The 144,179-nt window shown below is 45.0% G+C and overlaps 1 long non-coding RNA gene across 5 annotated transcripts; it reads right to left on the reverse strand.

Annotated features, from left to right (window-relative positions):
* Nucleotides 1–40,833: 40,833 nt before the first annotated feature.
* Nucleotides 40,834–94,091, reverse strand: LOC144695323 (uncharacterized). 5 transcript variants are annotated; one of them, XR_013579937.1, is made up of 5 exons: nucleotides 94,073–94,091; nucleotides 93,135–93,206; nucleotides 60,611–60,727; nucleotides 59,039–59,121; nucleotides 40,834–43,089 (listed from the first exon to the last, which is right to left on the reverse strand). It is a non-coding gene; the product is annotated as an uncharacterized LOC144695323 (long non-coding RNA). The 5 variants fall into 5 exon arrangements; XR_013579936.1 differs by lacking the exon at nucleotides 94,073–94,091 and adding an exon at nucleotides 93,901–94,008; XR_013579929.1 differs by lacking the exon at nucleotides 94,073–94,091 and adding an exon at nucleotides 93,594–93,929.
* Nucleotides 94,092–144,179: the final 50,088 nt, after the last annotated feature.

A 144,179-nucleotide genomic window follows, 5' to 3' on the forward strand; every position in this document is an offset into this window, starting at 1 on the left:
ATAGAGAAAGAAATGCTAGCAATTGTGTTTGGCCTAGAACGCTTCCACTGGTTTGTCTACGGCAAAGACGTGGAGGTAGAGTCTGATCATAAGCCTTTGGAAGTTATTATTAAAAAGCCCCTGAACTGTGCACCACCAAGAATCCAAAGATTACTAATGCATCTGCAGAAATACCAGGTCAGAGTTAAATACAAACCGGGCAAGGAAATGTATATCGCAGACACTCTGTCATGTGCGTACCTACCCAGCACGGAGGAAGAAGATAAAGAAACGGAAGTACAGGTTCACAAGCTGACAAAGAACTTACCTGTGGCTGTAACCAAACTGGATGAGATCAGGGAAGCAACCATGAATGACGCCACCTTGAGAAAACTGCAGCAGATTGTGCAAACTGGCTGGCCCACATATCAGTGCGCAGTCCCTTCTGCTGTACAAGAGTACTGGAACTTTCGTAAGGAACTTCATGTAGCGGAAGGAATACTTTTCAAGGGAAAAAAGATCATAATTCCTGCAACATTGAGGAAAGAATTGCTGCAGCGCATACATGAAAGTCACCTCGGCATAGAAACATGCAGGAGAAGAGCTCGAGATGTAATGTATTGGCCTAGAATGGGAGCACAAATCAGGGAAATGGTGAATGCGTGTGCAATGTGCCAAAAAATACAGTAAATCACAACAAAAAGAACCACTTCAACCACACAGTGTTCCAGAGAGGCCCTGGCAGAAAATTGGAGTGGACTTGTTCACATTTGACAATAGTGAGTACCTACTAGAAGTAGGTTATTACTCAAAGTTTTTTGAGTCTGTGCAGCTGAGAAATGATAGAGCATCACTGTAATAATTCATTTAAAATCAATTTTTGCTCGCCACAGCACACCTGAAGTGCTCATCTCAGATAACACAGGTCCACAATTCTCAGGCACTGAGTTTCACAAATTTGCACAGGGCTGGGAGTTTTGCCACATTTCGTCAAGTCCCAAATATCCACAATCCAATGAAATGGTGGACATACCGTGCAGACATTAAAACACTTGTTGAAGAAGATAAAGGTGGCGGAAGGGACCCCTACCTGGCTTTGCTGGATTTCAGGAATACTCCATTAGAGGGCATTGGATCACCTCCAGCACAGCTCCTGATGGGGAGAAGACTAAGAAATAAGCTTCCAATTGAGCCCCAACTGTTATTTCCACAGTCAATGAGCTACAGCGTGCAGGACCTGCTCAAACTGAGACAGCAGAAGCAGAAACAGTACTCTGATCGAGGTGCCGACCTCTGCCTGACCTAAACATGGGAGAGACAGTGAGGATTCAGCATGAAGGGATCTGGAATCCTGCTGTTGTCACAGGAATCACAGGAGAATCAAGGTCTTACATAGCAGACTCCAAATGGACAACAGTACTGGAGAAATTGGAAATTCTTACAGAAAGCAAATGAAACACAACCCTGCATTAAACCAGAAAGTGTAGCTGAAGATCAAAATCCAGAATGCACCAGTAAAGCAACAGATAACCAGACAATGCCTGAGAGTCCTGAAAACTATCCAAGGGGTGATAGTGACACAGAGCTGGAGAAGGCCCCTTGTCCTTCAAAATCACCTCTGTCACCATTCAGAATATCCAATGGAAGAATTGTGAAAAAAACAGAGGTACAGAGATGAGTAAAAGACAAAACAGGCTGATCAAAACAGAGTGAGAAAGAATAGATAAGAGACTTTGTGTACTTGAGTTGCATAAAAGTTTGTTTTTAAAAAAGGGAAATGTCATGATAATAGTTGATTGTAGTAGTGGACTCCAGTATTAGATACTATACTGTACTCTGTACTAAATATGGAGTCACCTGACTTGGGGATTGAAGGTCAGATAGCACGTGTGGGAGCCTGTCTTGTTAGAATTCAGTTACTGCAGATATGTGTTTTTGTTAGGAAAATGTGTTATCAATAAAGTTAGCTCAGCTACAATATCGACGGCCTGTGTGCATCATTGAAACAAAAAAACAAGACACAGCGGACATCCCTTCCAGATGTTCCCGAACTTGCCTTTGCAGCTCCAGCAACTGAGGTATGACCGAGCCTAGGGGCTCGTCATCTGACTCGGACTCAGCAGATTTTTGGCCTCCAGCAGCTTTCCGAGTGCCAGAAACCTGGGAAGTCCCTGTCTCTGCCTACTGTAGATCAGACAGTGCGATGTGCTCACCAGATTGTGACCCTGGAGCTACTCTAAAGCTTGGTCCCACCGGGTGTGTGTCTGTCTGGTGAAGGGTGTGGGGGAGTGCTGTGATGGGACTTCAATTAGGGTTTCAACAGATTCCCATACTGTGGGGTCTTCAGGGCTTGTCTTGAGGACCTGGGTCGTGGACCCCCTAAGCTGTTTCCCAGATGTGCCTGCAAAAGCAAGGAGAGATAATTAGTGCCTGGCAGTGGACTGTGAAACAGGACATATCACTCACAGCATGGTTGTCTGATGGATGTTGCACTGCTGAATCGTCACTTGGTTGAGCAGCGCCAACCTCACTGTCAGCACAGATCTTCGCCAGCCAGCTGTATGACTTTATTTTCAAAGTCTGTGAGGACCTTGATGTCGGGCATTCCTCCACCAGTCTGCGACCTCTCCCTCTTGTTGTGCGCCAGCTTGTCCTGCATGAATAGAGGTGGAGAGGGTGTAAGCAGGATGCCTGCCAGGCCAGATGATAAGCATGCCTGACATGTGTGGGTGGTGAGTGGTCCCATGGACTGGATGAGGACAATGAGGATGTGTGTGAGAGAGTGCATGGTGATGTCACTTGAACCGGCAGTGAGTGAGGGCCCTGTGGATGTGTGATGAGTTTGTGAGTGTGTGAGTTGAGAGTGATGAGAATAGTGACTTACCCACACGGGATGGAGGAGATCATTCATCCTCTTTCAATACTGGGTGGCTGTCCTCTTTTGCAGGGCATTGGCACTGACCACCACTGCCACTGCCTCCCAAGCTGGATTGGTGATGTTGCTGCCCCTCCTGCAGCCAGAGCAGGGTTAGAGGACATCATGGCAGGCCTCCACTGCATCCAAAAGGCGTTCCAGGGACACATCACTGAATGAGGGGGCTGCAGGCTTCTTGCCTTTCGGGGCCATGTCTTCCAGGCAGCAGTCCTGGGCTGGAAGCACTGAGAGGTGCGTGCGCGGCTGTATTTAAAATGTGGTGCCCAGCGTGAGGAAGCGGCGAAGTGACGGCGTGGTGGGCAAATGAGAGGCTGCCCACCAGTGACCCGGCATGTTTCCTGGGAATGCATGGTTAATGAGGCAGGATTGTGACAATACGGCGTGAAAAGCCGCCATTGTGGCCAGCGGGTAAAATGTTCTTTTTCCTGCCTGTTACTGTACTTAGTGCAGATTTGGGACGATTCTATCCATAGAATTTAGCATAACTTGGTTGCGTTTGTACTCTATACCTCTGTTTATAATGCCTTTTTTTAAACCAACCGTCTCAGCTTGGCTGCGACCTTCAAAGATTTTTCTAAGTACACTCCCAAGTCCCTCAATTCCTGCTCCCCCTTTAATTATTTGAAATATATTGACTCTCCTCATTCTTCCTAACAAAATGCATCGCTTTCTATTCCTCTGTGTTAAATTGAATCTGGTATGTGTCTGCCTCTTTCACCAGTCTGTTACTATTCTCCTCACTGTTTACTTCCTTTCCGAGTTTTGTGTCATCTGCAAGCTTTGAAATGATGCCCTGTATGCCCAAGTCATTCACATATATCCAAAAGAGCCATGGTCCCAATACTGACCCCTGGGGGACACCTGTTCCCTTCAGTCTGAAAAACAACTGTTCAGCACTACTCTCTGCTTTTTGTCATCTAGCCAATTTTGTATCCATACTGCCCTTCAATCCCATTGGATTCAATGTTTCTAACAAATCTATCATGTGGTACTTGATCAAACATCTTTTGAAAGTCCATATGCACAACAGCAACTGCATGACCATCATTAATTAACTCTATCAAGTGAATCAAACATGGTTAACTTTTAAAAACCTGTGCTGGTTGTCACTTGTTAACACATTTTGTTTTCTAATTGTCTCGGATTAACATTCCTAAAAGTTTCCCCACCATTGATGACTTAGTTGTCGGGTTTATCCCTCTCCCCTTTTTTTAAACAGGTGTTTAACATATGCAATTCTCCAGTCTCTGGGACTGTTCTCATACCCAAGGGGGATTAGTAGATTGTGGTCAGAACCTCTGTTATTGCCACACTTACTTCCCTCACAAACTAGATGCATCCAATCTGGATACTGTGACTTTTCTACTTTGAGCACAGCCAACTTTAAGTATGTCTATTTTATCTATTTTCATCCTATCCAATTTCTCTGCTACCTCCTCCTTTACTATGACATTGGTAGATTCTTCTTTACTTATGGAAAGCACGCATTTAATACAAAAGTTAACATCCTCTTCTCTCAGCCTCCACAAGAATATTTCTTTTTGGTCCTTAATGGATCCCACCCTTCCTTTAACTACATTTTTACTATTTATATGCTTATAGGAGGCTTTGGGTTCCCTTTTATGTTGCCTATGAATCTATTCCAATGTATTCTCATTTACCCTCTTATTTCCTTTGTTAGCTCTCTGTATTTTCCATATGCAGTTTGGTTTTCCACTGAATTGTAACCTGGCATTTAAGAGGGGTCAGTTAGCTAGATGGCTAGCATAAGGTTCAGAATAAAGCCAACAGTTCCTAATGTAGACTTTTATTATTCTGTCACAGGGTGTGGGCGTTACTGGCTGGGCCAGCATTTATTGCCCATCCCTAGTTGCCCTTCAGAAGGTGGTGGTGAGCTGCCTTCTTGAACTGCTGCAGTCCCTGTGGTGTAGGTACATCCACAGTGCTGTTAGGAAGGGAGTTCCAGGATTTTGACCCAGTGACAGTGAAGGAACAGCGATATATTTCCAAGTCAGGTTGGTGTATGTTTTGGAGAGGAACTTGCAGGTGGTGGTGTTCCCATGTGCCTGCTGCCCTTGGCTTTCTAGGTGGTAGTGGTCGTGGGTTTGGAAGGTGCTGTCGAAGGGGCCTTGATGAGTTTCTGCAAATGGTCCACACTGTAGCCAGTGTGCATTGGTTGTGGAGGGGGTGAATATTGAAAGTGGTGGATGGGGTGCCATTCAAGTGGGCTGCTTTGACCTGGATGGTATTGAGCCTCTTCAGTGTTGTGGGAGCTGCACTCATCCAGGCAAGTGGAGAGTATTCCATCACACTCCTGACTTGTGCCTTGTAGATGGTGGACAGGCTTTGAGGAGTCAGGAGTTGAGTTCCTTGCTGCAGGATACCTAGCCTCTGACCTGCCCTTGTAACCATAGCATTTATATGGCTAGTCCAGTTCAGTTTCTGGTCAATGGTAACCCCAGGATGTTGATAGTGGAGGATTCAGTGATGATAATGCCATTGAACGTCAAGGGGAAATGGTTAGATTCTCTCTTGTTGGGACGGTCATTTCCTGGCACTTGTGTGGCGTGAATGTTACTTGCCAATTATCAGCCCAAGCCTGAATGTTGTCCAGGTGTTGCTGCTTATGGACATGGACTGCTTCAGTAACTGAGGAGTTGTGAATAGTGCTGAACATTGTGCAATCATCAGCGAACATCCTCACTTCTGACCTTATGATGGAAGGAAGGACATTGATAAAGCAGCTGAAGATGTTTGGGCTTAGGACACTATCCTGAGGAACTCCTGCAGTGATGTCCTGGAACTGAGATGACTGACCTCCAACAACCACAACCATCTTCCTTTGTGCTAAGTATGACTCCAACCAGCAGAGAGTTTTCCCCCTGATTCCCATTTACTCCAGTTTTGCTTGAGTTCCCTGATGCCACACTGGGTCAAATGCTGCCTTGCTGTCAAGGGCAGTCACTCTTACCTCACCTATGGAGTTCAGCTCTTTTGTCCATGTTTGGACCAAGGCATAATGAGGTCAGGAGCTGAGTGGCCCTGGCAGAACCCAAATTGAGCATCGCTGAGTATTTTGTTTCTCAGCAAGTGCCACTTGATAGCACTGTTGACAGTAATTGGCTGGGATGGAGTTGTCTTGCTTTTTGTGGACGGGACATACCTGGGCAGTTTTACACATTGCCATGTAGACGTCAGTGTTGTAGCTGTACTGGAACAGCTTGGCTAAGAGCACAGCTAGTTCTGGAGCACAAGTCTTCAGTACTATTGCTGAATTGTTGTCAGGGCTCTTAGCCATTGCAGTATCCAGTACATTCAGCCATTTCTTGACATCACTTGGAATGAATTGAATTGGTTAAAGATTGGCATCTGTGATGCTGTGGACCTCAGGAAGAGGCCAAGATGGATTATCCACTTGGCACTTCTGGCTGAAGATTGTTGAAAATGCTTCAGCCTTGTCTTTTGCACATATGTGCTGGGCTCCTCCATCATTGAGGATGTGGATATTTCTGGAACCTCCTCCTGTTAGGTGTTTAATGGTCCACCACATTCACGACTGGATGTGGCAGGACTGCAGAGCTTAGATCTGATCCATTGGTTGTGGAATCGATTAGTTCTGTCAATTGCATGCTGCTTTCGCTGTTTGGCATGCTAGTATTTCTGTGTTGTAGCTTCACCAGGTTGACACCTCAGTTTTAGGTATGCCTGGTGCTGCTCCTGGCATGCCCTCCTGCAGTGTTCATTAACCAGGGTTGATCCCCCGTCTTGATGGTAATGGTAGAGTGGGGGATATGCTGGGCCTACAGATTGTGGTTAAATATAATTCTGCCTCTGCTGATGGCCCACAGCACCTCATGGATGCCCAGTCTTGAGTTGCTAGATCCGTTCGAAATCTACCACAGTGATAGCGCCACACAACACAATGGTTTTGTCTCCACAAGGACTGTGCAATGATCACTGCTACTGATACTGTCATGGACAGATGCATCTGCGGCAGGCAGGTTGGTGAGGATGAGATCAAGTATGTTTTTGCCTCTTGTTGGTTCCCTCACCACCTGCCGTAGACCCAGTCTAGCAGCTATGTCATAGGACTCAGCCAGCTCTGTCAGTAGTTGTGCTACCAAGTCACACTTAATGTCCCCCACCCAGAGTACATTCTGTGCCCCTGCCACCCTCAGTGCTTCCTCCAAGTGGCTTTCAACATGGAAGAGCACAAATTCATCAGCTGAGGGTGGGCAGTTGGTCGTAATCCGCAGGGGGTTTCCTTGTCCATGTTTGACCTGATGCCATGAGACTTCATGGGGTCCGGAGCCGATGTTGAGGACTCCCAGGGCAACTCCCTCCACAACTATATACCACTATGCCGCCACCTCTGGTGAATCTGTCCTGTCAGTGGAGTAGGACATACCCAGGGATGTTGATAGTGGTGTCTGGGACATTGTCTGTAAGGTATGACTCTGTGAGTATGGCTATGTCAGGCTGTTGCTTGACTAGCCCGTGAGACAGCTCTCCCAATTTTGGCACAAGCCCCCAGATGTTAGTAAGGATGACTTTGCAGGGTTGACAGGGCTGAGTTTGCCTTTATCATTTCTGGTGCCTAGGTCAATGCTGGATGATCCGTCCGATTTCATTCCTTTTTGTAGGCTTTGAAGCTACCTTCAATACAACTGAGTGGCTTGCTAGGCCATTTCAGAGGGCATTTAAGAGTCAACCACATTGCTGTGTGGTCTGGAGTTACATGAAGGCCAAATCAGGTAAGGATGGCAGATTTCCTTCTCGAAAGGGCATCAGTGAACCCGATGGGTTTTTACAACAATCAACAATTCCAGATTTATTAACTGAACTTAAATTCCACCAGCTGCCATGCTCCTGCTTTGTCACTTTGCTTCCTTACTCATTAGGTTGAAAATACATTCATCAAGCAATTTGTCTTGTACACCTATTTTTCCCTTTACACTGTTATTTTCCCGGTCTACATTAGGCTGATGTATGAGGCCTCCCTCCTTGTCCTGCCCCTGAGAGTAGAAGGCAATGTCAAATCAACAATGGGAAAAAGCCCAGGATGAATCATCGGCAGAGAATGAGCCAAAGGACCTACCTTCAGGCAGAACACACATAAATGACTTTCTCATAAGGCTCCTTTTGCTGTTTCATTGCAATCTCTGTATCTTTAATCATCCAGAGAGCTCTATTTGGATATATCCTTTCGTTTCCTTTCCTGAAGATGTATCTAATCTGTACCTTGAACAATCTCCTCTTTGTAGGCCTCACATTACTCATTTACTGTTTTACCTTGCCTGTCTTTGATTCCAATCCAACTGGGCCAGATCCCCTTTCAACTCACTGAATTTATCCCTCCTCCAATTGAGTATTTTCTCATTTAATTGTTCCATGTCCTTTTCCATAATTACTATAAACGTAATGATATTGAGATTACAATCTTCCAGTGCTCTCAACCACATCGGTGCTGGTTCAGCCACATTCATCGGATGGATAACAGCTGCATACGTCAAGACTTTCTGTATGGTGAATTAGCCACTGGGTCACAACCTCATGGGCATCCATACATCCATTATAAAGACACCTGCAAGCGAGATATGATGATGGCGGACATTAACACCGACAATTGGGAGGCAGTCTCTGACAGCTGTGACCTCTGGAGGCTGACTGTTTATTTAGAAGGGCATTGGAAGGGGCAAGCAGAAATGAAAAGCTCAGCTTTTCAAAGAATAGAGCTCAGAGAAAACAGAAGTCAGTGAATCGTGCACCTTCTCAGCCCACTGTCTTCTTCAGTGAATCGTGCACCTTCTCAGCTCGCTGTCTTCCTCAGTGAATCGTGCATCTTCTCAGCTTACTGTCTTCCTCAGTGAATCGTGCATCTTCTCAGCTCACTGTCTTCCTCAGTGAATCGTGCATCTTCTCAGCCCACTGTCTTCCACAGTGAATCGTGCACCTTCTCAGCTCACTGTCTTCCTCAGTGAATCGTGCATCTTCTCAGCTCACTGTCTTCCTCAGTGAATCGTGCACCTTCTCAGCTCACTGTCTTCCTCAGTGAATCGTGCACCTTCTCAGCTCACTGTCTTCCTCAGTGAATCGTGCACCTTCTCAGCCCACTGTCTTCCTCAGTGAATCGTGCACCTTCTCGGCTCACTGTCTTCCTCAGTGAATCGTGCATCTTCTCAGCTCACTGTCTTCCTCAGTGAATCGGGAACCTTCTCAGCCCACTGTCTTCCTCAGTGAATCGTGCACCTTCTCAGCCCACTGTCTTCCTCAGTGAATCATGCACCTTCTCAGCCCACTGTCTTCCTCAGTGAATCGTGCATCTTCTCAGCCCACTGTCTTCCTCAGTGAATCGTGCATCTTCTCAGCTCACTGTCTTCCTCAGTGAATCGTGCACCTTCTCAGCCCACTGTCTTCCTCAGTGAATCGTGCACCTTCTCAGCCCACTGCCTTCATCTGCAGCAAATGCAGCAGAGACTGCCATGTCAGAGTGGGGCTCCTGCACCACACCATGTAATGCTTAACACAGAGTTGACCACTACGACACAAACCATCGGCTTATGAGACAAAAGGATGCCACCAAATGCTCTCCCACTGAAACCTCCTCCACTTCCCCCACTTATTTCTCAGAACTAGATAGAGCATTGCTTCCTTGCTCATTAGGCTGGAAATACATTGATCATGAAAGTTCTTTTGTACACATTTCAGGAATTCCTCACCCATTTTTCCTTTTACACTCTTATTTTCCCGATCTATATTAGGATAAATTAGGTACCCCATCACCACTACTCTAAAGTCCATGCATCTTTCTGAAATTTGCCTGCAAATTTTCTCCTCTATCTCCTTTCCACTATTTGGTGGCTTATTGCATACACATAACTCAAGTATTGTCCTTTAATTCTAACCAAATAGATTTGAACACTCTACATCATCCATTTCCAATACTGTAAGAGTATCCATAACATTGATCCTTGTTATCCTTAACCCCTGCTGAGAAACCTTGTTGTAAATATACCAAAACACAAACACATCCATAACTCCATAAAAATAATAAGTGCTTAGTCAGACTGACAGGAGGAATTTTGTGCAGCAGGTAATCACTTTCTTTAGAAGGGAAAGAGAAAATAGTCAGGATGATTAATTCTGCACAAATATGTACCTAGCATTTTGCAGCCCAGTTACAGAATCGTATGATGACAGCTGTAGCACAGTCCACAGAGCATTTGGTCTTGCTTAAGGAGGAAACATGATGGCGTGGGGCAGCAGTGGGCGATGCAAAAGGGTGAGAAACAGGAATCAATCTCCCTTGGACCATATGGATAGGATGACTGATTTGGCATTGAAACGTGTCAGAGTTAAAAAAGCAGTATGCTACACTATCACAACTACAAAGTGAGAAAATATATTTCACAATTTTTAGCAGCATCAAATTGTCACCGAAACCATAAAATTTTGCAGGGCTACAGGGAATGGGCAGGCGAGTGGGACTAGCTGAGTGCACTTGCTGAGAGCTGGCACAGACACGATGGGCTGAATAACCAGCTTCTGTTCTGTAATCATACTATAATTCTAACCCACAATCACAAACTAACAGTTTGTTCAGCAAAAAAGGAAGTACAAAGTATCATTTTAAATGGGCAAAGGCTTTATCGAGCAGGAACTACTTAGAATGCAAATGTATGGAATTAATTTACCGCATTGCTGGAATCTGCGGTTATACAAGTTTTGAAGCTTTTTCAAATTTCAAAAGGAATTTTCCTAATTTTCTGGCTTGTTAACATGCTTCTGCTCCTTCATTTAAATGAAGTGTAACAAATTATGATAATGGGATATACTGTGGAGACCAGATGTACTTAATGTGGCAGAGCAGGTGGGCTTTAGCAGCTTTGAAGTCACCCAAATATATTATTGATAGAAAAATCCTATATAAATGAAAGACAATGGTTTTGACACCAATTGGTCTCAACATGTTTTCTGCCACACAAGACAAAATTCAGAGTTGAGCATGACTTTTTGACTAACCCTGTAATTAAATGACTAACTTGATTGAGGATAGCTTGTGACCTGATGGGTCCTGAATAACCAATATGGCTTTCAAAAGTATCTAACATTTATTGCAAATATTTCACATTTCTCTTAACACTGAAACTGCTTTTAACTGGAAGTCAATTTTTCTTAAAGCATAGTTCTGCACTATCCCCTTTGTAAAAGCTTAGGTGTGCTTTAAAAATAATGCATATGCAAATAACCAATCAGAAAACACCTGCAACAATGCTGTTTGAATGTTAAACAGCTATCCCTTCAGTATAAATATAAATAAGAATGTAGTAGAGTGGGTGGAGTGCATAATTTCCAGGCAAAATGGAAGAAGAATACAAATATTATGAATCTTAAGGGAGCTCTTCAGCCAACAAAGCCCAGCAAAAACTTCTACGTTGAGGATGATGTAGCAAGCTTAAGAGGCAATGGTGCAGATGGTGAATAGAGTGCCATAAATATAAATTACTTATTGGTCATGATATTACGTGAACCACTTAGCTGATTCAGTGCCTTCTAATTCACTGCAAATCTTCCATTGCATTAGGTAAGTTGTTCTTCCCTCACGTGTACAGGTTTTAATCCATTGGGCTGCTTTCCAGGCGGATGCCAGGATTCACCAATTCTTACAGTTAAGAGCTCTTTTCCAGATAAATTTCAACAGTCTGGTGTCATATTAGAGGGATGATGACTGATTGAAGATCTATACTCAACTGAGAGAATTTTAATGGTTAGTTAAAGCATTAAAGTTATGATCAGATGATCCTTTAGTCAGATCCATATGCACGATTTAATCATATAGGCCTGGATTGTTCCTATGGTGGGCGGACGGGCTGGGCGGGAGCAGGCGGGGGTGGGCACGAAGCCAATCGCTGCCCGCGATCAGCTGCACGCCACCATTTTACACAGGTGGGCCAATTAATGCCCGCCCAGCGTAACACACAACCGATAGCACTCAGCGCTACCTGTGCGGGCAGTGGGAGGAGGAAGAGTCGGGGCCTGCGCTTGCGCAAAAGAGCGCAGAAACCTCCCTGAGGCATGGAGCTGCCTCAGGGACATTGAATAGAGAATAAAACATTTTAATAAATGATGTAAAAATTGATTTAAACATGTCCCCTCATGTGACAGTGTCACATGAGCTGGGACATGTTTGTGAAAGTGGGAAAATTAATTTATTGATTTTATAAAAGCTTCAGGAAACCTCATCCCGCCCATGGATGAGGTTTCCTGAAAAACGCGAAGGCCGCTTGGGCTTATCGGCTGCGGCCAACCTTAAGGTTTTACGCATCAGCGTGTCGGACCCGCCTCCGCATGTCAAATCAGCCCATAGAATATTGAATCGTTTACTAAGATCATTATTAGATAAAACCTATGTGGTCACTTTTGAAATTAAAGATACTTTATACAACCTTGAAACCTTAATTTGGATTAGAGACCGCTTAATTAACATGAGTGAAATTGATTTAATTAACTCATTGGAATTCTATAACTTCTTGTCCAGCAGCTTTCCAGTGCGTTCATCTATCTGGATGATTCTAGGAGATTAATGGTGACATGAGAATCAGCTTGTTGATCATTGGCACTAAATTCAGCTGCCAAAGCAAAATCTAACCAAAATCGGAATTCTTATTCAATGCCCGGCTCAGTTTGTGAAAGGTTCTCTCACTATGAGTATTTTTTAAACTTTTTTAATGTAAAGTTTGAAAGTGATTATTTTTCAATTTGTCCTTTTTCAGATTGCAGGAAATGGACTCCACTGAGATGGCAAGCTGATATCTCCCTGCCCTCTACTAGTAGATAAACATGACATTAAGGATTGTGATTACTGGGACCTCCTAGTAACATTATTGCTGATTTTTGTCACCTTGGATGTTATGGGTGAGGCTTTGGTCAGGGTTGTCATGGGGTTCAGACAACTTAAGGACATGAACACACTGGGGAGAGTGCAGAAGAGGTTTACAAGAATGGTTCCAGGGATGAGAAACTTCAGCTATGAAGATAGATTGGAGAAGTTGGGACTGTTCTCCTTGGAGAGAAGAAGGCTAAGAGGAGATTTGATGGAAGTGGGCTGGACAGGATAGACAGGGAGAAGCTGTTGATTCTCGTAAAGGGATCAAGAACGAGAGGGCACAGATTTAAAGTGATTTGCAAAAGAAGCAAATGTGACATGAGAAAAAACTTTTTCACATAACAAGTGTTTCGAGTCTGGAAAGCACTGCCTGGAAGTGTGGTTGAAGCAGGTTTAATTGAGGCATTCAAGAGGGCATAGGGTAATTATTTGTTTATGATTATTTATTTATGATTAGAAACAATGTGCAGGGGTACAGGGACCTGTACCCTGCACTCTTGACCTGGCCGGCTCCATTGTGAGGTGGGTATCTCCTAGTACCCTGCAATTTTCATGGAGCTGTGAACCATAGTCTGGATGCAGGAACCTTTTGAAAGGCAAGTTCAAAAGCGCTTACCTATGCCCCCCAGCCAGTCCCCATGGCCCCTGATACTCTCCATGCCAACTCAATACCAATTTATGCCCCCAGGCACGCTTCATGCCAACTCAATCCCAACTCAATGATGACTCATGCCCTTTCATGCCCATTCACCCAGTATGCACTATGTACACAACCAATGAACCATGTAATATGTGAGTTGTGAGGAGGATGCAAAGAGGCTTCAAGAACATTTGGAGAGGCTAAATGAGTGGGCAAGACATGGCAGATGGAATGTAATGTATAATTACCTATTTTGGTAGGAAAAACAGAAATGCAGAGTAATTCTTAAATGGCGAGAGATTGGGAAGTGTTGGTGTCCAAAGGGACCTGGGTGTCCTTGTTCATTAGTCACTGAAAGCTCACATGCCAGTGCAGCAGCAAGCAATTAGAAAGGCAAATGGCATGTTAGCCTTTATTGCAAGAGGATTGGAGTACAGGAATAAAGAAGTCTTGCTGCAGTTGTATGGAGCCTTGGTGAGACCCCACTTGGAGCACTGTGTACAGTTTTGGTCTCCTTACCTAAGGAAGAATATACTGGCCATAGAGGGAGTGCAACAAATGTTCATCAGACTGATCTGTGAGATGGTGAGATTTTCCTATGAGGAGAGATTGAGACGACTGGGTCTATATTTTCTAGAGTTTAGAAGAATGAGAGGTGATCTCATTGCAGTAAACAAAATTTTTATCGGGTTTGACAGGGTAGATGCAGGAAGGATAGTTCCCCTGGTTATGGGGTCTATAACCGGGGACACAGTCTCAGAATAAGAGGTAGGCCATTTCAGACTGAGTTGAGGAGCTGAGGAGGAATTTCCTTACTCAGATGGTGGTGAATCTTTGGAATTCTCTATCCCAGAGAGCTGTGGAGGCTCAGTCATTGAGTATATTCAAAACAGAGATTGATAACTTTCTAGATATTAAAGATATCAAGGGATATGGAGATAGCAGGAAAATAGCATTGAGGTAGAAGATCAGCCATGACCTGGTTGAATTACAGAGCAGGCTTGAGGGGCCGAATGGCTTACTCCTGCTCCTATTTCCTTTGTTCCCACACCCATGAATCCCAAGTACCTTTAAGTGCTCTTCTTCAGTTGCTTACGAGGGCCCTTATGAGGTGTGACTCCTGTGCTTGTAGTTGAAGTGGAGGCAGGCTGCTGACCTTGCTGCCCCACCACATGGGATGACCTTGGTGGCTGCCCCTGGCTGCCTGAGGCCTGGAGGGCTCTGGTGTGCTGAGGGGCTCGTACAGATGCAGGACCCTCCTGTGTTCTCAGGCTACAGGAGGTGCTGAGGTCATAGGCAGAGGGGCTGATGAGCCACTGTTTACACTCAGAGCACCCTGAGAGGAAGCCCCAGATGCAGCAGGCAGCCACTTCTCCTTCCTTGTAAGGCACACTTGTACCTCCCTGCTGACCTGAGAAGGGCGAGGACCTGGTGGCTCCTAATCCCTTTTCACCTTGCCACAGCTGTCTGGAGCTCATGGACAAGGCATTGGTATGTAAATCTGTGTGCATCTCTGATAGCCACTACCATTCTGCTGCACCTGACCCTCCATGATGTTCGCCAACTTGTCAATGGAGGAAGCCATGCACACACATGCCTGACATATGGCTGCACGTGTTCTAGATGGACTCCTCCATTGCTGCGCATGAGCATGCAGAACCTCTGGAGTCTCCACAGAAGTTCATTGGTGGGGTCTGTGGGGGAATGCTGAGATGCTGCACACTCTGATTATCCCTCCTCATCAGAAGTAATGGATAGCCCCCGGCCTCTGCAGCTGAGCTTCCTTTGCTGACAAAACAAACATTTAAGGATTAAAGGCTTCATATCTTCTCATGGAACCATGCCTGATGTGGATCTCTATGTGTTCAGTGGTGAATACATGAGCACTGAGTCTCACGTGTCACCTGGATGCGCCCTTGCACCCATTCACTCACTCTTGGGTTGACACTGCTGTCTCCCCATCAGCCAGCTGCAGGGCTTCCTCCTCTGACGGGGTCAAAGCATGAAAGTCTGGGACCCCTCCACCGGAATTGGCCTTCTCTTTATTGTTGTGGGCTCATTTCTCCTACAAGCACAAGGAGGGTCATTGTTAGTTTCCCCACAAAGACCAGCACAATACTTATTTGATGGAAGCTCTTTGGCCCATGTTCATACATCCACACTCGAGGGAGCTTGTAGGGGTGAACAAAGACAGATAGCCACCTCTCGCTGAGATGTCGCCGTGCACTTGACAGGATATGCTGCTGCCTCACCTCATTTGCCATGTTATGGGTGCTCACTCTCTCCCCATTTAGTGCATAGTCCCACAATGCCACATGCACGCCCCAAGTTGACCTATTTGTGGCACTGTACCCGGGTATGGGGATGGGGGGTGGGGAGCAGAGGAGATTGCTGAGCAGGTGAAGGGATGCTGATATAGTTGCAAGTCAGAATACTGTGTGCCTTGGATGGGTACTTGCAGGTGGTGGTGTCCCCATAAGTCTGCTGCTTCTTTCTAGGTGTAGAGGTAGCAGGTTTGGAAGTTGCTGCAGGAAAGCATCACCAAACCTTGGAGCCACCCAGTTTCTTCCCTCTGCCATGGTGGCAGCAGGCTCCTGATCAGCTCCCTGGGTCTTGTGTCTGGTAGACGGGTGAAGGAGTGCAAGGGTCTTTAGGTCTGGTGGAGGCATCTTCTGCAATATTACTGAAGCAAGCGATTCTAAGAAAGCAGCAGTGCATACAGTGCTAGCAACCCTTTAAGCATGGTACCAGCACCTGATTTTGAGTCAGGTGATGCTGCTATCAGTGCTAGGGTGGCCATTCGCCTGGTTTCATACTGGACAGTCCAGTTTAGGTGTACACGTGTGCCGTGTCTGGTACTCAATTTGAACTGGGTGCCCTAGCCTCTAGAGAAGCATTTAAAGTTGAAATTATTGGGTCACGTAGCGTCCCAGCCCCACAAATATCCTCAGGCCTATCTAGGGCGGCGGTAGGGAAGGGGAGCTCTGTCTGCAACTGGGGGAGAGACTTGATAGGGTGGGTAGGATATTTCCTCTTGTGGGACAGAATTAGGGGACACAGTTTAAGAATAAAAGGTCTCCCTTTTAAGATAGAGATGGGGAGAATTTTTTCCTCTCAGGAGGTTGTTACTCTGTGGAATTCTCTTCCCCAGAAAGCACTGGAAGCTGGGTCATTGAATCTATTCAAGGTTGAGTTAGATAGATTTTTTGATAGGGAGTTAAGGGTTATGAGGGCAGACAGGAAATTGGAGTTGAGATCATAGCCAGATCAGCCATGATCTTATTGAATGGTGGAGCAGACTCCACGGGCTTTATTGCCTACTTCTGCTCATAAGTCCTATGTTCCTTGGGGAACTTTGAGTGTGTTTGGGGGAGGGGGAGCTCTGTCTGCATTCGGGGTGGGAATATCTGGCTCTGATCGGGGGATGGGGTCTCTGTCCGTGTTTGGGGGAGGGGAGCTCTGGGTGTGTTTGGGGGATGGTGGGGACTCAAGAGAACATGGGAGAAGGACATTGGAGGAGAGAGATAGCAGTATGGGAGAAATTCGGATGGACGGGGTAGAAAGGGACTGAATGGGGAATGGAGGGAGGGATGGAGAAATGCAAAGAGAGAGACAATGGGTGAAAGATGGGGTAGAGAGGAGGGTGTGGGGTAGAGGGGTTGGAGATGGGAATTGGGAGATATGTGGAGAGTGGGGTGGAGTTGAAGTTGCGGAATGGAGAGAGATGAGCAGAGAGTGAGGAGGGACAGAACAAAGTTGTTTACTGAGAGTGGAGGAAGAGGGGAAGTGGGAAAGTAAAGGGATGAGAGGCAGAGAGTGTGGGGTGAGGTAGATAGAGGAGACAAGGATCTGAGAGGTGGTGACGTTGAGCGGGAGAGAGGCTGAGGAGGGTGAGAGGAAAAAGAGAAAGAAGCATGGAGTGGGGTGAGGGTCAAGAGGAGGAGAGAGGAGTGAGCAAGGACAGACAGAAGGGTATCGAAGCATGGGAGATATAGATGTGGGGGTATGGCTGCAAAGGTGAGTGAGGAGGAGGATACAGGAGAGAGGGCAGGGAGAGAAAAGGGAGAAAGGGATAAGAGAGAGGGGTAAGAAAGGGTCAAAAATGATATGAGATAAAACTTTATCACGCAGCAAGTGGTTAAAGTCTGGAATGCACTAGCAGTGTGGTGGAGGCAGGTTCAATTGAAATGTCCAAAATGGAATTAGACTGTTATCTGCAGAGGAAGAATGTGCAGGGTTATGGGAAGAAGGTGAGAGAATGGCACTAAGTGAATTGCTCATTCGGAGAGCCGGTACAGATTCGATGGGTCAAATGGCCTCCTTCTGCACTGTAACAATTCTGTGATTCTGGCTATTGTTGTGGGCATCCTTTATGATGCCTTCAAACAACATTGTTACATCATACAGGCACACAGATGCATGCAGCTCACTGTTCTCAACCAAGTAGCTGCCATGAGGTCTGAGGAAAGAATGTGACAGACAGCCTGGTTAAAAACGATTAAAAGCATCACTCAATTTTTTTTAACCTGCTTTAGCAAAGTTCATTATAAGCTGGAAATGTACAACTCCCCAAGTTTAGCTCGCTTTAAGATATTAGGTTCATTATGTGTGGTATTTTAATTAAAAATGTGCACATGCCTATGTGCGTGGGGGTTAGCAGGGGTGACCGGTATACCTGAGGTCCATCAGTGGCCACCCTAATCAGCGCTTCGTTTCCCGCTCCCATTCTTTAATTGGATGGGCCCTGCTCCTCCAGTTAGTTAATCTGCCACGTGATCACATTCGGCTGGCCACATGACGTTAGAGCGGAAGTGGCACCAGTTTCCGGTGCCACCGCCAAGACCTGCGGCCTCTGAACAAAATTGAGCCCTGTGTATGTCAGTGAATATCTCTCAATCTGAACTGTTGAAGAGCCTTTGGGGTTGCTTGCCCTGCTCACAACACCACACATCCTCTGTAGAGGATGCTGCACTGGATCGGACACCTGATGACATCAGGTCTCCACACAAATGCCCGTGCAAACTCTATAGGTAGCAGTCAGCGAACACCTCTCCTTTGCTGCTGGACACAAAATCTGAGCCAATGTTCTTAAACTTTCCCTTCATTCTTTTGGTAGTTTAGCATTTATGTCCTCCAGTTATTGATTCATTAACTAGTAATTATTTTCTATTTACCTTATTAAACTCTCATAAAGTTGAACACTTCTATCAAATTTCCTTTTGACCTTTTCTGTTCTGGTGATAAAGATTTTTTAGTGTCTGCTTATCATGAAAGAGCCATGCCTGATACCACCTGAATCTCAAAACTGAAAGGGTGTTATACTAACTCATTGTATCACAGTTACTCACAACAATTTGTTCTATATTTATCATATTATAACACAAAAAATTAACATGCCAGCATCACAAAGATTTCAAAGATGTGTCACTTACTATATTGACTATGTTGCAAAATGATATCGAAAAACATTTTGAAGTTTACACTCCAAATGATAAAAACTACTTTATACATCTGACAACTTAGATATTTTGCTGCTCTGCTATTTTAACATTGAGTGCTGACTTTAGTGCAGAATATAGAAACTCCATTAAATGTATCATTTTTAGCACCAGAGTAAAGTTGTAATGACTTTTCAGAAATATGTGGGTGGAATCTGGTTAGATTCATTGGCATTCAACTTAAGTCAGACACTGAGGTGAGTCATCTCATTGCGAACAGTCTGGAAAGCATGAGTCTGAGCAACTAGATGTGACTGAACTTCATGAGCTTGCAATGCTGGTCGTCAAAGTTCCATAGCACTGTTCAACCAGTTCTCAAAAGAACAAAAAAAAACCTGAAAAATCATGTGATTTTCAATGTTTATTCTTATTATTCATTCTTGAGATGTGGGGAAAGTGGCATTTATTGTCCATTCCTTGTTACCCAGAGAAAGTGGTAATACAACTAAGTCTAAGGGCGGAATCGTATGGTCCCGTTGGTGGCAGGTGACATGGTGGGCGTGAGCAGGCAATATGGTGAGAAGGTCAAATATCGGTTTTACGCTGTCGTGAAACCAGTTTGCAATCATCCACTCCGCTTGTCAATGGTGGGCCACGTTTTCTGCCGCCACACGTCGGGAACCTGATTTCAATACTTTCGCATCTCATTATAAGCCCTGCTCACCAGAACTATCACCCTACACTGGATCATCTGGGCACGTTAGCGTGATTGCATGCCGTTGTATTTCACAAATGTACATAAGTGACGTGCACCTGGCACTTCACTCGGGACTTTGAGGTTTGTTTGCCTACCTTGCTTCAGGCAGTACTCGCAGTCATCAGCGCCAGGCTTCACAGACAGCACCACATCACTTTTAGGGGGGCTCACGGGTAGGTCACTACCTACCAGGTTAGCCATATGTGGGTGGTTTTACAATGGCTGCAGGGCAAGGGCTTGCTCGGCGATGGGGGAGAAATGGCCTCAGGCAAAGGAAGAGGCTACAGGGCGAGCGCTGTACTGCGGAAGGGGGTAACCCAGGGTGTGTGTGGGGGCACATGCTGATCTGTGCAAATGGCTTCAAGGTGGTAAGGTCTGAGGAGGCAGTCTCCAGAGGAGATAAGGCCAGATGGAGACATGAGGGTGTGTGTGAGAGAGTGAGCAGTGATGTCCCTTGAGCTGGCAGTGAGTGAGATGTGTGATGGCCTTATGAGTGTGAGAGTTTAGGGTGATGAGATGATTGCCTTACCCTGGCCGCACGGATGAGATCATTCATCGTCTTTCTGCACTGGATGGCCGACCTCTTCTGTGCAGTGTTGGCACTGACCACCACTACCACCTCCTCCCAAGCCGAAGTGGTGAGATTGCTGGACCTCTTGTGGCCACAGAGGGGGTGGGGGTCATCATGGTGGGCCTTCAAAATGCATTCCAGTGACCGGCCACTGAACTCTTCTTCGCTTTCAGGGCCATGTCTTCACTGGATCAGTCCTGGGCTGCAAGCATCGAGAACTGTGCGTACGGCTGCAGTTTAGCTTTGACACCTGGAGTGAGGAAATGGTGAGGTAATGGTGTGGAGGTGTTTCAGAGGCCGCCCGCCAGCGAGATGGCATGGTTCCTGTGGCTGCATAATTAATTAGGTGGGAAGCAGACGATACAGCGCAAAAACCCACCATTGCGGCCGGCGGCTAAAACGTCATTTTTCACACCCGCTACCACACTTAGTGCAAATCTGGGACAATTCCATCCTAAGTCTCAGAGTCTACCATGTTGTTGTGGGACTGGACTCATATATAGGCCAGACCAGGTGAGGATGGCAGATTTCTTTTCTTAAAGGACATTTGTCAACCAGTTGTGTTCTTACGACAATTCAACAGTGACATGGCCAGTGACACTTCTACTGATGTCAGCTTTTTATTTCTAGATTTAAAAAAAATGAATTAAATTCTCAAACAGCCATTGTGGGAGTTTATAATTCTTGGATCATTAATCCAGGGACAAACTTTTCAGATGCCGGGATTTCTGGGGTTCAGCTGCTGATGTCTGTCCCGTAGCCATTTAACACTCTGTGGGAGTGATGATTGGCTGGAGGCGGACCTTCTGCCCCTAGCTGGGGAGGAAATCCTGCCTCAGAGATGCCGGTCAATCTGATAGGCTGCCGGGAGTGTTGGCCACTGCTGGGACTACATGGAGTTCCACAAAGCAACATGCAGGGAGCCCAGGATGCAGGTAAGACTGGGGGGAGGGTCTTTTGGCAGGGCCAGGATTGGAAGCCCGGGGGTGAAGGATGAGGTGGGGGGGCCTATTTGTAAAGGCCAGGGGAGAAGGGGACACCTGGGGTGACAGACATTGCGGCTGAGTGGGAAATCGTCATTAAGTGGCCATTAATTCACCGCTTATAAGGGCCTCAATTATGGTGAATGTGGGCAGGCTGCCCTAGGCCTCACCCACCCCCCTGCACGGGCTTCTCCACCTGCAAAGTCACTGGAAGGGACAGCAAAATTCTGCCCGAGGCCTCTGTACCATTAGTAATGTAACATAACCAGTACACTCCCAAATCCTGTACATTTTGAAAACATTGAGCCAGAATTTTCTGTCAAAATAATAGCGCATGTAATTAATGATGCTCACTGTAATTTTGGGCAAAAAAGTATAGCAATTTCAGGCAAGGAACAAATGCTCAGTTAAATATGAATATCAAAAGGTTGCTGCCCAATTCGTGCAGCTCTGCAATTAGCTTCATGAAAATGACATCTTGCCCTTAGCCTCCCCATTTTTTTAGGAACTTGTTGTATTTATCCATTAATTTCCTATTAAATTCATCACAGAAAGCTAAATCTTGTTGTTTGAAGTGTAAATGCCCTGTTAGTGACATGATAAGTATTAATAACTATCAATCCATTGATCTAGCATCAAAAATTAACTATTACAAATGAGGATTCTCATTTCTTCAGGTTTCGAAGCTTTTGAGGAGATTTTTAAAAGTGTCAATTTTAGAAAGGAATCTTACTTTTCCTTTCTATCTCTTTTCTTTCTCTATCTTAGTCCAATCTTTCTTCCCTTCTCTTTATCTGGTCCCAAAGCCCACAGGAAAATTTCAGCCACCATCACTTGATCTCACATTCACAGCCACCAGCTCAGACATTGGCATTGTGTGAGCTTTAGAGGGCAGCATAGAGGTGGTACCTGCATGTGGTGGGTGCAGGGCACAAGTGGTTACAGCCAGGCCAGGAAGAATGGAAAGGGTGGGTCCCACCTCTAGAGAGGTCAAAGTTGAACATGAGTGTGGCTGCAGAGGACTCAGATGAGGACACCACTGGGGAGATGTATAGATATAAGGCCAATGGGTGTGAATACAGAAATACTTGATGCATTAACAGGCCTGCCAGAAAGTCTGTTGTCACTGTCAAAGTGCATGGAGGGGTCCAGCTCCAACGTGACACAGGACTTCACACTGAACTTTGAGCCCATTGGAGCTTAATTTGTAATTGAATCCTAGACAACTCAATCTGCCTTTCATCTGATTACCTTTCTGTTCTTCAAGGTTCAAATGTTGAGCAAATAACTCAACTATTTCTGACTTCTTTGCACCTACTTTTAAACCTATTTCTAACTTTTCTGCCACTGCTTTTAAATTAACCCTCATTAATTGCTGCAAGATCATCTCATTCAAGAAAAGCTTCAGCAATAGGCGTAGCTATTTTTAACTTTTCAATAAATACAGCAAAAATCACTATGAAATCTTGTTTGTTTAAACTCTGGCCACCCCCAGTAACCCCGTCTCAGCCTGTGTGATACAAAATCCCTTCAAAGAACCCCACCTTTCTGGGACTTTGAAGGCTCACAGACTCCACTATTAACATACAGGCTGCTACCATTCTCCCCAAGTGTAAATATCTTGCACCTCCTTTCCAGGAAAACGATCTAAGCCTTCCTTTGATCACTAACAATCAAACCATCTAAGCTTACTGTCAGGAAGACTTCAGAACAGGTCACATGACACCATTCAATTTACCTTAAATTTACAGTTCCAAAACATAACAATCTTATAAGTCTTGTAATTGTTACTGAGGTGAGTAACTTAGCTCCTGACTCCCCAAAACCTGTCCACCATCTACAAGACACAACTCAGCAGTGTGATGGAATACTCCCCACTTGCCTGGATGAGTACAGCTCCAGCAACATTCAAGAAACTCAACACCATCCAAGAGAAAGCAGCCTGCTTGATCAGCACCCCATCCATCATCTTAAGTATCCATTCCCTCCGCCATCATCGCACAGCACAGCAGTGTGTTCCATCTACAACTTGCATTGCGCCAACTCACCAAATCTTCTTCGACAGCACCTTCCAAAACCATGAATCCTACAACCTAGAAGAATTAGAGTAGCAGACACATGGGAACACCAACACCTGCAAGCTCCCCTCCAAGCCATTCACTATCCTGACTTGGAATGATATCGCTGTTCCTAGTGTTGTTGAGTCAAAAACCTGGAACTCTCTTCCTAACAGCACTGTGGGCTTACCTTCACCAGTTGGCTGCAGAGGTTCAGGAAAGTGGCTCGCCTTCTCAAGGGCAATCAGGGATGAGCGACAAATGCTGGCCTTGCCAATGATACTCACATCCCATGGAAGAATTATAAAATACACAGCGCAGGAGAACATTGAAAAGGTAAGGCGATAATTGTAAACTTCCCTCACTTAGGAGTCTCAATCAGACTCCTGAATCTCTGTACAGATAAAACAGGCTTAATTAAGATATCTTTTGTATGGTTATTATAATTAGGTCACTATGCATGATTTACTATATGAATATAGGCAAATGTCTTTTTAGAATATAATAAGGCTGACAATCAAAAATAATGTTACAGCGAAGTGCATGGTACAATTATATAATGTTAAACATAGAATGAAACTGTTGTGAGCCAAAGATCAGGCATTTTACAATAGCCTGGGCACTGTTGTAAGGCAGAATTTTCAAAGAGAATGAGAGCAGGTGGCAAAGGAGGTCAATGCCCAGTGCCTGGCCCCAGGGACCTGGCAACAATGCAGAAAATGGTTTGATGGCCTCATAAAGTCTTCAAAGTCACTGAATGTATCTTCATATCACATCTTATACTCAATGAACCACCAGCATTTCACCCTACTCAGTGCACCGCACTCCTATCACCTCACCCATCAGCACTCATTAGTCCACAGGACTTGGACCTAACATCCAGACTCTCCATCTCACCCACACACCTTCCAATAATGCCAGCCTCACACTCAACTCTCACTGGGCACGGTCAGTGAGGGGAGACTTTGGCCTGAGTGAAACAGAGACTGAATGAGTATATTTGGGAATTTGGTTCAAAGTGGGATTTCAGTACATAGGGGGAAAAAAGTGCTTTAGGTAAGGTTTACTGCAGGAAGTAAAGTGTGCTGAGTGGGGAGTTCGGTGAAGGGTGGAGAGAAGGTGCTTTTTATCTTCTATTCTTTTTCAGCCTCCAGTATTTGGTTTCCACTTTGGTGCAGCAGAAGGAGCAGGTAAACCAGTAACTATTAGTTTTATCAGTATTATAAGTACTGTATTGTTTTATTAGTATTGTAAATTTTACTGGCAGTGCCGAAACCTATTGGGATGTGTTAGGCTTTATTGATTATAATTAATTAATTAGCAATTATTAACTAATTAACACATATTGGAGATGGCAGGGCAGGTGATATGCTGCGATTTCAGGATGTGGGAGCTTATAGATACTGGTGTGATGCTATGGAAGTGTTTGTGGCTGCAGGAACTTCTGCTCCGGGTTATTGAGCTGGAGGCCGAGCTGCAGGCACTGTGGCATATCAAGGAGTGGGAAAGTTACCTGGACACTTTATTCCAGGAGGTGGTCACACCCCTTAGGCTGGGTCTTCTGATTTGGTCAGTGGTCAGGGACAGGAGGGTGTGACTGCAAGTGAGGCAAGTAAGGGGACCCAGAGGGCAGGAGTGCAGGAACCTCAGCCCTTGCAATTATCCAACAGGTTTGAGGTTTTTTCAGTTTGTTTGGATGAGAATGGAGGCTGCAGGGTGGATGGGCTGACTGACCATGGCACTGTGGTACAGGAAGCCATTTAAGCAGGGGTAATTACAAGGAATGTTACGGTAGTAGGGGACAGTATAGTCAGAGGGTTTGACACTGTTCTCTGCAGCAAAGACCGTGAGTCAAGACAGCTGTGTTACCTGCCCTATGCCAGGGTTTGGGACATCTGTTCATGGCTGGAGAAGATCCTGCATTGGGAGAGGGAGGACCTAATTGTCATGGTCCATGTTAGTACCAACGACGTAGGCAGGACAAAGAAGGAGGCTCTGCTTACTCAGTATGAGGAGCTTGGCACCAAATTAAGAAGCAGAACCTCAAAGGTCATAATCTTTGGATTATTACCTGGGCCAAGTGCAAATTGGCATAGGACAAATCAAATTAGGGAGATGAAAGCCTGGTGTGGGAGAAGTGGGTTCTGGTTCATGGGGCACTCACACCAGTACTGGGGAAGCAGGATATGTACCGTTGGGATGGTCTACACCTGAACCATGCTGGGACCAGTGTTCTTGAGAGCCACACAACTAGGGAAGTAGAAAGGGTTTTAAACTAAGTAGTGGGGCAAGGGTACAAATTTGGGAAGACGTGGTCAATCAAAGAGTAGAGGCACGGCAAAAGAGGAAGGTATTATTAAGGGAAATGAAAAACAGACCATGATAGGAAGGGATAGAGATACAAATCTAACAGTAAATCAACAGCTGAGACTAAAGGTTATAAAGAGAATAAAAGGATAAAACTAATGGCTCTGTATCTGAATGCATGAAGCATTCAAAACAAAACAGATGAACTGAGAGCGCATATAGAAATAAATAAATACGATTTGATAGCCATTACAGAGACATGGCTGCAGGGGGACATAGATTGGGACCTGAATATTAAAGGGTATAGGACACGTAGGAAGGACAGGAAGTGAGGAAAAGGTGGAGGAGTGGCTCTGTTAGTTAATGATGGTATTAGCACAATGGAGAGGGATGACCTAAGTTCAGAAAACCAGGTTGCAGAAATGGTTTAGGTAGAGATGAGAAATTGTAAAGGCAAGAAGTCACTTGTGGGAACCATGTACAGGCCTCCTAATAGTAACCACATGGTAGGTTATAAATGATAACATTCCATTAGCTTTCCTAATTACCTGCTGTACCTGCATACTAGCCTTTTGCGATTCATGCACTAAGACACCCAGATACCTCTGCATTTCAGATCTCTGCAATCTCTCACCATTTAGATAATATGCTTTTCTCTTATTCTTCCTGCCAAAATGGACAATTTCACATTTGCTCACATTACACTCCATTTGCCGGATCTTTGCCCACTCACTTAACCTATCTATATCTTTTTGTAGCTTCCTTTTGCCCTCTTCACAACTTACTTTCCTGCCTATCTTTGTGTCATCAGCAAATTTGTCAACCATCCCATCCATCCCTTCATCCAAGTCATTATATAAATTCTAAACAGTTGAAGTCTCAGCACTAATCCCTGTGGCACATCACTCATTACATCTTGCCAATCTGAAAAAGACCCATTTATGCCTACTCTCTGCTTCCTGTTAGCCAACCAATCTTCTATCCATGCCGATATGTTCCCCCTATACCATGAGCTTTTATTTTCTGCAGTAACGTTTTATCAAATGCCTTCTGGAAATCTAAGTACAGTACATCCACTGATTCCTCTTTATCTACAGCACATGTTACGTCCTCAAAGAACTCCAATAAGTTGGTTAAACATGATTACCCTTTCAGAAAGCCATGTTGACTCTGTTTGATTATCTTGAACTTATCCAAGTGCTCTCCCCTCTTTAATAATAGCTTCTAAAATTTTCCCTATGACAGATGTTAAGCTAACTGGCCTGTAGTTTCCTGCTTTCTGTCTCCCCCACTTTTTGAATAATGGAGTTACATTTGCTATCTTCCAATCGAATAGGGCCTTGCTGAATCCAGGGAGTTTCAGAAAATTCAAACCAACGCATCAACTGCTTCACTAGACACTTCTTTTAAGACCCTAGGCTGAAGTCCATTAGAACCCAGGCACTTGTCAGCCCACAGCTCCAACAATTTACTCAGTACCACTTCTCTGGTGATCATAATTTTCCTGAGTTCCTCCCTCCCTTCCATTTCCTGATTTATAGCCGCTTCTGAGAGATTATTTGTGTCCTCTATGTTGCAGACTGATACCTATTCAATTCATCTGCCATTTCCTTGTTTTCTATTATCAATTCTCCAGATTTGCTTTCTGTAGGAACAACCCTCACTTTGTTAACCCATTTCTCTTTTAAGTATTTATAGAAACTCTTACTATCTGTTTTTATATTTCTGGCTAGTTTTCTCGTGTACTCTATTTTTTCCCTCCTTATTAATATTTTAGTCATTCTTTGCTGTTCCTTATATTCTGTCCAATCTTCTGACCTTCCAACTTTTTTGCACAATTATATGCTTTTTCTTTAAGTTTGATGCTATATTTAACCTTTCTAGTTAACCACGGATGGTGTGTCCATCCCTAGGACTTTTTCTTCCTCGTTGGAATGTACCTATTTTGTGTATTCTGAAATATCCCCTTAAATATTTGCCACTACATCTCTGTTGACCTATCCCTTAACTTAATTTGCCAATTCACTTTAGCTAGCTCTACTTTCATGCCCTCATAATTGCCCTTATTTAAGTTTAAAAACATAGTCTTGGACCCGCTCCTCTCTCCCTTAGACTGAATGTAAAATTCAACCATATAATGGTTGCTGCTACCTAGGAGCACCTTCACAGTGAGATCATTAATTAATCCAATCTTGCTGCACAATGCCAGGTCTAGTATAGCTTGCCCTCTGGTTGGCTCCAGAACATGCTATTCTAAGAAACTATCCGAAACATTCAATGTACTCCTCATCTAGGCTATCTCTACCCATCTGATTTTTCCAGTCTATATGTAGATCAAAATCTCCCATGATTATCGCGGTGCCTTTCTGACAAGCTCACATTATTTCTTCCTTTATGATGAAGGAGTGGGTGGGATGGTTGCCAAATTTCTGATGACACAAAGATAGGCTGGAAAGTAAGTTATGAAGAGGACATAAGGAAGATACAAAAAGAAATAGGTAGGTTAATTGAGTGGGCAAAGATCCGGCAAATGGAGTGTAATGTGAGCAAATGTGAAATTGTCCATTTTGGCAGGAAGAATAAGAGAAAAGCATATTATCTAAATGGTGAGAGATTGCAGAGATCTGAAATGCAGAGGTATCTGAGTGTCTTAGTGCATGAATCGCAAAAGGCTAGTATGCAGGTACAGCAGGTAATTAGGAAAGCTAATAGAATTAATTGCGAGAAAAGTAGGGAGGTTATGCTTCAGTTATACAGAGCATAGTGAGACCACATCTGGAGTACTGTGTACAGTACTGGTCATCTTATTTAAGGGAGAATGTAAATGCATTGAAAGTAGTTCTCCAGAGAAGGTTTACTAGGCTAATACCTGGAAATGACAGGTTGCCTTACGAGGAAAGGTTGGACAGACCAGGCTTGTATCCACTGGAGTTTAGAAGAGTAGAAAGCGACTTGATTAAAACATACAAAATCCTGAGGGGTCTTGACAGGGTGGATGTGGAGAGGATGGGAGAATCTAGGACTAGGTGTCACTGTTTAAAAATAAGGGGTGACCATTTAAAACAGAGATGAGGCGAAATTTTTTTCTCAGAGAGTCGTAAGCCTTTGGAACTCTCTTCCTGAAAAGGTGGTGGAATATTTTTAAGGCAGAGATGAATAGATTCTTGGTAAGCAAGGGGGTGATAGGATATCAAGCGTAGGCGGGAAACAGATTTGAGGTTATCAACAGATCAGCCATGACCTTATTAAGTGATGGAGCAGGCTTGAGTGACCAAATGGCCTACTCCTGCTCCTTGTTCATATGTTCGTATGTTCACATACAATCAAGTATGCAGCTAAGGCAGGCACATCACCCAGTGCAAAACAACCACTGGCATTCTAGCCTCGATCTTGCAGTAGAAAGTCAACCTTAGTAAGATCTAGAGCCAGACAACTGACATGGGGACCAGCATGATTCCACCCACTGAGCCTGATGAAGGAGATGGTGCAATGAATCATGGGGTGGTCTACAATGGAGCCCGTGATATCCGGCATCACCAAGACCATTGAAGATGATGGTAAGTTACTGGGGTATGCCCCTTCAGAACTACCTCCTCACCCTCATCCTGAAATCTGACATAAAAGCTGCAGATGGTGTGATCACGGACCTCCTGCTTTCCTCCGACATCTCCCTCCTCCCACACTCATCCCTCCCCTCCTGCTTTGATGTTTTCAGATACCCAGGAACTCCTGGCTGGCCAGCTGTAGCATGCCCAGGAAGAAGGAGAGCAAACAAACATCAGTGCTGAGGAAACACTGTCATTTGATTAAACACTCAGCCGCAGCTAAGATACTGGCCCTATGCAAACTTACAGTCTAGTTTAGGGCTGGGAACTGCATGTCCAGATGGAAAGGATAGCTCATGTGTCAGCTCATTGGAGTTTGACGTTGCAAATGAGTTCTGCTACAAGGAAACACAGATGAAGATTTTGATGTGGTGGCAGACAGGAGAGTGCTGATTAGCATGCCCAGCAACACGCTTGGTGCATTAACAGGCCTGCCTGTCACTGTCAAGAAGAAAGGAGGAGTCCAGCTCCAATGTGGCAGAGGGTATTGCACAGAGCTCGGAGCACATCCTTTCCCCCGTAGAAATGGTTGCCAACTTTAACAACAGCACCAGCAGATCAAATCACGATGGAGTGTATGATAGCTGCTATCTCAACTTCCACTGCAGCACACAGGTGGAGGCCAACCAATGTCTCACTGTTGCAGTGGAGGCCTAGAGTGAGGTCATGAGATCCATACTTTCTGCCTTGTAAGTTCAGACTGCTGCCATCACAGCTGCAGATCTCAGTGCACAAAGGGCATGCAGGATTATTAGGACTGTGGAGGCACCAACCTCTGCGAGTGGCAGTGGCACCATGGTGCACGAACCTGCTGTCCTCTCTCAGAATGATAGCATTTGTTCTTACACTTCTTCCACTCCGCCAATGCACTTGGTGTTGCCTCACAGCCAGCTGGCCTAGGCTGCTGCCACCCATGCTGAGATGGTGCAGTCTGAAGCCAAGCTCTCAAGGCCCAGAGTTGCTTGAGAGCATTCTGCAAAGCCATCTGCAGTCTCTCCCATTGAAAGTCAGCTGCCTTCCACCAGCCATGCTGACTGGTGTAGAACAGGACATTGTTTCTACAGGCAGACAGCTTGCTTAATGATATTTCATGTGGTTCCGTGGCTTTCTTTGCATGTGCACTCTCCTCACATGGTAAAATGGGAGAGAGGGGTCAACCACGTGTAGAGGGGGTAGCCCTTTTCCGCAAGTAACCAGTCTCTGGTTCCTCTTGGAGGGCCAAAGACAGTGGGTAGGGCTGAATGGAGCAGGATGAATGCATCATGGCTACTGCCAGGATAATGGGTATTCACTGACATGATGTTTATGACATGGTCACGCACTAATTGCATGTTTATGGAATGGAACCACTTGTACCTTTCCCCAATGTCATGGGGATCCCACAGAGTCACATGTGTGCAGGCAGTGGCGGGCTGCAGTATTAGGAATTCAGCTATCTTGGCAAAGCCACATGCCCTTTCGTGTTGCTTGTCCCTTCTGAGTGAGAGGACAATGTACTGGCCTTGTCTGGAGTAGATGATCTCTGTGATGTTGCAGAAGTTTCAGTGAATGGTGCATGAGGAAATATTGGAGATGTTTCAGGCCCTTGCCTGGAAGGGCCCAGCCACATAAAAAATTAAGGTGACGGTGATATGCAGATCAATGGGCACTGCAATCCCAACCCCCACACCTCAGGCAGCAATTCCTGTCTCCTCCATGATTTTAAGCAGCAGCTCTCAAAAAAAATCTTCAAAAACACATTACAGTAATTCCACAAACTCACTCTTAGCAGAAATAAGTCAAAATCATCTCACCTATAAATTATTTAAGATGTTATATACTTGCATTGGAAGGTTCACTAAGCTGAATCCTGGGATGAAGGGGTTGTCTTATGAGGAAAGGTTGAGCAAGTTAAGCCCTAACTCACTGTAGTTAGAAGAATAAGAGGTGATCTTATTGAAACATATAAGATTCTGAAGGGATAGATGCTGGGAGGATGTTTCCTCTCATGGAGGAATTAGAACTAGGGGGCACAGTTTAAAAATAAGGGGTCTTCCACTTCAAATGGAAATGAGGGATTTCTTTTCTCAGAGGGTTGTTAGTCTGTGGAATTCTCTTCCACAGAAAGCAGTGGAGGCTTGGTCATTGAATAAATTCAAGGCTGAGTTTGACAAGTTTTTGATCAAAAAGGAAGTCAAAGGTTGTGGGAGGCAGGCAGGAAAGTGGAGTTAAGGCCTCAATCACCAGCCACGATCTTATTGAATGGTGGAGCAGGCTTGATGGGTTGAATGGCCTACTCCTGCTGCTAATTCTTATGATCTTAAGTTGTTGCCTGGTCCTTTGAATAACTCTAGCGCTGGATCCCTCTTGCAGCTGAACATATGATCTTTAATGGGTGATCAGTGAATAAGTTGAATGGATCGGTATGGTCTAAGTTTTAATACAGCATCAAATCAACCAATAAGACTGATCGATGTCATGACTGCACCAACCCAGAGGCTTCTGGTGCACACAGCGGGTACACACCTGAAAGCCCTTCTCAGTATGAGATTCCACATTGGCTGCAAGTGGCTGGAGATGCAGATCGCCCCACTAAGTGGACGTTCATCATCCACAGCACATTCTATACCAGCAGAGGGAAAGTAAAAACAAATAAGAGAAGTAAAGAGAGAATATGAGAAGAGCCTGGCAATTATCATAAAATCCACCAGTGGTTGGCAAGATTCTAGAAACAACTATTCGGGATAGAATTAGTAGTCACATGGGCCTGAATCTGCTGGTCGGTGTGCAGGGGCGGGCCCCACTCGCCGACACGTAAAATGACGCGCAGTGACGTTGGCCATGCGTCCCAATGTCAACGTGCGTCATTCTGATCCTCAGTTCGGCAAGCGCACGCATCGGAGTCGGCTATGCGCCCGCTGAACTGTCAAAGGCCTATTAAAGCCATTAATTAACTAATTTAATTGATTCTCAGGGCTGCCCGACCAACCTTAAAGTTGGCGGGCAGGCGAAGAGCCCTGGCGGCCTTTGCATTTATCATGAAACCTCATCCACGGGCAGGATGAGGTTTCATGAAGTGTTTATTAATTAAATAAAATTTTTATTAAAATTTATTGACATGTCCCAGCTCATGTGATACTGTCACATGAGGGGACATGTCTGAATAATTTTTTCTATTTTTTTTGAAGTTTTCATAAAGAAAATAATCTCCCTGCAGAACGGAGCTGCCTCAGGGAGATCTCTGCGCCCTTTTGCGCGCATGTTCGAAAGAGCACAGGCCCAGGCACCCTCCTCCCCCCGCCTGCACAGGGAGCGCTCAGCGCTTCTGGGTGCGGGTCACACTGGGCGAGCGTTAATTGGCCCGCACATGTAAAATGGCACGCAGCCGATCACGGGCGGCGATCGGCTGAGTGCCCACCCATGCCCACTCCCACCCAGCCCACCCAACAGGGGGAAAATTCTTCCCGTGGTAAAATATGTGTTGATAAGGAAGAGCCAGCATGGATTTCTAAAAGTGGAAATCGTGTTTAACTAACTTGCTGGAGTTTTTTGAAGAGGTAACAGAAAAGGTCGATAAGGGCAATGCTGTTGGTGTGGTGTACATGGACTTTGAAAAGGCATTTAACACAGTACCACACAATCGACTTCTGAGAAAAGTTATTGCTCATGGAATAAAAGGGACAGTAGCAACATGGATACAAAATTGGCTGAGAAATAGGAAGCAGAGAATAATGGTCAATGGATATATTTTGGGCTGGAGGAAGGTTTGCAGTGGAGTTCCCCAGGAGTCGGCATTGGGACCCTTGCTGTTCTTGATATATATCAATGATCTAGATGTTGGTGTGCAGGGGACAATTTCAAAGTTTGCAGATGATACGAAGCTTGGGAATGTTGTGAACTGTGAGGAGGATGGTGTGGAACTTCAAGAGGACATAGACAAGCTGGTGGAGTGGGCATATAGGTGCCAGATGAAGTTCAATGCAGAGAAATGTGAGGTAATGCATTTTGGTAGGGAGAACATGGCAGACAATATAAAACAAGGTGTGAAATTTTGAAGGAGGTACAGGAGCAGGAAGACTTGGGTGTATATGTGCATAGATCATTGAAGGTGGCAGGACAGGTGGAGAGATCAGTTAATAAAGCATATAGTATCCTGGGCTTTATTAATAGGGGCATGGAGTACAAGAGCAAGGAGATTATGCTGAATTTATATAAGACGCTAGTTAGTGTCTTCAGCTGGAATATTGTGCACAATTCTGGGCACCATATTATAGGAAGGATGTGAACACATTGGAGAGAGTGCAGAAGAGGTTTACAAGAATGGTTCCAGGGATGAGAAACTTCACTATGAGGAAAGGTTGGGATTGTTCTCCTTGGAGAGAAGAAGGCTGAGGGGAGATTTGATAGAGGTGTTCAAAATCATGAGGGGGCTGGACAGAGTAGATAGGGAGAAGCTGTTCCCACTCGCAAAAGGATCAAGAACAAGAGGGCACAGGTTTAAAGTGATTTGCAAAAGAAACAAGTGTGACGTGAGAAAAAACTTTTTTATACAACATGTGGTTCGGGTCTGGAATGCACTGCCGGGAAGTGTGGTGGAGGCAGGTTCAATCTAGGCATTCGAGAGAGCATTAGATGATTATTTGAATATAAACAGTGTGCAAGGGTATGGGGAAAAGGCAGGGCAATGGTACTAGGTCATAATGCTCATTTGGAGAGCTGGTGCAGACGTGAAGGGCCAAATGGCCTCCTTCTGTGCCGTTAAGATTCTGTGATCCTGTTCTCTATAGGCATATAAATAGTAAAAGGGTGGCAAAAGGAGAAGTGGGGCCTATTATGGACTTTAAATAGGATTTACATATGTAGGCAAAGGGCAAGGCTGAGGCACTAAATGAGAACATTGCATCTATCTTTACTAAGGAAGCAGACGTTGCCCATATAACAGTGAAAGAGGAGATAGTTGAGACACTTGATGGCTAAAAATTGATGAAGAGTAAGTATTGGATAGGCTGGCTGTATTTAAAGTTGATAAGTCACCAAGACCAGATGAGATGCATCAAAGGATACTGAGAGAAGTAAGGGTGGGAATTACGGAGGCACTGGGCATAATTTTTCAATCCTCCTTCGATGTGGGGTGATACCAAAGGACTGGAGAATTGCAAACATTACACCCTTGTTCAATAGAAGGTGTAAAGATAAGCCCAGCAATTTTAGGCCAGTCAGTTAGTGGTTGGGAAATAATGAATTGGGACAAAATTAATAATTAATCCATATTTGCCTAAGTGACTAACAAAAGCCAACACAGATTTGTTAAGGGCAAATAGTGTTTAACTAACTTGTTTGAGCTATTTGATAAGGTAACAGATAGGGTAGATGAGGACAATGTGGTTGATGTTGTGTGCATGGACTTCCAAAAGGCATTTTACAAAGTGCTGCATAAAGGCTTGTGAGCAAAGTTAGGACTCATGGAATAAAAGGGACAGTAGCAGCATGGATATGAAATTGGCTAAAGTGACAGGAAACAGGCAGTAGTGAATGATGGTTTTAAACAGTTTATAGTGGAGTTCTCCAGGGGTTCAGTGCTGGGACCCCTGCTTTTATTGTTAAATATTAATGACCTAGATTTGAATTTACAGGACAGATGACACAAAATTTGGAAGTATTTTGAGCTGTGAGGCGGATATTAAACCTCAGAAGTTCGTAGAAAGGCAGGTGCAATGGGTGGACACAAAGGCAGATGAAATTTAATGAAGAGAAGTGTGAAATGATTCATTGTGATAGGAAGAATGAGGGGATGCAACATAAAATAAAGGGCACAATTCTAATGACGGTGCAGGAGCAGAGGAACCTGAAGGTATATGTGCACAGATCATTGAAGGAGGCAGGGCAGATTGAGAGCACAGTTAATAAAGCCTATATGATCCTGGGCTTTATCAACAGGGGCATGAAGTCCAAAAGCAAGGAAATTATGACAAACCTGTATAAAACGTTGGTGGCCTCAACTGGAGTATTGCATCCATTTCTGGGCATCACACTCTAGGAACGATGTGAAAGTGTTGAAGAGGGTGCAGAAAAGATTCTCAAGAATGTTTCCAGAGATGAGAAACTTGAATGATGTGGATTGATTGGCAAAACTGCTGCTGCTCTCCTTAGAGGGCAGAAGGTTGGGAGGAGATTTGATAGAGGTGTTCAAAATCACGAGGGGTCTGGATAGAGTAGATAGGGAGAAACTGTTCCGATTGGTGGAAGGATCAAGAACCAGAGGGCACAGATTTGAGGTGATTGGCAAAAGAAGCAATAGGAGCATGCGGAAAAACCTTATTAAACAAATAGCATTTAGGATCTGGAATGCACTGCCTGAGAGTCTGGTAGAGGCAAATTCAATGGAGGCTTTCAAAAGATAATTTAATAATTATCTGAAGTGAAAAAATTTGCAGGGCTGCGGGGAAAAAGCCGGGGAGCGGAACTAGGTAAATAGCTCTTGCAGAGAACTGGCACAAATACGATGGGCTGAATTGCCTCCTTCTATTCTATAACCATCCTATGATTCTATGATGAACCAAGTGAATTATTTACATAAAACCTTAGTTAATTAAACATTTATAAGGTTATATAGAGTTGGCAGTGCAGCTGGTGTGCCATATTTGCAGTACGTGGAGTTTGTCGCGAGCAGCATGATCCCAGGCAACCCACATCTGCAGTAAATGTCTACAAATGTCTTCACCAAGCATGCTGTAGCCATTGGATTAGCATAGGAGCACTTGCACAGGCTGAGGCACACAGAAAATTAGCACTAAGAGAATGAAAAAGGGCAATTAGTTGACCTTGGAATGGTTTTATTTATGTTGGTTTGGAATGTTTGTTTTGTGGTGTTTTTGATTGTAGCATTTTGGCCAAGAGGACGCTGTGCTGATCAGTAATGGATATAAGATGAGGCATGGGACTGCTGGTGAATGCAGAATTGAGATTGTCGTCACTGGAATTGCAGTTGGATAAGCCAGTCATGGACAGCCCGGGCAGAAAGTGTTTGTCTGGGTTGCCTTCTTCCCCTTCTCTTCCTGCCTCTTCGAAGATTGTCCTCCTCTGTGTTGCTTATGCTCATTCTCACTCATGCTGCAAGTTAAGGGGCATACAAACTACAGCATCCGTGACTGGGAGTAACAGGTGTGAGAAGAGCCCTTGTGAATGCAGACGAAATCCTTCACCAGGTGCCACACCAATCCCTGTAGACTTCATCCACTTTAAGTGCCAGGACAAACTTCCAAACTATTGTATTTATTTAGCAAAAGCCAGTAAAAGTTAATCAGCAACTAACCTGAAAGTTGGGAATGATCCCTTTAAAGTAGTACTGGTGGGGTGTCCTTTCTGCCTCTCAACGCATATTCAGCTGTGCGAAGTTAGGAGAGGGTGTTACATTGAGCGGGGAGATTGAAAATGGCACTGCACCATTCAAAGCAGCATTGCAACACAAGCATTATGGTCTGCATATTCTGCATATCTCTGGCACACACTCTTCGAGTTTGTGCTACCACCCTTCCTAAAATAGCCTTCAGCACGACCTGCGCTAAATGTATGTGTATGGCATGAATGCCATTTTAGGACCAAAATTGCACCTGTGGTGCCCAAACGGGCACTACACAACCAAATTTTTAGCCGTCTGCCTCTCTCTGACACAATCTATTTGCTTTTACCCAAATTGCTACTCTGCCCTACACATTTGACTTTGCTCTTCAGATTTGTACATTTACCCTTACCTTGACCCTCCCTCCCCCTTATTAGTTTAAAGCCACATCTACACTCTAGTTATTTGATACACCAGACCTCTGATCTCAGGGAAATATCTCTCTTTCCCTATACAGGTGTATGCCTCATGAATTAAAACCCTTGCTTCCCACACCACTCTTTCTACAATGCACTTAAACCTCTAATCTGTTTGTCTCTATACAAATAACACAGGTAGTAATCCAGAGATGATTACATTTGAGGTTCTGTTTTTTTAATTTCTAACCCAGATCCTCAAACTCATTCGGCAGAACTGAATTATTACTTATCCTACATGGACCACAAAAGCTGGAACCTCTCTTTTCTTCTCAGCCACGAGATGTCCTTAACCCTTATGTTGGGCAGGCAACACAGCCTTCGGGACTCATGGTCATGGTTGCAGAGAACAGCACCCCTGACTATACCATTCCTTACAACTACCACATTCCTTTTTGCTCTCCCCCACCTCACCTCACTGATTTGACTTGGCCTCCTGTATTACTGTACCATGGCCAAATTGCCTATCCTCCCTCTGGTATCTCCTGGACATTGGCCATAAATGTACGCATGTAAAGAATGTGTTATCTAGTGTAAAAGCCTAAAATCTGGCATTCATCATCAACAAATTTGCTACAGTTAACAGGATAATGCTGAGAAGTCTATAAGAAATGTTACTGATCTACTTTATATGAGGTTATGGTAACAAAATTATCCCCTCTGTCATACAAACGTTTTATAACATAATGGCCCGTCTTATGGACCCAATAGCGGTGACCATGATTCAATGCTACTGATGGCTGCAAAAGCACCACGGCTTCCAGAGATAACACTTGCACCTAAAGCCGGGAGTTGCGATTCTGCAAACTGATGGTTCAGCCAGGCATGTTTCTGAAGGGGCATTGGCATGAAATTGAGACACTTGGGCTGATTGCCCAGAAGTTGCACTTGCTTTTAGAGATTTTTTAGATCTGATAATAGTGAGCGCAGAGCCTGCTCAAGAACCAATCCCTTTAAACCCAAAACCTACAAGTGTCAAAACACTCCAGCTTCTCTCCCCCACAACCCACCCTCCACCACCACCCTGTCCCCCCGGCAACACCGGCTCCCCCGTCAAACCCCTGGCTCACCCCGTCCCCCTTGGTCACCCCATGACAACCGCCACCCCTGCAACACCCCCCCCCCACCCTACACACACACACACTGATCACACCCTGTCACTCCACCAGCTTCCTCCACCGGCTCCTCCACTCCTGCCCCCACCCACCCCTGGCACAATCTCGACCTCTGTATGATGCAAAAGTCATGGACCTTCATATCTACCTGGCTCCATTTAATCCATGCCATCCAAAAGCACTCATCTGATCAAATAACCATTTACCAAGTTAAAATAATCAAGAATAACATTAACTAACTATCATCTAACTAAACAGCTTTTATTTGCTTTATAACAATTTTCATGCTGAATGCACTGTTGGATACATTAAGGTTCTGGAGACTCTAATTGATCAATATATTGATTTCTTAAAACAGCTCAATCTTTTTGACATATGGAGCACCTTATCACATCTGGTTAGAACATTTCATCTTTTTATATTAGATGAACATAGAGATCATGTCATTGCAGTTATGTCAATCAGGCAAAAATATTAGAATTAATGTATTTCAGGATTATTTTAGCACCAGTTACATGTTTTTCCAAATTATAATGGAACAGCTTTTAATTTTAATTGCAGTCTTAAAACTCGGGTTATGGTTACATAAATGTTCACTGTTTAAAAGCACAAGATGAATGCCTAGGTATACGGATGACTAAATTATTTTTACATCAGTTAAAAAGGAATTTGCAAATGATGCTTTAAATTCAGAAGCACGAGCTCCACCTTGTTATTTAATAGATTTTCACTGGTCACACTGAAGGTTACTTAGCACAATTTTAAAACTGTTATAAAAGTGTTAGATGTATTTTAAAGTTTGTAAGTTTTAAAAAATGTCCTAATTGTTTTAGAGTATTATAAATCATAAACTTATCTGTCACTGAGCTGAACACAGATCTTAAGTGGCATGTATTCAGCTTGTGACGTCAAAATGGGGCATGGCTTCAATGGCAGTACACCATGTTGGAAGCTCTTGTTGCTTGTCCCTCCCAACAGTACGCCCTGCTGCAGGAAGATGAGGGAGCTTTCCCTGCAGACTACCAACCAGTTAAGTTTATATTTTTTGTATAGCCTATGGTGTAAGTCACAGCTTGGCTGCTGACAGGACGATCCAGGGCACTATATACTGTAACCCTTTTCTATGATATGGTCACAACTCCTCAGATACTGAGGCTATCTATACCTGCATGCAGCAAGACCTGGACAACATTTGGCTTGGGCTGAAAAGTGGCAAGTATAATTTGCGCCACACAAGTGCCAGACTAAAACTATTTCCAAAGAGAAGATAACCACCTCCCTCCCCTTGATGTTCAACAGCATTACCCTCACTGAATCCCCCGCCATCAACATCCTGGGTAAGGGGGATACTATTGACCAGAAGCTAACCAGTCACAAAAATACAGCAGGTTAGAGGCTGGGAATTCTGTGACAAGTAACTCACCTCCTGACTCCCCAAAGCCTGTCCACCATCTACAAGGCACAAGTCAGGAGTGTGATGGAATGCCTGGATAAATGCAGCTGTAATAATACTCAAAAGGCTCAATACCATACAGGACAAAGCAGCCCATTTGATTGGCACCCCATCTAGCATCTTAAATATTCAGTCCCTCCACCACTAGCACACAGTGGCAATACAATGCAGCAACTTGCCAAGCTTCCTTCAATAGCACCTTCCAAACCTGTGACCTCTAGCACCCAGAAGGGCAAGGGCAACAGATGCATGGGACCACCACATCTGCCAGTTCCCCTCCAAGAAACACACCTTCCTGACTTGGAGCTAAACTGTGTCCTTCACTGTCACTGGATCAAAATCCTGGAACTCCCTCCCTAACAGCACTGTGGGTGCACCTGAACCACATGGACTGCAGTGGTTCAAGATCAAGCTCATCACCACTTTCTCAAGAGCAATTAGGGATGGGTAACAAATGCTAGCATTGCCAATGATGTTCACATCCCGTTAACAAATAATATAAATTATTTGTGACAGGAAAAGATAAACATAGCAAATCCAGATAAATAAAGTGGAGTAAATGTACTTTGTTCCCATAAAGCGGAAGCTATTTGTGGCAGAGATATATGAAGTGCAGAGAAAACTCTTAAATAGACTCTCAAATGGACAGAAGACTGGCTGATCTTCCCTCTACTTAGCCCAGGAACACCAAGATCAATGTTAGCATGCCTACTGGTATGTCAACTGAGATTAGCTAGCAATACTGATCAAATTTCAAACTTTTTATCTTTTTGGCTTTGTATCAAGTTAGAGAGTAGATTTGCCCTCTAAGAATTTGGCTTGCTTAATTTTTTCCATTAAGAAAAAGTTAGCACAAAATACTTGATCTTATCTGATCCATAATGTGCATTTCCTATAAATGTAGTATAACTGTAGCTATGGGAAGATGGTGGTGTAGTTGTAATGTCACTGGACTAGCAATTTAGAGGCTCAGGCTATTGCTGTGGGGACATGGGATTATATCCAACCATAGTAGCTGGTAAAATTTAAATTCAATTTTAAAAATCTGGAATTGAAAGGTAGTCCCTGTAATAGTGACCACGAAGCTATTGTCAATTGTCATAAAAACTCATCTGGTTCACTAATATCTTTTAGCAAAGGAAATCTGCTGTCCTTACCTGGTCCGGCCTACATGTGATTTCAGATCCACATCTGAAATGGCCGAGCAAGTCACTCAGTTCAAGCACAATTAGGGATGGGCAACAAATGCTGGCCTTGCCAGTGACACCCACATCCCATGAACAAAGCAAATAAAAGCACTTTCAAAATTATACTTAATGTTGACTTTGAATATTTATTGAAGAATTCCCACTAAAATAAGCACAAAATAGTGTTACACTTGAGTATATGGGGTATAACAGTAAAGCAGTTGAAGGTCACATTTTCAATAAAACATGTATTTTTATCATAAAGCAATCTGTATACATCTGCAAAGTGCCACTAAAGTACTACTTGGCTAGTTACACAACTAAATTCTAATCAAACATAAATTTAAACACAGTAAATAATGAATACATGCATCAGCATTTAACAGTCAGAAACTGGAATAGTTTAGAACAAGCAGGAAGGCCTGCATGGAAGGAAGAGCTATGAAGACATTAAAATATTTCTTAAGGTGGGCTTTCAGACCATATCAAACACAGCAGCACCTCATACTTGGTGGTAATATATGATTTTATTTTAAAAGGGAGCAAACACAAAATAGCAAACATCCTTTTCTCCCCACTTTTTCCCTCTGTTTGCAGTGAGTATTTAGACCTTTTGTTCTTCAGCAAAAATGAAGGATAGCTTCTTTGAGAAAATAAAAACAAATCTGGGGATAAAATGGACACTACGCCACCTTTGTTTCCACAATGAGCTATCCAGTCAACTGCATTTACTGTTCAGCTTTATAGTATTTTCTTGTAGGTTGGCAAATGTTCCACGGTTATAATTGGTACTAAGACTGTGAAGGTGTCAACTAATTTCCTCTTACATGTCGTTTATAACTATAATTGCCTGACAAAAAGGAAAGCCTCGCAGAGATTGGTATAGGCCTATTTAAGATAAAAAGGTTGGCACCATGAATAATATACTACTGACTTGGTGAGAGTTGCTCTTGGAACTAATAAATCTGAAAAAAAAAGTTGGCTCTAATTTACTGAATTGTGGCAAGAATGGAACTGATTCTCGTGTAAAAAGAGAGAATTGGGTTCTGCACATCCCACTTTTGGCAATGCATTCTTCCGCGCCATTCACTTGCTGTCAAAGAAAGGGTCTTCTATTGGCAAGTACTTCTTTCTCAGAACATTTATATTTTATGTTATATTATATTCTATGGATATTACCCTAATATTTTTCCCCAGTCACCCCGTTACTTTCAATCGCCTAGTTTTGAAATTATTGAAACGTGAAATACCTTAAGCTTACTTTATGGTCACATTTAGTGTGTTTTATCCATTAAGGACGTAATTCAAAGCAACAAAATCTCTTGTCTCAACCTGCAGCTGAGTATTTAAAAATGCATTTTTAAAAGATTTCTTAAAACTACGAAAGAAGTACCTAAAGGGAAAAAGTAATTTAAAAAGGTAAGGTTGCAATGCTGCAATTGTCCCTTTATCACTCAGGCACTTTCATGCACCCAGTTTACTACAACTCAACTCTTCAGTCAACAGGTACTGCTCCTAGCTTAATAGGTTCAATATGAAAGTCATCACACATTCAGAAACAAGTCAATCCAGTCCAAAAAATGAAAGCAATCAGAAAAGCATCAATACCCTCCCAGAACAGGGAAAATAAAAATAAAAATCCATCAGAGCTACCTTGCCAAGGAGCATGTTTAAAATCCAAAATAGCACCATTCATCAGTGTCTCATATCCTGTGGCAGCACCTCAATCACTTACCACAAGGAAACAATGCATTACATACTATTACAGTATTTCTATACATAAAATTTACATGGCTAAAATATGAGGTTACATAGGCGATTGAAGATTTCAGACATACATTATGAATAACAAGCTTAATACATTAAAATAAAATGTAAGGGACTCTCAGCCTTTGTATTCTATTTGTTAGTAATGAGAAAGTCACATGTAAAAGAGGAAACGCTTTGGTTGTATACTTCCAATGGAATAATGGAAGACAATGTGGTGCATGGTACGAACAGGCCTGAAGGCCCACCTGTATTGGTTGTAAACATTGTTGTTCACAGTGTGTATATTTTAGTGTTTCCAGTTTAGTGAAACAGATATTTCTTGTTTTGTGGTAATATTGTCCATGGTACAAATCAGCCAGGTTCAGAGTCCCCTCAATTTGTTTTATCTAAAAATTAAAATAAACACAAACTCTGAAACTGTGCCATCTCATCAAAACCCATACACCAAGTCAATACACATGGAAGAATAATGATTGAAAATAGAGTGACTCCATTTTCTTTTGGCAAAACATGAATCTGCCTCCATTGAAGGAGTCAGTCCAAGGACTTCGCTCTTCTTGTTCCCCTTCTTGAAGCCGGTATTTTTTCCTGGTGGGAGGCATGAAGCATTCCCTTTAAAGAAAACACAGCATTAAATTCAGCTCAAACCATTTATGTACGGCATAGTTCCTCAATCAGATTTTTAGATGAGAACATTGTACAAAAAATTATTTATCAGGAATAAATGTAAATTTAGCATTAATTAAAGATGAATCCTTACTTTCACATTTGTGCAAACCATCCAATAATTAATCACTGCCAGTACTAGAAATTTTGTTAAAATAAATTGCATCAACGAATAGATTTTTTGATGTATATGATCTTTACCCCAAGAATGTTCCCACCCCTTCAAGTTTAAAATGCAGCGTTTGTATTTATTCCCTGTTAAAATTCCTCATCAAAACTACTACTTTCTCTCACCCTAGTCATTCCAGTGGCATACCTCTCATTTCACTCCCTTAAGTCAAAGGTATGCAGATTTCACAAAATTGTTACAGTTCCGAAGGAGGCCATTCAGCCCACCATGTCTAACCCGACTCTCCGAATAAGCATTTACTTAGTGTCGTTCTCCTGCCTTTTCCCTACAGCCCTACATTTTCATGAATGTCTTTAGCGGACAACTGGTTTAGTCGTCCATCGCCAGATCTGGTTGGACCACGTAAGCATTATTGGGTCCTGCTCTCCATTACTAAAACTGCTTACCATTCAAAGATCATCCAGGAATACAAAGATCATCCAGGAATACAAAGATCATCCAGGAATACAAGGATAACCCCGGCTTCTCTTCACCACAAATTGTCTTCTGAAATCATCTTCCCCTGCCTCCTCCACCCTCACCTCTAACAATTTGTATGAGGAACTCATGGACATTTTTGCCACAAAGATCAAGACCACCTGTTCAGCTGCCTCTCTGTCTTCCCTCCCTTTCCCTAACCCATTGGGCCTAACCTTCCTTTACGTTCCCCACTACCCTAGCCCTAATTCATATTTTTCTCTAGATTCTGTTTCCTCTCCTGCTTTGTTTTCTCCAAGCTCATTTTGTCCGCGAGACCCACCGCCTGCTCCCTCAATCTTATTCCAACCGAACTGCAGCATCCAACTTCCCTTCCTGGGTCCCATGTTAGCTGACCTCTCCTCAGGTATCATCTGCTATCATCACCCTCTCCTCAAGACACCCACCCTTGGGCCCTCTGTTCTTTTGTCCATCTCTAACCTCCCCCTCCTCTCCAAGCTTCAAAGTGTTGTGTTGTTGCCGTCTCCCAAATCTATGCCCATTTTCCCCACAATTCCATATTTGTATCCCTCCAATCAGCTTTCTGGCCCTGCCTCAGCAGGGGAGTGACCTTTATCAAAGTCACAAAGAATGTTCTCCGTGAACAGTGCAAGAAGTCTGCTGCCATTTTTAAATGCTCAAAACATGCAGCAGACAAATCACTCACCAAAAGCAGCAGCGGCCTTGGATCAATAATATGAACTTCAACTGACCGAATTACTCAAATGTGGTGGTGATGGTGTATTAGATTACTCAGGGAGTCCGAGTTGCTCTGGCAATGTGCACCTTTACATCCCCGTTTAGTCTGGACCTATGGATAGTGATGGTAGAGGCTCCAACATTCTTTCCATCACATGGCTGACCAGGAATCTCTCCCGTTCTTACTGCCTGCGATTGGCATGTGTTGGCAGGATAATATTCAACCTATTTGGCTGCATTATGAACATACCTTCCTTGGCAACCAAGTCCTGGGGTGGGACTAGAGCCCAGGGCTCCTGGCGCAGAGACCAGGACACTAGCCACTGCACCACAAGGCCACCCAACTCAAACATAGGGACACTGAAATGCTCAAATGTAAGTTAAAGGTAGTAATTTCATCTCAGGACTAAGGATAGGTTCAGAAACTGTTCAAACTTCACTAAGGGCAAAATTTAATCCAGGCGATGGGGGTCTTGCCTGCTGGCTGCAGAGCCAGCAAGAGCCCCACACCACCTTCCTTAGGGGAAGGCGCACTGTCAGTCAGGCACTTATGTGGCCAATGAATGGCCATTCCTGGGATCAAAGGACGGGTGGGGGGGGGGGGGTCATGCCATCCTCCCACCCGAGAGCAGCCGGCCAATCAAAGGCCTTCATTGCAGGCAAAGCCACTGGGTGAGTGGTGGTAGCTGCCATTCATGCACCCACCAGAGGCCCAGGATCAACGAGGGACCCAGGAGGCAGGTGGGATGGAAGTTGCACAGAGGGGTCACTGGCTAGAGGGATGGGGACGGTCAGGAGTAAGGACAGGGAGGTGGCTCTTAGCCAATGCATGGTCCCTTGATCAGGCAATGAGTGCTTTTGAACAAGGGCTCCCCCTTGGGAGTACGCAACATTTTGAACTTGGCGTGTGGAAACTGTCGCACCCGCCGCTGGCTGAACAACAGCAGCAGCAGGAAGAGGCCATAAAGTGGGTGTTAACTGACATCATGGCAGGAAGGCCATCCACGAGCCTTCCTGTTCTGGACTTCTGGTTCCTTAGCCAGCTACCTCTCTGCACAACCCCCATACCACCATAACTCGCCTGTCTGATCCTGGGCCTCTGGTGGGTGCATTAATGGCAGCTACCATCGCTCTCCCAGAGGCGCTGCCTGCAATGATGCGCTGCAGGTCCCTGACTAATCAGGCCAGAGGCAGGAAAGCAGCAGGGTCCCCACGCCACACCCTCTAGCCCGATTTAATGCCCCCAGCCTCCAAACTCACCTCAGAGGAGGTTATTAAATTCCACCCTGAGTTTCAGGTAAGCTAACATCCTTAAATATATTTATTTCTTTTTCAATGTCTCCCTGACATCTAATATTCCAGAAGATATCTATTAAATATTCTTAGCAAATATTAAATGTTCAGAAGAAAAGTAAGTAATATATACTAAAGTTAACACACATTCTGCATCCTCAAAGTGGTCGAATCATTCAGATTTTTTCCTGCTGGTCAAGCCACTCAGTCTGTGCTGTGGCAAAGCTTCTCTTAAAGAAGATAGACCTGAAAACCTGGTGGTATTGCCAAAACAAAACATTACTGCCCCCACCCTATGTACCTCCCACTTCCTGCTAGTCTCCCCACTGAGCACCACGCAGTTTCCCTGGGGCTTACTGCTTTTTATTATAGCTCACACAAGGAGAAAACATTGTTGGCAGAAACACAAGCAGAGTTTCCTTTTCAAGTTTCTAACTCCTTGCTTTAACACCACTAGCATGGACTACAAATTAAACAAAAACAAAAATTGCTGGAAAAACTCAGCAGGTCTGACAGCATCTGTGGAGTGAAAGACAGAGTTAATGTTTCGAGTCCGTATGACTTCTTCAGAACTGGACTACAAATGACATCATTTTAACGGAAGGGTAGACAGGAGGTTTAAAATGATAGTTGTCATGTTAAATTTTCCTTGTCATAAATTTCAACATGGAGCACAGCAGATGTATATCGGATAGAGTTGAATATCAGAAAATGAAGAATGAACAAAACCTTCAGTGGGTCTCCTAATTCACAGTTCTTGAAGTTTGTAATGTTTCCAGTAGCAAATTACTCCATGTTTTCTGATGAATCTGCTCCCGTTTGCCACTGGATATATGAATACTTCAATTATGTGTATTGAGTATGGTTCACCAGGTAGCAAATTAAAGTGAGTGGTGTAAGCTTTTTACTTCCCTTGCCGCTGAGTCCCACACCCCACTTTATTTGGACACATTTCAGGGTGGAACTTCCTCCTGCCCTAGAAAACACCACTGACCCCAGCTATATTTCCTGCTAACCTAACACCTAACCTCCTACCCCTCCCATATTTCTGATATGTGGATGATACGTTTGCTATATTTAAATCCGCAGCTGCATGTAATAATTTCGTTTCATGTCTTGATGGGCTCCATTCTGCGCTCAAATTCACCTTTGAAATGGAGCAGTCAAATAATCTCCCCATCCTTTATATATGAGGTGAGAAATCTGAGAAATCTAACACAGTCTACCGCAAGCCTACCTTCACTGGACAATACACGTGTTGGGATTCTTACAGTTCCACGTGCTATAAGATTGGCTTAATCAACAACCTTGTAAATAGGGCCCGAGCCATTTGCTCACCATGCAAGCTTGATGCTGAAACAGGTTGCATCAAAGGCATCCTGCAGGATAATGGCTACCCTCAACAGATCCTTTTGCACTGTATATCGCACAAACTCATGAACTAAGGCCGTCACTTTCGGCCCTGAAAAGTGCCCAGTCTACCTCAGATTACCATGGAAGGGCAAGGTATCTCAAAACCTTTGAGCAATAGGTGAAGCTAGCTGTTTCACGCTGCTACTACGCAGTAGCAACACGAGTGGTCTTTGTCACTAAAGGATGCTGCCGTCAAGCCAAAAAGACACTCTGCCTGCCACACAAAAAAGTAATGTGGTATATGAGCTTCAGTGCCAGTGTGATGTTAGGTATGTAGGCCGTACGTCCCAAAAACTGGCAGATCGTTATCAAACAGCATATCCCAGCCGCAATTTGCAACGGGCAAGGTACAGGCCGTACCCAACCAGCCTGTACTTGCAAAACGCAAAACAGTGTCCAACATTGGATGTGATTCCGCGACTGGACAATATTTGCTAAATAATCCTCAGTGTGCTAAGAATTACACTGACAACCAATTTAAGATTGTCAGTTGGGCTTGCAGTGTGCTGCCTTTGTATGTATTGGATTCTACATATATTAATACACAGGGTTCTGTTCTTTGCAGACAGAAAGAACATGTGCACGCATTGCATCTGTTTCAGCTAACAGGTGACAGCCATTTGCTGACTCATTCCTCAGGGCAATGCCTTGACCAATCAGCATCAAGCTGCCTGGTTTAAATTTCAAATGGTTAGCAGTTAATTGTCAGTCACCATCATTGGTGCATTCTCCATGGTAGCGCCTCTGCCAGAATCCACTTGCCAACCGATCAGCACTCTCTTTACATACAGCATAAATTGTTGTTTTCCTCTTATATTGGTATTCTTGCCAAGTGTCCTGATGAGTGCAAGACGAAAAGCTTCAACATATCTCTTTTTTCAGCAATAATCAAGTTCTATACTACCAAACGACTATTCCTGTGCTGTAGACATTTACACGCAGGCATCTCAGCCTTCACTAGAGAGTCATGCCAGTCTAGAGATGAATACTTGCGTGATGAATACATGGAGTAAAATATGATGAATACATGGAGTAAAATAATGTTTCAAAAAGAAGCTTTGACTGCACTAGGAGTGCTCATGCCCGTAGAACCATTGAATAGAATCATAGATGATTACAGCACAGGAGGAGGCCGTTTGACCCAACGAGTCCATGGCGGCTCCCTGCGAGAGCAACTTAGCTAGTCCGACTCCCAGCCCTCTCCCCATAACTGTACAATTTTCATTTTCCTTCAGGTGCTTATCCAATTCCCCCCTGAAAGTCAAGGTTGAATCTGCCTATGCTACCCTTTTGGGCATTGCATTCCAGATTGCAACCACTTGCTGCATTAAATGAATGCTTTTCTTTAGATGGCTTTTAGCTCTTTTGCCAACTACTTTAACCTTGTCTCTTCTGGTTCTGAACCCTTTAGGCAACGAGCGGAATTGTCCATGCCGACTGGCATCACGTGTGTTCGGTGGCATGAGTGTGGACAATATGGCAAGAAGGCCAAAAATTGGTTTCACGACGTTGTGAAACTAGTTTGCGATCGTCCACTCAGCCCATTGATGGCGAGCCACATTTCCTGCCATCGGACGTCAGGAACCTCATTGCAACACATTAGCATATCATTATAAAGCTAGCCCCGGACTCATCCCCCCCACCCCTGGATCACCTGCCCATGTCAGCATGATTGCAAGCTGACATGTTACACAACAGTAGATAAAACAGCATGCACTTGGCAGGCTGCACTTTGAGGAGAATTCAGTGGTCAGTGCACAGTAATGTTGCGGAGCGCCCTTGAGGGACGCCTGTTAGACATCAAGGTTGAGGCACGTTGGGGGGGGGGGGGGGGGAGTGTCAGCAAAAGCTGCCCTGCAATTGAGGCAAACTTTGTGAGGGGAGGGGGGTGGCAAAGACTGCCCTGCATTTGAAGGTAGCGCACAAGTACGTGCCAGGGTTGGGTGAGGGAAGTGGCCACGCATTAGGGAAACCTTGTATAAAGTGACCATTCCTCTGCAGCTGAGACATTTCAGACGCAGCCACAATGATATGACGAGTTGGACCTCTAGCTTATCTGCACACTCAAGCAATGCAGAGGCATAAAAGTGCCACCGCGTGCTCCAGAACTTTTCACTCCTTGGGCACAGTCTGCAAACTAATGAGCATTTTGGTGAACTGCAGAACAGGTGGACGACTGGGCACGTACAATCCTGCTAAAGCTGGCCATGGAGCGGTCACTGGTGGAGACGCTCAGAACCCCTTGCAATGTCATCATCCCATCTTAAGAACATAAGAAATAGGAGCAGGAGTAGGCCATTCAGCCCCTCAAGCCTACCCTGCCATTCAATAAGATCATGGCTGATCTGCCCCAGGCCTCAACTCCTCTTTCATGCCAGCTCCTCATAGCCCTCAGCTCCCTGATATTTCAAAAATCTAACTAACTCCTCTTTAAATACTTTCAGTGATCTAGCCCCCACAACTCTCTGGGGTATAGAATTCCAGACATTCACTACCCTCTGAGAGAAGAAATTCCTTCGCATCTCAGTTTTAAATGAGTGTCCCCTTATTCTGCAACTATGCCCCCTAGTTCGAGATTCCTCCACTAGTGGAAATATCTTCTCAACATCTACCCTGTCAAGCCCCCTCAGAATCTTCTACGTTTCAATATGATCACCCCTCATTCTTCTAAACTCTAATGAATAAAGGCCTAACCTGTTTAGCCGTTCTTGATGAGTCAACCCCTTCATCCCAGGAATCAGCCTAATCTCTTTTGAACTGCCTCCAATACCAGTACATACTTTCTTAAATACGGGGACCAAAACTGTACACAGTACTCCAGGTGTGGCCTCACCAACACCCTGTACAGTTGTAAGAAGACTTCCCTATTTTTAAACTCTAACCCCCTAGCAATACAGGCCAAAATTCCATTTGCCTTCTTAACTACTTGCTGCACCTGCATGTTAACTTTGTGTTTCATGCACAAGAACACCCAGGTCCCTCTGTGCTGCACTTTTTTGGAGTCTCTCTCCATTTAAATATTCCTACCAAAGTGCATGACCTCACACTAACCTACATTAAACTCCACCTGCCAAGTTTTTGCCCACTCACTCAACCGATCTATATCTCCTTGCAGATTCCTTATGCCCTCATCACAACATGCCTTCCCACCTATTTTTGTATCATCAGCAAATTTGGATACATTAAACTCTGCTCCCTCTTCCAAGTTAATATAGATAGTAAATAATTGAGGCCCTAGGACTGATCCTTGCGGCACTCCACTAGTTACGTCTTTCCAACCTGAAAAAGACCCATTAATCCCAATTCTCTGTCTGCTGTGTGTTAACCAATCCTCAATCCATGCTAATACATTACCCCAATATCGTGAGCTCCTATCTTGTGCAATAACCTTTTATGTGGCACCTTATTGAATGCCTTCTGGAAATCCTAATACACTACATCTACCGGTTCCCCATTTATCAACTCTGCTTGTTATATCCTCAAAGAACTCTAGCAAATTTATCAAACATGATTTCCCTTTCACAAAACGATGTTGACTCTGATTGCGTTAAGCTTTTCTAAATGTCCTATTTCTTCCTTAATAATTGACTCCAGCATTTTCCTAATGACAGATGTTAGGCTAACTGGCCTATAGTTTCCTGCTTTATCTCCCACCCTTCTTGAACAGGGGCGTCACATTAGCAGTTTTCCAATCCGCTGGGACCCTCCTGGAATCCAGTAAGCTCTGGAATATTTCGACCAATGCCTCCACTATCTCTGCAGCCACTTCCTTTAAAACTTTTGGATGCAGGCCATCAGATCCTGGCAACTTGTCTGCCTTTAGTCCCATTACTTTGTCAAATACTTTGTCCATCATGATAGAGACTGTTACAAGATCTTTCCTCCCATTAGCTCCATGCATATTTGATATCTTTGAAGACCGATGCAAAATATTGGTTTAAATTATCTGCCATTTCCCTGTTCCCCATTATCAATTCTTCAGTTGCATCCTCCAAGGGTCCCACACTCACTTTAGCCACATTCTTTTTATATACCCATAGAAGCTCTTGCTGTTTGTTTCTGTATTTCTTGCCAATTTACTTTCATAATCAATTTTCTCCCTCTTTATTGGCTTTTTAATCATCCACTGCTGGTTCATAAAAAATTCCCAAACCTCTGGCCTACCACTAGTTTGTGCCGCTTTGTGTACCTTAGTTTTTGATTGGATACTCTCCTTGACCACCTTTGTTAACCACGGGTGGTTCATCCTTCTCATCGAGTCCTTCTTTTTGATCGGGATAAATTTTTTGCTGAGCTTTATGAAACATCTGCTTAAATGTCTGGCACTGCTCATCCACTGACCTTCCCCTTAGTCTTATTTTCCGAGCCCATTTTAGACAACTCTTTCTTCATACCTCTGTAATTGCCCTTTTTAAGTTGACGGTATTGGTTTGAAACCCAAGTTGCTTGCCCTCAAACTGAATTTGAAATTCCACCATGTTGTGATCACCACCCCCTAGTGGATCCATAATACGAGATTTCTTAATCTTACCTCATTACACATTACTAGATCTAAAATAGCCTGTTCCTGGGTAGGTTCTGCAATGTATTGCTCTAAGAAACAAACCCTGATACACTCTTCAAATTTGTCTTCCATGTTACCCCTGCCAATCTGATTTGTCCAATTAATATGCAGATTAAAATCACCCACAACAATTGTAGCGCCCTTCTTAAACGCCTCCATTATTTCCCGGTTTATACTTTGTCCTCCAGTGAGGCAACTCTTCGGGTGCCTATAGACGACTCCCACCCATGACTTCTTTCACTTGCTATTCCTCATTTCCACCCAAAGATTCCACATCACGATCTATCGCACCTATATCACTACTCACCACCACACTGATACCTTCCTTTATTAACAAAGCTACCCCACTTACTTTTCCTTTTTGCCTATTTTTCCGGAACGCCGAATACCCTTGAATATTGAGTTCCCAGTCTTGATCACCCTGAACCATGTCTCTGTAATAGCCATCAAGTCATATTTATTTATTTCTATTTGTGCCATCAACTCATTTATCTTGTTACAAATGCTGCGTGTGTTCAGATAAGGAGCCTTAAGCTTCAACTTTTTACCATTATTACTCATTCTGGTTCTGATTTCTGTTGCACTCTTCTACTTATATTTTCTGCCCCTTCCTGTCACACTTTGATTATCGTTCGCCTCTTCACTACCCTGAACCTCTGCTTTCTCGTTTCTTTTTGATTTTTTAAAACTTCCCTTCAATTGAACCCTCTCCCCACACTAATTAGTTTAAAGTCCTATCTACAACCCTAGTTATACAATTCGCCAGGACACTGGTCCCAGCATTGCTCAAATGAAGCCTGTCCCAATGAAACAGCTCTCTCCTTCTCCGGTACTGGTGCCAGTGCCCTATGAATCGGAACCCGTTTCTCCCACACCAATCTTTGAGCCATGCATTTACCTCTCTAATCTTATTTACCCTGCGCCAATTTGCACGTGGCTCAGGTAGTAATCCTGAGACTACCACCTTTGTTGTTCTGCTTTTTAATTTAGCCCCGAGCTACTCGTAGTCCCTCAGCAGAAACTCTTTCCCAGTCCTACTTCCCTTCCCACTCCAAGTTCCTCTCCAGCCCAGAAAAAATGTCCTTAACCTTGGCACTAGGTCAGCAACACAGCCTTCGGGACTCTGTCTTTGCTGCAGAGAACAGTATCTGTTCCCCTAATTATGCTATCCCCTTTTACTACTACATTTTTCTTTTCTCCTCCCACTTGAATGGTGCTCTGCACCACAGTGCTATGGTCAGTTTGCTCATCCTCCCTGCAGTCTGTGCCCTTGTCCACACTGGAAGCAAGAACCTCGTACCTATTGGACAAGGGCACTGGCTGAAGCTCGTCCAAAGCTAAGTTCTGGATCCTCATACCTGCCTCACTCGCAGCCACACCCTCCTGTCCCTGACCACGGTCCATATTTGATGTAATTAATATAAGGTGCGTGACTACCTCCTGAAACAGTGTCCAGGTAACTCTCCCCCTCCCTATGTGTTGCAGTGTCCACAGCTCAGATTCCAGCTCATCAACTCTGAGCCAAAGTTCCTCCAGCAGCCAACACTTACTGCTGATGTGGTCACCGTGATCATACCGGCGTCCACCAAACCCCTCATACTATGGCTGCAACACATTGCCTGCCCAGCCATCTCTATTATTTTTAATTAATTTGGGTGTTAAATATTTTGAACGTGAACTTCTTAACTGTATTCTTCAGCTGTAATAATGTCTCCTGATTTAGACCACTTGGCCAACCAAGAGACATGGAAGAGATACTCACCAATTGCCTACCTGTTTTCTTGTGATGTCACACTTTGGCTCTGACACATAGAAACAGGTTGAAGGGGCTCTCTGCTGCGGGTTTTTATCTTCCGCCACTGTTGCCCTTCTCACACAGGTCCGCTCTCCTCACGCTATTTTATTCTGTGTCTCCGCTCTCCTCACGCTCTTTTATTCTGTGTCTCCGCTCTCCTCACACTCTTTTATCCTGCGTCTCTGCCACTCTCTTTTATCCTGTTTAGACCAGTCTCCCCCATGATGCAAGCTAACCGTGCAGTTTGCAGTGCAGATTAGGAGAGTACCTGCGCCTGAGCTGAGGGCACAGCATGCAATCCAATGGGCAAAGCTGCCGCCAATCGGTCGATGGAGTGGGGCGGTGGAAAGTGGGATTTCGGGCAGCCTTGCAGTGCACTACGCTCTGGCCATCTAAGTGGTGACCAACACTCTTTAGAATGCATTAAAGGGCCTTCAGACTTAACGAAGACAGGTTCTTAGCACACTCATGCTAACCCACACGGCTCTCTTTTTCATCCTGCAGGAGGAGTGCATCAGGATCTTGGAGCCTGGTGAACTAGCTGTATGCCTCATGAGGTACAGAGAGTGGAGATAACGGGGAAGAGAGCGACTGAGATGCCTGGCTGCGCAGAGGGAGGAGCAGCACCCTCAGGAAGCAGGGGCGGATAGCGCTCCCGCACACGCTGCTGAAGAGCCACAGCAGGCCATCAGTGGTCGGTGCCTAGCCAGGATCTATAGACACTGCCTTTCATTCCTGCCGAAGACCGAGAACCAGTGTCACTGAAGACTGCGCATGTCTAGGGCATCAGTCGCTCACATCTGACAGCTACTGCAGGATTTGGCGCCATGTGGACATGGAGGGCATCCATTGCCAGTGGCTTTGAAAATGACCATGGCGCTCAATTTCTATGCCAGTGGCTCCTTTCAGGGCTCCACAGGTGACCTCTGTGGGATATCACAAGCCTCCACCCACAAATACATCCATGAGGTCACAGATGCCATCTTTGCGAGGGCACACAACTTTGTGCATTTTGCCCGGGACCAGGAGAGCCAGGGTGCAAGAGTGATTGGATTTGCCCAGGTCTCGGGTTTCCTACAGGTGCAGGGTTAACTACGTCAACCACGAGGGATTCCATTTGCTGAATGTGCAGTTGGTGTGTGACCACCACAAAGGCATCCTGCAGGTCTGCACACAGTTTCCAGAGACTGTGCATGACTCTTACATTCTCAGTCGGTCACAGATCCCTAACTTCTTCCAGGGTCCAGAGACTGCAGGGATGCCTCCTGGGGACAAGGATGGCTCCTCGGGGACAAGGGCTACCTGCAGAGAACTTGGCTCATGACATCCATGCAGCAGCCTCAGATTGCAGCAGAGCGAAGGTATAACGAGGCTCATGCTGCAACTCACAACTGATGGAGCAAACCATCAGGATGCTGAAAATGAGGTTCCGGTGCCTGGACCAGTCTGGTGGAGCCTGGCAATATAGTCCACAGGGGGTATCACACATCTTCGTCGCTTGCTGCACCCTTTACATACTGGTGCTACAACAGGGAAGGAGCTGGCTGAGGAGGAGCTGGAGGTCTCCTCTGATGAGGAGGACGTTGACGGTAATCAGGGTGAGGACGTCCTCGACGATGGTGGGGATGAGGCTCTCGCACAGGCTAGATGAGGCAGGCACACTCAGGAGGCCCTCATAGCTGCTAGATTTGTGGAAGATGATGACAACGACATGCAGTGAGGAGACACCACAGATCTTCACATTGCATCTATGAATGTTTGACTCCAGTCTGGCTTATGGCAGCGCACATACCCTCTGCAAAAAAGCTCCTGTCATGGAGATGCAGTTGAGGCCCTAATAATCGCTTGATCGCAGGGGGATGATGATGACATGCGGTGAGGACACTCCATAGATCTTCACATTGCCTCTGAGAATGTCTGACTCCTGTCTGGCCAAGGACAGCTCTCTTGTGCTCTGTGATCAGGGTCATATCATAGAGATGCAGCCATGAAACTTTACGTGCATCTGATCCTTTGCCCGCCTTCAGCACCTGACCCCTTCAGGAGCACAGCATCACTGCTCACAGATGCTGAAGAGATGGGGGCCAGCCCCACATTATAGGTGCTGAGAACACATAGAGAGAATGATGGAACTCGGTGAAGTCTGCCCACTACCTTCTAGCAGCAATGACAAGCACCATCGAGGTGCAGGTAATGTTTCAGGAGTGCAGCGGACATCCCTTCCTGATATTCCCTAGCTTGCCTTGGCAGCTCCAGCAACTGTGACATGTGTCCAGAGGCTCGTCATCTGACTCGGACTCAGCAATGTTCTGGCCTCCATAGTCCTCTGCGTGCCGGGGACCTTGGGAGTCCCCGCCTCTGCCTGCTGTGGATCAGACAGTGCAATGTGCTCACCAGATTGTGATCCCGAGGCTACTCTAAAGCTAGGTCCCATCGAGGTGTGGGTGAGCGCTGTGACAAGACTTGAGGGAGGGTGCCTTCAGATTCCTTTTCAGAGGTTTCTTCGGGGCTTGATTGGAGGCCCTGGGTCGTGGACTCTGTTGGCTGTTTCCCAGATGTGTCTGTGAAAGCAAGGAGAGATAATTAGTGCCTGGCAGTGGCCTGTCAAACAGGACACATCACTCACGGCATGGTTGTCTGATGGATGTTGCACTGCTGGATCCTCACTTGGTAGAGCAGCGCTGACCTCACTGTCAGCACAGGACCGGTCCAGATCGTCGCCAGCCAGCTGGATGGCTCTGTTTTCAAAGTCCGTGAGGACCTTGATTTCAGGCATTCCTCCACCAGTCTGAGACCGCTCCATATTGTGTGTCAGCTTATCCTGCATAAGTAGATATGGAGAGAATGTAAGCAGGACGCCTGCCAAGCCAGATGATAGGTATGCCTGATATGTGTGGGTGGTGAGTGGTCCCACAGATGGGATGAGGACAATGACAGTGTGTGTGAGAGAGTGAATGGTGATGCCCCTTGAACCAGCAGTAAGGGCCCTGTGGATGTGTGATGGGTTTGCGAGTTGAGAATGATGAGAAAAGCGACCTACCCTGGCAGAACGAAAGAGATCATTCATCCTCTTGCAGCATTGGGTGGCTGTCCTCTTTTGCAGGGCACTGGCGCTGACCACTGCTGCCACCACCTCCCAAGCTGGATTAGTGATGTTGCTGCCCATCCTGCGGCCAGAGCGGGGTTAGAGCAAATCACGATGAGCCTCCACCGCCTCCATAAGGCGCTCGAGGAACACATCATTGAAGCTGGTGGCTGCAGTCTTTGCGCCTTTTGGGGCCATCCTGTCTCCCGTGCAGCAGCAGTGGGCTGGAAGCACTGAGAGGTGTGCACACAGCTGGACGTATGGTGCCTAGTGTGAAGTGGCGAGGTGATGGCGTGCAAATCTGGGGTGATTCTGCCCAATATTTGAACTGAAAAGAGTTGATCCTACAGCTTGTGCTCCTATTCCAGCAAGAGGAAGGAGTCAACCGTTAATATTTTTTTCCCCCCACAGTATTTCTTTTAACTTCAACAATAGGATTCTGGTAGCAATTCTATTGGTCTCTCTATTTTTCATGCTAAGGCCTCTCTGCTGGATACTGGGGTCTAACAGCATTCCTGCAAAGTTTTGCTAGTTTGTATATCATTATGTGGACAAAACCAGCCCCTGGAAAAAGTGCAGAGGCAACTCCACAAGTAGCCAACCACTTCCGCCTGCCCCAGAACAGCTGCAGAGTTGTTTTGGGCTAGGGGTTGGAAAGCCTTGACCTCGAATTTCGCCTATGAGTGTATGAGATATTCAGAAATTGCTTAAACTTCAACTCTCAGTGTCAAGTGATCTGAATTTCCTAGATTCACTTAGTGCCTTCCTAATACACAATATTATACAACATTTTACTTTTTTTGGGTTACTGTTGATTTAGTAAAGACCATGACATCTGTTGGAGGGAGAGGAACAGCAGAATATAAAATGGGAAACAATTTTCTGGAACTGGTTTCCAAATATTTCATGCTTTTCTAAAAATGCATTTGAAAACTTTCATGCACCAACTGTTCCATTCCTTTTCAACCTCTGTCCTCTGACCATCTCATGACAACGCCCGCATGAGAAGTAACAAAGAGTGCAATGAAAATGTGTCTAATAATCAGCTGAGTCTATGGAAGAGAGGTCTTGGGTTTGAGGCTAATTTATGACTGAATAATCAAATGATGTTGTGAGAGGCAGGCTAAAATCTGGGATAATATCCAAGAGGCATTGTGCTGTGCAGTTCCTTCCAGCTGCAAAAACATTTTTGTCTTGAACTTTTTCCATCGTAAAAAGGATTTAAAAACCCATATGGTCAGAGATTATAGATTCTTCGGAAGGAGAGGAAGTGCAGCTTATTCATGTGGTACTGTACTACTTTTCAGAATCAGAAAGACAAAGATCAGTTTGTTTAGGAAAGATGCATCTGGAGGAGCCTTATCCTCAACAGTATACATTTCACATATAGAACAGTCAGAGTTTTACTGAACTAGCTGTGACCCTTTGTGTCAAAACACATGAAGAACACAAGTGGGTACCATTGTTGTGCAGGTTCTAAATATCTGTACAAAATGAGTTTTTAATAATCTTAGCATTAAGTTCACCAAAAATAAAACCAACTAAAAGCCATTTAACAGATGCAAAAGTAAATTCTCTCTACTCTGCCCCAAAAGTGAACAAACTTCTGGGGGAATCTGAAGCATGTGTAAAAAGACAGTTATAAAAAATTGTGTCAATAAAAAACCAGACATCATTTGGTCACTTGTCCTAATATGCTTTTTGCTTGGTTCAGCAGGCATTTTTTCTTCCTTCTGCCTCTGTAAAGTGCTTGCTGAAGACACCAGAGATGAATTTCTATGGGTGCTCTCCCGCTCATCGCTATAATAATGGTGGACGAGCTTGGGAAAATGGCACAAGCAAAATCTACTTTGTCTTGTCAGGCATTTTGGTGGTTCCTTCACCAATGTCGATGACTGACAAGTGGAGAATCTCCATGGAGATTCACCCCCCCCCCACTTCAGAAATCAAGGTGTCGTTACCACAATATCCTCAATGTTGTTGTTATTGAAATTATCCTGAGAGGGGACTTCTGAATTTCTGAACCAGGAGGACAAGAAGCATAAGTAAGAATGCAGCTGTCCATCTGATGTAATTTTTTTATCCAAGGTCAAAGTCAATAATACTAAGTTAACTGAAGCCTCAGCTGAACGGATAATTTGTTGGCCAACTAGATTGGGTCAAAAAAGCGAACTTGACCACTAACTGAAATAGATCAGTAAATAGGACCCAGGACAGCAAGGATTTTTAAAATGCATTTATTTGTAGTCTGTGGTTCCCTGCACGGGTGTCTAGGACAAGGTTTGTTAACTTTGGAGCCATGCCTTGTTTGGCAGCGATGTAACACATCGCTTTGAGTAAATCAATGCCTCCTAAAGGTGACAGCTACAATAATGTTAACCTCATACTTAAATTTCTTACCAAAGGAACGCTTCCATCCTTGGAGCTGGTCTTCAGCAGTCTCGAGGTGACATGAATGACACCAGGTCAAAACTTTGCCAGACCTTGCAAAAAAAAACAAGAGAAAAAGACAAACTGTATTGTTTTCTTAAGCAAATGTCAAAATAATAGCAAAAAGATAAATGTAATCTCTTTTACATGACTGAAAAGAGCAGATATATATAAAACATTTACTGGATACAGTTTGATAACTGCAAAAGTGGCTGTTACAACACACACAACTAGAGATGCAAGATACATTGGCCAGGATTTTCCGGCCGCGGTGGACATCATCACAGTGAGACGAGAAAATTTGGAGAGCCATTGACTTTTAACAGCTCTCCAAGTGTCCCCGTCCCGCCCATGAAGATGCCCGGTATCAGGGCCAGAAAATTCCACCCATTCTTTGGGCTTTGAAGCTTTGCACTGTCTGAACATTCAGAGTTGTAGGAAACACTTGTGCAAAAATAAATTAAAATCTGGAATAGGATTCTATGAAGGGACAGTGTTTCAAGCCAAATGGAAAACATCAAAAAAGGTGTCATAAACTGAGAACAACTCATGATATACCCATTGTTCTGTGGTTTCAAGTAGTGCATTAAGCATTTTACACTTTATTTTGTGAGTTACATCTACAGACACTATCACTGAAGTATTGCTAGCCAATATTTTATGCAATTACCAGCAACTCTGTTAGTTAAAACAGTCCTTTACAACAGGAAAGAGGTCGATACACAACATGACATTTAAGCTGATAAAAGCAAAATACTGCGGATGCTGGAAATCTGAAATAAAAACAGAAAATGCTGGAAAAACTCAGCAGGTCTGACAGCATCTGTGGAGAGAGAAACAGAGTTAACGTTTCGAGTCTGTAGGGAAAGAAGGGTCATACAGACTCAAAACGTTAACTCTGTTTCTCTCTCCACAGATGCTGTCAGACTTGCTGAGTTTATCCAGCAGCTTTTGTTTTTATTTTATATTTAAGCTGGTAGTTGGAGTAAGCATTAGGCTACAAAAAAACCCAGGTGCTTGTCCTCTGGCACCAAGTACAAAGCCTTCGAGTATTTTTACACTTTTAAAAACAATGGTCAAATTCATAAAACACCCCTCCTCAGTTACCTTGGTGACACTGTTATGCCACTTCATATAAAAAAGAAATCAAGTCTTCTCATAATGTGCATCCAAAACTTGTGGAATGCATCACGAATGGAATTAATTCAATAGGCCTAAAATTTAGTAATAGTGTACTTAAAAGTTTCTTTGAGGAATAGCACATCACATCTATTGAAATATATAAAAAGGACCTCCTGTACTCATTGTGAAGGACTTTACACTCCAGTTGCACTTTGTTGTAAGGGCGTTTGCCTAAACAACTGGCACTGTGCCAACATAACACATGGAAAAGATGCAACATCTGCAAAAGAATTACATAATAGCAACTTCCTGTTTAAATAAAATGTTAGCTGAATTATATTGTTTTCACATTGAAAAATTAAGCATGCAACACTTATCTCAGTACAGTAGTTAATCTCGAGATGAGAAAAGGTACATTACTGTTCCATAAGGATTCATTCCAGAATATAGTTACAGCAGCCCAGCCAGTTTTCTGCAGCAAACTTCACTGATGCAATCCTAAAATTTACTCCAGGCCTGGATGATATCAAGGGAGCACTAAGGAAGTAAAAAGATGTAGCGTGTTGGCATTTTGTTACATGCAGTACAGGGAGAGTACAATAAAGGGGAACAGTACAGCTGCAATAAAAGCCATTCCATGTTGAAAAGGATGTTACAGCAACAGAGATCTCGGCTTCAGTAACATCATTTGATATAATTTGTAGTCATTTTTAACCCAATCTGTCTGGTTTATTCAGGAATATCAAAGTATACTTCAAATTTAAAGCCAGCTTTACGACATGACTGAAAAGACAACAGTGCATTTATTCATTTATTACTGTTGCGCAATTTAGGCGTGTGTAGTTTCCATGGAAAGGAAAGACCAATTTTTAAAAAACAAAAAGCAACATCATGAACAGTTGGATTTATAAAACAGTATTCAAAGCTGCACCCAATATTGATAGAAAAAGCAAGCTACGTTTCCACAACAAAAACAAAAATTGCTGGAAAAACTCAGCAGGTCTGAGAGCATCTGTAGAGAGAAAGACAGAGTTAGCGTTTTGAGTCCGTATGACTTCTTCAGAACTAAAAGAGAAGTAAAAATGTGGTGAAATATATACTGTTTAAGGGGGGTGGGGCAGATGAAGCTGGATAGAAGATCAGTGATAGGTGGAGGCAAAGGAGAGATTGCAAAAGATGTCATAAACAAAAGGTTGAATGGGTGTTGATGGTGGTGATACTGGCTAAAGGAGATGCTAATGGTGACATTAAGAGTGGAAAGCCGAATGAGCAAGTGACAGATGGCCCGAGTGAGGGTGGGATTAGGGGAGGGGATGGTGTGGGAGAAAAGATCAAAATAGGCTAAAAGGTGGGAATAAAACAATGAATGGAAATAAATAAATAAATAAATAAATATAAAAGAAATAGGTGGGAAAAATATATATATATAAAAATTAAAAAATAAATATTTGAAAAAAGGGGATCAAAAAGGGGTGAGGATGGAGTTAATGATCTGAAGTTGTTGAACTCAATGTTAAGTCCGGAAGGCTGTAAAATGCCTAATCGGAAGATGAGGTACTTTTCCTCCAGTTTGTATTGAGCTTCACTGGAACATTGCAGCAGGCCAAGGACGGACATGTGAGCATGAGAGCAGGGTGGAGTGTTGTATTGGCAAGCGACAGGGAGGTCTGAGTCATGCTAGCGGACAGACCGAAGGTATTCCGAAAAGTGGTCACCCAGTCTGCGTTTGGTCTCTCCAATGTAGAGGAGACCACACTGGGAGCAGTGAATGCAGTAGACCAAATTGAGGTAGGTGCAAGTGAAGTGCTGCTTCACTTGAAAGGAGTGTTTGGGCCCTTGGATGGTGAAGGGAGGGAAGTAAAGGGGTAATTGCACCTTCTGCAATTGCATGGGAAGATGCCTTGGGAGGGGGTTGAGGTGTAGGGGTGATGGAGGAGTGGACCAGGGTATCCTGGAGGGAACGGTCCCTACAGAATGCCGACGGCGGGGGTGAAGGGAAGGTGTGTTTGGCGGTGGCATCATGCTGGAGTTGGCGGAAATGGCGGAGGATAATCCTTTGAATGCAGAGGCTGGTGGGATGAAAAGTGAAGACAAGGGGGACTATCATGGTTCTGGGAGGGGGAGGAAGGTGTGTGGGCAGAGGTGCGGGAGATGGGTCGGACACGGTTGAGGGCCCTGTCAACCGCCATGGGTGGGAAACCTCGGTTAAGGAAGAAGGAAGACATGTCAGAAGCGCCGTTTTGGAAAGTGGCATCATCGGAACAGAAGCGGCAGAGGCGAAGGAACTGAGAGAATGGGATGGAGTCCTTACAGGAACCAGGGTGTGAGGAGTTGTAGTCGAGGTAGCTGTAGGAGTTGGTAGGCTTGTAATGAATATTGGTGGACAGTCTATCACCAGAAATTGAGACAGAAAGGTCAAGGAAGGGAAGGGAAGTGTCAGTGATGAACCATCTGAAAGTGATGGGGGGGTGGAAATTGGAAGCAAAATTAATAAATTTTTCCAGGTCCAGATGAGAGCATGAAGCGGCACCAAAACAGTCATCAATGCACCGGAGAAAGAGTTCTGGAAGGGGGCCTAAGTAAGACTGGAACAAGGAATGTTCCACATGCTCCATAAAGAAACAGGCATAACTGGGGCCCATGTGGGTACCCATAGCCACACCTTTTGTTTGGAGGAAGTGAGATGAGTTTAAGGAGAAATTGTTCAGTGAGAGAACAAGTTCAGCCAGACAGAGGAGAGTGGTGGGGGGTGGGGATTATTCGGGGCTCTGTTCAAGGAAGAAGCAGAGAGCCCTCAGACCATCCTGGTGGTCCCTTGTCCTCACTTTTCACCCCACCAGCCTCCACATTCAAAGGGTCATCCTCCACCATTTCCGCCAACTCCAGCATGATGCCACCACCAAACACATCTTCCCTTCACAACCCCCTGTTGGCATTCCGGAGGGACCGTTCCCTCCGGGAAACCCTGGTCCACTCCTCCATCAGCCCCTACACCTCAACCCCCTCCCACGACACCTTCCCATGCAATCGCAGAAGGTGCAACACCTGCCTCTTTACTTCCCCCCCATCTCATCGTCCAAGGCCCAAACATTCATTTCAGGTGAAGCAGCACTTCACTTGCACTTCCCTCAATTTAGTCTACTACATTCGCTGCTCCCAATGTGGTCTCCACTACAATGGAGAGACCAAACGCAGACTGGGTGACCGCTTTGCGGAACACATTTGGTCTGTCCGCAATCATGACCCAGACCTATCTGTCACTTGCCATTTCAACACTCCACCCTGCTCTCATGCCCACATGTCTGTCTTTGGCCTGCTGCAATGTTCCAGTGAAACTCAATGCAAACTGGAGGAACAACACCTCAACTTCCAATTAGGCACTTTACAGCCTTCCGGACTTGACACTGAGTTCAACAACTTCAGATCATGAACTCTCTCCTCCATCCTCACCCCTTCTTGATCTCCTTTTTTCAAATATTTATTTTTTAATTTTTATATATATATATTTTTTCCCACCTATTTCTTTTATTTTTTATTTATTTATTTCCATTCATTGTTTTATCCCCACCTTTTAGCCTATTTTGATCTTTTCTTCTACAACATCCCCTCCCCCAATCCCATCCTCACTCGGGCCATCTGTCACTTGCTCATCCTGCTTTCCACTCTTAATGTCACCATTAGCACCTCCTTTAGCCAGTATCACCACCATCAACAGCCCTTCAACCTTTTGTTTATGACATCTTTTGCAATCTCTCCTTTGCCTCCACCTATCACTGATCTTCTATCCAGCTTCATCTGCCCCACCCCCTTAAACAGTATATATTTCACCACATTTTTACTTCTCTTTTAGTTCTGAAGAAGTCATATGGACTCAAAACGTTAACTCTGTCTTTCTCTCTACAGATGCTCTCAGGCCTGCTGAGTTTTTCCAGCAATTTTTGTTTTTGTTTCAGATTTCCAGCATCCACAGTATTTTGTTTTTATCCTAGATTTATACAAGTCTGGGCATCAAGAGCTTACACACAGCTATGGCATCCAAGTACAAGAGAACTCAAAGTAAATAAGAAACTTGGGGAGAGATGCTGTCAGGCCGGACAGAGAGGGCCAAGACTATGGGGGGAGGGGTTACATAGAATGTGCAGCACTGTAACAGACCATTTATGCTCCATGCAAGCCCCCTTCCGCCCCACTACAGCTAACCAACTCAACATATCCTTCCATTCCTTTATCCCTCGTGCGTTTACGTAACATCCCCTTAAATGCATCTATGCTGTTTGCCTCAGCTACCCCATGTAGTGATGAGTTGTAGATTCTCACCACTCTCTGGGTAAAGAAGGGCAGAATTTCCCTGTTCTAGTGGAGGTAGGTTGGGAGGTAGAGGGAGATGGTCAAGGAGTGTTTTTGTGACTGGATGCCTGTGTCCAGTTGGGTTCCACAGGGATCGGTGTTGGGTCCCTTGCTGATGGTGTTATATATAAACGATTTAGACTTGAATGTAGGAGGGTTGATCAATAAGTTCACGGATGACATGAAAATTGGTGGGGTGGTAAAAAGTGAGGAGGATATCCTTAGTTTACAGGAGGATATAGACGGGCTGATCAGTGGCAAATGGAATTTAATCCGGATAAGTGTGAGGTGATGCACTGAGGCAGGACAAACAAGGCACGGGAATACACGATGAATGATAGGACCCTGGGAAGTACCGAGGATCAGAGGGACCTTGGTGTGCATGTCCACCGGTCCCTTAAGCTACCAGGACAGGTAGATAAGGTGGTTAAGAAGACACATGGGATACTTGCCTTTATTAGCCGAGGCATAGAATATAAAAGCAGGGAGGTTATGCTGGAACTGTGTAAAACGCTGGTTAGGCCACAGCTAGAGTATTGCGTGCAGTTCTGGAATCCGCATTATAGGAAGGATGTGATTGCACTAGAGAGGGGCAGAGGAGATTTACCAGGATTTTGCCTGGGCTGGAGAGTTTTAGTTATGAGTAGAGATTGGATAGACTGGGGTTATTTTCCCTGGAGCAGAGGAGATTGAGGGGGAACATGATTGAGATGTATAAAATTATGAGGGGCATAGATAGGGTAGACAGGAAGGAACTTATCCCCTTGGTGGAGGGATCAATAACCAGGGGGCATATATTTATGGTAAGGGGCAGGAGGTTTAGAGGGGATGTGATGAAGAATTTTTTCACCCAGAGGGTGATCGGAATCTGGAACTCACTGCCTGAAAGGGTGATAGAGGCAGAAACCCTCATAACATTGAAGTGTTTGGATGTGCACTTGCGATGCCTTGGCATACAAGGCTATGGGCCTAGTGCTGGAAAATGGGATTAGACTAGTTAGGTACTTGCTTGGCCGGCGCAGACTCTATGGGCCAAAGGGCCTTTTTCTGTGCTGTAGACCCCAAGACTCTGACTCTATAACTGGCAGTATGTTGGGGGCAGGCATCAAGAGGGGAGCCTGACATCTACCCGCCACCATGGCATATTGCCAGCCGTAGGAGCCTTAGCAGCGCAATTGCCCACCAGGGAGGCCAACTGAACCACTTAATAGCCAATTAATAGCCGAAGATGGGGGGAGGAGCCTCCTTCATGGGCACTCCATGGTATAGAAGGGGGACAATGACCACCTAGCACCCAAGACACCACCACTGTAACAGCTATCATCCCTGATCACTGGGGCCTTTATGCCTGGCCCTGGCCTCTCCAAAGACACTTAAATAAACCATTCAGGCACCCTCATTCTGCAGCTGCAACCTCAGCAATGGCTACCACTAGTGGTGGCGATGCTGAGGAGTGACAACTCTGGGGACGAGTCACCATCCTTAAATGGATGGCAGCCCCAGCGGTGGCCCGTTAATTGGCTGCCTCCGGCAAAAATATCACCCCAAGGCCCCATTGCCCGCAGAGCGGGGTTGACTCCCACTTTCAACCTAGCAGTGGGACATCCAGCTCCTCAGAAAAATTCAGCCTGAAGTTTCTCCCACCTTCCCTACTGGATTTATTAATGTCTATTATTTACGGCAGATGAAATTTAATTCAGACAAAAGTGAAGCGATACACCTTGGTAGGAACAACGAGGACAGGCGATATAAAGAATATAATTGTGAAAGGGATGCAAGAAAAGAGAGACCGGGGTGGGGTACATGTGCACAAATCATTGAAGGTGGCAAGGCAGGTTGAGAAATATTTTAAAAAGACATATGGGATCCTGAGCTTCATAAATAGAGGCATGGGCCAGAATTTCATGTGTTAGTTTCAGGCGCGTGGCCAACCTGGAAAAACGGTAAATCATGTGTGATGATGCAGGCGTGCATCCCGACGTCATTGCGCGCTTGGCAGTGTGCCCACCGACAACTAATCAGCCACTTAAGGCAATTAAAACGGCAGCTGACTGGATGTTGCCCGTGAAGTTTTTCGGTCAGCGCACGGGCAGGCGGCCATCCTGTTTTCTCACTTTTCTCATCCAATGACCAGATTAAAAAGGGGGGGGGGGGGGGGGGAGGGTGAAGGAGCTGCAGGGTACCTGGCACAGACTTGCAGAATCTGGGTCTTGTGGTCACATACTATCTGCATGTACATAGAGTGGTAACCGTTACTATTCACAAAGGCACCCGGCTGACCCGCTGGCACCTTGATGGGCACATGAGTGCAGTCTATGGCATCCTAGATACGGGGGAACCCAGCAATAGCTGTGAAGCCTCTGGCTCGCTCAGCCTGGCTAGTTTGGTCTGTCTGGTAATGAATGAATGTGAGGACTTGTCTGATCAGAGCATCAGTGACGAGCCTGACAACTGTAGACAGTTGATTGGGACACTCCACACAGATCACCCAGTGACCCCTCAATAAACATTGAGGGCTACTGTGACCTTCAGAGCCTCTGGCATTGGGTACCCATCCACACAGTTAGAGGTGATTTCGTGACCAATCATCTGACATATGGTGTCACGGTGTCCCTAGAGAGGCAGAGCCTCCTGTGGCACTGGACCTTGGACATGTTGAGGTAGCTGGATTGCTGCCTGTACACTCTGGCAGCAGGATTGTGGCGTCTGCTGTGATCCCGTCCGCCTTGCTGGCCCTGCACCCCCTGTGCCTGCGCCTCTCCTCCCACAGATCCTTCCTTGCGACACTGCCTGCGGACAGCTGTCCTCCTCTCCTTGCTGCCCCTCTCTTCTTCCTCAGAGGAGGTGTCGCAAGTGGAGTGCACAATCCCCATCTGCTGAAATGCAGGTGGCACTGCCCCGTGCACTGAAGGCTGCACTGGGCAGAAATGCTCCAACAGAGCTGACAAGAGTCTTCAGAACAAGGCTAACAAAGCAAATACTTACTTCAGGGGAAAAAAAAGAGGGAAAGATCTGAAATCTCAACAATAAAGCAACAGCAAAGTCTAATCTGAACTCCTAACAATTCACACAGCCAATGCTCCTGCCCCCTTTTATGGATGAGAAAAGTAAAAATAACAGGATGGCCGCCTGCCCGTGCGCTGACTGAAAAACTTCACAGGCAACATCCATTCAGCTGCCGTTTTAATTGCCTTAAGCGGATGATTAGTTGTTGGCGGGCACGCTGCCAAGCGCACAATGACGTCAGGATGCACGCCTGCATCGTCACACATCCCTGCATACGTCCTGCAGCATTCCCAGATGCCAAGGTTGTTTGTAGCTCCAGCTCGGCTGAATGGTTGGTTGCTGGGTGACAAAGGGTATCTGTTGAAAAGGTGGCTCATGACGCCACTCCAGTGCCCAAGGACAGGGGCGGAAGGGAGGTACGATCGGAGTCATGGCTCCACAAGGGCGGTGGCTGAGAGGACAAACGGAGACTGAAGATAAGGTTCTGCTGCCTGGAATGTTCCGGGGGTTCCTGCAATATCCTCAAGAGCACGTGTCACTTATAGTCATTGTCTACTTCTGTCTGCTGCACTCTGCACAATCCGGCACTGGTAAGGGGTGACCCACTTGAGGATAATTACGAGACAGCTCCACACGCTTCAGTGACTCTACAGATGGACCTGATGATGGGCCTGGGCAGGCACAGGCTGAGGACGAGGAGGCAGGTTTGATGAATCTTCAGGGAGGCAGGGACACCAGGGAGGCTCAATTCAAGGCACCTTCAGCAAAGCTGCCAAAGCTTGGCTTCCATCTCACTGCAAGGGCACCGCCTCCTTACCACACATTCCTGAGACGGCATTGCCATGACCCCAATGTCACCTCACAACCTCTGTCATAAAGTTTGCTGCTCCTGCCGTCTATCAAAGCACTGATGAGGCCTGCATCCGTGGAAAACATGAAGGACACTCAGGGCATTGAAATAAAATCTAGATTTTAATCTTCACCAGATTTGCAAACAAGGAACAAAACATAATATGGTTGCCAGAGTCACACAAAAACAATACGTAGCACTAATGAAACGTCACCCATCCTGTGCTCACGGTGCCTCAAATGTAAGCTTGTGAGCACTACGTCTTGGGCCCTCCCACTCGCTGGCAGCGCATTGGAGGCGGAATGCTGACTCTGCTGTCGTGTCGGCCGATTACCTTGGTGGGCATCCTTTGGCGAGTGGAGCCTGAGCAGGCACCACCTGGGAGGGTGCAACCAACTGGGCACTCCTCCGTCATGGCCTCACAAAGTGCCATGGGCACTGGCAGAGGGGCTGCTGCCCTCATCCGAAGCGCCCTGAGAGGAGCCCACAGAGACAACAGGCAGCTCGCCAGCCAGCCTGAAGTATGTATGGACATCTCTGCTCACCAGTGATGGATGGGCACCTAGCTAAGTGACTAGGTGCCTCATCCATCTCTCACACTGGCAGTGACCACCTGAGCTCATTGCCTGTGTGAGATCTTGCAGGTCCAAGTGCAACCCCAGGAACCCGATTCTGTTCCTGGAGCTGCCTCTCCATGAGAGTCACCACTCACAATGGAGTAGGTAGTGCGCTTGGAGCTCAGGGTCAACGTAGTGCTCATGCTCTGCATGGACTCCTCCATGATGGAGACCATGGCACGCAGACGCCCAGGTATATCCGCCAGATCTTCCCGCACTTTCTGCTGGACGTCCAGCATCTGCTACCTGTTGGACAACCCCAGAGGCTCGTCAGCTGCCTCAGTCTCAGACTGGTCTCCAGCAGTCCTCCAACTGCCAGCACCCTGGACACTCTCTGCCTTCGCCAGCTCCTCATGCAAGTGTGATGTGCCCTCGCCACAGTGCACTACAAACTGAGCTAATGTGCTATTGCCCTCCAACGTGCCTATATCTGCACTGGTGCTTGGTGCAGAGAGTGGATGTGACACGGGTACATCGCTCGGCGATTCCTCCTCGGGTGTCAAGGGGGGATTCTCGGGGTCAGTGACGTGTCATGAAGGTGACGCTTCTGAGGGAGGAGCAGAATATGTCAGTTAGGAACATCATGACAAAGTGTCTGTGCCAGCACGATGGTTGCTTGTCACAACAGAGAACTGCCTCACTGAGGCACTATGATTGGACAAACAATGGGTACTCTGGATTTGAATTTCTCATTGGAGGTCCCACGACTCTACCTTTCTTGTACACTCCCCCAGTCTTTCATCTGCCCACTGGACTCTCACCGTCCTCCAAGACCCCTGCCTCTCCAAGGCCTGTGGACCTTGCTCCTCGCTCAGATTCCATATCCAGTTCATCCATCTCAAACCCGGAGAGGATCAGGATGTTGGGCATCCCACCACCTGTTTGTGCGTGCTCCAGCGCGTTATGGCTTCTTTTCTCCTGTACGGACACAAGTGCATTCATTAGAACATCATCTATCTGCAACACCATTCCAGCCTTACAACCCACCCTCCAGGAGAGCCCGATTGAGGTGCCCATCACATTGGCACTCCTCACCCTTCCATATACACAAGCTGAGTGGCAACATTTCCCGCCCTTGGAAGGTGCAGGGATATGTGCCATTTGGCACTATGCATCTCACCCGAGCGCTGCGACTTACGGCCACTCTCCAACACATCTATACTCAGTTCCATGCTAAAGCGATAATCATCCTTATGAAGCACAGGTCACTAAACCGTTCCCAACACTTGGATCCAGGTGCAGCACACCACATCATGCCCACTCACCTGGGCAGCCACACCCATCCAGGCCTTCTTCCTCTCCTAGGGTGTCCTTCTCTTGCCATCACGCGTCATGAGTATTTCACACCCGGCACCCACTGCCTCCACTAGGGTGCACAGGCAGTCGTCTGAGGATTGTGGGGCAGAGTGCCCACTGGCATTGACATCCCGCCTGGCGTGCCCAACGGGTGCTGAGGCCATCACTTATGCCAGATTTTCCAGTCTCTCATCGACAGGCTCCTCCCGAACTCCTGGCAGCCTTCACGGAACTACCTGGGCTCGTTTTATACCCCTCTCTGGGTCACCATGCCACCCAGCGCCCGCCAAACTCCCCCAGCCGGCACCAATGTCCGGGCGCGTTGCCCTTAATTGGTCAGCCAGCATGAAATCATGTGGTTCTGACGCTGCAGACACCACGGCTGTTTCCAGGCCCACCAATCACGTGCGCCCGACAAGCGTGAAATTCAGGCCACAGAGTACAAAAGCAAGCACGTTATATTAACCCTTTTTAAAACATTATTCCAGTTGAGGCCGATGCAATGTGTCCAATTCTACGCACCACCCTTTAGGAAGGATGTGAAGACTTCAGAGATGGTGCAGAAAAGATTGATGGCTATGGTTCCAGGGCTGAAGGACTTCAGTTACAAGAATGGATTGGAGAAGCTAGGGCTGTTCTCATTACAGAAAAGAGAGGATTTGATAGAGATGTTCAACATCACAAAAGGTCTAGACCAGACTAGAGAGGAGGAGGGAGAAACCGTTCCCATTAGCAGAGGGTTCGAGAACTAGTGGACACTGGTTTAAGGTGATTGGCAAAAGAACAACATGAAGAAAAGGCCAACGTATAATGCATTGGGTGTTCAGCCACAGAACTGGACTTGAAGTTCTTCCATCACCTTTGAGTTTTTCAGTGTTTGGTTCAAAGTCTCCATTTTTTGAAGTAGGCTTCCAGAGAACATAGACCTTCAGTGAATGTTTTCTCAACGTCCTGAAGTTCTTTAGCCTGGAAAGCCAAGGCAAAGTCATCAGCATATGTGATGAGCTGTGACTCTGTGGGAGGGAGGTCACTGGTATATATGTGGAAATGAGTTGGTGTGAGGGCTGATCCCTGTGGAAGCCTGTTACTGGTTATGCGTGGGCAGCTAATCTGATCTCCAAGGTGCTTACGGAGCTGTTGGATGCGGATTAGTTTGTAGGGTTTTCGAGTAGCAGATGATTGTGGAGGTGTTCAGCAGCATATCTGTGTGCCATCCTGATCATAGGCACAGGATAAGTCAACAAGGGCAGATCCTTTCTTCAGACCTTTCTGGAAACTGGCCTCAATATGGGAGGTCAGTGTCAGGACCTGCTCAGAGCAGTTGCAGCCTGTGCGAAAACCTGCCTGTTTGGGGTGGAGGGGGCGGGCATTTCTGCTTCCACGGTGGGATTCAGTACATTTAGCAGGAGGTGTTCCAGGACCTTATATGTTACTAAATACAGGATAATGGGCGGTAGCTGCCTGTGTCACTGAGTGGGCTGCCCCGGCTTGGCAACAGCCACCATCTTGGATTGGCACCAGATTTTGGTACGGTGCTTGGGCTGTAGCTGTTGGTAAACAGCTTTGCTAGCCATTTCCTTCTCTATGATTCAAAGTTCTTCAGGAATTCTGGGTAAATCCCATTGACTCTTGCTGCTTTGCCTGATTTGGTTGCCATCAGTGGACTGTCTACTTCCTCTCAGGATCATTGTGAAGAGATCGGGAGGAGTGGGAAGAAGGTCAGTATCATTGTGAAGAGACCGGGAGAAGTGGGAAGAGACCGGAGGAGTGTGAAGCAAGTTGGGATCATTGTGAAGAGATCGGAAGGAGTGGAAAACAGGTTAGAGACCGGGAGGAGTATGAAGCAGGTCAGGATCATTGTGGAGTTTAGGAAAAAAAAGGAGAGAAAAAAAATCAAACAGTGACATCAAAGTAAAGCCGTGAGTTGATTGGCTGGTGAGTATTGCAGCTGCTTTACCTTCAGGATTGAAACTAGACAACTGGGAGATGAAGATCATGGCATTCAGTTAGCTTCCCTATATTTAAGTGATGTAACAGAAGGGAAGGGAGTAGCTCATGTGTCTTTTTATTTTTAAGTAGTAAGGGTTGCTAATATTTTTCAGCAATTTATTAGTAGAATTTTTTTCTGAGGGTCGCAAATCTTTGGAACTCCCTTCCCCAGAGAGCAGTGGAGGCAGGGTCACTGAATATTTTTAAGGTAGAAGGTTCTTGACTAACAAGGGAGTCAAAAGTTATCAGGGTAGGCAGGAAAATGTAGTTTAGGCCACAATCAGATCAGCCATGATTTTTTGAATAGTTGAACAGGCTCGAAGGGCTGAATGGCCTACTCCTAATTTGTATGTTCATATTAGTGAGGTTTATTATTAGTCCTAGAAGGTTTATTAGTAATAAGGTTTATTAGTAGGAACAAGATTTATTATCTAATATGTAGAGGAATGGCAGGTCTGCTCGAACCTCCACAGTGCACATCCTGTGCTATGTGGGATCTCCAGGACACTTCCTATGTTCTGGATAACCACATGTGCAGGAAATGTCAGTTGTGGCAGCTCAAGTTCTGTGTTTCAAAGCTTGTACAGCAACTGGCATCACTGCAGTGCGTCTGTGGGGTCGAGAGCTTTGTGGGTAGCATGTTTATAGATGTGCTCACCCTGTAGCTTAAAAGTATGAATGGAGAGGGATTGGGTGGCCTCCAGCCTGTCAAGAAGAAACAAGCAGGTAGTGCAGGAGTCCCCTGAGCGTGTCTCACTCTCCAACCAGTGTTCAGTTTTGAATATTGATGAGAGTGATGGGTCATCTGGGGAGTGTAGCCAGAGCCAAGTCCATGGCATCACAGGTGGCTCAGCTGTACAGGAGCTGGGGGATGGGGGACACATATAAAACTGGAAGAGCAATAGTAATAGGAGATTCAACAGGATAGGGTATTAGGCATTTCTGTGGCTGCAGACATGAATTCAGGATGGTAAATTGCCTGTAATAAAAACAGAAAATGCTGGAAAAACTCAGCAGCATCTGTGGAGAGAGAAACAGAGTTGACATTTAAAGTCCAATATGACCTTTCTTCGGAACTGGAGAGGTAGAAATGTGATGGGTTTTATGCTGTTGAAAAGCTGGGCGGGGGGATGGGGCAGGTCAAGCAAAATAGAAAGTCAGGGATAGGTTGGAGGGCAGAAGCGATTAAATGGCAAAAGATGTCCTGGAACACAAGACAAAGGGAGTGGTAGTGATAGTATTAAAGATGAAAGCTTTGGCCCAGAGTAGGTGTTAATATCAAAATTAAGGTCAGCTCCATCTGAAAGCAAATTAGCATAATGTGTTAATAGCGGAGAGGTCAACACTGTCTTAAAACAAAAGCATGAGAACAAGATAAACAGACTGGCACTGGGGGAAAATAAATTTAAATGGAGGACAGAGTTCATGGTCTGAAGAGTTCATTGTTGAACTCAATGTTGAGTCCAGAAGGCTGTAAAGTGCCTAATGGGAAGATGAGGAGTTGCTACTCCAGCTCGTGTTGGACTTCACTGGAATATCGTAGCAGGTTGAGAATAGAAAAGCGGGCATGAAAACAAGACGGTGAACTGAAATGGCAAGTAACAGTAAGGTTGCCTCCCTGGTACCAGGGTCAAGGATGTCACTAAGCAGCTGCAGAGCACTCTGGGGTTGGGGGGTGAACAGCCAGTGTTTACAGTCCAAGATTAGTGAGTTACAGAAGCAGATTGTCAGGTGGATATATGATGTTATGGCTATAACAGACTTCGCTCAGAAGGGTAGGACTGGGTATTAAATATTCCTGGATACAAGGTGCTCAGGAAAGATAGAAAAGGAAGGAAAGGGGTAGGGATGGCAGTATTGATTAAGGAGAACATTGCAACGTTGGAGAGAGAGGATGTCCCAGAGGGGTCAATGACAGAATCTATTTGGCCAGAGATAAGGAACAAAAAAGATGCAATTACATTGCTTGGTGTAGTCTATAGGCCACCAACTAGTGGGAAGAATGTAGAGGAATGAATTTAAGGAAATTGCAGAGAGGTTCAATAATTTTAGAGTATAGAATTTTGGTAGTACAGAACTTCAGTTATCACTGAAAAAAAAAGACATACTGTTAAAGTTTTGTCTTGCACTCATCAGGACAGTTCACAGGAATACTAACAGTAAAGGAAACAACAATTTATACTGCATGAGAAGACAGTGCTGATTGGTTGGCAAGTGGACTCTTGACTGGTGGAGATGTCGCCATACAGAATGCAACAGGGAAGCTTGTGTTCAAATTCAAACCAGGCAGGTGAACTTGGATTGGTCAAGGCTCCAATATACAGGGGGAGTGCAGATGAGGCTGAAAACAGTTGAAGCACCTGGCTAGGACAGTCATGAGGAGGCCAGGATTGGCATCCGTTGACTTTGTGCCTCCACTGGTATTTTATGTTTTTAGGTACCCTGGCAGCCCCCCTGCGGGCTTGGGGAGGGGTCCTCCAGATTGAGCCAGAGCCATCTGCAAACTTAGCCAGGATGCCCTCAGTTCCTTCATCTAGATCATTAATGTATAAAGTGAAAAGTTGTGGTCCCAACACTGACCCCTGCGGAACTCCACTAGTCACCGGCCGCCATCCTGAGAAGGACCCCCTTATCCCCACTCTCTGCCTTCTGCCAGACAGCCAATCTTCTATCCATGCTAGTACCTTGCCTCTAAAACCATGGGCTCTTATCTTACTGAGCAGCCTCCTGTGCGGCACCTTGTCAAAGGCCTTCTGGAAGTCCAAGTAGATAACATCCATTGGCTCTCCAGTGTATAACCTACTCATTACCTCCTCAAAGAATTCTAACAGATTTGTCAGGCATGACTTCCCCTTGATGAAACCATGCTGACTTTGCCCTATTTTACCATGCACTTCCAAGTATTCTGAAATCTCATCCTTAATAATGGACTCTAAAATCTTACCAACGACCGAGGTCAGGCTAATCGGCCTGTAATTTCCCGTCTTTTGCCTCACTCCCTTCTTAAACAGGGGGGTTACATTAACGATTTTCCAGTCCTCTGGGACCCTCCCTGACTCCAGTGATTCCTGAAAGATCACCACTAACGCCTCCACTATCTCTTCAGCTATCTCCTTCAGAACTCTGGGGTGTAATCCATCTGGTCCAGGTGATTTGTCCACCTTCAGACCTTTCAGTTTTCCTAGCACCTTCTCCTTGGTAATGGCCACCATACTCACCTCTGCCCCCTGACTCTCTTGAACTTTGGGGACGTTACTCGTGTCTTCCACCGTGAAGACTGACGCAAAGTACCTATTCAGTTCCTCCGCCATTTCTTTGTTCCCCACTACTACTTATCCAACGTCATTTTCCAGCGGCCCAATGTCCACTTTTCCCTCTCTCTTACCCTTTATATATTTTAAAAAAACTCTTGTAATCTTCTTTTATATTACTGGCTAGTTTACCTCATATTTAATCCTCTCCCTCCTTATTTCTTTTTTAGTTGTCCTCTGTTGGTCTTTGTTGGCTTCCCAATCCCCTGTTTTCCCACTGCTCTTCGCCACATTGTATGCTTTCTCTTTAGCTTTTATGCTGTCCCTGACTTCCCTTGTCAGCCATGGTTGCCTCATCCTCCCTTTAGTATGCTTCTTCCTAGGGATAAATTTTTGCTGTGTCTCCCAAATTACTCCCAGAAACTCCTGCCATTGCTTTCCACTGTCTTTCCTGCTAGGCTATTCTCCCAGTCAATTATGGCCAGCTCCTCCCTCATGCCTCTGTAGTTGCCTTTATTCAACTGTAATACTGTTACATCTGATTCCAGCTTTTTCCTCTCAAATTGCAGGGTAAATTCTATATTATGGTCACTTCCTCCTAAGGGTTCCTTCACCTTAAGCTCCCTTATCAAATCTGCCTCATTACACATCACTAAATCTAGAATTGCCTGTTCCCTAGTGGGCTCCACCACAAGCTGCTCCAAAAAGACATCTCGTAGACATTCCACAAATTCCTTTTCTTGGGATCCACTACCAACCTGATTTTCCCAGTCTACCTGCATATTGAAATCCCCTATGATCACTGTAACCTTGCCTTACATGCCTTTTCTATCTCCTGGTGTATCTTGTGCCCCACATCCTGACTACTGTTCGGAGGCCTGTACATAACTCCCATTATGTTTTTACCGTTGCAGTTCCTCAACTCTACCCACACAGATTTTACATCATCTGACCCTACGTCATTCCTTGCTATCGATTTAATTTAATTTCTTACTAACAAAGCAACCCCACCCCCTCAGCCAACCTGCCTATCTTTTCAATAGGATGTATATCCTTGGATATTTAGCTCCCAGTCCTGATCCCTTTGCAGCCATGTCTCCGTAATGCCCACCACATCATACCTGCCAATTTCAATCTGCGCCACAAGCTCATTTACCTTATTTCGTATACTGCGTGCATTCAGATACAACACCTTCAGTCCTGTATTTCCCATCCCCTTTCTTATTGTCGTCCCTTTATCTGATGTGCTTGAAGTTAGATTCCTAGCCCTTTCCAAACACTCTGTCCTATTTGGTATTCTGGAGACTTTAATAGTCTCTCCTGGGCTCTCCTTTCTTTTCAGTTTTTTCATAATTTTCCATGAAGTTGAATCCACCCCCCCACATGCTAACCTCCTGCTTTGTTTCCCATAAGTCATACATCTTGGTGTTTTACCCCTCCCTCCTCCACCACTTTCTAGTTTAACGTCCTGTTGACCACCCTATTTACCCTTTTTGCTAGAATAACGGTTCAGATCGGTTCAGGTGGAGACTGTCCCAACGGTACGGATCCCTCCTGTTCCAATACTGATGCCAGTGCCCCACGAAATGGAACCCCTCTTTCCCGCACCACTCCTTTAGCCACATGTTTACTTCTCTTATTCTCGCGTCCTTATGCCAATTTGCATGTGGCTCAGGTAGTAATCTGGAGATTATAACCCTTGAGGACCTATTCTTTAATTTAGTTCCTAGTTCCTGATAATCCCCAAACAGGTCCTCTTTCCTAGTCTTACCTATGTTATTTGTCCCGACGTGGACCACAACAACTGGATCCTCCCCATCCCTCCCCAATATCCTTTCAAGCCGGTCAGAGATGTCCCTCACCCTGGCACCGGGCAGGCAACATACCATGCGGGACTCTCAATCCTGCTTACAAAGGATGCTATCAATTCCCTAATTATAGAATCCCCTACAACTACCACTTGTCTTTTTGCTCCCACCTCTTGAATGGCCTCCTGTGCCACGGTGCCGTGGTCAGCTGGCTCATCCTCCCTACAGCCCTGTTCCTCATCCACACAGGGAGCAAGTACCTCATACCTGTTGGACAAGGTCAAGAGCTGAGGCTCCTCTGTTCCTGAACACAGGATCCTTCTACCTGCCTCACTTGCAGTCACACCCTGCTGCCCCTGACCACTGACCGAACTTGAGGTAATTAATCTACCGGGTGTGATCGCCTCCTGAAACAAAGCATCCAGGTAACTCTCCCCCTCCCGGATGTGCCGCAGCGTCCGGAGCTCGGACTCCAGCTCATCAATTCTGAGCCGGAGTTCCTCCAGCAACCAACACTTGCTGCAGATGTGGTCAGAAGAGAAAGGTTGGGTGGTCAGCTTCACTGTACAAGATGAACTTGGAAAGGGCATGTGGGAAAACGAGGAAAACCTAGAGAGTTCATGACTAGGATAGGGGGAGATTTGGCTTGATAAGCAAGGGGAAGGTAGTGGGGTGGCAGAGAAGCAGAATGGACGATCTCTATCTTATTAACAAAGTGAAATCCATGGACAAAAACTTACCTGTGTTGGGCGGCGGTGGGCACAGAGCCGATCACTGCCCACAATCAGCTCTGCGCCGCCATTTTACATGGGTAGGCCAATTAAGGCCCGTCCAACGTGACGCACAGCCGGTAGTGCACAGTGCTACCTGTGCGAGCGGGGAGAGGAGGGAGAGTCGGGGCCTGTGCTCTTTCGCGCATGCGTACAAAAGAGCGCAGAAATCATGCCTCAGGGAGATTAAGTACATAATAAAAGTTTATAAATAATGAAGTTAAAAAATATTTAGACATGTCCCCTCATGTGACAGTGTCACATGAGCTGGGACATGTTTATGAATCATGCAAAAATTAATAATTTTATAAAACATTCAGGAAACCTCATCCCACCCATGGATGAGTTTCCTGAAAAATGCGAAGGCCACTTCGGCTCTTCATCTGCCTGCCAACCTTAAGGTTGGATAGGCAGCGCTGTTAATTATCTGAATTACTTCCCTAATGGCCTTAACAGGCCTTTGACGGTTTGGCGAGCGTGCGCTGTGCACAATGACGTCAGGACGCACGCCCAATGTCATCTCGCATCATTTTGCATGTCGGCGTGTCGGGCCCACCCCCACACACTGACGGCAATATTCAGGCCCATATGTTCCTTGCATTAGTGCTGACAATGAGGGTCAAAGGGAAAGACAGAGGGGTTAATGAGGTAGCTGGTAGTGGGGAAAAGGAACTTGGGGGTTATCTTTACCATCTGGGATGTTTCTGGAGTCAGGGCAGTTTTAGCAGAAGAGAGCGAGGCCCAACGGAGCTTGATATGTTTCAGCCAGGTGTAACAACGGATGACTAAGTCAGTTGCATGCCATTGATCAGGCTCCCGGCTGAACTGTGGGTGCCTGATTTAATTATTATAATACTGTCATGCCTCTCCACAGCAGTGCACAAAAGTGCCACACAACCCACCGCTGTAAAATTGGTGGCAGACACATATGCTATGGGCTGGGTCGTGTTTTGCAGTTTTTCATTTCCACACTGCCTGAGCCTCTCCTGTATAAAATGGAGGGAACGGGGGGGTTAATACCAATCAATTTGGATCCCTGACGGAAAACTGAAAATAATATTTAAGTTTATTGCTATTCCAGGGCCTCTGGCCCTCCACATTAGAGCAGTGCGTTACAGTACCCGCTCCAGTTTTCCAAAACTTCATCAGGATGGGCACCTCATCCCCAGGATTTGAGGTCAGGGTTAATATCCACTGTAACAGACAGCCCTTCCACTGCAGTTCCTGATGACAGAGCCAGGACACTCGCATTTCAGAGCACAGTAGCCTTCATTTGACTTTGAATACCAATGGCTTATTTAATTGTAATGCAAAGTAATAGGTAAGACTTTATGCTTTCCAAACTGGTGCTGTGGCATTATCACCTTACTTCCACAGCAATGCTAAATAATAATTGAACTAGAAAAGATATTTACGTTATAGGTATAAAGGACATTCGACCTGAAATTCTGCTGGGTTTCTCCAGGGGGAGAATTTTCTTTCCTTTGGAGTGGGCACGGGAGGGCTCGAAGCACTGAGCGCTCCCTGTGTAGGCGGGGGGTGGCCCCTGAGTCAGGAGTGTGCTCTTTCATGCATGCGCGCGGCAGAGCGCAGCAATCTCCCTGAGACACAGAGGTGCCTCAGGGAGATTAGTTTCACTTATAAAAAATTGAATAAAGGGAGAAAAAAATTTTAAGAACATGTCCCCTCATGTGAAACTGTCACATGAGCTGGGACATATCCATTAAGTGTTAATAAAAATGTTTCCAACACTTTAAAAACATTCATGAAACCTCATCCCGCCCATGGATGAGGTTCCGTGAAGAATGCAAAGGCTGCCTGGGCTCTTCGCCTGCCAATCAACCTTAAGGTTGGACGGGCAGCTCAGGTCAATGGTTTAATTGATAGTTAAATGGCCTTAATCGGTCTCTGACAGTTCGGTGGGCGGGCAGCCAAAATCTGAATGGCGTCACCCAACATCATTTTACGCCTCGGCAAGCGGGCCCCGCCCCCACACGCCAAGCCAAAGATTCTACCCCAGGAGTCTCACACATAATTCAGCCGGAAACCAGCAGAATCTTCAGAGAAACAACGCAACCTGGGGGTTCTGACAAGTCTTTCACCTAAATGGTGACAGGATATACTGGGGGGGGGACATCCCCACCCACCCCACTCACCACAGGATGACAGGTCCATATTTTTCCATAACCTTAGCAACAATGTAATCATTCCGTAAGGTGTGCGTTAGCTTATACTGCTCCTTTAATATTACACAAAAAACTGGCAAAAAGAATCCCCATGCCTTTTACTGTTAGGATATTAGGAGCTTGCTACAGATGGCCTGGGGTTTAGCCATTTCACATTCATTTTATATTCGGGAATTTGTATAAATGGATCTGTTGCTACTACTTGATTCAATGTGCCTAAAAATGGGAACACAAATGAGTTTCTAGCATCATAATAATGCCAGCTTTTTCCATTAGCATCAATGAACAGAAAAAAAGTCACTAAGGTTTCTTTGCAGTTAAGTTCATCTCCTTCAAATAGATGATTTAGCAAATTGTGGCTCTAGTTCACGAGCAGTACTAAACAACATGTACTGCTTCATATCATAAGTTTTGTGGTTTTAAAGCAGTAGTCCGCTGGCTTTTGCATTAAAATGTGGAATTAATCAGTCCCTGAATAGATGCTTTATTTTATTCAAATTTTGCCATTTAGCAGCTTGCCATTTAGGAATACGTACAGAATTAACAAATTTTAAAGTGACTATTTGCTGTGCACTGCTTTAAGGTTAAGAAAAATCTGAAACATTGAGTTGCATTAATAAAAGGTTTCCACCATTTCAGAAAAATAAAGCTTCTTCACATATTATTACCCAAAATAATCATGAACCAATACATTATTTTTGCAGAGCAAATGTAATCACATAAAAAGAATGTTGCACATCATATTTGGCCTATCCTCATTCCTGCCAAGGGCATAAAGAATGTACATTTTTTTGCACAGCACTCCTTTCAAAGGGCCGTCTATCAACTTCTGAGATCATTTAAGGATAAGTACAAGCACAGACATGAATCTATCCAATGTACCTAAGCACCATGGGTTGTGTTTTCAGGCTGCAGGTGGTAGGGAACATTCAGATGCAACTCTTCTATCTGGCTTAGTGCCAAGATAGTAGGCCTGCCAGGAGTTCAGGTGCATTTCTGTTTTCCTGTTAGAAAAGGCTTTTTTGAATTTACATGAAGTACAGTTTACTTGTGAAGTACCATGAGCAGTTAGTCACTTTATTATATGGCCTTTCCTTCAAGGGAGTATGTTCTCAGCAGACAATTGTCTAGGTATTCATAATCAATTGCTCTGTTCAGTTACGTAGCACCCGTTTTTCAGAGGCCAAACAGCCTACCAAGTCCGCAACATGGAAAGCTTTGCCTTCATGCTAAGTGAGACATTGTCTAGCTACGCCCTGTCTCAAACAGGCATTAGGCCTTTTGCACATACAAATAAGGTGTCTAGCACTCAAGGCCCCCACTGCAAGATTGATCTGGTTTGAGGCAGCAAGCTGCACGAAGGAAAACCATGCCGCTTCTTACTAACAAAATACACTTTTGAAATATACTTACCTGAATGTAGAGCCAGGAGGAGTAAAGTGCTCTGATCCCACATTTAAAGAATGTGAATTTCCACTGCTCACGCCCACTCCAATCACAGCCACTTCCCCTGAACCGGCTTCTGACCTTCTCCCAATCTAGCCACTGATCTTTCTTTCCAGCCTCTGATTTCCCAAGATAAAAGCAAAAAACTGCAGATGCTGGAAATCCAAAACAAAAACAAAAATACCTGGAAAAACTCAGCAGGTCAGGCAGCATCTGCGGAGAGGAACACAGTTAACGTTTCGAGTCCGAATGACCCTTCGACAGAACTAAGTAAAAATAGAAAAGAGGTGAAATATAAGTTGGGTTAAGGGGAGGGGGGGGGGGTGGGACAAGAAGAGCTGGATAGAGGGCCAGTGATAGGTGGAGATAACCAAAAGATGAAACAGACAAAAGGGTAAGAGGTGTTGATGGTGGTAATACTATCTGAAGGAATGTGCTAATTAAGGGTAGAAAGCAGGACGAGCAAGGTATAGCTAGCCCTAGTGGGGGTGGGGTGGGGGGAAGGGATCGAAAAAGGCTAAAAGGTAGAGATAAAACAATGGATGGAAATACATTTAAAAATAATGGAAATAGGTGGGAAAAGAAAAATCTATACAAATTATTGGGAAAAAAAAGGAGGGGGAAAATCGGAAATAGGTGGGGATGAAGGAGAGAGTTCATGATCTAAAATTGTTGAACTCAATATTCAGTCCGGAAGGCTGTAAAGTGCCTAGTCGGAAGATGAGGTGCTGTTCCTCCAGTTTGCATTGAGCTTCACTGGAACAATGCAGCAAGCCAAGGACGGACATGTGGGCATGAGAGCAGGGTGGAGTGTTGAAATGGCAAGCGACAGGGAGGTCTGGGTAATGCTTGCGGACAGACTGAAGGTGTTCTGCAAAGCGGTCACCCAGTCTGCGTTTGGTCTCTCCAATGTAGAGGAAACCGCATTGGGAGCAACGAATGCAGTAGACTAAGTTGAGGAAAGTGCAAGTGAAATGCTGCTTCACTTGAAAGGAGTGTTTGGGCCCTTGGACGGTGAGGAGAGGGGAAGGGGCAGGTGTTGCACCTTCTGCGGTTGCATGGGAAGGTGCCGTGGGAGGGGGTTGAGGTGTAGGGGGGTGATGGAGGAGTGGACCAGGGTGTCCCGGAGGGAACGATCCCTGCAGAATGCCGCCGGGGCGGGGGTGAAGGGAAGATGTGTTTGGTGATGGCATCATGCTGGAGTTGGCGGAAATGGCGGAGGATGATCCTTTGAATGCGGAGGCTAGTGGGGTGATAAGTGGGGTGATAAGTGAGGACAAGGGGGACCCTATCATGTTTCTGGGAGGGAGAAGAAGGTGTGAGGGCGGATGCGCGGGAGATGGGCCAGACACAGTTGAGGGCCCTGTCAACCACCGTGGGTGGAAAACCTCAGTTAAGGAAGAAGGAGGACATGTTAGAGGAACTGTTTTTGAAAGTGGCATCATCAGAACAGATGCGACGGAGGCAAAGGAACTGAGAGAATGGGATGGAGTCCTTACAGGAAGCGGGGTGTGAGGAGTTGTAGTCGAGGTAGCTGTGGGAGTCGGTAGGCTTGTAATGGATATTGGTGGACAGTCTATCACCAGAAATTGAAACAGAGAGGTCAAGGAAGGGAAGGGAAGTGTCAGAGATGGACCATGTGAAAATGATGGAGGGGTGGAAATTGGAAGCAAAATTAATAAATTTTTCCAGGTCCGGACGAGAGCATGAAGTAGCACCGAAGTAATTATCAATGTACCGGAGAGAGTTGTGGGAGGGGGCTGGAGTAGGACTGGAACAAGGAATGTTCCACATACCCCATAAAGAGTCAGGCATAGCTGGGGCCCATGCGGGTACCCATAGCCACACTTTTTATTTGGAGGAAGTGAGAGGAGTTTAAGGAGAAATTGTTCAGTGTGAGAACAAGTTCAGCCAGACGGAGGCGAGTGGTGGTGGATGGGGATTATTCAGGCCTCTGTTCGAGGAAGAAGCGGAGAGCCATCAGACCATCCCAATCTGGTCTCCAACTGGAGGAAGCACTGAGGGCTGCAAGGGCAGAGTGTGTACTCTGGGAGGGCACTTCAATATCTATCACCAAGAGTGGCTCAGTAGCACTTCTAGACCGAGCTGGTAGAATCCTGAAGGACATACCCACCAGATTGGGTTTGCGGCAGATGATAAGAGAACCAACAAGAAGGAAAAACCTACTGGCACCCCCCCTTCACCAACCTATCATTCACAGTTACCTTTCCAGGACAGTATTGGTAGGAGTGACCTTTGCGGAATTGAAGCCCCATCTTCACACTGAGGCTACCCTCCATCTTGTTGTCTGGCACTATCACTATTCTACATAGAATAGGTTCAGAACAGATCTAGAAGCTCAAAATTGGACATCCATGAGGTGCTGTGGATCATTAACAGTAGCAGAATTGTATTCAACTACAATATGTAACCTCATGGTCTGACATATCCCTGACTCTGCCATGGGACCATCAAGCCAGTGGACCAGCCCTGCTTTTATGAAGTGTACAGGTGAGAACGCAAGCAGCAGCACCAGGGATACCTAAAAATAAAGATGCCAACCTGGTGAAGCTACAACAAAGGATAAACAGCATGTGATAGACAAAGCTAAGTGATCCCAGAACCAACAGATCAGATCAAAGCTCTGCAGTCCTGCAACATCCATTTGTGAATGGTGGTGGACAATTAAACAACTAACCAGAAGGGAAGGCTCCACAGATATCCCCATCCTCAATGATGGGAGAGCCCAGCACATCAATGCAAAGGACAAGGCTAAAGGAGTTGCAACCATCTTCAGACAGACGTGCTAAGTGGATGATCCATAATGGCTTCCTCCTGTGGTCCCCAGCATCACTGATGCCAGTCTTCAGTCAATTCAATTCACTCCACATTATATCAAAAACAGCTGAAGGCACTGGACACAGCAGAGACTAAGAGCCCTGACAATATTCCAGAAATAGTACTGACAACTTCTGCTCCAGAATTAGCCACACCTCAAGCCAAGCTGTTCCAATATAGCTATAACACAGGCACCTACCCAACAATGTGGAAAATTGCCCAGGTGTGTCCTGTCCACAAAAGCAGGACAAATCCAATCCGGTCAATTACCATCCCGTCAGTCTACTCTCGATCATCAGAAAACTGAAGGATGATGTCATCAACAGTACTATCAAGAAGCACTTACACAGCATCGATGCTCAGTTTTGGTTTTGCAGGGCCACTTGGTTCCAGGCTTTATTACAGCCTTGGTCTAATGGTGCACAAAAGAGCTGAATTCAAAAGGGGAGGTGAGAGTGCCCCTGACATCAAGACAGCATCTGACTAGTGTGGCATCAAACAGCCCTAGCAAAACTGGAATCAATGGAAATCGAAGGCAAACTCTCCAATGGTTGGAGTCATACCTAGCACTAAGGAAGATGGTTGTGGTTGTTGGAAGTCAATCATCTCAGCTCCAGGGCATCATTGCAGGAGCTCCTGAGGGTAGTGTCCCAGGTCCATCTTCAGCTGCTTCATTAATGACCTCCCTTCCATCATAAGGTCAGAAGTGCGGATGTTTGCATAATGTTCAGCACCATTCGTGACTCCTCAGACACTGAAGCAGTCCGTGCCTACAAGCAGGAAGACCTGAACAACATTCAGTCTTGGGTTGAAAGGTGGCGCGTAACATTCAAGCCACACAAATAGCAGAGATCTCTCTACAAGAGGGAACCTAACTACCTCTCCTTGATGTTCGCTGGCATTATCATCACTGAATCCCCCACCATTGACTGGAAAATTAACTGGACTAGCCATATAAATACTGTGGCTACATGAGCAGGTCAGAAGCTGTGAATTCTGTGGTGAGTAATTCACCTCCTGACTCCCCAAAGCTTGTCCACCATCTACAAGGCACAAATCAGGAGTGTGATGGAATGCTCTCTGCTTGCCTGGATAAGTGCAACTCCAACTACATTCAAGCAGCTCAATATTATCAAGGAAAAAGCTGCCCACCTGATTGACATCCCATCCAACACCTTAAACATCTACTCCCTTCATAACCAACGCATAGTGGTAGCAGTGTGTATCATATGCAAAAGGCATTTCAGCAATTTACAAAGCCTCTTTTGACAGCATCTTCCAAAACTGTGACCTCATCACTTAAAAGGACAAGGGCAGCAGACATATGGGTACACCACTAACTGCAAGTTCCCCACCTAGCCAGACATCATCCTGACTTGGAACTGTATCACTGTGGCTGGGTCAAAAAACCTGGAACTCTTTCTAACAGCACTGTGGGTGTACCTAAACCACATGGACTGCAGCGGTTCAAGCTTACCACCACCTTCTCAAGGGCAATTAGGGATGAGCAATAAATGTTAGCAATGTTCACATACCATGAACAAAAAAAAAGCCCCCACTTGGCCTCCAATCTCCCTTCCCACCCTGCATTCTCTCCCCTCCCTTGACAACCGTAACAGCCAATCAAGCTACATTGGCTCCACTGAAATGAGACCCATGGACTATTATGAGGGTTACCTTGTATTTTTTAATTTCAGTGCAGAAAATGTACCTTCCCCAATCCCTGCACTACCCACAAGGACATGTTTCCTATGATTTCTATGGCTTTCCATGTTGGTTACATGGAAGTATGCATTTTTAGTTCCCTAGAACCTCCCCAGTCCTCTTCACATATAAATATCTTCTTAACTTTCTTCTAAGAAGCCTTATTGATGGTGGAAGTGGCGTACAGCTGAAAGCCATTGGATAGAAACATTAAGAGGTGGGATGGTCAATATACTAACTGAGTCTTCTTGCCTGAGTTTTGTCAGTGGGTATCAATTAGAGCCAGGGCTTGAATATCCTTGCACAACTATTGTAAAGATAGCTGAAGGAAGCAGCCTTAGTTTCAAAGTCTACAACCATGGTGGCTATCTTCAGTTGTGCTCACCTATGCAACATTAGGCCTGTTTGACAGGTCAGTTACCTAGGGCATCACAAATTATGTATAGTTGCAACTTGCTTTTCTGTATAACATCTTCAACAGTACAGTTATGAGATGTTTTTTGGGCTATTAGCCCATTGAAAAGCTGATCTATTTAGTAATACATTTGCTTATCCCAGTACAATTGGTAATCAAGGGTGATAGTGGGAGTTCTCAAGTATCTTTAATCAAATTCTGCACTTTACAGCATTGAGACTTTTTTTTTATTCATTCACAGGATGTGGGCTTCGCTGGCTGGACCAGCATTTACTGTCCATCCCTAATTACTCTTGAGAAGGTGGTGGTGAGCTGCCTTCTTGAACTGCGGCAGTCCATGTGGTGTAGGTACACCAACAGTGCTGTTAACGAGGGAGTTCCAGGATTTTGACCCAGCGACAGGGAAGGTACGGCAATATATTTCCAAGTCAGGATGATGAGTGACTTGGAGGGGAACTTCCAGGTGATGGTGTTCCATTCTAACTGCTGCCCTTGTCCTTCTAGAAGGTAGTGGTCATGGGTTTGGAAAGTGCTGTCAAAGGAACCTTGGTGAATTGAGGGATCAAGTTCTAAGATATCTGTTGAGATAGCTTACCATTTAGTACAAGTCGCTATTGTCATTCTTTATCCCACAGGAACAGGACCTCAGGAAAGCTCTGTCTGGAAGATTTCTCGTAGTTATTAACAGCAACACCTGCATATTGCAAGTTATTCAATATTACCACTTTTGGCATTATAACTATCCTGGTATGAAACTCAAAGAAGATTTGCCTGGGATCATGGCTAAAAAGCATCAACTGAAGTTCTAATGTAAAGAAAATTATTTTTTTGCCTTTTGCAGTATGTTTCCCTGAGATTCTGAGTTATAGATGTTAGACTAAGATCTTTGTCTTGATTCACTAAAATGTAATAGATACAAAAAGTAATCAAAAAAGCTGATGGAATGTTGGCCTTTATTCAAGCTCTCTCATTATATAAATGAAAGTTTTGTTTTTTTACAAAGCCCTGGTTAGACCACATCTGAAATACTGTCAACAGTTCTGGGCAGAGCACCTTAGAAAATATAACAGACCTCAGAAGAGGCATAGCAGAGATTCATCAGAATATTACCAGGGGTCCAAGGGTTAACTTATGAGGAGAGATTACATAAACTAATCTTGTATTTGCTGGAATATAGAAGGTTCTGGGGTGATTTGATTGAAGTATAGGGGATTTTGAAAGGAATTCGTCAGCCAGATAGAGAGAAACTGTCCACTGGTGGGGGAATCTAGAACAAGAGGGCATAATGAGACTTATTCATGAGGGTGGGTCCAGGGATGAGGAATTTCAGTTATGAACTCAGATTGGAGAAGTTAGGACTATTTTCCTTGGAGAAAAGGCTGAGATTTGATAGAGGTACTGTATTCAAAATCATGAGGGGTCTGGACAGAGTAGATAGGGTAACATTGTTCCCACCCGTGAAAGGATCAAGAACGAGAGGGCAAAGATTTAAAGTATTTGGCAAAAGAAGCAAAAGCATTATGAGAAAAAAAACTTTTTCATGCAGCATGTGATTATGTTCGGAACACACTGCTTGAGAGTGTGGTGGAGACAGGTTCAATCGAAGCATTCAAAAGGGAATTAGACTCTTATCTGAAAAGGAAGAATGTGCAGAGTTTTGGAAAGAAGTGGGGAGAATGGCACTTGGGAATTGCTCATTCGGAGAGCTGGTGCAGACACAAGGGGCCAAATGGCCTCCTTCTGCACTGTAAAAACTGTGATTCATAACCTGAAAGTTATAGCCAGGCCATTCAGGAGAGAAGGTAGGAAACACTTCTTCATGCAAAAGATGGTAAAAATGTGCAACTCTCTCACAGAAAACAGTAGATGTTCCCATATGGTCGTGCATACTTTTACTCCAGCTGTATTGAAAACATGAGAACGCTATCTGCGCAACTGATGAGGATTAAGTAATGCACATTACAACATTAAATGAATTTCAAGGAGATTTTACTTGAATTTACTCAATTTACTATTGAGGATTGAAGAGAAAATTCTGTTTTTCCTTCCTGAGCCATAAATTTAGCATGAGGACAACTTTCTTTTACATTATCTAGTCTTGCATAAGTTTATGCCTTTGAAGCTGAAGTATTAGGAAATTGAGGGAAAAAATTGCTAAGTGCATCAAGTCATTTTCTCCATATGTGTTTTTTTTTGTTTCTTCTTGCAGTATTAGGGAAATTGAAGGTGTTGAGAACCCTTGAATGCTTCTTGAACTGGATCCAATAACAGATATCCATGAAAACTCTTGATTTTATTTGATGTAGAAGTCACTGGGGCCTTTTCTATTTGATTTTCTGGAAGAATCTGAAAAATTGCAGTCAGGCATAAAAGATTCCATGGCACTATTTGAAAAACTGCAAGGAAGCTTTCCCATTATCCTGGCCAACATTTATCCCTTAACCAACATCAATAAAACAGATTATCTGGTCATTTATCCCATTGTGTTTATAGACGCTTGTTGTGCACTAATTGGCTGGCATGCCTCCTACATTCCAAGTCACTTTGAAAGTACTTCATTGGTTGTAAAGTGCTTTCAAATGTTCTGAGGTCCCTCTTTATAATGCAGAAATGAAAAAATATGAAAACAAAATATTTACAGCTTTTACACATCAAATGTTTCAATATGATAACAATTTATGAACTATCATAAGCTATCAAAAAACATATTTAACCTGCAGAGACACCAATATAATTTTGTAAAACATCACAAATAAGTGTTTTATAAAAAAAGGGATTCGACATTTTCATTAGCTTTCGCATATTGTTATGGTATGTTCAATGTGCTTAATTTTGTTGAATGAAGTTTATCACCAACATCTACTCATGTCATTTTTTCAGAAAAAAGTGCTTTGCAAAAGCAAGATTCATTGTCACACTGCCTCCAAGAACAGGATGGAGACCAACATCGAAACAGAAACAGTAGATGGCATTTCTATTGAGAAAATGGAGACACAGACCAATTGATATTCTCCAAATTCATTCTACCTCTCCAGATTTACAAAGGAGTTAACATGAATTACACAATGCTGCCACACATCATTGGGTACAGGTACAGGAGAAGCCAAGTAATCATGGCAATGGAGTGGTTATGTTACTAGACTAGTCATCCAGAGGCCTAAAGGTAATTTTTGTTGTTAAAACCCAACTAGTTGAATAATGTCCACTGGGGGAGGAAATCTGTTGTCCTTATCCAGGCTGGTCTTTATGTAACAACTGACATCAATACAAGCAAAAAAAAAAACAGTTTATCTGAAATGCCATTTAGTTTATAATGGCAGTTTAATCAAAGAATGATTCTTTAACTTTACGCAAGAGAAAAAGATATAAATAAACAGCTTCGCCTCTTGGAGTAACATTAATTAACATCAGGTCTGACTGAAGAAGAATATCACCCTTTCCAAATTATTTCAAAATTGAGACAAATATCGCCTGTTCCAATGCAATGAGAATCAACTAGCAGTTCCTGAAAATATCAAGTAGTGAACAATCTCTTGAATTTCTCTTTTAATCTGTTTTCATTATTTATATTGCAACACTTGGCAAACAGGAGCTAAGAATCCATTTATAAGGAAATTTAAAAAAATAGATTTCCTCAATAGTTCGCACAATGCACCTTTTTCCTAAGACATTACACCATGAAGAAAATATGTGCCACTGGATTTAAGCTACTCTACTGTTTGTAATTCCACTGCCAAAGTTCCTTCAAGTTCAAAGACCTAAGACATAAGAATATCTAGCATAGAACTAATCTAGTCATTCATTATTAGTCTATTTGGACCACATCAAGCATTATCAAGCCTCACACTCCATTGCCAAAACCACTAGTCATCTTCCTTGCCCTCTCAACCCTCACCACCAAGTGCAAGGTGCTCATGGACTTCTTCGTCATTAAAATTCAGACCAACCTGGTCACCTGCCACTGCTACTTGCCCCCCCACCACCTTTCCCACCATGCTAAAGATCCTCCACCAGCTCCTGCCTATCTTAGCCCTGACTTATGTTTTTTCTCATTTCTCTCCCAAGTCCCCTTATGACTTCTCCAAGCTCCTCTTACCCATGAGATCCAATTGCTGTTCCCTTGACCTCATTCCTACTAAAATGCTGCTCATCCAACTTGCCTTCCTGGCCCACATTTTAAATGATATCAAAATTGGTTCCCTCTCCCTTTCAAAGCCACCAGCATCACTTCTTCCTTTAAAGCACCACAACCTTTGTCCCTTAAAACTACTATCCTATCTCTAACCTCTCCAAAAGTTCTTGAAAGCACTGCAGTCAGTCAAGTCCATGTGAATATTTCCCACCACTCCAAGTCTGAATCTCTCCAACCACATTAAGCATTGGGAAGACTGAAACCATTGTGTTTGGTCCCTGCCACAAATACTTTTCCCTCGCCATTGATTCCATCTCTGCCCCAGCCACTAACTCAGACTGAACCAAACACTTGGCAACCATAGTGTTCTATTTATTCACAAGTTGAATTTCTGATCCCATATCCTCTCTGCCATAGACCACCTACTTCTTCTGTAGCATTGCCTGCCTCCATCCCATCTCAATCCGGTTGCTCAAACCATCATTTCTGCCTTTGTCACTTCCAGATCTTCCAATACTCGCCTGGCCAGCCTCATGAGCTTCTGTACCCTTTAACCCATTCAAAACTCTGCTGCTAAATATTCTATTACACACCAAGTCCCACTCACCTTTCACTCTGTCCTTTTGATCTACATTGGCTTCAGATCATCGAATTTAAAATTTCCATGTTGGCTGTCAACAAATGCTGCATACAGAATTGGCTGCAGTAAATTCAAATCATTCACAAATACAGCCACCTGTTGGCATCAACTTCCAGTTACCTCTGGACCCACGTGTCTCTTTGGCAGAGTGAAACTCTTTCGAGTTATCAACAGTCACAGATTGCAACTCTTTCGAGTACAATCACAGTTCTTGGTTTCCGGGAGTGGGACATGAACCCACAACCCTCTGATTCAAAGGCGAGGGTGCTATGAACTGAGCCACAGCTGACACCCAGGGCAACTACTATCTTAATTGGATGAGAATTAATTAAGTTAATTTATGAAAACGATGGTTCGTTTCAAGAGAGACTGTATGTTTAAGAGTAAAAAGCAGCATGGATTTGCACTCTGTATAACTTTTGTTTACATGCAAAACTACATTGGCAACCATGCCTTCAGCTGCCAAGACTCTCAACTCTGGAATTCCCTCCCTAAACGTCTCCACTTCTCTTTCCTTCTTTAAGACATACCTTGAAGACCTACCTCTTTGAACTAGCCCTTATATCGCTTGTCAAATTTTGTATAACACTCTGAAGTAACTTGGAATGTTTTACTCCATCAAAGATGCTTTATAGATGCAAGTTGTTGTTGTATTCATAATTCAGAGTAACAAAGCAATTTCCACCCAGAAATATAGATTTTGATTTTAAAGGAAACAAATACAGTTTCTTGGACTCCATTAGTGAATTGGACCAATTTAGAATCTGTGAAAGGACACCAAGCAAGTTCAGTATATTACAGAGGAATTACTTAAATTAATGATTTTCAGTTTATTTAATCATTAGTCATAAGACTTTACTTACACTTCACAAATTGATATATAAATTGAAAGTTTAAAAATAATTTAATACTATACTGGTTTATTCAAAGTAACAGAAGAATTTTGTCTGAAAATGGAATATGAAAACTCAAAAAAAACAAAAGTGATTCAGGCAGCAGCTTTTAACTGTAAATAAGAACCTGATCAAGGAAATTTAGAAATGTATGCTGAAAGGCTGAGATGAGGCAGATTGAATGGGAGGAGACTCATGTGGAGTATAATCTCCAAAACAGACTCATTGGGCTGTGATTTATATTTTAAAATACATAGAATATACAAGAGCTAATGTAAGAAGAATAAAGCCTCTACTGAGTAGAAACACTGCATAAGGCATTCACATCGTTCTAAGGTCCAAAATCCATAATATTTCATTAAATACATACATCAAATTACTGGAATATAACCTAATGGGTCAATTAATTTGGAAAATGCAATGATATATTTGTTGAATTAAAAATGTAGATTCTCAAAAAAAAATTCAAAATGTCTAGCTTCAGAAAACACAAATTAATACTACATGTATTGAGCTCTTGGTTTGAAATAATATCCATATTCTTAAGTTTAGATAATGAGCCAAAAACTGCATATGAATATATTGAACTATAATTGATAAACGCGATTAAACATAAACATTTTTCCACGAAAATGAACAATCATTGGTTTGCACTATGTACAAATAGGCATGTTACTCGTTTTGGTGATTTATTAACCACGAACCGTCTAAATCATAACTACACACTTTTGTCTAAGACAGTCAATCCTTCCTTACCCTTATCTGCATGTTTTTCTGGCAGAGGCGGGACTTGCAGGCAGGTCTCCCCGGTTCCTAAAGGGGAACAAACTAGAAGGGAAAGAACATGTACAGCTTTTATTTATAATTATTTGCAATGTACGTAACAACGATCTTTTCAAGCACACATTGTTAACTTCACGATTTTAATATCTGCAATACCAAAAAAAAACAGTTGTAATTTAAGACAACCTAAATGTACCAGTACCCAATATAAAACCACGTTCTAAATCTGCAATGGTTGAAAGAAAACTAAATCGGAGTATTAGGTTCGAAGAAAGAACAAAAGAATGTTTATAAGGATAGCTCAGCTCAGCGCTTACCACGCCAGCAAACACAGAACGAGCTAACCAGAAACAAAATCGATATTCCTGAATAAAATTCATGTTTTTAAAACACTGAACTGCAGAACAGATTGCTTCACGGTACAATACTTACAGACAAAGCCCTCTGCCCCGCTCCACCTTCTACCCTACATAGAGATCTGCATTGTAGCTCCCGATATAGGGAGCATTTTTTTTCATAAAAGCAATAATTACTGCACTCCAAAAATGAAGTACAGCCAGCGTTTGAAAAGCTAACCCCCCCCCACCCTCCCCCCAACCCCCGAAAAAAGCTGCTTTACTGTCTACCCCACTGCCCGTAGTTGGAGCGTATAGAACAATGAGCTAATTCTGTAGCTTGCTGGCGTTAATCCAAACATCCAGCCCTGGTAGTGGTGCTGCTGCAAAGCCAGACTGCTTACTCTGCATTAATAATCAACTCAAAGTCCCCCTGTCTGGGACTGCCAGCCAATCAGCGCGCACACAACCCAGGGAGCCGCCGCTCAACCGAACCTGCTTCTCCGGGCCCAGCCTATCTCCGCCTCCCATTGGTCCGATGACGTCACCGGGATTCTATTTTGGAACGTTGCTAGCCTTGAAGGGCGTCGCGCGCGCTGCAGCTTGCTGTCAATCAGGCGGCAGGAGGCTCCAGCAGGCTAGGGTGCGAGGCGCTGTCTCAATACTGCTGTGTTGACTCACTGCCAGAGACACTCCAACTGGGAGTCACGGAGCCGATGTTATATAAGGTGATGGAGCAGCAGTTCAGGCCCCAGCCAGCAGCAGGGGGAAAAAAAAGGCATGCAGATAATCACAAATCCAGTGAGCTCCCAGCATTTGAAGATTGCACGTTATTCCGAAATAAAACTTCTGCAAAGTAAGGCGCACCATAAAAAATGAAATGTTACACTTTAACATTAAGAACATCAACCTAAATACCCACATCAATGTTTCCTTTTTTTAACTTCATGAATATTTGTGTATAAAAGAATATAAAATAAATGGCATGCCTCGGCAAGAATAATCCGCAAGATGGCACACTTTTCGTTGTGTTACACGCTACTATTGAAGTTGCAAGTTGCTTCGAAAATTTCAATTAATTTATTGTTTCACAAACCAAACAAGAAACCCTGGAATCTGCGTTGAGTGTATTAAATTGACATAAAACCCTTAATTCTACCAAGTAGTTGTTGTTCCCTTAAACGGTTACAGACTGGGTTTATAATGATGTAATCGATACGTGCACTGCAAGCACAAGTGGCGCAAATTTTGTTGATTTTTTTTAACCATCTGGAGTTTTAATAATACTGGTGAGACATCTTTTAGATCCAGACCCTGCCATTTGAGACTGAAGATATTCACGCGTCCAGACAGATACATCCTTCCATATGGGTCTGAGCTGCCATGGAAAATTCATGTTACAACAAAAAGCAAAATACTACGGGCGTTAGAAATGTGACATATAAAAATGTGAAATAAATGCTGGAAATACTCAGCAGGACAGGCAGCATCTGTGGAAAGAGAATCACAGTTCGAGTGCCGGATTTTGCCGGGAGGGGTGGGGATGTGGGTGTTAAAGCCGAACTATCAGCGTTCGCCGTGGAACTGTCCCCAAGTTCGGGATGCTAGGCATGTTCAGCGCGGAATCCTCAAATTGCGAGCTGTCACTCAGTACTCTGACAGGCTCCGCTGTCCCCCGCACATCCAGAGATGCCAATCACTGAATCAGTGAGAATTTCAACTTCCCCACTTGCACATCGTTAGTAGAAACCCCATAAAAAGGTACACATTGTTCAAACAGGTACAACTGGGTTTTTAATGGCGATGTGAATAATAACATTTGATGAACAACAGAACTGACCCACAACAACAGAAAAATTATAAAACTAATTTTATAACCGTAGACCGCTGTTGTGATTTATTAGTGGATTTTTAAAGTTAATTTTTTAATAATAGACTTCAAAGAAGATTTTTTCCCCAGAAATTAGCTTCTACAATCACTTAGACAAATGTGAATTAATTGAGGAAAGCCAGCATGGATTTGTTAAAGGTAAAAGGTATTTAACTTGGTTGAGTTTTTGATGAGGTAACAGAAGTTTGATGAGGGTAATGTAGTTGGTGTAGAGTACATGGACTTCCAAAAGGCCTTTAATCAAATGCCATTTAAAAGACTTGGCAGCAAAGTTAAAGTTGACAGAATAAAAGGGACAGTGGCAGTATGGATACAAAGTTGGGTGAGTTGGAAACAGAGTAGTGATGAACGATTGTTTTGCGAACTGGAAGGTATATATTGGGACTCCCCAGGGAATTAAGGCCACTAGCACAATTTAAAATGTTGAAAATGACAAAACTTGAAATTATTGTGAACTTTGAGGAGGATAGTAATAGACTTCAAAAGGACACAGACAGGCTGGTGGAATAGGCAGATATGTGACAAAATTTAATGCAGAGAAGACTGAAGTGATACATTTAGTAAGGAAGAACAAGAAAAGGCAATATAAAATAAAGGATACAATTCTAAAGTGGTGCAAGAACAGGAGGGCCTGTGGATATATGTGCACAAATTGTTGATGATGGCAGGGCAGGTTGAGAAAGTGGTTCAAATGGCATACAGGATGCTGAGCTTCATAAATAGAGACAAAAGAGTACAAAAACAATGAGGTTATGATAAACCTTTATAAAATACAGGTTCAGCCTCAACGGGAGTATTGTGTCCAATTCTGGGCACCGCATTTTCGGAGGGATTTGAAGGCATTAGAAAGGGTGCAGTAAAGATTTCCAAGAATGGCTCCAGGGATGAGGAACTTCAGTTATGAGGATAGATTGAAGAGGCTGGGGCTGTACTCCTGCGAGAAGAGAAGGTTGAGAGAAGATTTGATGAAATCATTAGGAATCTGGACAAAATGGATAGCGAGAAACTGTTCCCATTGGTGAAATGGTGGAGAACCAGAGGATACAGGTTTAAAGTGATGGCAAAAGAAAGCTTTTTTTACACAGCGAATGGTTGGAATATGGAATGAACTGTCTGAGAGTGTGGTGGAGGCTGACTCACAGAATCACAGAATTGTTACAGCAAAGGAGGAGACCATTCAGCCCGTCATGTCTGCTCTGGCCCTCTGAAGGTGCAATTTACCTAGTTCCACTCCCGGTAGCCCTGCACATTCTTCAATTTCAGATAATAATCCAATTCCCTCTTGAATGCCTTGATTGAACCTGCCTCCACCACACTTTCAGGCAGTGTGAAAGCATTTCTCCTCATGTCTCTATTGCTTCTTTTGCGAATTATCTTAAATCTGTGCCCCATTGTTCTCAATCCTTCCACCAATGGGAACAGTTTTTCCCTATCTACTCTGTCCAGATCACTCATGATCATGAATACCATGATCAAATCCATTCTTATATCTTTCAAAAAGACATTGGATAATTATTTGAAGAGAAAAAGTTTGCAGAGCTACAAGGAAAAGACAGGGAGTGGGACTAGCTGAGTTGTTCTTGCAGTGAATGGGCACAGACATGACCGGCTGAACAGTCTCCTTCTGTGCTGTAACCATTCTATAATTCTATGTGATTCAGAAACAAATTTTGCTCTACAATGCTCCTGCGAAGCACATTGTGGCATTTTGAACTGAATTTAATGGCCGTGCTGGAGGCCTCATCCTCAGAAAGCCCCACCATGACTATTTCCAGGAGCTCAGATGGGATTAAATCCCAATCAGGCACTTAGCTGCATGATGTCAATGTTCCCAGGCCTTTGGAGGCAAGTATCTCACCTCCAAGAATTACCGACCAATCAGAGGCCAGCAACTCTTCAATCTCAGCAGCGCCACAGGGTGCAGTGGTCATTGGTGGTACTGCAGGTGGCGGGGTTGCCAGCGGTGAGTAGAAGTAAGTCAGACAGGCCTTGATGAGGGAATGGGAATATTTGATATCGAGGGTGGGCAGGAGATGGGGGCTTTCTGTGGTGGACCTTGCTGCCATCAGGGCCCTCCGGGGGGCACAGTGTGCCTGATCAGGTGGGCCCACTATCGCTGAGTCCACATGCAGGCTGTTTTTTTTTACGTTCATGGGATGTGGGTGTCGCTGGCTGGGCCAGTATTTATTGCCCATCCATAGTTGCCCTTGAGAAGGTGATTGTGAGCTGCCTCCTTGAACCGCTGCAGTCCACATGGTGTAGGTACACCCACAGTCCTGTTAGGTAGGGAATTCCAGGATTTTGACCCAGTGATTGTGAAAGAACAATGATATATTTCCAAGTCAGGATGATGAGTGAGTGACTTGGACGGGAACTTCCAAGTGGTGGTGTTCCCATCTGTCTGCTGCCCTTGTCCTTCTAGATGGTAGTGGTTGTGGGTTTGGAAGGTGCTGCCTAAGGAGCCTTGGTGAGTTCTTGCAGTGCATCTTGTAGCTGGTACACACTGCTGCCAGTGGTGGTGGCCTGTCCATGTGACGTAGACCCTCACCACTACTGGTAGAATACCAGCGGCAGCAGGATGAGGCCCTTAAGTGGCCTTTAACTAGCACTTCAGTGCCTTAATTAGCCTAGGGGTGAGAAGGCCGAACTTGACCTTCCCCACCCTGGACTTCATCAGGGATGCAGAGGGGAGAGATGGAAAGTCAACAAGCTCTCCATCCCATATCTACCTGCCTTATTAAATGCCTCCCCATTCCTCCCAGCCCACCTGTGGGACAAAAAAGTTAATTCTGCCCTTTATTATGTTAAAGACATTATATAAATATAGGTGTTTATTGTCTAATTTTAACGTTGCCCATAATGTAATTAATGGAATATTGGATGTGGCTTCTGTACATGTTTTATTTTTTCACAGGATGTGGGTGTCACTGGCTGGGCCAGCATTAGTTGACCATCTCTAATTGCCCTTGAGAAGGTGAGCTGCCTTCTTGAACCACCGCAGCCCATGTGGTGTAGGTACACCCATAGTGCTGTTAGAAAGGGAGTTTCAGGATTTTGCTCCAGCGACAGTGAAGGAACGGCGATATAATTCAAACTCAGGATAGTGTGAAGCTCGGAAGTGAACTTGCAGGTGGTGGTGTTCCCATGTATCTGCTGCCCTTGTACTACTAGGTGGTAGAGGTCGCGGGTTTGGAAGGTGCAGGTTTCGAAGGAAGCTCGATGAATTGCTGCAGTGCATCTTGTATATGGTACACACTACTGTCCCAGGCATCAGTGTTGGAGGGAGTAAATATTTATTGTTGGATGGGGTGCCAATCAAGCGGGCTGTTTTGTCTTGGATGGTATTAAGCTTCTTGAGTGTTGTTGGAGCTGCACTCATTCAGGCAAATGAGGAGTATTCCATCACACTCCTGATTTGTGCCTTGTAGATGATAGACAGGCTTTGGAGAGTCAAGAGATGAGTTACTTGATGAACTATTACCTGCTCCTTTAGCCACAGTATTTATTTTGCTGGTCCAGTTAACTTTCTGGTCAGTGGTAATCCACAGAATCTTGGTAGTGGGGGATTCAGCAATGGTAATGCCTTTGAATGTCAAGGGAAGATGGTTAGATTCTCTCTTGTTGGAGATAGTCATTGCTTGGCACTTGCGTGGCATGAATACTACTTGCCATTTATTAGCCCAAATCTGAATGTTGTCCAGGTTGTGATGCATATGGACACAGGCTGCTTCAGTATCTGAGGAGGCGTGAATGGTATGGAATATTGTGCAATCATCAGCGAACATTCCCACTCTGACCTTATGATGGAGGGAAGGTCATTCATGAAGCAGCTGGAGATGGTTGGGCATAGGACACTACCCTGAGGAACTCCTGCAGTGATATCCTGGGATTGAGATGACAGGCTTCCAAGAACACACCATTTTTCTTTGTATTAGGTATGATTCCAACCAGTGGAGAGATTTTCCCCTGATTCCCTTTGTCTCCAGTTTTGTTAGGGCTCTTTAATGCCACACTGGGAAAATGCTGCCTTGATGTCAGAGGAAGTCAATTTCACCTCACCTCACAAGTCTCAAGTCAGGAGCGTGATGAAATACTCTCCACTTGCCTGAATGAATGCAGCTCCTATAACATTCAAGAAGCTTGACACCATCCAGGTCAAAACAGCCTGCTTGATTGGCACCCCTTCCAACATTAAACATTCACTCCCTACACCACTGATGCATGAGGCAGCAGTGTGTACAATATACACAACACACTGAGGCTATTCGTCAAACTTCCTTCAAAACCCACACATTTCAAACCCACAATCTCTATCACCTAGTCGGGCAAGTGGCAGCAGATACATCGGAACCTCCTGAGTTCAACTCTTTAGTCCATACTTGGACTAAGGCTGCAATGAGGTTGCCCTGGTGAAACGCAAACTGAGCGTCAGTGAGCAGGTTATTGCTGTCCAAGTTAGCTTGATAACACTGTCAACAATACCTTCCATCACTTTGCTGATGATTGAGAGTATTCTGATAGGGCAGTAATTGGTCTGGTTGGATTTGTCCTTTTTATGGACAGGACATACCTGGGCAATTTTCAACATTGTTGGGTAGATGCCAGTGATGTAGCTGTACTGGAACAGCTTAGCTAGAGGCATGTCTCGTTCTGGAGCACAAGTCTTTAGTGCTACTGCAGGTATGTTGTCAGGGCCCATAGCCTTTGTAGTGCTTTCAGCCATTTCTTGAAATCAGATAGAGTGAATCAAATTGGCTGAAGACTGGCATCTGTGATGCTGGGAACCTCAGGAGGAGGTCAAGATGGATAATCCACTGGGCCCTTCTGGCTGAAGATTGTTGCAAATGCTTCAGCTTTGTATTTTGCACTGATGTGCTGTGCTCACCCATCATTGAGGATGGGGATATTTGTGGAGACTCCCCCAGTGAGTTGTGGATGTGGCAGGACTGCAGAGCTTTAATATGATCCATTGGTTGTGGGGTCACTTCGTTATGTCTAATGCGTGCTGCTTCCACTGTTTAGCAACTAAGTAGTCCTGTGTTGTAGCTTCACCAGGTTGGCACCTCATTTTTTGGTATGTCTGCTACTCCTGGCAGGCATACCTGCACTCTGCATTGCACCAGGATTGATCTCCCGGCTTGATGGTAATGGTAGAATGAGGAATATACTTGGCAATTAAGTTATGGATTATGGTTGAATACAATTCTGTTGCTGCTGATGCCCTACAGTGCCTCATGGTTGCCAAATTTTGAGTTGCTAGATCTTTTCTAAATATACCTCATTTAGCATGGTAGTAGTGTAACATAATATGATGGAGGGTATCCTCAATGTGAAAATGGGATTTTATCTCCACAAGGATGGGTGGTCACTCCTACCAATACTGTCATGGAAAGATGCATCTGCGACAGCCAGATTGGTGAGGATGAGGTCAAGTAGGTTTATCCCTCTTGTTGGCGCCCTCACCACCAGCCACAGGGCGGGATTTTATGGCCTGGCCCCGCCCACCGTCAGGTTCACCCAGTCCTGCCGAAAGTCAATGGACTTTTGGCTGACCTTCCGAATCTCCCGCAGCGGGTCCCGCGATGATGGGGCTGGAAAATCCCAGCCCCAGTCTAGCAGCTATGTCTGTCAGGACTCAGTCAGCAATGGTGGTACCAAACCACTCTTGGTGATAGACATTGAAGTTCCCTCATCCTGGGTACATTGCTTTGTCACCCTCAATGCTTCTTCCATTTGGTGGTCAACATGGAGGAGCACTGATTCATCGTCTTTGGGAGGGAGCGTGGTAGGTGGTAATCAGCAGGAGGTTTCCTTGCCCATGTTTGACCTGATGCGTGAAACTTCACAGGGTCTGGAGTCAATGTTGAGAACTTCAAGGGCAATTCCCTTCCGACTGTATATCACTGTGTCCGCCACCTCGAGTGGGTCTGTCCTGTCACTGGGATCAGATATACTGAGGGATGGTGATGGTGGTGTCTGGGACATTGGGTGTAATTTTATGGCAGCGGGATTTTACATTCCAGCCAAAGTCAATGGAGTTTAGAATGGCTCACCCCATCCCCACTGTGGCAGGGCTATAAAATTCGGCCATTGTCTGTAAGGTATGATTCAGTGAGTATGAGAGAGCTGTCCCACAAACTATTCAAGCAACAGCCTGTTGCTTGAATAGTTTGTGGGACAGCTCTCTCAATTTTGGCACTGACGTTAGTGAGGAGGACTTTGCAGGGTCGACAGTGCCATTGTCATTTCCAGTGCCTAGGCTGATGCTGGGTGGTCCATCCGGTTTCATTCCTTTTTGACTTTTCTGTGTAATTGTTTGGTACAACTGAGTAGCTTGCTAGGCCATTTCAGAGTAGATTTAAGAGCCAACCATATTTCTTTGTTATTTCAGTTCATATTTCAGTTCTGCTGAAGGGTCATGAGGACTCGAACCGTCAACTCTTTTCTTCTCCGCCAATGCTGCCAGACCTGCTGAGTTTTTCCAGGTAATTCTGTTTTTGTTTCATATTTCTTTGGGTCTGGTGTCACCTGTAGGCCAGACTCAGATGAGCTCAGGATGGCAGATTTTCTTCCCTAAGAGGGCAATAGTGAATCAGATAGGTTTTTATGACAACTGATGATAGTTTCATGGTCATCATTATTGGGACTTTTTTTTTAAATTCCAGATTTTTATTAATCACATTTAAATTCCTCCAGCAGCCTGTGGTGGTATTTTGACAGAGCATTAGCCTGGGCCTTTGGATTACCAGTCCAGTGACATTACCACCATGCCACCCTCCCCTTACATGTAAGTGTAAGTCATGATAATTTCACGTCACATGTTTGATTGTAATTACTTATTGTATATCTTACATCAGACCATTGGGTTTCAGTATTCGTAGTATAACAAATTAGATTACATAATATGATACTAAAAAGCTATTACAAGTTGTGAAATCCACTGTAATAAAACCAATTTAACATATCCAGTTGCCTGAAGCATGCTTTGGCTTTATTAGGGGTTATTTTAAGTTTGATGCATTTTTATTATGGTTTTTTGGAGCTGGGCGACAGCCCTTCTGTGTTTTAAAGACTGAGAGATATGCTTCCTTCCTTCTCCCTTATTAAAGGTGATATTTCAGGGGGTGGTGGGGGTGGGATGTGCGATCTGACCTTTATGGAGCGGATCATTGCCTGGCATGTAGCAGAAGTTGCGGTTCTTTGGAAATTGACAGCCCGGGTGGGGCTGTGATACTAATGATTATAATAATAGCAGTGATAATGATGAATTTTACACCATATTCCAAACAGTGCTCTAAAAGATATGTGTCTTGTTTGTGCGCGTGCGTGCTTGCATGTGGGAGGGGTTCTGAATTAATAATGATGGAATGAAATGACCATTTTTACATCTTTAACTCGCCCCTAATGGAATATGGGCCACCTGTGTGGTTGGTTGGAATCACAAAGTAACAATGTAAAGCCACTTAAAGTGTTCAGAAAAGGACTTGCAAAGTCATCCTTAGTCCTCATTACCATAGTTACCCAGATGCCTTACGCGGCTGCTGGCTGGAGATCCTCGAGAACAGACGCGATCGACTCTGCCATTCTTTCGCGAGACCGCAGCCGAACTCCAAACCTCACTCACTTGTTATCTGCAGACAGATCTCACAATGGCTAACAGCTACAGAAATCAAAATAACTAGCCGAATTAAGATGTAAAAAGACAAGATTTAAGAATAGTCCAATGCCATATCTCATCAGCACAATAAACAAACTATAATGACCGTTAAACTTTGAAGTCTGATAACATAAAGACCTTAATCTGATGATCAATGTTATTTTACTCTGTTCTTCTTATCATTTTTTGTATTTTATATTTTACTTGCAACTCTTGATTGTAAAACTTGCTTCAATTCAGCCCTTGGCATGATGGAAGTTGATTTTTAAATAAATGAATCTTTGATGATTGCAGAGAAAGACATTCAGACACAAGGGGTGATTAGAATATCCCTGTTTTACTTTGCTGTACTGAAAATTTAAAAAAAATAATGTTTACAGAAAGATTAACTTTTTTTCTTGGTGGAAAAGTCAGAGAGTGCCTTTCCTTAGGCTATAACATTATAGGATTGTTTATTTTTGCAAATAATTTCATGTTATCAAATGTTGAAGATCAAGGACTGCCACACAGTGTTGCCAGACCCCAGACCCCTAGCACTACCCCAATGTTGCTGAACCCTGGGTAACTCTAAATCAAATCCATCTCCACCTCAAGATCTTTTACCTAGTGCTGCCATACCTCAGGACCAATCACGATTGGGATTTCAAGTTTCAACCAGGTGCAAGTGGGCAGAGTGAATATCAGGAAATTGCATATCACAGCCTGTGACTTTCTGTAAGTTTAAGGGACAGAACATAATAGGAGCAGGAATAGGCTATATGCCCAGTTGAGCTGCTTTGCCATTCAATTAGATTGTGGATGAATTTCCAAATTAATTCCACTTTCCTGGCCTATCTCCATATCCATTGATTCCCTTAGTGCCCAAAAATCAATTTTAAAAAAATTATTCTTTCATGGGATGTAGACATCACTGGCTTAGCCAGCATCTATTGCTCATCCCTAATTGCCCTTGAGAAAGTGGTGGTGAGCTGCCTTCTCGAATTGCAGTCCATGTGGTGTAGGTACATCCACAGTGCTGTTAGGAAGGGAGATCTAGGATTTTAATCCAGCAACAGTGAAGGGACAGCGATATATTTCCAAGTCAGGATGGTGTGTGGTTTGGAGGACAACTTGCAGGTGGTGGTGTTCCCATGTTTCTGCTGCCCTTGTCCTTCGAGATGGTAGCAGCCGTGGGTTTGGAAGGTGCTGTCGAAGGAGCCTTAGCAAGTTCCTGCAGTGCATCTTGTAGATGGTACACACTGCTGCTACTGTGCATTGGTGGTGGAGGGAGTGAATGTTTGCGGATGGGGTGCCAGTCAAGCGGGTTGCCTTGTCCTGGATGGTGTCAAGCTCCTTGAGTGTTGTGGGAGCTGCGCTCATCCAGCCAAGTGGGGAGTATTCCATCACACTCCTGACTTGTGCCTTGTAGGTGGTGGTCAGGCTTTGGGGAGTCAGGAGGTGAATTAATCGTTGCATGATTCCTAGCCTCTGACTGCTCTTGTAGCCACAGTATTTATATGGCTAGTCCAGTTCAGTTTCTGGTCAATGGTAACCACCAGGATGTTGATAGTGGGGGATTCAGTGATGGTAATGCCATTGGATGTCAAGGGGTGATGGTTAGATTCTCTCTTGTTGGAGATGGTTATTGCCTGGCACTTGTGTGGTATGAATGTTACTTGCCACTTCTCAGTCCAAGCCTGGATGTTGTCCAGATCTTGCTGTATTTGGGTATGGACTGCTTCAGTATCTGAGGAGTCACGAATGATGTGGAATATTGTGCAATCATCAGCGAACATCCCTACTTCTGACCTTAGGATGGAGGGAGGGTCATTGATGAAGCAGCTGAAGACGGTTGGGCTGTGGACACTACCCTGAAGAACTCCTGCAGTGAGGTCCTGGAACTGAGATGACTGACCTCCAAGAACCACAACTATCTTCCTCTGTGTTAGGTATAACTCCAACCAGCGGAGAGTTTTCCCCCTGATTTCCATTGATTCCAGTTTTGATAGGTCTCCTTGAAGCCACACTCAGTCAAATGCCTTGATGTCAAGGATAGTCACTCTCACCTCACCTGGCACAAGTGGCACACAACTGCAGTTCTGTTTTCTGTTTGCTAAATGAGCTGGGTTCTGTTTGAATTCTAGAGCACCCATTCTATAAAACAGGATGTATAATGCCTGGCAAGAAGTAACCAGGCTATATATAGTATCTGCTGGAACCAGAAAGGAATGCAAAACAATATGGGAAGATAATACTACCTAACAGCTATTGTGCACCTCAAAATGTTGTCTGACAATCTACTGATCGTTTATGCCAAGCCCATTCTCCATTCATTGTCTCTCACTAAGTCACATATTCATACAGCAACTTCCAATTGAAAACCTTGCCATGCTCATACTTTCCAAAGGATTCACATGTCAAGTGATTATAATACAAAGACAAAAGCTTACTGGACCACACAGAATGAGCTTCAGGTTGGGCAAAAGGCAGGCATCTTTGATTCCCTATATTTTGCAAAATGCAGCAATGCAGTGACATAGGGAATAGTTTCAAGCCATGGGATAAAAAGGGAGATGAAAGTGTGAGCCATACTGACTAAAGCATCACTCACCTGTTTAATTTATTTGTGAGCAGCACATTAGTTGTTTCTGCAGTGCTGGCCAGGAATGAGCCACAGGCATAACATTTGAGGGCATTATTCACCTTGCCAACCACACAGTGCTAACTAGATATTTGAACTTGGTTGAGTGGTGTACTGGCTGCAGATGGCAAAGCTCTGCAACAGACTTCCTGTTGACCTTGAACAAACTAAGCCACTTGTCATTGGTAATTGGCAGGCAGGTACGTTATGGTCTACAGATACAGTCTGGTTCCTGTAGATTTTTACGGCACATCTCCTTTCATCTTGTATTATCTCAGCCATGAAATACTGTATGTTAGGTAAAACAAATTTACTCTGAGTAAAAATAAAATGGAGTCCCAAATTTTTCATAGAGCTTAATAAAAATGTCAAAACATGGAAAGATATCTAATAAAACACTTTAATAAAAAAAAAACTACTGGAAATAGAATTTGTAACAAAATGATGACATTTAATTTTTTTTACATTGATCAAACATAACTACGAAAAAAGCATTTTCTGTTTTTTTCCCTGCTCTTTCTTTCCCCACCTGACAAATAACCTTTGGAAATAGCTGAGAAATATTTAAAACTATTTTCAGCCTTTCTAAAGGATGGATGATTTTTCACCTCCCCCATCCCACCTCCTCCACCTAGCTCTCTGCACCTGGTCCAAAGTCTGGAGGAAGCATAAAAACAAAATACTGCAGATGCAGAAAATCTAAAATAAAAACAGAAAATGCTGGAAAAACTCAGCATCTGTGGAGAGAGAAGCAGAGTTAACGTTTCAAGTCCATATGACTCTTATTCAGAGCTCCGAAGAAGAATCATACGGACGTGAAACATTAACTCTGTTTCTCTCTCCACAGATGCTGCCAGACCTGCTGAGCTTTTCCAGCATTTTCTGTTTTTATTCTGGAGGAAGCATATTCTAATAATATAAATGTCCTGGCTTTGCAAACTTGACAAGGAGAGGATGTGGGGAGCAGTGTGTCTCCAACAATGTATGTCATTGAAGCCTTGGCTGGAATCTTCCCAGTAGCATGGGAGGCCGGGCTGGAGAAGGGATAGGGAGTAAAATCTGAAGATAGAGCTTGCTGGAGGCAGGGGCAATTATCTGGCCAACAACGGTGGGTAGCCAAATAGGTCACCTTAGAGACAATTACCGTAACTGCTGGGATCTTTCAGACACCCCCTCCACCACCCGTCCTGCTGAGGCTGAAGCCCTACCTTGCAGTGGTAAGACCAGAGTGGGAGACAGCAATGCCTCTTCGAAATCCCCGCCCAACCCAGATCCACGGGGATTAGAGGGCCATGGCCATAAGCAATCCTATGGAGGGGTTCACACCCCTCAATGACTGACTGCCAACTGCAGCCATTCTTCAATTTTAAATTTTCATGAGGCTTCAGAGATCATCTCCATTTTGAGACACCCTCATAGTCCTCCATATCCCTTAGCAGTGCCCACGTTTCCCAGTGGGCCTGCCAGCCGTCCACAGCTTAGAGGCCTCAAATTGCACCTCCAGCCTCAGGAACCCATCTGCTATCCTTAATTGGACAGCGAAAGAGTAGGCGGTCTTTTCATTGGCTGCCACTGCAAGATCGTGGTGCCATGCAGCCACCCGATGCCATTCTTGACCTCATCCTCACCAACCTGCCTGCTACAGATGCATCTGTCCATGACAGTATTGGTAGGAGTGACCACCACACAGTTGTTCTGGAGACAAAGTCCTGCCTTCACATTGAGGATACCCTCCATTGTGCTGTGTGGCACTACCACCGTGCTAAATGGGATAAATTTTGAATAGATCTGGCAACTCAAGACTGGGCATCCATGAGGCGCTGTGGGCCATCAGCAGCATCAGAATTGTACTTGAATACAATCTGTAACCACTTGGCCCGGCATATCCCCCACTCTACCATTACCATCAAGCCAGGGGATCAACCCTGGTTCAATGAAGAGTGCAGGAGGGCATGCCAGGAGCAGCACCAGGTCCAGTCATGAATGGTGGTGGACAGTTAAACAACTCAAGAGGAGGAGGCTTCACAAATATCCCTATCCTTAATGATGGGGGAGCCCAGCACATCAATGGAAAAGATAAGGCTGAGGCATTTGATACAATCTTCAGCCAGAAGTGCCAACTGGATGATCTATCTCGGCCTCCTCTGGAGGTCCCCAGCATCACAGATGCCAGTCTTCAGCCAATTGGATTCACTCCACGTGATATCAAGAAACAGGTGAAGACTGAAGGATACTGCAAAGGCTATGGGCACTGACAATATTCCGGCAATAGCATTGAAGACTTGTGCTCCCAGTCAAGCTGTTCTAGTACAGCTACAACACTGGCATCTACCTGGCTATGTAGAAAATTGCCCAGGTATGTCCTGTACACAAATAGCAGGACAAATCCAACCTGGCCAATCACCAACCCATCAGTCTACTCTCGATCATCAGTAAAGTAATGGAAGGGGTCATCAACAGTGCTATCAAGCAGTACTTGCTTAGCAATAACCTACTCACTGATGCTCAGTTTGGGTTCTGCCAGGGCCACTCAGCTCCTGACGTCATTACAGCCTTGGTTCAAACATGGACAACAAAGTTGAACTCCCGAGGTGAGGTGAGAGCGACTGCCCTTGACATCAAGGCTGCATTTGATAGGGTGTGGCATCAAGGAGCCCTAGCAGAACTGGAGTCAATGGGAATAAGGGGGAAGACTCTCCGCTGGTTGGAGTAATACCTAGCACAAAGGAAGATGGTTGTGGTTGTTGGAGGTCAGCCATCTCAGCTCCAGGACATCACCGCAGGCGTTCCTCAGGGTAGTGTCCTAGGCCCAACCATCTTCAGCTGCTTCATCAATGACCTCCCTTCCATCATGAGGTCAGAAGTGGGGATATTCGATGTTGATTGCACAATGTACTGCACCATTCGCGACTCCTCAGATACTGAAGTTGTCCATGTCCAAATGCAGCAGGACCTGCACAATATCCAGGCTTGGGCTGACAAGTGGCAAGTAACATACCCACCACATAAGTGTCAGGCAATGACCATCTCCATACAAGAGAGAATCTAACCATCGCCCCTTGATGTCCAATGGCATTACCATCACTGAATCCCCCACTATCAACCTCCTGGGGGTTACCATTGACCAGAAACTGAACAGGACTAGCCATATAAATACTGTAGCTACAAAAGCAGGTCAGAGGCTAGGAATCGTGCGATGAGTAACTCACCTCCTAACTCGTCAAAGCCTGTCCACTGTCTACAATGCACAAGTCAGGAGTGTGATGGAATACTCCCCTCTTGCCTGAATGAGTGCAAATCCCACAACACTGAAGAAGCTTGACACCATCCAGGACAAAGCAGCCCACTTGATTGGCACCACATCCACAAACATTCACTCCCTCCACCACCGGCGCACAGTAGCAGCAGTGTGTACCATCTACAAATGCACTGCAGGAATTCACCAAGGCTCCTTAGACAGCACCTTCCAAACCCACGATCAATACCATCTAGAAGGACAAGGGCAGCAGATAGATGGGAACACCACCACCTGGAATTTCCCCTCCAAGTCACTCACCATCCTGACTTGGAAATATATCGTTGTTCCTTCACTGTCGCTGGGTCAAAATCCTGGAACTCCCTCCCTAACAGCACTGTGGGTGTACCTACACAATATGGACTGCAGTGGTTCAAGAAGGCAGCTCACCACCACCTTCTCAAGGGCAACTAGGGATGGACAATAAATGCTGGCCCAGCCAGCGAATCTCACATCCCATGAATGAATGAGACCCGTCTTTGGTCCCAACGGCAGAAGAATTTCAGAGATAGTAAGATTCTGTCCCTTGTGTCTTTGAGAGAAGCCACAGTCTCAGGTTTTTCAGGTTCCTAACCGTGCCAGTTAGCTGAAGATACTCAATCGAACATACATTTGTGTCTGCAATTTATATAAAGTTTTACGATTGACAGCAAGATTGCTATTCACAAAGCATGTCAAGGCTTCCTGTTTGTAAGCTTTGCCCTTTCCAAATGAAAATGACAAAGAATGAAAATGTTAGGAAACTATTCTTAGCAGTAATTTAATCTTTCCGTACAACACCGATACAAAGTAAAACCTGAACTTTTTTTTGAAGTAACCTCATCACAAGGCAAACCCAGGCCTGAGCCTGCAGAGGAAGAAGAATTGTCACCCCAAGAATTGTCAGCATTATTTCTTCTGTCTGCTGCAGGCAAATGATAGCAGGAGGTGTGATTTGCTGGAGGCCCTATTTTACCCATGGATGATCAGCAGGACCACTGCAGAGTTGCCAGGTTTCAGGCACCTTAAACTTCCTTTGATTCAACCCCCAGTACTCATTGCCTCTGTGTCTGCACATTTACGCAGAAGTACTTCAATTTTACTAACTTGGAAATGCTTCAGAAGGTTATGCTTTCCTCACAAGTCAAAAACTGACTTGTGCCAGTTGCCTGCCAGGTGTGGGCAGAGCACATAAGGGACACTTCAGTGAAGTAAAAGCCCACTGCCAAATGAGCCTTGGCCTAATCACATTCTGCCTTTGGCAACAAACTCATTCTTTTGCTGGCAAGTAGCTCTTCCCCATAATTATCAAGGTCCCCATTTGTAAAACATTCTGTTACTTCTCCTGACAGGTGCTTCCACCTTTGACATAAATTATTTCACAAATGCCCTGTCTGTGACCAAAACATTTTAATATAAACTAATCTCTTACTGCTTATGATCATAGTGAAAAGATGCAGTACACCCTTTAGTGTGTATGCTCTTTCAATCTTCTGAGGTGATGTACTGATATTTTCCAGAGGGGGTTTTAGGGTGGGCGGGTGGTGGGGTGCTGGGGATTGAGTTGACATTCTTGTCTTTGCCTGTGGTTTCCCCTCCATGAAGAAATTAGAAAGTGTGGGGGCACTCTTTGTGTCAACTATTAAAATGCAACCCAGGAATCAGAAAGCATTTTGCAATAGACAATGAGAACACGTGAAGGAAAGATGAAATAAATCATGCAAGTCTTCCACTGCTTCCTCATCTGTTCAAATTGAAGCAAAGGAACTCTTGCAGGAGAAGCAAGGGGTATCAAGAGTATTGGGTACCCACTGCTCATTGACAATTTGCTGAATATGTTAACACAGTGAGGGTAAGATGATTATAACTGTGAAAACTTAATTACAGTGCACTGTTGCAAGTTGCAAGTTCTGACTGCCCCCTATTACTTTCACTTTGAAAAGGTCAACTAATCTCTTCTAGCATTGATTAGTTGCATGGGAGAAGCTGGAGGTAGTGATCATTGCCAAAGTCACTTCCATCCACTGCCCTTTGTGTTCCTCCTTCCATGAAGCCAAATAACTGATTGTTGATGGATTCTATATTAAAGACTGCGTGCTTTAAAGCAACAACAACTTTCAGTGAAACAGCACCTTTAAAGTAGTAAAATGTCCCAATGTGCTTCACAGGAGCTTTATCAAACAAAATTTGATACTGATCCATATCAACGGCTATTAGGGTTGATGACCAAAAGCTTAGTCAAAGAAATAGGTTTTAAGGAGCATCTTAAAGGAGGAAAGAGAGGCTTGGGGAGAGAATGCCATTGTTTAGGGCTGAGGTAGCTGAAGGTATGGCCGGCAATGATGGAGCAATTAAAATCAGGGATGCACAAGACGTCAGAATTGGAGGATTACAGAAACCTTAGAGGATTGTGGGGCTGGAGGGGGTTACAGAGATAAAGAGGAGTGAGGCCATGGAGGGACTGGAAGACAAGAATGGGAATTTTAAAATTGAGGTGTGCCAACCAGAAACCGGTGTAGCTCAGCGAGTATAGGGGTGATAGGTGAAAAGAACTCGGTGTGAGTTAAGACACTGGCAGCAGAGTGTTGAATGAACAAAATTTATGGAGCATGGAAGATGGGAGACTGGCCAGGAATGTTTTAGAATAGTCTAGTCTAGAGGTAACAAGGGTTGAAGATTTCAGCAGCACTTGAGCTGAGGCATGGCTGGAGTCAAGTAATGTGCAAAGGTGGTAGTGGGAAATCTTAGCGATTGCATGGACATGTGGTCAAAAGCTTATCTGAGAGTCAAACATAACAGGGTTATACACAGTCTGGTTCAGCCTCAGACAGTTGTCAGGGAGAGGGATGGAGTCAGTAGCTGAAAAAACAGAGTTTGTGGCAGGGAGACCAAACATAAGGACTTAGGTCTTCCTAATATTTAGTTGGGGGAATTTTTGTTCATGCTATACAGGATGTTGAACAGTCTATTTAGAGACAGAGGAGGCATTAAGAAAGGCAGTCGTGAGGTAGTGTATATATAGAACCTCTGGTGTTTTTGGATGATGTCACCAAGGGGCAGATGAGAAATAGGAGGGGGCAAAGAATAAATTCTTAGGGAACACCAGAGGTAATAATGTGGGAGCATGAAGAGATGCCATTGCAGTTGATTCTCTCTCTATGAGTGGATAAATAAGAATAGAACCAGCCAAGTGCGTTCCCACCCTGGACGTTGGAGAAGAGGTATTGGAGGAGGATGGTGTGATTTGCCATCTGGAATTATCATAGACTGTTACTGATTTAGATTGGTTCAGATTTCAGCTTGCATTTCAGGCTACTGAATGCTCATCCTGGGGTGAATTTCCTCTTAGTATACTGGAACCTGGGCTTGCCTCTTGATTACTGCCTGTTTTTTAGATGTTACATCATAGATAGTGGAGGGAAATGGACCAGCAGGGCCTGCACTGAATTATTTTCCCTAAAAGTAGTTCCTGGAATTTATTTCTGCAACCCCTTAGAGGCCAAAGCTCACCATGTCATCATCTATGTCATCACATGTAAATGATGGTGAGTGGGCAGAGCTTGGCCCCACGTTTAATTTTCCTCAATATTCTCAAAGGTATAGCTCCAGCTGCTAGAAACAATCTTGAAGAGGTGTTCAGAGTTGTTTGTTGGTACAAGCCAGCTGGTATGTATGGGGAAAGTCACCAAATATTTCTGAAATTTGTAGGACTGTGGGGATAGACTAGGGAATGGGATTGATGGATTGCTCCGCAAGGAGTTGGTATGGTCTCCATGGGCCGAATGGCCGCCTTCTCCACCCTAATGACTCTACCCTTTATTTGCTATTCAATTCTGTTGCTTCTTTCTCCTCTCCGGGATAATTATTTGTAGAAGGATTTTTTTTTTGCTTTAAGGCTTCTCTGTTTAAATAAGTCCTTGGTCTGTGCCTTTACATTGCTGCAGCGAGTAAAATGTTTCAGCGGTATTTTATTTTCCTCTCAAATGGTGGACTCCCAACAGAGAGCAGTGATAGTGCTAGGAGCCTACCCTGCATGTGTAATTGGCTCCGATCCAGGAAAATAACGTGGGCCCACAGTGTGGTCAGCTGATGGTTGGAAGTCCTACCATGTCCTACTTCTGGCAGGAATCCTGCAAATAAGCAAAATCCAGGCCCATTAGTATATTAGGTACAAGTTAATTTTTGCACCTTTTTTTAATACAATGGCAGGTCCATGCATTTTACTCAATATGCTTCCTCCAGACCTGGATGTGTCACAAATAATGGACAACTGAGGCCCTAATGCACCTACGTTAATGAAACAAAGCCACTTATTAAGCTGTTATTAATGCACTTAATGTGCTCAATCCCCTAAAAGTTGTCTAAATCTCTTGAGAAGTGCTCATTAGAATTATATAAGTTCAGCTTGGCAATAAAAAAGATTCAGCTTTTTACTTCTAAAATTGATGCTTGTGTTGAAATAGTTACTTGTGAATATTCTATTACTTGTGGCTTATCAGCAGCAAAACATATATCAAAAACATGTATCAAATTTATTCATATCTCATGTTTTCCTCCCTCTTTTGTGGATGAATAATGCCTCTTTATTTCTCTGTGCCTCCCCATGCACTCAGTCTCACCCAGAACCCAGCAAAGGGCTGAATAGAAAGTGACACCACCAGTAGCACAAATCTTTAGCAAGTTGAGGAGCCTGTTTCGCTTTGATATTGTTTGTGATATTAAGTTGCCCATTGAAACATGGTTGAATTTTATGGGGCCTGCAGGAGCGGGCTGCGAGGCGGGAGATTGGGAGGAGAGTAGGAAGACCGAAAAATCAGGAGGGAGGTCAGAGGGTGGAGTGCCCGTTGCTTTTTCGCTGCCATGGCATTCTGCCAACAGCGGGGAATGTGGAGGACAGCTGTTCTGCTCAAGGGCCAATTGTGCCACCTAAGTGGCCAATTAAGGGCCTCTTGCCACTGCTGTTGGCATTTTACCAGTGGTGGGTGAGCCCTCTGCCATGTGGGGAGACCTCGTGGTATACCCTGGCTACCGCCCTATGGGCTTGAGGAGTAGGGTGGTGAAGTAACCCTGTGAAATCAGGCACCCTGTGGTTTATGGAGGGGCCCCAGCAGCAATAACTGCCCCTGCAGCAATTCCAACCCCTGCCCTCACCAACCACCTATGCCCCCACCTCACTGGGACCTACCTGCCTGGCCCTGGTGACCTGATCCTACTTATCTTGTTTAAGGGCAGTGTCAATGCAACTTCTCCTTGCTGGGTGCAGTCACAGCAGAGTGGCCCCTACTCCCAGAGGCACTGGTAGAACTGAAGAGGCACTGGCCCTCCCTCCAATTTGGAGACAGGATCTCATCCTTTAAAGCAGTGAGAGTTCTGACAGCAGCTCATTAGCTGCCTGCTTGCCTATCGAGGCTCCCCAAAACAGCCAAGGCAGGGATGTTCCTGCCTTTCTGGCCTGCCACTGGGGCCACCGCCAAAAAAATTCAGCTCATGGAGTCATAGGGCTGAATATTACAGCACTGCCTGCAGTCCCATCATTGGTGCCAGAAGTGGTCAACGCTGCTGTTTGTATGTGGGTACAGCCTGAGAAGTACAATTATGTGGCGGCCTGTCAATTAACTGCTGGCAGGTGGGTGGTGACCACCAGGGTGCTAGAGGCATGTGAGGTCTGTTGTAATATGCCTTTAAGGGATTGCAGCATGTCATCACTAGAAGGAAGTGTGTCATGCAATCCAGTTTTCATTTCACTTTTGCTTTTAAGCGGAGAACACAAACACAGCTCTGTGGCTTTGATGTGTCTTCAAGCTTTATACCTCTGTATATCTGTTCACATGTACCTAGAATTAATAAACAAAACCACAACATGTTTACCCAATCCCTTATGAGTGATTGGTGCTTTTATATCATTATAAAAACACACAACATGGTGTGCAGCAGTGGTCCCTTCTAAACAACATGGTGTTCTGCCTGGCAGCAAGATTCAGTACAGGTACAACATGGTGGACAGCACTAGATTGTGTTACATTGCATGAGATGACCCTTGATGCTCTGATCAGCCTGCAACAGAGTTGCAGTGTTGGACAGTGTTGAAACCACAACATGGTGACTTCACAGAAAAGCTTTAAAGACTTGATGCAGGGATAATGCTCAAATGAAGAGCTGGTAATTAGATGGATCCGTTGTGGTGAGATTGCAACGCAAAGCCTGTCAGTCCCATCAGTGGGGCAGCACATCAAGAGGACCAGCACCAGGTTAGCTCAGTTTGGAAAGACAAGCAACTAGGCTGTGGGACAGATTGATAGCGAGCAAGGGAGAGTCAAACAAAAAATAAAATAAACCAAAAAAAGGTCAGAAAAGTCAGGCCAGAGAAGGTTGCGATTATCACAGGTGGAGCTTTTGAAAAGCACACAAAAGCAGCTGCTACAGTGACACTCATCCCAGGTACCACAAAAGAAGGAAGGTCAAAGGGATATTGTCAGAACAAAATTCCCTCGTTTCAGTTGGGATACAGCTGACCTACCATCTGAACTCAAAATGCTTAAACAGTGCATAGAGCTATGGTTTCTTGATTCAGGTGTATCTGAACCAAACAAGCAAGCCATAAAAATTCACCCAGCAATTGGGAATGAAGGTCTACATAGGCTGAACACATCAGGATTAATAGCAAAAGAGCCAAAATATCCCCAAAAATATATGGACTGCATTGGAGAGCGGTTCAGAATCAGGTTAAACTTCCATACTCATTGACTAGAGTTTATGTCATTTCGACAACAGCCTACAGAACCCATAGACCAATTCATCAGCAGATGCAGAGATTTCCCAAAGGCAGAGCTAGAAGGCAGGATTGTTGAGTTGGTGATCACATCACTCCCATGGAATAATTTCAGAATGATCTGCTAGCCAAGCCAAAAACATAGAGCATCAAACAGCTATTCAAGGATAGACATAAGTATGAAGTGATCCTCACAGGTCGACGAAGCTTACAAGCCCTAAGTACAACCCCAATTTTTGACACAGTCACTAGAACATCCAAACCTAGCAAGACTTGGAAGGTGTGGCCTTCTGCATACACCAAGGAAATGCCCAACTTTTCACCAATTCTGCAAGGCATATGGCAGAAAAGGCCATTGGCAGCAGCAGTGCACTAGAGCAAAGAGCCATGCATTGATCCAAACAGACCATACAAAGCGTGTATCTTCAAGCAATAAGAATGACTCTCCGTTGTCCCGTCAAAGACATGAGTTGATTGACAAACCAAAACATGACAATGATGTGCATGCTGAGGCAAAGAGCGGGGAATGGATGATTCACACCGTCGATCACATGGAAAACATAGATGCCATCACTCACTCACTCACACATGGGCATAGATCAAATGAGAAGACTTTTAAGAGAGACAGTCTGTTGGCTGGTATGAACAATGACACTGAAGTCGTCTTTAAGAAGTGCGAAGCATGTCAAGAGCATATGCCAAATCAGCACAAAGAATTATTGATTCAACTTGAAGTTCCTACCCATCCTTGGTCCAAAATCACATCCAACCTCTTTCATGTCCATGGCACTGACTTCATTGTCATCATTGATGACTTTACCAAGCACCCCATTATTCGACAATTGCACAATGCGTCAAACACAACTGTCATGCACACTCTCAGTGCTATTTTCAGTTCATTTGGTGTGCCTACTGATAACAGTCCACAATTTATTGGTAAGCCATTTCAGGATACGTGTGAGAAGTGGAATATCAATCATAGTACTTCTTCTCCTCATTATCCTAGATCTAATGGCCCAGCTGAATGAATAATTCGCACAATGAAATCCCTAATCCAGAAATGTAGACAGGCCAAGCATCTGAAAGAGGCACCTTCAAGTGCAACTATCCCATCACCAGCAGAGCTCATGTTTGGCAGATAGTGTGTACCAGTCTTTTACCCATTCTACCCTCTCAGGAACTAGAGAGCAACTTTTAAAACTGCAAGAGATGACCAACGTGCATGATCAAAATGCGGGTACAGGATTGCCATGCTTACAGTTGGGACAACAAGTTCACATCCAGAATCTCACAAAAGGTGCATAGCAACAGCTAAGGTGACAAGGATTTGTTCAGACCCAACGTTCTATGAAGTCATTAAATGCAAAGGCGCAATGGTGAAGTGTAACCAAGGACAAATCAGATCCGCTCCAGCTCCTCAACAACCCTACAGTCCTGTTGCATCTGCGACAAGATCCCAAATGAAACTAGGAACAACATCCAAGAATGACAATCCCACTCTGAACAATTAAAGACACCTCCAGACAAGGTTACTATTACAAGATTTGGGTGTACCAATAGATTATCTCTATGCTTTAGAGACTCATAGATTCATCAGTTCTATACACTTTTGTAATGATACTTAAGCATGAACATGCATTGTAAATAGTTATACTCCTTTGGAAGGGCAGAAAATTTCTTTAAAAAGAAAGGGGCGTTTTGTAATACGCCTTTAAGGGATTTCAGCATGATATCGCTAGAAGGAAGTATATCATGCGATCCAGTTTCGGTTTCACTTTTGCTTTTAAGCAGAGCGCACACACATATTTCCGCAGCTCTGATGTCTTCTTGATGTATATCTGCTCACATGCGCCTAGAATTAATAAATGAACCCACAATGTGTTTACCCAATCCCTTATGAGTGACAAGGTGATGCCATTGAGAGTGCTAATGCCATCTTTAAAGGGCTTCCAGCACTGTTTGAATTGTTGCAGCAGCAAAGAGTAGGCCAGGGCAATAATGGAAGAAGCAAAGAGCCCATGTGGCCCCACAGTTGAGTGATGCCTCTCTGGAAATTTTCCATTAGGCCACTCAGGCAAGGAAGGAGATCCTCTTCCTTGGGACAGGAGGAGGACACCTGCTCGCTAGACTTTAGAAGCCTGGGTGGAAATTACAAAGAAAGTCAGAATCCATGGGGTGGACCCGAGAACCTGGTTGCAGTGCACCAAGAGGATAAATGACTTTGTGCGATCCGCCAAGGAAGGCACCCCACAATGTGCTCACCTTAGGGACTTACATGTGGCACAAATCCCGATCCTCAGTGAGGCCCAGATACTGCAGTTTGCAGGACAGCATGGGGACCATTCCATCGTGGATGGTGAGACGAGAGTGGAGAGATGAAAGATGGGCACAAGAAAGCCTCTAGCACACACGAGGCATAGTGCTCATGTTCATCACTGGCCAGAAGGAACTCCGATCAGAGTGTTGTGAAAAACGTGATGGAATGCATGTTATCCTCTAATTGCTCTTCTCCCTCATGCAGCAATGGCAGAGATCAAAGGATAGCCATCCACCTCTGAGGAGGAGGAGGGAGCCTCAGAGGATGCACCATCACATAATTTCCCACACCTTCCGCCGGGCAGATATTCTCACATCAGTGATCTGGAATCACAATCTAGTGAGCACAGCACAGACATGCCCGAGCTGATGGAAGCTGTGGGAGATAAGGCCACTGACACTCAGAGGATTGTGGGAGGGCCTGATGATGCTCAGCTTATGTGCTTCTGGAGTCATCAGCAAGACCGCAGATGCTGCAGTCTGAGGTGCATCAGACTGAGCTTCCAAAAGCCATACACAGCCATGCATGGACAATGGAGGAGTCCATACAGGCCATGAGTGCTGCCATGTTTCTAGTGTGTAAGAGTGAGACCTCCTCCTGGGAGAGATTAGCAACCCTCATGGAGAGCCTGATCCAGAAAATTACCCAGACGATGCCAGAGAAGCATGTGGACCTGCATATCATCGCCACCTCCAAACCATGGGCAGGAAGGTCAGCAGCCTGCCTCCACCACAACTGAACGCACAAGCAGATTCAACATAGGATCACATGGAAATATAGATTATTTTTCAAAATTAATGATATAAAGGGGTAAGATTTTGTTTTCATCATATGAGCAATAAACTGGAGGAGTGGTTCGCTTGTCATCATAGGACCCATTCAATTCTCATTATATTGAAATCAATGTAATGAAAATCCAGCAGCATCTGTAATGATGCTGAGGGAAGATGCACTATCAGAGGTGCCATTTGGATGAGATGATCCTGTCTGCCCTCTCAGGTGTCTTGACCAGTATTTATCCCTCATGCGGCTTTACTAAAAAAAAACACATGTTTTTGAATCATTTAACTCATTGCTGCAAGGGAACAAGTTCATGTGTTACATCTGCCCCCATTTCCACTGTCAAAAAGACCTGAAAATTTAGCCCCAAATGTGTGTTCATGTGTTCTCCCTTTCTGGAGAACTTTTGCCCATACCTCAGATTTGCCTGCCTACTGTATTTATTGATTTCGTTTTCTTTAAAGAGTTCCTGGCATGGACCTCAAACTGCCAGAGTAAAGGACTCTCTGGTCGCATACACTTTTTGACTTCTACAATCAGTAAATGTCTGAAAGATGTAGATTTCCCTTTAGAAATTCTTCAGTGTGCAATATTGTTGAAAGAGATGGAGGCCAAATATAGCAGCATAGAGGAAGTATTTGGTCAGTTGAGCACTAAACGTTCCCTGTGTGAGTTTATAGACTCAGGACATCCTTTGAGGACTTGAATGAAAAAATGTGTTCTTGTAGACCTGTGTTCACTATAGAACCCCTTAATGACCTTTACCAGTTTTTATATCCAGACCTGTATTCCAGATCAATTACCCAAACAGCTCTGCCAATGGCTATCAAATTGAGTATAGATCTTGACTTTTATGCCACTGGTTTATTCCAGGCTGCAACAGGAGATATGTGTAATATGAGACAAGCCACTCTCTGGTTCTGAATTTACCAGGTCACCTCTGCCATTTTTAGGAGAATTGGAATGTACATCCATTTTGAAATGAGACGAAGACAGTTGCTTGGAAGAACCATTCAGTTCTACAATGTTACTGGATTTTCCAAAGTTCAGGGGAAATAGATAATAATCTCATTGTGTTGTAGATAGCTACTGTGAACCCTTTGAATTTCCTAATATAGAAAGGGGTTACATTTCATGAATGTCCAAATTGTTTGCGAACAGCATCAAATTCTCCATGTCAATGCCAATTTGGCACAGTGTGTCCCAATGCTTTTGTTATGAGGCAGTTCAGCCTCCTAGTTCTGCTGAGAGGAAACTGTTAAGACTCTGGACAACAATATAAACCTCTTTCTTCAAAGACTCACGACTCTGCGTTGAGTGCCAAGCTCACCAACCATACATTGGTACATTAAGGCACATTCACTACCTATAGTAGCCAATGAAAGAACTATTAGGATACTGAAGTGGAGGTTCCAGTGCCTTGAAAGATGAGGAGGGAGTGGTAGACTGCTGTGAAACATGTACCTTATATTGTGATTGCTTGTGATGCTCAAAACTACTTTGCAATGTTAAAAGGTCTGCTATTTTAATTTTTGGAGGAGGTGGTACCACCCAAAACCCAACATTGGAGCAATATGCATTCAGAGAATGTTACTGTCTTGCCTGCCAGAGAAATATTGACGCAGGTTTCTGTGACACATTCTGATAGAATGCTATTAATCCTGATTGCACCACCAGCACCCAGCCTTCATAGCTACACTATTATTTCCTGTGTTCGGGTCTCACAAAACAAGTATGTTACTTCACCCCATCTAGATTTCACAAAACTTAACTAACTGATTCATCACAGATTTCACTGCAAATAACAAAATCTAATTTATTATAATCCTTCAGTATACATTTCATATAAGGCTCTACTTTGCATTATCCTGCTTCTCCTGAATGTCTTACTTTTCATTATTTTTTAATGGGATGTGTGCGTCACTGACAAGGCCAGCATTTGCTGCCCAATCCTAATTGCCCTTGAGCTGAGTGGCTTGCTGGGCCATTTCAGAGACATGTAGACCAGGCTGGGAAAGGTTGGCAAATTTCCTTCCCTAAGGGACATAGTGAACCAGATGGGGCTTTACAACAATTGATAATAGTTTCATGATCACCATTACTGAGGCTAGCTTTATATTCCAAATTTATTAACTGAATTTAAATTCCACCAGCTGCTATTGGTGGGATTTGAACCCATGCCCCTAGAGTATTAGCCTGGGCCTCTGGATTACTGATCCAGTGACATTACCACTACCCCACCACCTTCTAGGCACACTTTCCTATTACTCTTCAGGTGCATCTTCTGGGTGCAATCTGAGGACCATTATCGTGAGAGGTAGTTGGCTGCATGTGTAAAAGTGTCATTGGACCAACGTGGTCCTCATCTCATGATAGCTGAGCCCTGGGAAGGACCTGCTGTGGGCTGCATCTTTAGTACAGCTACCTGGGCAGCTGGGCCCTGCCTCCTACATGCTATTAGAGTAGGCTTCTGAGGTCTTAGGCTGGGATCCTGGCATATGCTGCTATCCTGAGCAATATAATGTAGAATAATCTCTGCTGTGCAACTGTATTGGACCCAGTATCAGAATGGCCACTAATAGTTCCCCATAGATCCTGAAAACCCCAAGAGAGTATAGCCCTGTAACCTGGCTGGAAATATTCTACAGCCAGATACAGTGCCCTTGCTTCCATTTCCTCATGTCCTCAGGGACTAAATTAAATTTCTAAATAGATATATTCATCATATACAGTAACAAGGAGAAGGTACCAGTGTGGGAGACTGGTTCTCAACACATCTAGAGGACCTGTGGCTGAAGGCATTAATATTGCACACAATAGGGATACTGATGCAAAACAAACTCACTGTCAGTGGTATCAGCATTGCCCATTGCCGTTATACATAATTGAGATGATCTTCCCTCATGACATTTCTAGTGTGTCATTCGTGATGCATTGGGAGTGCCAGGGCTGGAATATCAGGTACCAACAGCTCATGAGGGTCTGCAGACTGCAATTGGTGCATAAGGATATTTTTCAGCATAAGTAGAGGGGCATGGACAAGGAAGCATAGGTGCCAGGAGCATCAGGGGCAGGAATGGCAGAATTTAAAAATAATACAATTTCCCCTCCAGCGTCTGTTCCAGGTAGGCACATTACAGCTGGAGTGTTCCTCAGGCATTTCAAGAACTTTATATAATGGCCACTGAATTTAATTAAATTTATGTTTCTGAATAGATTCATGACCCCCTTTGTTTCTACCAGCTACATTAAGAGCATGCTTTAGGCTTTAGGTCTCTAACTCTGAAAGTAAAGAGAGTAGGTGCCTACCATCGGATTATTATTATAACTGTACGCGAGGGAATTGAGGCTGCAGTGTGCACTGTGTCAGCAAATATCTGAGGGAACCCCTTCCTTCAGCTGTCCGTTACTGATCCATATATCAAACATATATTCCTGCATAGCGCCGAGGTGTTGACTAATACATTGCTTCATGCAATTTGCTTGATTTTTCTGTGCCTACAGAATGATACTGGATTCTCTGTTTGATAGCATCTGAACTGATGGCCCTTTGCCTTGGAAATATTGCAGTAGCAACTATAAACATGGACCTCTGCAACCTCTCTGGTGTACTCCCTGTAGATTGCCTTGGCCATGGTGTTATCCTACAATCATGTTTCAGGAATTTTTGACCATTATTTGGCAGAAATTATCTGGGAATTACGATATTTAATGGCTGTGCTTTAAAATTAACTGAGTTTGCACAGGTTTAAAATCTTTCCATAAGACCATACGACGAAGGAACAGAAGTAGTCCATTCAGCCCATCGAGTCTGCTCCGCCATTCAATGAGATCATGGCTGATCTAATAATCCTCAACTCCACTTTCCTGCCTTTTCCCCATAATCCTTGATTCCCTTAATAATTAAAAATTTGTCTATCTCAGCCTTGAATATATTTAATGACCCAGCCTCTACAGCCCTCTGCGGTAAAGAATTCCACAGATTCACTACCCTCTGAGAGAAGAAATTCCTCCTCATCTCTGTCTTAACTGGGCAGCCCCTTACTCTGAGATTATGCCCTCTGGTCCTAGACTCTCCCACAAGGGGAATCGACCTCTCAGTATCTACCCTGTCAAGCCCCCTAAGAATCTTATATGTTTCAATAAGGTCGCCTCTCATTCTTCTAAATTCCAATGAGTACAAACCCAACCTACTCAACCTCTCCTCATAAGAAGATCCCTCCATACCCGGGATCAACCTAGTGAACCTTCTCTGGACTGCCTCCAATGCCAGTATATCTTTCCTTAGATAAAGGGACCAAAACTGTTCACAGTATTCGAGGTATGGTCTAACTAGTGCCTTGAACAGTTTTAGCAAGACTTCCCCAGTTTTATACTCCATTTCCTTTGAAATAAAGGCCAACATTACATTTGCCTTCCCTATTACCTGCTGAACTTATATATTAGCTTTTTGGGATTCATGCACAAGGACTCCCAAATTCCTCTGTGCTGTAGCTTCCTCCAGTCTTTCTCCATTTAAATAATATTCAGCTCTTCTTTTCTTCTTGCCAAAATGCATAACCTCACATTTTCCCACATTATATTCCATCTGCCAGGTTTTAGCCCACTCATCCCTCTGTTGACTCTTTGGCCGGGATTTTCCAGCCCCGTCGTGGGCAGGACCCGCCAAGGGTGAGGCAGCGTCCCAGCCAGAAGTCCATTGACTTGTGGTGGGACTGGAAGATCCTGGTGGCGGGCGGGTGTGGGTGCGGAAAATCCTGCCCTTTGTGTCATCCTCAGCACTTGCCTTCCCACCTATTTTTGTGTCATCCGCAAACTTGCCGATAGTACATTCACTTCCCTCATCTAAGCCATTCATATATATTGTAAATAATTGTGGCACCAGCACTGATCCCTGTGGCATTCCACTAGTTACAGGTTGCTATCCTGAAAATATCCCCCTTATCCCACTCTCTGTCTTCTATTAGTTAGCCAATCCTCTATTCATGCTAATATACTACTCCCAACACCATGGGCTTTTATTTTATTAAGTAGCCTTTTGTGCGGTACCTTATCGAAAGCCTTTTGGATATCCAAAAATACTACATCTACTGGTCCCCCTTTATTTATCCCACTTGTTACCCCCTCAAAGAATTCTAATAAATTTGTCAGGCATGATTTCCCCTTCATGAAGCCATGCTGACTCTGCTTGATTATATTATCCATTTCTAAATGCTCTGCTATTACATTCTTTAAAATAGACTGCAACATTTTCCCAATGACAGGTTTTAACCTAACTAACCAATAGTTACCTGTTTTTTTGTCTCCCTCCCTCTTTGATTAAGTGTGTTACATTGGCAGTTTTCCAATCTTCTGGAACTTTTCCAGAATCTTAGGATTCTTGGAAGATTACTAGCAGTGCATCCACTATCTCTGTAGCTATTTCCTTTAATATCCTAGGTTGCAACCCATCAGGTCCAGGGGACTTATCAGCCTTTAGCCCCATTAGTTTCCCTAGTACTTCTTCTCTATTGATAGTTATTGTATTTATTTCCTCCCCCCCCCGCCGCCACTTTTGCCCCTTGATTATTTAGTGTTTTTGGAATGCTATTAGTGTCTTCCACCGTGATGACTGATGCAAAGTATTTATTCAACTCCTCTGGTTCCCCATTATTATTTCCCCAGCCTCATTCTCTAAGGGCCCTATGTTCACTTTGGCCTCTCTCTTCCTTTTAATATATTTAAAGAAGCTCTTACCATCTGTTTTTATATTACTTGCTAGTTTACCCTCAAAGTTTATTTTTTCCCTCTTTATTATTTTTTGGTCATCTTTTGTTGATTTTTAAAACTTTCCAAATCCTCTGGATTGCCACAATCTTTGCCACATTGTTGTTTTTTCTTTAAAGTTGATACTATCCTTAACTTCCTTGGTTGGTTTATCCCTTTCCTAAAATCCTTATTTCTCACTTTGTTGTGAGTCATGAACTATGTTACCCTTATCTAAGTTTAGCACAGTTGTTTCTGACCCAAGTTTCTCACCCTCAAACTGAATGCCAAACTCTACCATGTTACAGTCACTGTTTCCTAGGGGATCTTTTACTCTGAGATCATTTATTAAACCTGACTCAATACACATGACCAGATCCAAAATAGCCTGATCCCTGGTTGGATCCACAACATATTGTTCTACAAAACTGAATACACTCTATGAACTCTTCCTTGTGGCTACCTCTGCCAATTTGATTTTCCCAATCTACATGAAGATTAAATTTACCCATGATTAATGTACTGCCTTTTTTACATGCCCTCATTATCTCCTGATTTATTCTCTGTCCTACAATATAGCTAATGTTAGGGGGCCTATAGACTACTCCCACCAGTGTCTTCTTCCCCTTGTTATTTCTTACCTCCACCCATATGGATTCTACACCTTCCGATCCAAGATCATTTCTTACTATCGTACTTATTTCATCTCGTACTAACAAAACTATTCCACCAGCCTTTCCTTCCTGCCTGTCCTTTTGAAAAGTCACATACCCCTGAATATTTAATTCCTAGCTTTGATCTCCTTGTAACCATGCCTTCAGAATGGCTATAAGATCATGCCCATTAACCTCTATGTGTGCCATTAATTCATTTATTTTGTTCCGAATACTATGTACATTTAAGTAAAGAGCCATTCATTTTGTCTTTTTACCATTTTTCCCCCTTTGACCCAATTTGCTGCTTTTTTTTATGTTGGTGCACTCTATCCCTTCCTGTCACACTATAGGTATCATTACCTGAATAGCTGCCCTGCAATGCTTCCATATCCTTTTGCTTTGTTAGCCTACATATCCCCTCTCCAGAACCCTCCCCCACCAACTATTTAGTTTAAAGCCCTCTCCACAGCCCTAGTTATTCGATTTGCCAGGACACTGGCCCCAGCATGGTTCAAGTGAAGCCTGTCTCACTGGAACTGCTCCCTTCTATCCCAGTACAGGTGCCAGTGCCCGATGAACTGAAACCCACTCCTCCCACACCAATCTTTGAGCCGTGCATTTAATGCCTTGACTTTATTTACCCTATGCCAATTTGCCCATGGCTCAGGTAGTAATCCTGAGATTATTACCTTTTTAATTTAGCTCCTAACTAATTCAAATTCTTTCAGAAAAACCTCATTTCTAGTCCTATCAATGTTGTTGGTACCAACATGGATGACAACAACTGGACACCCCCCATTCCAAGTTCCTCTCCAGCCCTGAGGAGATGCCCTTAACCGTGGCACCGGGCAGGCAACACAGCCTTCAGGACTCATGCTTACAGCTACAGAGAACAGCATGTATTCCCCTAATTATACTGTTCCCTACCACTACTATGTTCCTTTTCCTCCCTCCACTTGAATGGTTCCCTGTACCACAGTGCCGTGGTCAGTTCGCTCATCCTCCCTGCAGTCCCTGCTCTCGTCCACACAGCTTGCAAGAATCTTGTAACTGTTGGACAGTTTCAGGGACCAAGGCTGCTCGAACACCATGCCCTGAGTCCCCAAACCTGCTTCACCTGCAGTCACACCCTCCTGTCCCTGATCACAGATAAAATTTAAATTACCTAATCTGAGGGGTGTAACCACCTCCTGGAACAAAGTGTCCAGGTAACTTTCCCCCTCCCTGATGTGGCGCAATGTCTGCAGCTCAGGCTTCAGCTCCTTAACTCGGATCCGAAGTTCCTCGATCTGCAAACACTTACTACAGATGTGTTCGCTCTGAATCACCTTGCTGCAGCAGCAACACGTCACCTGTCCTGCCATCACTATCATATTTTATTTAATTACTTAATTAATTACTCTAGTATTCCTGCTGTTTACACTTGAAGAATCCCCCACTCTTTACCTTTATTGTAATTTTTTTACACACCAGTGTCGATCTTATACTTAACAGGCTATTTTTAAGAAAATGAGAAAAAAGAAAAAAAAATTTCTCTTTCACTGATGAAAGAAAATGGGAATCGTGCTAACAGAAAGAGCGGACTGATGTGTTAACACTCAGCTCACAATGCCCTTGGTATTTTCCACAATGACCAAGGGCCATAAATACCTCATTATCTCACAGTAGCCTACCCATTTGAGACTATCGGGGGAATTTTCTGCACCTGCCCGCCACCGCAATCTTCCGGTCCTGCTGCAAGTCAATGGGCTTCTGGATGGGGCGCCACCTCGCCCACAGCGGGTCCTGCCTGTGACAGGGCCAGAAAGTCCCAGCCTGTTTCCTGGATGGATTCTTGTGGAGGTGATGGGGTCTCAGAGCCCCATGTTGCCTCTTTTCAGGAAGGCCCACTGCATCTTGTTCAACTAGGCGCTTGACAGGCCATCGGTGTGCCTTCCCCAGGATCAAAGTCCCACCTGCCAAGAGCTGCTGGTCAATCAGAGGCCGGCAGCTCTTGAATAGCAGCTCCATCAGGGAGGTGATGGCTGCTGCCGTACAACACCCACCTGAGGCCAAGGAATATTGCTGAATCCCAGGCCCTAGGTGTAATGGAAGGAGGGAGGTCGTGGATGGGTGTCATAGTGGGAGGGGTTCAGCAGCAAGGGTAGCGGGGTGGCACTCGGCGATCCCTTCCAGATTCAAATTCAGTTTGAGAGTGGGCAACTCAGGTCTCAAACCTGTGTCCTCAACTTAAATAAGGGCAATTACAGAGGTATGAAGAAAGAGCTGCCTAAAGCGAGCTGGGAAAATAGACTAAAGGGAAGGTCATTGGATGGGCAGTTGCAGACATTTAAGCAGATATTTCATAATGCTCAACAAAAATTTACCCCAGTCAAAAAGATGGACTCGATGAGAAGGATGAACCACCCGTTAACAAAGGTGGTCAAGCGGAGTATCCAATCAAAAACTAAGGCATACAAAGTGGCGAAAACTAGTGGTAGGCCAGAGGTTTGGGAATTTTTTAGGAACCAGCAGTGGATGATTAAAAAGCTAATAGAGAAAGAAAATTGATTATGAAATTAAATTGGCAAGAAATATAAAAACAAACAGCAAGAGCTTCTATGGGTATATAAAAAGAATGTGGCTAAAGTGAGCGTGGGACCCTTGGAGGATGCAACTGGAGAATTGAAAACAGGGAACAGGGAAATGGCAGATAACTTAAGCTAATATTTTACATCGGTCTTCACGGTGGGGGACACTATAAAAAATGTTTTAAATACTAAAGATATCAGATAAGCAATGAGCTGATGAGAGGAAAGATCTTGTAACAGTCTCTATCACGAGGGATAATGGGACTAAATGGGACTAATGGGACTAAAGGCAAACAAGTCGCCAGGACCTGATGGCCTACATCCAAGGGTTTTAAAGGAAGTGGCTGCAGAGATAGTGGAGGCATTGGTCAAAATATTCCAGAACTCACTGGATTCTGGGAGGGTCCCTGCAGATTGGAAAACTGCTAATGTGATGCCCCTGTTCAAGAAGGGAGGGAGACAAAAAGCAGGAAACTATAGGCCAGTCAGCCTAACATCTGTCGCTGGGAAAATGCTAGAGTCTATTATTAAGGAAGAAATAGCAGGAAATTTAGTAAAGCTTACACATTCAAACAGAGTCAACATGGTTTTGTGAAAGGGAAATCATGTTTGACAAATTTTCTAGAGTTCTTTGAGGATATAACAAGCAGAGTTGATAAAGGGGGACTGGTAGATGTAGTGTATTTGGACTTCCAGAAAGCATTCGATAAGGTGCCATATAAAAGGTTATTGCACAAGATAAGAGCTCACGGTATTGGGGGTAATGTATTAGCATGGACTGAGGATTGGTTAACACACAGAAGACAGAGAGTCAGGATTAATGGGTCTTTTTCAGGTTGGAAAGACGTAACCAGTGGAATGCCACAAGGATCAGTCCCAGGGGCCTCAATTATTTACTATCTATATTAATAACTTGGAGGAGAGGGCAGAGTGTAATGTATCCAAATTTGCTGATGATACAAAAATAGGTGGGAGGGCATGTTGTGATGAGGGCATAAGGAATCTCCAAGGGGATATAGACAGGTTGAGTGAGTGGGCAAAAAACTTGGCAGATGGAGTTTAATGTATGAAAGTGTGAGGTCATACACTTTGGTAGGAAGAATCAAAAAGCAGACTATTATTTAAATGAAGAGAGATTCCAAAAAAGTGCAGCACAGAGGGATCTGGGTGTTCTTGTGCATGAAACACAAAAAGTTAGCATGCAGTTGCAGCAAGTAATTAAGAAGGCAAATGGAATTTTGGCCTGTATTGCTCAGGGGTTGAAGTTTATAAATAGTTACAACTGTACAGGGTGTTGCTGAGGCCCCACCTGGAGTACTGTGTACAGTTTTGGTCCCTGTAATTAAGGAAGGATATACTGGCATTGGAGGCAGCTCAAAAGATATTCACTAAGCCGATTCCTGGGATGAAGGGGTTGACTTATCAAGAATGGCTAAACAGGTTAGGCTTTATTCATTAGAGTTTCGAAGAATAAGGGGTGATCTTACTGAAATGTACAAGATTCTGAGGGTGCTTGACAGGGTAGATGTTGAGAAAATGTTTCCACTAGTGGGGGAATCTCGAACTAGGGGACATAGTTACAGAATAAGGGGGCACTTATTTAAAATTGAGATGCGAAGGAATTTCTTCTCTCAGAGGGCAGTGAATGTCTGGAATTCTATACCCCAGAGAGTTGTGGAGGCTAGATCGCTGAAAGTATTTGAAGAGGAGGTGGATAGATTTTTGAAATATCGGGGAGCTGAGGGCTCTGAGGAACTGGCATGAAAGAGGAGTTGAGGCCTGGGGCAGATCAGCCATGATCTTATTGAATACTGGGGCAGGCTTGAGGGGCCGAATGGCCTACTCCTGCTCCTATTTCTTATGTTCTTGTGATGCCATGTCCCTCAACCGGGCACTGAGTGCCTTTGAATGAGGGCCCCTGTTACCTGCACCCCTCCTCCCCCCACCGAAAGCCCACAAGCAACCCAGCAACCCAGCAGGATTTGGTTGGCTTGCTTTCTGCATGACAAGCCTCCACCTGCCACTGGGTTAATATCAGTGGCAACAGGATCAGTCTCTCAAGTGAGCATTAATCGCCCACTCAAGGGTGTCAATTGGTGGTAAGGCGGGATGGCCGTACAAGGGCCTTCCTGCCACTGAATTCATTGGGATGGAGGTGGGAAGGTGGCAGGATCTCTACCTGCCACCCTCCCACCTGATTAAATGCCCTCTGCCACCAAGAAGGGCACAAGATTCTGCCCTTTGAGTGCATAACAGCCTGCAGGGAATATACTCTTGTGAAGGAAATAATTAGTTTGGTTGACAGGGGCTGGCAACTACTGCTTAGAGATTCGACGGCCCAGCCAGAAGTCCATTGACTTTCAGCGGGATCAGATGATCCCGCCGGCGGGTAGGGTCAGAAAAACCCAGCCAGGGCCACTAGCAAATCCGTGAACAGGAAAAAAGTCAGGGTAAAAACTTTTCCACTTTTTTGGGATACAGGGAAAAGCAGGATAAATCAATACATGCAACGTTACCTATCCACTTATCTGTCAGCTCCTAATGGAGTACCTTGGGTACTCCTAATTGATCACAAGCACCATTTTAACATTAGAGAGGTGGACTTTCATTTTTTCACAAGGTTGCAACTTGGAATGTTGGTTAAAGTTATATTTAGCAGGAAATGCAGTCAGTTGGACAGAAAAAAATATAATCATTCCAAAGATCAATACTCAATATAAAATGTAATTTTATTATAGACCTGGGTTATCTTCTGCAACACCAGCTTGCCCATGTGTAGGCATGCAAAAGAAGCCAGCATTAGAGGAACAGAGAGTTTTGGAGGCCTTACGAGGCTGGATGGGTAGCAATTTACAGGGAAGGGCAAGGCCATAAAGGAATGTAGTGCAAGGTTTAAAATTTAAAATTGGAGACGCTTGCAAATGTGAGCCTGCTGAGGGGATGGGGAGCAAGGCAAACCTGAACTCTTTTATTTTCTCACTGTCTGTCTGTAAGTAGAGGGATTTTAAGATTTGAAATAGGCGATGGCATGTCTCCCCAAACCCTCGGTTTGTGTGGTCAATTTTTAAAGTGACTCGCAGCAAACTCTCTTTAGGGTTAAATCAGAAGCATTATTTATTCATACATCAAACCCAGGGATGGTCACAACTTCATACACACACACGAGCACACAATAAGAAAATAGGAAAAAGGAGTTTTTACAACTATGAATAACTTAAAGGAGAAAGAACTATTGTTATGGCTGTCAGTTCATGTGATTGCCAGAGTCCAGAAAGTTAGAGTCCAGTGAGGCTTCCTTCACAGAGAAGCTACAGTTCAGGTGGGCTCAGCTAGCTAGTAGTTGCAGAATTCCTTTAAAGCTGATGGTGATGCAGAAAGATGAGGTTGGTAGACAAAGACTCATTGGCAGGCGATGGCAGGAATCTTCCAGAGAAACAGGCTTCAGGGAGACTTAGACTTGATGCAGGCTGTTGATCAGCCTGGAGTCCTGCTGTGATGTTTTCAGGCTGGATGTTAAATAACAGACTGAGTTGCGAATCTAGAAGTGTAATATTAAAACTTTCCAAAGGTCAGAAGCTGCGGTCATGTGATGTTGTCCATTAATGAGTCAATTGCAGGCTAACAAGCAGTTTCTATGCCTCTGGTCAAAATCCATTGTTCACCTTAAGAGGTAAATGGAGGTTTTTACCACCTCTGCAGTTATAATGAGTTTCGATGACTCTCTCTTTGTTACAGGAATAGGCTGGGGGGGACATATCATCTGCTGGTCCCTAGTTTTGTTGATTGTAATGTGTCCTCAAAATGAGAGGTGTGGGATTCCGCAAGGATGAGTGTTGAGTTTTGGTCCTGTCACTGCTGTTGGAAATGTCCAGAAACTGCAGCCAACTTGTAAACCATGTGACCTGTAACAGCTATTTTTTGGTTCAGCAAGGTCCACTTTTTAAATAAGCAAAAGTAGGTTTGATTTAAACAGATTATGATCTCTTTCCTGTCTTAGGGACATGACATTCCGTGGGTAATTTTTAGGTTAAAGGGCAAACTCCAGCAGAACAACCTGGCATTGTTCACTTTGAACTTTTCGAGGAATTTCACAGGATTGTGCTCTAGGGTCTCTCAGTGCCCATAGCGAACATAAGTTTCAAAATGCTGGAGTGGTGGGGTTGGGGGGCGGGGGGCGCGGCGGGGGGCCGGTTAGAAGAAGACCCAGGGTTTTTTTCTTGGCTGTGCAGTGCTTTTCTGGTGTTGGTTAAGTTTTTTAGAAAAATAGCCAATTGGATGTTTGAGCCTGGAACCTGGAGTAGGGTGGCTCCCACCCCTGGATGGCCAGTCTCAAAGATTTGCTATGTGACAGCTAGTATGGGCTCGTTTACCAGGAAGCCTTTCAATTTTGCAAAAGCCTCTTGGCACCGACTGCGCTCACCACCTTTCAGCGTTTTCTTTAATGCATCCGTCAGTGGGCCACTAGGGTGCTAAAGTTCAGGACGAACTTTCTGTATAACCCGCACATCCCTAGGAAACACTTGATTTCTATCTGGTTTTTGGTAGTAGGGATATTGACTAGGACACATACTTTAGCTTCATGGAGTAGCACATTTCCCTGTCCCACTACATGTCTCAGGTAAGTCATCTTGTCTTTTGCCACCTTCACTACCAGGTTTTCCCTTTTCAGACCCTGGAACACTACCTTTAGGTGGTCTAAGTGGTCACTCCAGGCGTTGCAGTGAATGATCAAGTCATCCAGGTACACTGCACAATTGCTGAGTCCAGCTGCTACCTGGTTTGTAAACCTCTGAAAAGTTGCTGGGGCATTTTTAAGGCCATTTTTAGGGGCATGACCTTACACTGGCACAGGTCATCTGGGGTGACAAAAGCCGAGATTTCTCTCACCCTGCGGTCATGGGAACTTGTCAGTAACTTCTTAAAAGGTCAATTTTGCTGAGGTTGACCTTGTCTACACAATCCTCAAGGCATGGGATTGGATAGGAGCCAGCCCTGGTTACTGCATTTACTTTCTGGTAGCCAATGTAGAGCCGTTTTGATCCATCCGGCTTCAGGACCAATACGATGGGGGAGCTCCAATCACTCTGGCCAGGCTCAATCATATCTTTAGCCAGCATGTATTTCACGTCTGACCTGAGCCAGGTTGTCGGGGCTCAGCCGGCAGGGGTTTTGTCTTGTCGAAAGAGTATCTCCCATGTCCACGTCATGGACCATTAGGGTGGTACGCCCTGGCTGGTCCTTGCAGATTTCTTTGAATTTTCCAAGCAGGGCGGCCGCCACACAGGCATTGGACAGCCGTTCGCGGAAGGTGGAGACACACTCTGACATGGTGGTGTCCTTAGGCTCCAGAAACCTCTCTTTAGTAGCTTCAGGGGGGCCCATGCCTCCTACCCATAAATTAATTCAAAAGGGCTGAAGCCAGTGGATTAATTTGGGGAGTCCCTGCTAGAGAACAGCATGAAGCCTAACCTCTTATCCCAGTCATATGGATAATCAGAGCAGAAGGTCCTAATCATAGGCCTGAATTTTGCACACGTTGTGCGGGCGCACGCGGTCAGCAAACCCGGAAGCAGCCGTAATACCCACTTCTGGCCTTGATCGCATTTGACACGCAAATTCACACTGGCTGCCTAAATAAGGGCCGGCCAGCATGAAATGTGCCTAGACATTAGCGCAGTTCTGCCGGCGGGGACAGGGCAGGGGGCAAGGGCAGGGGCATGGCAGGTGCCAGGTCAAATGGTGACCTGGTGGGAGGTATAAAAAGAATGCAGGCAGCTCCCTGAAGGCGGCCAGGAGTTGGGGAGGAGCCTCAAGGTGCTGTCCACGAGAGGCTCAAATATTTGGCAGCAGTGATGGCCTCAGCACCTGGTGGGCATGGCAGGCGGGAGGGCAATGCCGGCAGGTACTCTGTCCTACGATTCTCAGAAAGTGCCTGCACACTCTAGTGGAGGCAGTGAGTGCCCGGCGTGATATACTCAAGAGGAAGCCATCCCACCAGACGAAGAAGGCCTGGATGGAAGTGACTGCTCAGGTGAGCAGGCATGATGTTGCGTACCGCACATGGATCCAGTGCCGGAAACGGTTCAGTGATCTTCTGCACTCCGCAGGGGTGAGCACCAAGTTGGTATGGAACTGAGCATAGATGTCTTGGAGGGTAGCCGTTATTCATTGTGCTCAGGGGTGGGAAATGCACTGTGCCAAATGGCACATATCCCTGTGCCTGCCAAAGATGGGAGGTGTGCCCGTGTACCTTATGTGTATGGAAGGGTGAGGAGTGCCAACGTGATGGGCACCTCAAGCTGGCTCTCCTGGAGGGTGGGTTGCAAGGCTGGAATGGTGTTGTAGATAGAAGATGTTCTAATGAATGCACTTGTGTCCGTACAGCAGAAGAGAAGCCATAACGCGCTGGAGCGCACACAGACAGGTGGTGGGATGTCCAACATCCTGATCCTCTCCGGGTTTGAGATGGATGACCTGGATATGGAATCTGAGCGAGGAGCAAGGTCCACAGGCCTTGGAGAGGCAGGGGTCTTGGAGAACGGTGAGAGTCCAGTAGGCAGATGAAAGACTGGGGGAGTGTGCAAGAAAGGTAGAGTCGTGGGACCTCCAATGAGAAATTCAAATCCAGAGTACCCATTGTTTGTCCAATCAGAGTGCCTCAGTGAGGCAGTTCTCTGTTGTGACAAGCAACCATCGTGCTGGCACAGACACTTTGTCATGATGTTCCTAACTGACATATTCTGTTCCTCCCTCAGAAGCGTCATCCTCACGACACGTCGCTGACCCTGAGAATCCCCCCTTGACACCGAAGGAGGAATCGCCGAGCGATGTACCCGTGTCACATCCACTCTCTGCACCAAGCACCAGTGCAGTTACAGGCACGTCGGAGGACAATAGCACATTAGCTCAGTTTGTAGTGCACTGTAGCGAGGGCACATCACACTCGCATGAGGAACAGGCGAAGGCAGAGAGTGTCCAGGGTGTCAGCAGTTGGAGGACTGTTGGAGACCAGAACTATGCTGAGTCCAAGGCAGATGATGAGTCTCTGGAATCGTCTATCATGTGGCTGATGCTGGTTATCCAGCGAGATGTGTGGGAAGATCTAGTGGACATCCCTGGGGCTCTGCGTGCCATGGTCTCTGTCATGAAGCAGTTCACCTGGAGCGTGAGCACTGCGTTGACCTGGAGCTCCAAGTGCACAGCATCCTCCATTGAGAGAGTGGCGACTCTCATGGAGTGGCAGCCCCAGGAACAGAATCAAGGGTTTCTGGGGCTGCATTTGGACCTGCAAGCCCACACACTGGCAGTGACCTCAGCAGGTGTCAGAGATGGCTGAGACTCCTAGTCACTGTGCTGGTGCCTGTCCATCAATGATGAGCAGAGAGGTTCAAACCAAACTCACGCTAGCGGATGAGTTGCATGCTACATTTGCGGACTCCTCTCAGGGCACTCCAGATGAAGGCAGCTCCTCCGCCCCTCTGCCAGTGTCCGTGGCATCTAATGAGGCCACGACGACTGAGGAGTGCCCAGCCATGGTGCTGGACACTACCTTCCAGGCATGACCTGCACAGGCTCTATAAACACAAGAAGGGTTGTCATGGGTGATATAACTTCAGCTGAAATGTGCTCTATGCTCAAATTGTGCAAACATGACCACCAGTCAAAGATGTTGTGATGTTTCATGGACTGAATGTGCTTTATGTTTCTCATAGGTGTTGGGCATGGGAGTGGCTTGTGACAGACAGTAAAGGCTGCAAACTTTATTTCAGAGGTAGTTCATTGACATAGGGGTCACAGGATGGCCTCATCAGGAACGTTCAGTAAGGAGGTGTCACCCTTGCCCTCATTTTCATGCCAAGCCTTGGATGCCTAGCTGAATGAAGAGAGAATCAAGACCTCTCTGGTCTCCCTGCCTCCCAGAAGGTTCATGACTTCTACAGTCACATCCTCACCCTGGGCCTCTTCCAGCTCCTCATCAGACCCATCAGTTGAGTCGGCCTCTTCAGCCTGGGGAGCAGCCTCGCTGCCATCATCCTCCAATGGATGCCCCCTTGACAGAGGCAGATTGTGCAGTGCACAGCACACAACAGCAATAAGTGAGATGCACCCTGGAGGATATTAAAGGGCTCCCCTTGATCGGTCCAGACGGTGGAACCTCATCCTGAGCGGCCCGATGGTCCTTTCAATTACTGCCCTTGTAGAGGCATGACTTCTATTGTACCTCTCTTCCGCCTCTGTCCTTGGGTGTCGGAAGGGCGTCATGAGCCACCTTTTCAGGCAAAAGCCTTTGTTACCCAAGAGCCATCCATCCAACCGAGCTGGAGTAACGAACCTGGGAGTGTCACAGGATGTACGCGTCATGAGAGCTGCCTGAGTACCTGGTGCAGACCTGCAAAATCTGTGGGCTGAATTGACCCAGATTTGCACTAACTGCAGTAGCAGGTGGGTAAAATGACATTTTACTTATTGGTCATAATGGTGGCTTTTCATGCCGTATCCTCCCATACCCGTCGCATTAATTATGCAGTCGCGGGAAACACGCTGTTTCCATGGCAAGCGGGTTCTCATTCGCTCGCCACGCCTCATCACGTTGGTGCTTCATCACACCGGGCACTATATTTAAAGTCCAGCCACACGCACACCTCTCAGTGCTTCCAGCCCACACCTGCTGCACAGAAAACATGGCCCTGAAAGGCAAAAAGACTGCAGCCCCCAGGTTCAATGACCTCCAGTGCCTTTTGGACACAGTGGAGGCTCACCATGATGTCCTCTATCCCCACTCTAGCCGCAGGATGGGCAGGAACCTCAATAATCTGGCTTGGCAGCGGTGGTCAGCACCAACACCCTTCAAAAGAGGGCAGCCACGCAGTGCCGCAAGAGGATGAATGATCTCCTTCATTCCGCCAGGGTAAGACACTCTTCTCATCACTCTCAACTCACACACTCACAAACCCATCCCACATCCACAGGGCCCACACTCAAGGGACATCACCATTCACTCTCTCACACACACCGTCATTGTCCTCAACCAGTCCATGGGACCACTCACCACCCACACATGTCAGGCATACTTATCATCTGGCCTGGCAGGCGTCCTGCTTACACTCTCTCCACCTCTATTCATGCAGGACAAGCTGGCTCACAATAAGAGGGAGCGGTCGCAGACAGGTGGAGGAATGCCCGACATCAAGGTCCTCACAGACTTTGAAAATAGAGTCATCCAGCTGGCCGGTGAGAATCTGGACCGTTCCTGTGCTGACGGTGAGGACGGCGGTGCTCAACTGCCATGCAATAATTATCTCTCCTTGCTTTTGCAGGTACATTTGGGAAACAGCCAACAGAATCCATGACCCAGGGCCTTCAATCAAGCCCCGAAGAAACCTCTGAAGAGGAATCTGAGGGCACCCTCCCTGAAATCCCGTCACAGCGCTCACCCACACCCTCCACCAGCGCAGAAACACACACCTCGGTGGGACCCAGGTTTAGAGTAGCCTCGGAATCACAATCTGATGAGCACATCGCACTGCCTGATCCACAGCAGGCGGAGGCAGGGACTTCCCAGATGTCTGCCGCTCGGAGGACTGCTTGAGGCCAGAAATCTGCTGAGTCCGAGACAGATGACAAGCCTTTGGACTCGGACATGTCTCAGTTGCTGGAGCTGCAAAGGCAAGCTCGGGAACATCAGGAAGGGATGTCCGCTGCACTCCTCAGATTGCAAGGCACGATGGAGGAATCCATCCACTTTCAGTCTGAGGTGATATCGCCGGCATTGCAACGCACCGAGGCCAACACTGGTAGGATGGCGGCTGCCATGGAGACCTTGGTCCAGGACATTACTCCTGCACTGCTGCGTGGGCTCAACTCCATAGTTAGCCTCCAACACTGTGCACACGAGAGGCGTGCTGGGCAGCTCGATCTCACTCCAACTACCCCTTCTCCTCAAGGAGTCAGCCAGGAGCCATCAGGCACCCATGGGGAGGAGGATCAGCAGGTGTACCCCCCCGGGACCATCCATCCAGGTGACTCTGGGAATATCCAGCCCATCCGAAACCCCTCTTCCCATGACCTCAGCAGCTGTAATTCCACAGGCCAAGGGGGTGCCACTGCCACACAACAGGACCTTGAAAGCAGGCCAGGCCCTCCAGATCTCGACCCTCCAGATGACGCCCGACAAGGTCATCACAGATGCAGGCTGCCTCCACCTCCGCTGTGGATGGCTGGGGAATGACAATTTGGGCCTCCACTGCATCTCCATGATAGGAGCATTATCACAGAGGGTATGTGTGTTGCCTTAAGCCAGATTGAGACAGAGAGAGAGAGACAGAGACAGAGAAAAAGAGAGACAGAGAGTTCTCATGGAGTTAAATAGTTATAGATTTAATGTGAGGATCTGTGGTGTCTCCTCACTGCATGTCGTACTCATCCTCCACAAATCTAGCAGTTATGAGGGTCTCCCTAGCACGTCTGCCTCGTCTGGCCAGTGCGAGGGCCTCATCCCCATCATCGTCGCCTTTGAAGACCTCCTCACCCTCATCCTCATCCTTGTCGGCGTTCTCCTCATCGAAGGAAACCTCCAGCTCCTCCCCCTGCTTTTTAGTCAGCTCCTCTCCCCTTTGCAGCACCAGGTTGTAAAGGGTGTAGCAGGCGACGACAATGCGTGACACCCTCTGTGGACTAGGCCGGTCCAGGCACCGGAACCTCATTTTCAGCATCCCAATGGTCTGCTCCACCAGGTTGTGAGTTGCAGCATGAGCCTCGTTATACCTTCGCTCTGCTGCAGTCTGAGGCCGCCGCACGGATGTCATCAGCTACCTCCTTTGCGGGTAGCCCTTGTTCCCGAGGAGCCATCCCTGCAGCTTCTGTGGACCCTGGAAGACACCAGGGATCAGTCACCGACTGAAAATTTAGGGGTCGTGCACACTCCCTGGAAACCGTGTGCAGACCTGCAGGTTGCCTTTGTGGTGGTCACACACCAGCTGCACATTCAGCAAATGGAATCCTTTGTAGTTGACATAGTTGACCCTGCACCTGTGGGAAACCTGAGATCTGGAAAAATCCAGTCGCTCTTGCATTCTGGCTCTCCTGATCCTGGGCGAAATGCACAAAGTTTTGTGCCCCTGCAAAGATGGCATTTGTACATGGAGGCTTGTGATATCCCAAAGAGGTCACCTGTGGAGCCCTGAAACGAGCCACTGGAATAGAAATTGAGTGCCGCGGTCACTTTCACAGCCACTGGCAGTGGTTGCCCTCCATGTCCCCTTGGCACCAAATCATAGAAACAAAGAAACATAGAAAATAGGAGCAGGAGTAGGCCATTCGGCCTTCGAGCCTGCTCCACCATTCATCATGGTTATGGCTGATCGTCCAGCTCAATAACCTGCTCCCGCTTTCTCCCCATATCCTTTGATCCCTTTCGCCCCAAGAGCTATATCTAACTCCTCCTTGAAAGCATACAATGTTTTGGCCTCAACTACTTTCTGTGGTAACAAATTCCACAGACTCACCACTCTCTGGGTGAAGAAATTTCTCCTCATCTCAGTCCTAAATGATCTACCCCATATCCTCAGACTGTGACCCTGGTTCTGGGCTCCCCCACCATCGGGAACATCCTTCCTGCATCTACCCTGTCTAGTCCTGTTGGAATTTTATAGGTTTCTATAAGATCCCACCTCATTCTTCTCAACTCCAGCGAATATAACCCTAACCGACTCAATCTCTCATCATATGTCAGTTCCGTAATCCCAGGAATCAGTCTGGTAAACCTTTGCTGTATTCCCTCCATAGTAAGAACATCTTTTCTCAGATAAGGAGGCCAAAACTGCACACAATGTTCCAGGTGTGGTCTCACCAAGGCACTGTATAATTACAGCAAGACATTCCTACTCCTGTACTCGAATCCACTTGCTATTATTTATAGTCATTTAGATAATAATCTGCCTCCTGTTTTTGCTACCAAAGTTCTTCACTCTCACTAAACCCTGTGTTCCCCAACATTTCTGGTATGTTATTTGTGTCCTCCTTTGTGAAGACAGAACCAAAGTATGTATTTAGTTGGTCAGCCATTACTTTGTTCCCCATTATAAATTCCCCTGTTTCTGACTGTAAGGGACCTACATTTGTCTTCACCAATCTTTTTCTCTTCACATACCTATAGAAACTTTTACAGTCAGTTTTTATGTTCCCCACAAACTTACTCTCGTGCTCTATTTTCCCTTTCTGAATCAATCCTCTGTTGAACTCTAAACTGCTCCCAATCCTCAGGTCTGTTTTTTTTTCATCCAATTTGTATGCCTCTTCCTTGGATCTAATACTATCTCTAATTTCCCTTGTAAGCCATTGGTTTGGTTACCTTTCCTGTTTTAAATTTGCGCCAGACAGGAATAAACAATTGTTGCAGTTCACCCATGCGCTCTTTGAATGTTTGCCATTGCCTATCCACCGTCATCCCTTTAAGTAATGTTTCCCAATCCATCATAGCCAACTCATGCCTCATACCATCGTAGTTTCCTTTATTAAAATTCAGGACCCTAGTCTCAGAATCAACTATGTCACTCTCCATCTTGATGAAGAATTCTATCATATTATGGTCGCTCATCCCCAAGGGGCCTCGCACAACTAGATTGCCAATTATTCCTTTCTCATTACACAATACCCAGTCTAGGATGGCCTGTTCTCTAGTTGGGTCCTTAGCATATTGGTTCAGAAAAACATCCCGTATACACTCCAGGAATTCCTCCTCTACGGTATTGTTACTAATTTGATTTGCCCAATCTATATGCAGATTAACGTCACCCATAATTACAGATTTTCCTTTATTGCATGCGTCTCTAATTTCCTGTTTAATGCCATTCCCAACATCACCAATACAGTTTGGGGGTCTATATACAACCCCCACTAATGTTTTTTTGCCCTTAGGAGTGTTTCTCAGCTCTACCCATACAGATTCCACATCGTTGGAGCTAATATCTTTCGTCACTATTGTGTCAATTTCCTCTTTAACCACCAATGCAACTCCACCACCTTTTCATTTTTGTCTGTCCTTCCTAAGTACTGAATACCCCTGGATGTTCAGTTGCCATCCCTAGTCACCCTGCAGCCATGTCTCCGTAATCCTAACTATATCATACCTGTTTACATCTATTTGTGTGGTTAATTCATCCACTTTATTGCGAATGCTCCTCGGGTTAAGGCATAAAGCCTTAAGGCTTGTCTTTTTAACATTACTTGTCCCGTTCCCACTATTTTTCACTGAGGCCCTGTTTGATTCTTGCCCTTGATTTCTCTGCCTATCACTTTTCTTATTCCCCTTTCTGTCTTTTGTTCTTGTCCTTGATTCCCCCTCCTCTGACTCCTTGCATAGGTTCCCATCCCCCTGCCATTTTATCTTAAATCCTCCCCAACCATTCTAGAAAATATTCCCCCTAGGACATCAGTCCTGCTCCTGCCCAGGTGTAACCCGTCAAGTTTGTACTGGTCCCACCTCCCCTAGAACCAGCCCCAATGTCCCAGGAATCTGAAACCCACAGCCTCACACCATCTCTTCAGCCATGTATTCATCCGATATATCCTGCTATTTCAACTCTGACTAGCACGTGGCACTGTTGTAATCCTGAGATCACTACCTTTGAGGTCCTACTTTTCAACTTACTTCCTAACTCCCTATATTCTGCTTTTAGGACCTCAACCCCTTTTTTTACCTATGTCATTTCCACCAATGTGTACCACGACCACTGGCTGTTCACCCTCCACCTTCAGAATATCCTGTAGCCGCTCTGAAACATCCTTGACCCTAGCACCAGGGAGACAACATACCATCCTGGAGTCGTGTTTGTGGCCACAGAAACGCCTATCTATTCCTCTTACAAGTGAATCCCCCATAACTATTGCATTCCCACACTTTTTACTCTTCCCCTGTGCAGCAGAGCCAACCATGATGCAATGAATTTGGCTGTTGCCACTTTCCCTGAGAGGCCATTCCTCTCAACAATATCCAAAGCAGTATATCTGTTTTGCAGGGGAATAGCCACAGGAGATTCCTGCACTGCCTGCTTAGTCCTCTTGCTCTGCCTGGTGGTCATCCATTCCCTTCCTGCCCGTGGACTCTTAGCCTGCGGTGTGACCACCTCTCTATAAGTGCTATTCACGATAGTCTCCGCCTCGCGGATGCTCCACAGTGTCCCCAGCCGCCGCTCTAGCTCCGAAACCCGGGCTTCCAGGAGCTGCAACTGGAGACACTTCCGCACACCTGCTGGCCCCGGGCACTGGAAATGTTCCCGGCTTCCCACATAGAGCAGGAGGAGCACACCACAACTTTGAGTTCTCCAGCCATGACTTACCCCTTTAAGTTAAATTAAGCCTTTTGGAAGATAATTAATATCAAATAATACCAATTACTCTAGGGCCCTTCTTCCCTGCTCCTTGTTGTTACAGAATATAGCCCTTACAAATGATGAACCACAAAATAATATCTTAAAAAAGGTATTTAAAAGTATAAGCGATAAAAGTAGTAAATACTTACCCAACCTTACTCACAGTACTCAAAGGATCACCTTGTTCCCTCCTCACCGAACTCCCAAATCAGCACTCCAGTGCAGATTGTGATGCTGACTACAGGACACTCCTCCCAGACTGCTTCACAGCAATGCTGACTGCAGGACACTCCTCCCAGACTGCTTCACAGCGATGCTGACTGCAGGGCTGCAGTAGCTAGCAGATGTGACCAACGAGTTCCCTAGACATGCGCAGTCTTTGGCGACACTGATTCTCAGTCATCTGCAGGAATGTAAGATGGCGTCTATAGACTCTGGGTCTAGCTAGGTGCCGACCAGCGATGGCTCACTGTGGCTCTTTGGCGGCGTTTGTGGGACCCCCAGGTGCCCCTTCTTCCAGAGGGTTCTGCTCCTCCCTCTGTGCAGCCAGGCACCTCAGTTACTCTCTCCTCTGTCGTCTTCACTCTCTGTAAGCCACGAGGCATACAGCTAGGTTACCAAGCTCCATGATCCTGATGTACTCCTACAGGATGAAAGAGAGAGACACATGGGTTAGCTTGGGTGTACTAAGAACCTGTCTTGGTTAAGTCTGAAGGCACCTTAACGCATCCTGGAGAGTGCTGGCCACCACTTGGATGGCCAGAGTTTAGTGCGCTGAACGGCTGCCTGAAATCCCACCCACCTCCACCCCATTCCACCTGACCGGTTGGCTGCAGCTTTGCCCATTGGACTGCATGCTGTGCTCTCAGCTCAGACACAGGCATTCTCCTAACCCACACTGCAAGGCTGTTCTGTTAGCCTGAACCATGGGGGAGACTGGTCAAAACTGGGATGCTGACGTTGAAGGGGTTATGAACGCCTCCAACAGTGACTGCTCCATGACCAGCTTTAGCAAGGAGATTTTACAACGTGCCCAGTCGTTCAATTGTTCTGCAGTCCACAAAAATGCTCATTGGTTTGCAGTCTGTGCCCAAGGGGTAAAAAGCTGTGGAACACTTGGTGGCACTTTCATGTCTCTGCGTTGCTTGAGTGGGCAGATAAGCTAGAGGCCCGACTCCAAGCATGTCAATGTGGCTGTGTCAGAACTGTCTCAGCTGCAGAGGAATGGTCACTTTATACAAGGTTTCCCTGGTGCACGGCCACTTACCTCACCCACTCCCCCTCCCCCCATCACCCCTCATGTGCTTGTGCATTACCTTCAACCGCAGGCAGCCTTTGCCCACCACCCCAAGTCGCTCTAACTGTAGGGCAGCCCTTGCACCCCCCCCCCCCCCCCCCCCCCCGGCCCCTCAAGTTGTCTCAACATGGCAAGCCCTTGCCCATCCCCCCAAATTGCCTCAACTACAGGGCAGCCTTTACCTCCCCCCACCAAAGGCGCCTCAACCTTGAAGTCCAACAGGCAACCCAAGTGAGCGCTCTGCAATGTTAATGTGCACTCACCTCCCAGTTCCCCTCAAAATGCAGCCCTCCAAGTGCACACCTTTTATATGATGTGAAACATGTTGGTGTGCAATCTCGGTGACCCCGTGGACAGACGATCCAGTGGTGGGGGTGGGGGTGGGGCCAATTCCAGCGGGCTGGGCTTATAATGTTATGCAGATGTATTACAATGAGATTCCCAACGTCCGATGGCGGGAAACGCAGACCACCATCGGCGGGTGGAGTGGACAATCGCAAACTGGTTTCACGACATCGTGAAACCAATTTTTGGCCTTCTCGCCATATTGTCCGCTCATGCCACCGAATATGCCCGATGCCAGGAGGAACAGAAAATCCTGGCCTGTTTCTTGTGGTCACACGCATCTGGATATTGATGGATTGGAAGCCCTTTCTGTTGACGAAGGCACCCTGCTCACCTGCTGGCACCTTTATGGTCACCTATGGCACCCTGTATCCAGGGGAAGCCAACAATTAC

Source organism: Cetorhinus maximus, chromosome 2 (genome assembly GCF_964194155.1).
Source record: "Cetorhinus maximus chromosome 2, sCetMax3.hap1.1, whole genome shotgun sequence".
Lineage (NCBI taxonomy): Eukaryota > Metazoa > Chordata > Chondrichthyes > Lamniformes > Cetorhinidae > Cetorhinus > Cetorhinus maximus.